The sequence below is a fragment of the Nelumbo nucifera genome, chromosome 1 (assembly GCF_055504915.1).
Source record: "Nelumbo nucifera cultivar China Antique chromosome 1, China Antique-T2T, whole genome shotgun sequence".
NCBI lineage: Eukaryota > Viridiplantae > Streptophyta > Magnoliopsida > Proteales > Nelumbonaceae > Nelumbo > Nelumbo nucifera.
Window position 1 is genome coordinate 10,364,127 of NC_142649.1, and position 126,145 is coordinate 10,490,271.

The window sequence follows — 126,145 nt, forward strand, 5'->3', positions numbered from 1 at the left end:
TGCTCTAGTGTTAATTAATATCAAAGACAAGTAGACAACAAAAATACACACACGCACACTTTCAGATTTATTAATTGGCGAAGCATTTTGAAGATTTATTAATTGCCCATCTGCTGAGCATTTTTTAAGGCCTTTTTCTGAAGGCCTGCTATCTGGAAACTTTTACTCTATTTTATTGTTGGAAAGCATTTTAATTAATTTATCCTTCTATTCAGTTTCTGTTGTACTTTTCCTTTGTTCTGTAAACCAGAGAATCCAGCTGAGCAGCCCGAGTCCAGTATTCAATTCATTGTTTAAGTAGGAAATTTGCTGTCAGTAACAAACCTTCTTTCCTTTAAGGCTTGATGGAGCATTGGCACTGACAATGAGTTGGGCGAGAGCCTCAGCGATTACAGTCTTGCCAACTCCAGGCTCCCCGACAAGGCAAGGATTGTTTTTGGTGCGCTTGCATAGAATTTGAATGACCGTCTGTATCACATCTTCCCTTCCTATCACTGGATCCAGCTTATCCTTCACCAAGAATACATAAAGTCAGTTCAGAAATACATCCATTTCTAAAAATTGACTAGCTTACGTATTTACCACCGCTGTGTGGGCTATGGCCTAGGGGTTGGTTATTGCTTCAAGGTATGCAATGGCAGTTGAGTTGGGTGGTCGGATTCGGGTTCGATCAAGACACTTTGAGTTGATTTCGGACCTGGTTGAATTTCCGGTTGGATTTGCAAATGTTAGACCCTAACCTTAAATGTTCAGGTTAGGGTTGACCCATGGGTCAATTTGGGTTATCTTTAAAAATAACTGAAATTTTAAAAGATAAAAAAAATATATGAAAATATCAAAATTAAAGGAATTAACCTTAAAATTCCAAACATAAAGTAAAAAACTTGAACTTTTGACAATTCAGAGAGTAACTAGTTCCAATTAGACCCGGCAATCAGGCCAGCGGGTTGACCCATGACCTAACCCAACCTAATTTTCTGGGTCAAGTTGGGTCATTCTCAACTTAGATATTAAACCCTATCCCTGTTCTTCAGATTTGGATGGGTCGGATTCACGGGTTGGGTCAGCTTTTTGTCAGTTCCATATGCAAATAAATGGTGGCCCCTAATGTACCATGTGCTATAAAATGATAAAATAAGGAGAGGAACTGTAGGGAATAATGGTTTGAAGAGTATTATACCTCCTGGGCCAAATTTGTGAGGTCTTCACCATACTTGAGAATTTTCTGCATATTCGGATTTTGCCTTCTTTCGGCCTTCACCATATTTGAACTTTCGCTGACAGCCCACCAATTTCCTGTGTATTTGTGGACATAGGTAGCACATGTGATGCATGATACGAAATGGACAGATTTGGGAGGTAAAATTACCATGTTGTAGCACTAGCAGGTATTAATCTTTTAATCTACTCATGATTTATTGATGTCATTGTTAACAACAGAATGGAGTTTAGTACTATAGTTGATGCCTTGATGGACGGGATTAGTTTGTGTATAGGGACTGTGTAACTGTAGCCCAACTCTAGATCACCTTGGGAAAAGAAGAGCTATGGTCTAGAATCTCTGCAAAGGAGAATATCATGTGCCATGTAGAAGAACAAGACATGAGGGTATTTCTTTTCTTTTTTTTAATTTTAACTAGGTAATGACCACCCCATACTAAGTTAGGGGCAATTATATTTATGCCTATTATTTTGCTTGAGGCTAATCTGGTTTTTTAATTTAGGAAGTCAAATCAAGTTTAATTTGTTTTTTTTTTTTAATTTAGGAAGTCAAGTCAAGTTGAATTTGTAATCGATGACTTGTTTCATCAGAAAGAATGAGACATTGTTGAAATTATGATGGTTTTTTTTATTTGAATTAGGAAATTGAAAAATAAGAGGTAGTATGCATCTCACATCATTAAATTTTTGGTTAAAACCAAATTCATTAATATATTAATATATATTAGCATATTAACAAATATATATATATATATATATAATTTGGTTAATTTGGTTTTTTTTAATTACCCAAACTTGCAAGCTTAAAATCCAAAATAACCAAATCAAAAAACTGAAACAGAAATTTTTAGTTTTAATCGAACAATGCTTACCCCCATTTTTAGATAGTTATATGGGAAAACCTATAATGCGAAAAAGATACGGTATGAAAAGAGTTTACCAATCAAAACCCATCCATGAATTTTAATAAATAACACCTTATTTGCTATCACGTTTATGATTCTAAGTTGTTTTTCGGATATCATATTTTTTCCATATCATAGTTGAACCTATGGCAAAAAAAAATACAAAATCATCACTCCATCCATCATACGTTAAATAATGGATGAACAAAATGTCACTATAGTATACCCTAAATATGAAGGAACTATTAAAGTAACCAACTGTATGAGCGTGAAAGCAGATCAGTGTTAGGTATTGCTACATTAAATGGAGAAGTCATGATCAACACAAGGTTCAAAATTTTATCATATCGGCTTATATGTATTGTATCTGTGGGTCTTGATACAGAAATATCAAACATACGTGTTTTAGGGTTTTGACCTATTTCATGGAATAGGCAAACCTAAAATTTACCCGACCTATTTTTGAAAAAAAAAAACTAAAGAGAAAAGGGTGATTACAAGGTTTAAGGTACCGATACACCCTTGCACCATATCAAGGTGTATCAAAATTTTTAACTTTAAATCAACATTTAGATCTTTGTAATTGCGAGATAGCCAAATTTAGAATTTACATCTCCACCCCCACAACACCCCACAGCATATTTCCGCCATGTATTGAGAATATCTCATGATGTTGACATCATCGGGACTGATACTATCATCGGGAGATGTTCCCAATACATGACGGGAATGTGTTGTGGGGCATTGTGGGGCGGCTCCTTATGGGCGGAGATATGATCTCCGAAATTTAATGTTTCAATTTTGGCATTAACAATAGACAACAAAGTCGATGTGCTTGATTGCTTGATTGTGATTTTGAATTACTGATCAACAAAATTAAATTGATTAGTATTACTTAAGTACCCTACAAATAAAGGGTCCATAATATTAGAGAATATTAGAGAGGGAGAGAGAGATGAGATTTAAGATCATTTTTGTCATTTATAAATTATGTTGTGAAACTAGAGGAAAATGTGACATAAGAGAACTATATGATTCATAAAACCTTTTGAGAAGGGCTTCTCTGACTGACATATCTAAAAGTCAGGAAGTTTTAGACATTGTCAATAAAGTTTGCGGAGGCTTTTAGATAGTTTTCCCATTATTTTATACGAAGCAATTATATTAGTCAGGTCATCCAAGAAAGAAGCCTAACTACCTTGGAATCTTCCATATGGAAAACAAGGGGTACGTTCTCCCTCCAACTTATAATATTCATAAAACAATTTCCACATCCATTCAAAATAAACTAATAAACTATTTCTTTGGTATCTTTTAAATTAAGAAATCAAAAAATTGGAGGATTATAATTAGTTGGGAAAAATTCAGTTCAGGCACTTCAACTGTTATCAAACAGCCCCTAAAATGTCTGAATTGGCCACAGGAGTCCTCCATGTGGCTGAAATAGGTGATACTATCTGACTTCTTTTTAGAGAGTTTCAATGGAACCCACCCTTCAGAAAATACTTGCTACTTGGGTTTTTTTCGCTACCAGCAATTATTTTCTTCAAGAAACGTATATAGATTTTAGGATAAGAATTTTCATTTTTTGTTTTTTTTACTAATGGGAGCAATATTTAGAATGACTTGCACATTGGGCTTCCTCGAATGTGTGGCCCGTGTTAACCTAATAACCTGAAATTCAGCTTTCCTATATATCTCTCAATGTTGTACGTGTTTACGTATGTCCAAATATCCTTGATATCTTGACGATCATCCAAAGTGAAATCCATTGAGTGGTGGGTCCTTATCGTGTCAATCTGTAGCACAGATGGCAAGTTATGGGGTCCCATACTTAGTTATGGGCCATAAATTGTTGGGTTCAAGCTTGGACTGGATCAAGGTACTCGAGGTAAAGATGCCAACGGATAGGGTTCAATACGACTTGGGCTCAGCCTGAGTCTGACCCAACTTGACCATACCCTTTCTGGGGCCCCTGGTCCGTTGTCCTTCAAATATGTCTTACTCAACAGAAAAGGTTCAATACGACTTGGGCTAACCCAAGGCCCAAACAGAGTTTTAGACCTAGACACCTAGTGACTTAATTCAGGTTAGATCTTTTTTATTTTTATTAGAGATATTATCTAAAATTCATCATGACCTGTTTACATTTCTCGTAAATTCACCATGACTTTTCAAAACATTCATGGAGCCCCCAGTCATTGAGTTTTATTGTCTAAAACTCACTTTCCCTTAAGATTTCCGTTAGATGACAGTTTGTCACCATTAAAAAAAGTTGTCTATATAAGCAATTAAGTGTTTTACATAACTAAACTATGCCTAAAATGGTCAGTCAACCTTATAAAATATTTTAATTCCCTGAAATAGCTGATCAACCTTATTAAATGTGTCAGGCCTAAGCCAAGGTTGAAGTATTAGGACCAAGCCCGATTCTAAAATTTGCAAGTCTAGTTTGGGCCCAGGCTCAAGTTGGGGGTAATTTTATTATAAAAATATTTAATAAGTTTGATTGGCCATTCCGGGGTAGTATGGCCATGTAAAATAGTTAAATGCTTACATGACAACTTTTATTAATGGTCACTAACAAAAATCTTAACAGAAGGGGAGTTTCAGATAATAAAACTCAATGACTGGGAGACTTTATGGATGTTTTAAAAAGTCATGGTGGGTTTTAGACAATATCCCTCTTTAATTTAAACTTCAGGGGATTAAACAACAGGTGTAGCCCATTCCCATCCCCTTAGGCGGTTAGGCATTAAGGCTTACGCACCCAACACTGGCATGGCGGGATTCAATCTTAATTCTCTGGTACATTAAGGCTTACCCACCATCAATTCATGGATCTATTCTAATTAATAATAAAATACAAGTATAGAAGATGTTCCGGATGTGTGGTTGGGACATGCTGTGAGGAGCAGATCGAGATAATAGGAAACTTTTGTCTCTTAATAAAGTTGAGTGTCTCAATAGCAATCAAACGGTTATAGTCCAAGGACAACTTCTCTGACCATGAAGGAAAACACCCTGACCTGATCCAGTGAAGGACACAGGATCCATAAGCGTATCGAGATCTGCTCCACACGGAGTGCACCTCACAAGTCACAGCCCAATCCCATCCTGTATTGGGAACATCTCAATAACACAAAGCACAGGAGATGTTCCTAATATACGGTGAGGTGAGCTCTGTAAGGAGCATATCCGACTCTACCTAAGCAGTCTGCAGCCCCATAATCTGCCAACTGTTCAAGATCAGGAAGATCTAGGGCGACCATCCAATGGACTCCACTTCGGATTCCAAATGTGTGGTTTCGAAGTCAATATTTGGTGGGTGGAAGTGGAACTTTGTTACAGGCCAGAATTGAACCTCTGTCCCCGAGGAACTGAAACGAAACTTGACTCTGATGAGTAATGGAATGGTTCCTGAGCTGCTGCTTCAGAGTATACGTTCACAGACTGCTACTAGGACCTGAGCCGATCCCTACAACCATCAAAATTTCCCTCCACTCGTGCCCTCAAAACAGCGAAACAGAAGATAAAGAAACAGTCTGAATAGGAAAGGAGGAAAAGGGGAAATCTCCGAGTTCACAACACATTACACCCAAAATCTCATCATCAGAAACAAAGCTTCATACTAGAATTAAAAACACGGATGTAATTCAGTACACCATGCGTGACATAGATGAAAAGAAAAACAGCCCTAACGCAATTTCAAGATAATAACTTATCCCCTTTATCCCTGTATAACACCTGACCTCAAAAAATGAAAAAAGAAAAATCAAATAAAAGAACAGACTTGGATATTTCTTTCAACATAACAAATCGCTACTGGAAAAGAGTCGTTAAAACATGATCAATCTCAATAAGCAAAAAATGTAGCAATGATACAAAAATTAAAAATTTAACTTACAGTAAGTGTGACAGTTTGGCTTGCTCTGGATAGAAAGAACACGAAGTGGAGAGCAATCAAGTTCAGGACACGGGAGGCGGGGAGGGTTGTTTAACCATTTTATACTGGAAGTAACAAGTGGGCCACCACTCGGAGTGGGAGACAGCATGTTTGTCTTTCAAGAGAGTCGCCAAAAAAGGTGATATAACCAAACATCGCCGACTGATTGGACAACTAGCCCAATCGAAATAGTCCCTGTTCGACCGTTCATGAACTGACTATGTGGATGATGTCGTTTCTAGAAAAGAAAAGAAAAAAGGGAGGTTTGATACAAGAATTAAGTCAGCAAAAAAAATAAACAGTTTGTCACCATTAATAAAAGTTGTCTATATAAGCAATTAAGTATTTTACATAACTAAACTATGCCTAAAATGGTCAGTCAACCTTATAAAATATTTTTATTCCCTGAAATAGCTCATCAAGCTTATTAAATGTGTCAGGCCTAAGCCAAGGTTGAAGTATTAGGATCAAGCCAGATTCTAAAATTTGCAAGCCCAGTTTGGACCCGGGCTCAAGTTGGGGGTAATTTTGTCATAAAAATATTTAATAAGTTTGATTGGCCATTCTGGGGTAGTTTGGTTATGTAAAATAGTTAAATGCTTACATGAACAACTTTTATTAATGGTCACTAACAGAATGTGAGTTTTAGATAATAAAACTCAATGACCGGAGGACTCCATGGATGTTTTGAAAAATCATGGTGAGTTTTAAATAATATCCCTTTTTAATATTATTTTTTCAAACTTCAAGGGGCTACACAACAGGTGTAGCCTAGACCTGTTCATGGGCCGGGTGGCCCGACGGGCCGGCCCGGCCCAGCCCGGTCCCCGGATGGGCTTGAACAGGTATATAGGCCCGTGGGCTTAACCTTGGGCCAAAAAGCCCGACCCGCAATAAATTCGAGTCAGGCTCGGGATTTGCCAAAATAGCCCTGCCCGAGCCCGGCCCGGCCCGACCTATAAATAAACCTAAAAACCCTAGTTGAATACCCCTCTTTTTTTCACCTCTTTCCCTTCTTTTTCCAACCAAATTCTTCTTCTCCACATCCTCTTTCCCTTCTTTATATATTTTTTTTAATATAAATAAATTTTGAATTTATATATTTTTTAATGTAAATAAATTCTGATTTATATTGATTATTGAATAGGGAAATTTTCTAATTTTTTTATTAGGTCGGGCTTCGGGCTCGGGCTTCAGGCTTTTTATTAGGGCCAGGCTCGGGCCCAAGTTGTAGGCCCGTTGGTCGGGCTGGGCTCGGACTCGGGCCTAACATATTTCTATTTAGTGAAGAGTAAAAGCCCGGCCCGAGCCCGACTCGGCCCGGCCCATGAACAGGTCTAGTGTAGCCCATTCCCATCCCCTTAGGCGGTTAGGCCTTAAGGCTTACGCACCCAACACTGGCGTGGCGAGATTCAATCTTAATTCTCTGGTACGATAAGTCAGAGGTCCTATCATCTAACCCACCCACCATCAATTCATGGATCTGTTCTAATTAAAACATGCTGTGAGGAGCAGATCCGATAATAGGAAACTTTTGTCTCTTAATAAAGTTGTGTGTCTCAATAGCAATCAAACGGTTATAGTCAAGGACAAATTCTCTGGCCGTGAACGAAAACACCCTGACTTGATCCAGTGAAGGACACAGGATCCATAAGCGAATCGAGATCTGCTCCACACGGAGTGCACCTCACAGCCCAATCCCATCCTGTATTGGGAATAACACAAAGCACACAGGAGATGTTCCTAATACTAATACACGGTGGAATGGGGCTGTGAGGAGTATATCCGACTCTACCTAAGCAGTCTGCAGCCCCATAATTTGCCAACTGTTCAAGATCAGGAAGATCTAGGGCGACCATCCAATGGACTCCACTTCGGATTCCAAATGTGTGGTTTCGAAGTCAACATTTGGTGTCTCAAAGTTGAACTGCTGAGTTTGAAAACAACAAATACCAACAGTTTAACATCTGGTACAGTACGTTTTCAAAAGACTGTTGAGTTGAAAAGAAGCCATGATCAACTTTCTTTCCCAGCAATCTCAGCGGCACATGGTTGGTGATGATGCGCATTTCGGCAGCTCCCAGCTGGCAGGTGATTCGGATGCCTGGCTGAATAATCCCTATTTGGAATGTGGCTTGGATGCCTGACTGAATGGTTCATATCTGGAAGGTGGCTTGGACGCCTAGCTGAATGGTGACGAGCTAGAGAGGTAGATCTGATGCCTAACTGAATAGTGACGAGTTGGAGAGGTGGCTCTAATATCTAGCTGAGTGGTGACGAGCTGGAGAGGTGGCTCTGATGCGACCTGCAAGGACACAGTGTCAGAGTGTCCGAATTGTTTTACCCGGGGTGGACACTCCGATGCTTAAGTTAGCGAATCAGAGATTTCAAGATAGCTAAATGTGAGAGAGCTGGAGAGCTGCGAGAACTAAATTGCGCCTCTCCCCCCTAGGGTTGGAGGTAAGGCCTTTATATAGGCATTGTTTGGCATGAGCATCACGCAACACGTCTGAGATCTCCGGGAGGACGTGCCTAACTGCTCTGAATTCCTCGGAGGTAGTCGTGCACGTAAGCCAATCTTTGCTTCTTACTCGGTTTCTCCCAAAACATTCGGTGTGAGAGCTGACTTCCGAGAGACCCGGGAGTGATGGGATGCATGCAGAAATCGACGACGAGCACGTCTCGTCAGTCGCCAGGTCGGCAACAAGGGCAAGTTGTTAGGTCGGCGCTAGAGGCAGATTGCCAGGTCGGCACCAAAGGCAAGTCGCCAGGTCGGCACCAGAGACAAGTTGCCAGGTCGGCGCTAGAGGCAGATCGCCAGGTCAGCGCTAGAGGCAGGTCGCTAGGTTGGCACTAGAGGCAGGTCGCCAGGTCGGCACCAGAGGTAGGTCGGCAACAATGCCAGGTCGCTAGTTGGGACTCCATCATTTTGGCTAAGGCAAGTTGTTGCCTAGGTGGTTCTGGGTGTCACCTAGTTGTTCCGAGATGCCATGTGTCATGATGTTAGTGGAGGGCCAAATCTGCCCTCATCAATTGCCCCCCACTCCCGAGCTGAGATCAGCTCAGCGAAGAGAGTAGATTTGTGCTTCGTTGTAGGTCCTTAGGCCTGTTATCAACATATTTTGAGGTCGGCTTAGGGGTCCTTGATGCTAAAGGCAGTTTGGCTTCCCCTTGTGATATGTGCATCGATGTTGGAATTTAAATAGCGGGTCGGTGCCACGGCTGCGTTGTATTAGTCCTTTAAGGTGTTGTTCATCTACCCCTACAATAAGCCACAATGAGCTTAACCTGCAGGGGCAGCTTTACAAACTACAAGTTGCCAGCTCACACGGGAACCTTGACCGCCGACTCCTACGGGAGCCACAAAGGACTCGACCTGTAGGGGCGACCTCACGAACAGGGCTGACAAGGCTCGTCCAGGCTGATTACGTGTGCTGCCAGGTCGGTAGAAGCAGGTCTCCAGTTCGGAGGCAGGTCTCTAGGTTGTCAGGTCGTCAGAATTTTGATAGTCTAGTTTTGCTCTCAGCACCTCAACCTACAGACACCTCGTCACCTCGGCAGGACTGACCTGCGAGGGTGGCTCCACAACCTGCTAGCCATCAACTCCCACGTAAAGCATGGAGGGCTCCATCTACGGCGCGACTTCACAGTTTGTTGGCTATCAACTCCCACGGAAACCACAGAGGGCTCAACCTATGGGGTGGCCTCACAGTTAGGGAGATTTTGTCAAGGCAAGACTGCGAGAACTCATCTAGGCTAATCATTTTGCTTCTGCCCCCCTAGGGGGTTCTTTCGATCAAGCACTATTGTTGTTGCTTGAAGATGTTATTATTACTTAAGGCTCAGAGAATTGGGTGAGAAAATAGCCTTTTGTAGCGTTTCCCACAGACGACACCAATTGATGATGCGCATTTGGCAGCTCCCGGCTGGTAGGTGACTCAGATGCCTGGCTGAATAATCCCGACCTGGAATGTGGCTTGGATGCCTGGCTGAATGGTTCCTACCTGGAAGGTGGCTTGGATGCCTAGTTCAATGGTGACGAGTTGGAGAGGTGTCTCTGGCGCCTAACTGAATGGTGACGAGCTGGAGAGGTGGCTCTAATGTCTAGCTGAGTGGTGACAAGCTGGAGAGGTGGCTCTAATATCTAGCTGAGTGGTGACGAGTTGGAGAGGTGGCTCTGATGTGACCTGCAAGGACACAGTGTCAAAGTGCCCGGATTGCTTTACTCGAGGTGGACACTCTAATGCTTAAGTTAGCGAATTAGAGATTTTAAGATAGCTAAATGTGAGAGAGTTGGAGAGCTACAAGAACTAAATTGCAACTCTCCCCCCGGGGTTGGAGGTAAGACCTTTATATAGGCATTGTTTGGCGTGAGCATCACGCAACACATCCAGGATCTTTGGGAGGACATGTCTAACTGCTCTGAAGTCCTCGGAGGTAGTCGCGTACATAGGCCAATCTTTGCGCCTTACTCGGTTTCTCCCAAAATATTTGGTGTGAGAGCTGACTTCCAAGAGACCCGGGAGTGATGGGATGCATGCAGAAATCGATGGTGAGCACGTCTCGTAGGTCGCCAGATCGGCGCTAGAGGCAGGTCGCCAGATCGGCAACAGGGGCATGTCACTAAGTCGGCGCTAGAGGCAGGTCGCCAGGTCGGCAACAGGGGCAGGTCGCCAGGTCGGCGCTAGAGGCAGGTTGCCAGGTCGGCACTAGAGGCAGGTCACCAAATCGACACCAGAGGCAGGTCGGCGACAGTGACAAGTCGCTAGCTGGGACTCCATCATTTTGGCTAAGACAAGTTGCCGCCTAGGTGGTTCTAAGTGTCACTCAACTGTTCCGAGATACCATGTGTCATGATGTTAGTGGAGGGCCAAATCTGCCCTCATCAGTTGGCCTTGACACATACAATGCTTTGGGCGAGACTTTCCACAATGACAGTTTTCCCAACATCAGGATCTCCAACAAGGAATGGATTAGTCTTCCTTCGTTTGCACAGAATTTGTTTAACCTGCTCAATCTCTTGCTCCCGTCCTATGACTGGATCCAGCTTGCCCTTGACAGCAACAAAAAACTGATAATCAGATAAGATGGGCAGAGAATATAATATAATGGAGGCCTAAGGAAGTGACTATGACTATAGTGAGTGAAACTGTGAAATTAAAGTGATACCTCCTCAGCCAGCTTGGTGAGGTCCTCACCATACAGGAGAAGCGTGTCCATTTTAATGTTCTGTTCTTGGAGCCTCTCCATTCGTCCTGCGTAAATCGCTTACCACAGAGATTCTTCTTGTAAACATCTGATCTGAGTTACGGTTGCATGGTTCTCTACAACGTGTAGCATCTCTATATACAAGCCATAGATGAGTTACTGTATTCAATGCGACCCATTGGATATTTCACCGTTTACATCTCCAGTCTCCACCCATTACTATTCCCCAACATCGTTTCATCTATCTCTCTCTCACAGTCACATAAACACCATATCACTCCGTTCAGCCTCCCGATGTGAAGTGCATGGAGACACAGAGAGACACACATGCACGCAGAAAAGGAAATCATTAGTCATTGGGAGTCGAATATCTTAAATACTCTCTCTCTCTAGCCTTCGGAGTAGTGTATACACAGAAAAACTCATACAAAGTCACAAAGACGACGTAGAGAAAGAAATCATTAGTCATTCAACAGTTCTCGAAGAGTCAAATTAAATGGGCCGACTGACGACTGTGGGAGTAAATTAATACTAATACAATTAACTAGCAATCTCTCTCTCTCTCAAACTTCAAGTGTTGGTCCTTCGGCTTCCAACAATCTCGTATGTCTTATGTACAGAAGAACAAAGGCCAATTGAAGCTCTATAAAGAAAAAAACATATGCAGTTCAGAAGAGTTTCCATTAAAAGAATTCAAGGTTTGCGTTCGCACTTAAAACATTACCTAAAAAATCTCTAATACATATCCGAAGAACAACAGACCGATCGAGGGGTATAATTTGGGCTTGACTGATCCAACCCGAATTTTTGCATTGCGCGCCTGGGATTTGATTTTCAGTCGGAATGGCCTGGGCCTAAATTCTAAGGTTTTTTTTCATTTTTGAGTTGGGCGTAGGTTAGCGACTAGGTAAGGGTGTCAATGGACTGATTTTGGATTGGACCCCGTCCAGTGCAAAATCAATTTAGACGGATTGGATGGACCAACAAGACATATTGGATTAGACCAATTTGGTCCAAAATATCTATTGAATTAGATTTGATCTGTCCATAACAAGTTTATATTAGATTGAGTTGGATTAAGTCAATATCTGGTCCATTGATATAAGATAAGAATATATGTATCAATGGACCAGGTTTGGATTGAAACCAATCTACATGAAAATGAATTTGAACAAATTAGACCATCCAAACATGGAATTGAACCAGTACAAATTAATCCAAAACATTCATTGGATTGAATTGAACCTGACCCATTTATAATAGACTCACATCAGACTGGATCGGATTGGACCAAATCCAATCCAATTGACACCCCTAGGACTGATAACCCGAGCCTAACCTTCAGCTCAGCTCAAACCTGGCATACATCATCCGACGACGACGGTATCAATACTTGAAACCTTAGTCCAACATTGTATTTCTGTGTATATATATATATATATATATGGCAGCTTCTAAGAAATGGTTGTGTCAAAAATGTAAATGGAGTATTTATGAGGTCAAAGAGACATTTTCAGTCAAAGGCTTTTTGTTAATGTTCAGACATTGGAACTGGACATAGAACTAAAAATCAGAGAGGTTCAACGGAGGTATGAGTCACGTAAATATTTTATATGATATTTTACAAATAATAACATGTTTGGATATGATGGGATAGGTGTGTATTAAAGAAATATATATAAAAAACAATACATAAAAATAACAAGTCAATTAGAATTTTTAAAACCTACATCCATTTAGTATATATTTGGTATAGTTTCTGTTTATTAAATAAATGTTTGTATTTGATTTGTTTTTAAAATCAAGAAAAAGTATTTGATAAACTGTTTATTGACAACTAGATGCCATTAGGTATCATTAGGTGCCACATCAGCAGAACAGTGAATAAACGCTTAACTATTTAGGGGAAGCGTTAAAATAAAATTCCCACAATGATTAACGTGCACATAAATCATGACCAACTTTTATCAACACCGATGATGATGACATAGCACCGTTTATCAAATAAATGAAAGCTATACTAAACACCGCCTCAGTGACTCAGGCAGTTTTGTGAAGTCAGGACGGCCAATTTTTTATTAGTTCCAGTTTTTAGGGTATGATTAAACTAGCCAAGGGCCCAGGTCATGATTCAACTAGTCCTGTTTTCTAAACAGTACTTTTTGTTATAAGATGGTCTCGAACCACCAATGCTATAAACTGACTGATCAATCGGTTTTGGCCGATTGTTTAAGAGGGCCCAAGTCACGATTGAAATAGTCTAATTTTTTTAAACACTGCTTTTTGTTACAGGATGGTCTAGAAACACCAATGCTAGCATTTGAGAGGACTTTGATTGATCTACATTGAATTTGAAGAAGCTAACAAAGCTAGTTTCACTTCAAAATTGATTTATGAGCTCAATTGATAGCACATTGGGGCTTTCTAGGTTTTTCACCAAATCTAAGCTTACCATGTAAAGCCCCCTTGCAAAGCCAGAAGCCACTATGTGAAAGCCCTCTCTCAAATGGGTAATGAGACTCCAACTGAGAATGACGTGAGAGTATAAAGTTGGTGCTGAACAAGTTTTGATGGCTAGGGATGGCAATCTCCATCCTATTTGGTGGGTATCCATTTCTTTTCTTTTTTTTAGGCTCAGTTTGGAAAGAGTACAAATGCAAATATGTACAGTATAAATACATACAAAATATAAGGTTTTGCACGACATATTTGCATTTGTATTCCTTCCAAACAAAGCCTTAATGTTTGAAAAATGGATTTTGAGGCAAAAACAAGTTTTAGGATTTTACAACCTATACAATACCATAATCATAGTTACTCAAGACATCTAGTTAATTTTGGGAGACACTAGGACACCCAGGCAACCACCTAGGTGATAAGAACTCTATAATTTTAATAACTAACTTTTTAACTAGTGCCCTAGTTATATATATCATTTAGCATGTATATGAATTGAAAAAAAAAAAAGAGATTCCCTTTATTAAAAATATTACATTTTCTTTAAAAATGTGACAATCATAAAATGCAAGGAGAATATGGTCAGGGAGAGTTTTTCCATTTTCATGTGTAGGAAGAGAGAGAGAGATTATTTGAGTCTTTTGACTGTTTTAAGTTTTTGAGCACTTACTGAAAAACCTGTTGAATTATCAAAACCCAACTGATTTTCAACGACTTTGCTAGGTTTTGATCGCTTCTACCAGTTTTTCGGAAACTTGGGATCCAAAGTTTTAAAAAACCAAAATGATCTCCAGTTCCAAAGTTCAACAGTCCACCTGCCTGGTCTAGTCTAGGTCTTAGAAGATTGGTGGAGAGAATTTGGACTCTGAAAATCGAATCCATTATGGGTTTTGGAAAAAATACAGGTTGGAAGGTTTGGAGAGAGGGGGATGCTATTGCTGTAGAATTTACAAAACCAGCATCGTTGCCATCACTATATGATGGCTGATTCCTGAGATCTGAGCTTCATTTTGAGAGAGACTTTAAAGATTTTCCGCTCAATCAATTGCAAGTTTATCTTTTGCTACTGTTAAGGAGACCTGCAATCAGAGGCAGCCAAGTTCGAACTTCCAAGTTTTTGACTCGAGCTCAAGTCTCTATTTCGAATTGAGCTCGAGCTCGAGCCTGATAAGTTATGATCGAGCCAAGCTCGAATAGCTAGATATTCGGCTCGGCTCGAATCCACTCCTATTTACTGCCATGGAACAATAATCTCCTTCTATAATATTATCAGCAAATAATGATATTAAAAAATAAATTAATAATAAAATATTAGCTATTCGAGCTAATATTGTCACCCATAAATATTTATATTAAATATTAATAATAAAATATTAAATATATTTATAAGTAAAAGAATAAATTAATAATCATATTGGATCAATACATTTTTTGGTTTATTTCAAGTCAGGTTGGGTCGACAAAGGTTAGACGTTGAAACCCTAACCCTAAATATTCATGTTAGGATTGACCCATGGGTCAACATGTCAATAGTTCAATTGTCAACATAAATTCATATATGACCAAATAAACAATTTTTACCAAAAATGTGGATTTAACACCGAGTCAATACTAATTAAAAAAAGAAAACACATGACCTAAGTAACTCATGAGTGACCCAACTCAAATCCTCTTGACTTAGATTATGTCATCTTTTAGTTCGGGTCATTAGATAGGAGACCCTAACCTACTATTTTTCAAGTTAGGCCAAGTTCATGGGTTGAACACTTGGATTGACTTTTTGTCGGTTCTATCGATGAAGCAAAATCGTTTGGATAAAAAGCACATTAACTAGGACATGTGCCAAACACCTATTATATGTTTACTCATTGTGTTTACCTAACGTGCCTACTACATCCGAACCCTCCTGCTTTACCTTGAAAATATATGGCATGGATGCCCTCAAAAGTAATTACTAATATAATCATATGATAAATTTTCTTTAGTTTTTTTAATGGTTGCATGAAACTAAAACAATTTGAAGAAGCAAACTTTTGACATGCTTCTGCTCTCTCCAAAGGCGTTTTTTTTTTCACTTTTTATTTTGTTTATTTTATGGTGAAACATTACCTTAGTGCTTGTTAATTAATAAGCTAAGGTTGTGTTTGGGTAAGCTTCAGGTTTGTGCTTTTAAAGTTCAGAAGCAGAAAACTGGCTTCATGCTTTGGAACTCAAAAATGCATTGGCTTCATATTGTAATGTTTTTGAAAGCAACTCCTACCAAACACTAGAAACATTTTTAAGCTCAATTTCGCTTCACACAACCTAAAGCTCAAAACCGAATGATTATCCAAACGAAGCCGAAATACCTCTTTTGTTTTATTAGAAATAGAAAAACGATAATTTTTCTTTCTAAACTAAAAAGTAAGACGCATATCTAAACAAAATAAACACTTTTTCTTTCTTTTCTTTTCTTTCAAGAAAGTCGTGAACATATTGGCTTCATTCACCCATTGTTCGGCGTGCATTAATAAACATAAACATCATTGTTGTTCCTTCGATATTTTATAAAACAAAATCACTATGAACAAATCTAAATCAGCTCTCATATTTTACATATATTGCTTATGAGCAATAATAAGTTAGGTGAAGAGAAGCAACCGTCTTTCTGCTGGATCTAGCAAGGAACGCCCTGAGTGCGTAAGGGAGGGAAACCAGTAACTGGATACAAACAATTCAAACCTACCGCTATCACTGCTATACTTGCAAGTTGCAACGTACCTCTTCCTGTTTGAACTCGAACTGCATAACTTGTTATGGATACTTGGCATATCCTGTATAACTCAATTCAACTCCAGCTTATATCCAGGAAAGGAATATTCTCTCTCTTCCCCTGTTACTAAAACTTATTAAGAACCGTCTATCTTCATACAGAATGGTGCTTCGATTCATAATTGTTCATTGTGGTTTGTTGTCTATGGAGGGGATCAATTCATGGCTATCTCCAACATTACTCAAGCACGGTGGCTTGGCTGCTCCATAGTAAAAGAATCCCATTATTTTTGATAGCTCATCTGCTGTCCGAACACCTGAACAACCACAATGGTAATTTGCAGCCATAATCCAATCGAGAAGTGGAACAACAATGAGACTCATTTATTTGATAAACAAATACCTTTCTCACGGTATAAAATCTTTCCAGCTTTAGTGAAGATAATCTCAGGGTAAACTGAGACTTTCAGAGCAGAGACCAAATCAACCTCGACAACAGCATCAATTGCCACACACTGTTTAATAGAGCATCAAAATGTCAAGAAATGGCAATGACCGTATAGGAATTTAGGAACCATATAAATGATAAAATTCATTTTACATACTCTTGGTGAAGGCAGCCTGCAATTCCAAAAGATGTTCACTGCTTTCTCCAATTCATCCCACGCCTTTTCATTCTCCTTTGGTCTAAAGAAATTTATCAGAAATTTATCAGAAATTTATGATGCCTATTAACTTTTAATCTAGTTCCAGTTTAAGCAACAAGAAGATTTGAGAACTCAGGTCTTAGAAGACATATTCCCTACACTCTGCTTTTATTCCACCAGAAGGTCTAGCACGAAGCTATAGCAGTTAAAGAGTGACACACTGGGTGAGAACAATGGAGGACTTCATAGAGTTTTTGGTAGATGGCATTTTGAGAGCTTTGAGATGTGGTGGCAAATTCCTCAACTGTGAAGGACACAAGTACAGTAGCATGGAAACCTCCTCCACACAACAGGTTAAAGCTGGGTTTTGATGGTAGCTCATTGGGTAATCCTGGACCCTCAGGAGTGGGAGGTGTTTTCAGAAATGAAAAAGACGAGATTGTGGCAATGTACTCAGGGCCGATTGGTCATGGACACTCACTAAAAGCTGAAATTATGTCATTCTTGCAAGGGATTGAGGATACCAAAACAACTTGGACTGAAGCAGGTGGAGGTGGAAAAGGACTCAAAATTAGTCATTTAATGGATGAATTGCAACAGTTCTGGATCTCGGATATACAGACAAACTCTAAGGGAAATTAGCAACCTAGCAAAAGAAGTGGAAGCGATGTTCAAATGGGTAAAATGAACAGAAAATAGTCTGGCCAATGATCTAGGGAGCTGGAATACTGTCCAGCATAGATTTGTAACATCAAATTTTCTGGCTGGAGTAATTTGTAAGATCAAATTTTTTTGACTAATTTGTAATTCAGGCTGGAGTGTACAGTGATGGGAGCTGGAATACCGTTCAGCATAGATTTGTAGCATCAAATTTTCTAATTTGATCAAATAATGAAATCTTTGTTGCTGATCTAGAAAAAAAGATGAACATAGCAGGGGGAAAGAAGAGGATTTCCATCATGGGCCCTTAAAGCCCACCAATCTTTGAATTCTAACTTAAAAGTTTTAGAGGGTATCCTAAAGGGGTCAACCCTTAGGGTGTATAAACAACAAGAGGGAAAGAAGAGGATTTCCTTCTCTTGTCAAGCACTTCGGATGGGGGTTAGTGATGAGGTGTTCTCCAGCAGCCGATGCTTAAGTTCAACAGGGAGACTGAAGATCAAGAAGCCCCTAGCCTGGCTGGTAGAGGGAGCAACCTTTAGTATTGCTGGTCGACGATGGTACACCTGTCTTTCTCAATGCGGGCATCTAGCTCATTGTGCCAGAGGAGTGAAAACTATCAGCTAATGATGAATGAAGCCAGGACTATTAGGAGAGGGCTGTTTCAAGTGAGAAGCTTCTATCCTTACCTAGAAGAAAGTATAGAATAAGACCTCATAGGGAGATGAAAGTTTCAAATGGCTTAGTATGGAGTTAAGAGTCAAAGGATAAATAAGGAACCACAGATTGACAAGGTCCACAATGTGGGAAAGGTAATTCCAATAGATCAGGTGATTGATCATAAATATGAGGGTGATCATTTATCAAAATATCAATAAATATGAAGGTGATCAAGGCACATGGGTTTTCTCTTTTTGGGTGGTATAGGGGACAGTATACACCATGTTCAGGAGGTTGGAAGGAGACATGGTGGGTTTAGTAGTACAGAAGTGGGTCACAGATCCAAGAAGAATGATGATGGTGCTAGTGGCTGTGGGACTATTAACTGGGACACTGCTATTGCGAGTATAGGAAGAGGGAAGAAGAAAGGATTGCTAACTTAAGCAGACATTAATGTGACTTCTAAGGCAGTTAGAAATGGCTCTACAAATGTTTGGAGCAGAGGAAGAAGTGGTAGGGGTATGCATAGGCTGAAGAAAAAGGTGCTCATTTGGGTGGGATTCATATGATGTGCATGAGGAAGGAAAGTGGTTTTAGGGACCGGGGAGGTGATTTTCTCCACCCATGTTTTTTTTATCAATACCTGCCTATGTTTTAGTTGGAGTTGGTTTTTGTAACCGTTTGGGTTGCTTGAGGCTTGGGTGTCTATAGATTTATAGTCAGGGGAGTTCTGTGTTTTGGCATTTACTATAAAAAATGAACATCTTTGCAACTGAAAGCAAGAATGTACAATATGCATATATGTCCAGAATCATAAGCAACCAGTAATAGATTTTCTAATTTTCTAATTAAGATACCATGGATCATATAGCCAGAGTAAATATATTTCTTGTACCTTCAAATCATATCATAAACACATCTTTTTGAATTCAATGTAATTCCATATAGTTTATGAGTAGAGCAGGGACTTTTTCTTTTTTGAAATCTTTTAAGTTGATCAAATGACAGTCATTTAATAAGTTACTGGAATACAGGTATACCAATGAAATAAACATTTATTTAGGAAACTCTATTGTGGAGGAAAAAGAAATGGAAAATAATGGAATAGGTCAAAGGGAGATGTTATATGTAGCTTTAGAAAAAATGACAACGTATAAATCTAGAAACTTAGTGATAACTCACTCCCTTCTCTGTTCAAAATTTGTAGGGATTAGGGAAGAGAAGAGAAGCACCATATGAGGATTGAAGATGAGGAAATTGACAAAAAGGCACCTCCTATAACAAGAATATGGCACTTCTGCATGTTTATCCAGGGCAATCCAATACAAGAGACACTTTTAGAGATGATATGAGCAACCTGGTTAAACAGAAGTTACAGAACAGACTGGCAAAACAGGATTCATGTAGATGACCCTTATGGTTGGGATAAGGCTTGGATGATGATGATGAGCAACCAGATTAGTAAGAAGATGAGACTGTCTCACTGTCAAGGACAAATTTATACATCAAAGTTAGGTAGACTTGACCTATAAATATTGGCCTTAGAAAAGGAATCAGACCCTGGAGAATTGACTTCAGAATCCATGAAATAAAAATTCATTTGTAGATATGGATATCAAAAGAAAAGTGAAACACAATATGGAAATTCTGACCTTTTATACCGGTTATGCACAAGAACAATCAGAGGACTGATGTCCTTGAACACGGCCTCTTCCCACTCCTTAGTGGTAATGTCTTTGATTGGACGGATGTAATTGTCATCTTGCCACACTAACTCTTTGTCACTGTCATAGTTCTCATCATCATCCTTTCTGACATTCTTGATTGTGATCTTATTGAAGAACTGACCCAAGTTAAATCCCCAGCCATCTGCATCTTCAGGCCAGTCAGGATCTTCTTCCTCCACCACAAGGGGGTAATCAGCCAGAAGCTTCTCCATCTTTTTCCTCCTCTCAATTGGGTCTTCTTCCTCCTCAACATGTGGGTTCATGTCAATCACCTCTCTGATCTTCCTTCTCCATTCCTTCCTCTCTTCCTCATCCATTAGTTCCGGACCATCTTCCTCATCCTCATCACTACTACCGGCTTCTTTCTCATTCTTTCCATCACTAAATCCGACCTCCTCAACTACTTTAGAAGCCTTCAGCTTTGATCTTTTTCTAAAGTCGCCCTTCTTCTCAAACATTATCCAAAATCAACAAAAGAAATTTATTAAATATATTAAAAATCAAAGAACAATAAGAAATAGTATAAAAAAAATTATTATATTTCTCTATCGGCTCTATCTGTTTCATAGTAAAGGAGTGTTTTTTTTTTCAATCTGTAAAAGCTCATTTAATATTTTGATCCTTTTACAGGGAAGCAAATACAGCCTTTATGGGAAAGTAGGTTAGTGTATCATATATTAGATGGCAAAACTGTGTGTTCTGGTTCCAGGTCTGTGTGATGAACAACCACGGACTCCAACGAAAATGTAAAAAGAGTAACACATAACATACCATCGGAAGAGTATGGAGAAACTTTTCTGAGGTGAGACCAAAGTACTCCACTCTCAATGAACAAACATTGAAGCTTTTCTGTTTTTCTTGGGAGACTGGAAGAAGACCAGAAGATGCTGAATAAGCTTTGAAAATGCTGTCCTCTCTTACAGTAGACAGAAAGCACTGAAATCCCATTAAATTTTGCAGGGCCATTACTGGAAAATGAAATCAATTGTGCATTATTAGCGTTACAACTATCACTTCGGAGCAAACTTCAAAGAGAATACTCAAGGAAATAAATAACTGTTAACGACATAAGAGAACAATATTTCTCCATATCTACCAAGTGAACAAAATGTATAACAATAAAAGATAAAGAATTCTCCAAGATTCTGTCTACCAACGCTGAGAACTCCGTCGATTGAAGTATCAATATCAAAACATAGAAAATAAAAAAGGAAGCATATCCAAGTCCGTCCTGAGTAGACATTTTCTTTTTCTTAAACAATTCCGGGTTAATACTTGATAGATATTACAGAGAGATGGGCACCATCTGAACCGAATGAAAAGGGTTTTCAGAACATACATCAGTGAATTTCCGTCAAAGAGGTCAAGAAATTAAGCGGAAGTGTCCCTATTGTAACAGGAAATAGGAAATTGAGAGAATGGAATTTCTACATAAATGATTTTCATCGCATGGTTAGAAGCATTCAATAGAAACCGATATGAGTAACAGTAGAATTCACAGAACAAATTAAAAGAAATTACTCAACCTGAAATTCCAGTTGAGAAATCTTCTTTCTTCTAGAAAGAGAGAGTGAGTGAGAGTAGTACTACGCTCATTATTTCTCTATTTGTGGATTGGATAAAGCTAGCACCAGTCGAGTAAAAATATCCGTCTGAATACGGATCGGATCCTTACCTGACCGCCTGAGATTAATAGGAATGGCAACGAGGCGGGTATGGGGCGGGGCACCCCCTTCCCATCTCCGCCCCGTCCCCGGTATCGAGGTAAAAATTCAACCCCCATCCCAGCCCCGTCGAAAATCGGAATGGAGAATCCCCGACATATCCCCGCCCCGATGACCGTATTACTGTCCGAAAGCACATAATTGTTAGATACAAAGAAAATGGCCGAATGGAGACCTGATTAAACAATGCATTGATACAGACTTTAATTTAATTTGTGAACAAGCACATTATGCTGAAAAACACGGAAACTTAATTAAACAATCCATTGATTCGACTTTAATTTGCGAATAAGATACAGACTGCACGCTTAATGACTTGAGTGAGAAACCTGATTTTGAAACAGGCCGTTTGGACTTTGGGTAGTGAATACAAGGAATGGCCGAACTCGGTGGACGAATGGAGAAATTTGTGAACAATCTCTCTACCTTCTCAGTTCTCACTATTACAAACACTGTAAAAAGGGAAAAATCGAGAAACAGAGGGAGAAACTGGGCGGACAAACGGAGAGACCGAGAAAGGAAGAATGATAGTATGTAAGACTCTGTAACTGGTCAGTGGTCACTGCTATCTGCTGCTACAGTGGCTGCGACGCTCGACGGTCGGCGGACGAACGGAGAGAGGAAAAAGGAAGAGTGAATCAGTGAATCAGTGAACGAGAGGAAGAACCTGGCAATCGGCGGTTCCTCTGTGCTACGGCGGCGGCGGCGGCGACGGCACCCGGCGATCAACGGCTCCTCTTCTCTCCGGTTATGATTTTTTGTAATTCATAACCGGGGTCGGGGCGGGTTCGGAGATTTATATGCAAACCCCATCCCCGCTCCGGTTCGAGGCAAAAGAAAAACTTTCAAACCCGACTCGTATACATTTTGTGATCGGGGAAATCCGCTCCGTTTGGGACGGATCGGATTAGGGACCCGATTTTGTGAGAAAAATTATCATCCCTAAAGATTAAGAAGATGCAGTCGCAGGTACATTCTGAGATCTGTTCATAGACCAGGTCGGGACGAATTGGACGGGGTTTTTGCCTCTTTATAAAACAAAAATTTACCAGCCTCAAGCTCGAGCCTGATCCGTCCATTGGGTAATATTTTTTAATATATTGATTATATAATATATTACATATTATATAATATTCTATATATTATAATATATATAATACATTTTCACTATTAGTCTTATTATTAAATATTATTAATATATATTATATTTTTATTATATATAATGTTATTGGGTCAGACATATTTGGGAAAGACTGAACCCATGCCTATGAACTTAAAACATTATCCAAGGATTCCAAGCCCAATATATAACAAGTCAGGCCGGGCCAATCCAAGGTCTACTCACAAGCAAAACCCGTGGTCTTCTCAGTTTGTTTGTAGTACAATTTCATTTGCACTAGAACAAATATATGGGAGCACAAAATGAATAAATTGCAAAGTTTGGTTTATTTTTGTTTTGAATTTTACTTGTTTATTTGCTTTAATTAGGTTCTATTTTACTTCCTTCTACACCACAAACAAACAAAATAAAGTAAAATTTATAACAAAATCAAACCAAATTTCAGACTCAATTTATTTGCACTCATGTACTTTTTTGCTAGTAAAAATAAAATTGCATTTCAAGCAAACAACCCCCGCCAATTTTGATGAATACTCTATGATTGGTTACGACTTTTATGATATCAGTTGGTTGGCTTTAAGTTTCTTGTATCATAGTTGAACATTAAAATATTATATATGATTCAAAAACTTTAAAGATAAATCAATTCATTGAGTTTATCCACTTCATTAATCAAATGACCCTTAAGGTTGTGTTTAGTTTGATAAAAAGTAAAGTAGCGTTTGATAAATCTGAAAATTCAGATCTGAAAAGTTAAAAAAAAAATGAGTAAAACTTCATCAAAATTTATATTTGACAGATGGACCTTAGACAAATATATGATTGCTTCAATTTTGTATCTGATATATGATATGTGATTTGCTTATCATCTAAACTTAACTGTTTATATTATTATTGTGATGAGAATATTTTCAGTTGGTATGATTTATGGCATGATGTATATATTCTTCTTTCATGTATTTTAGATGGTTTATGTGATTTCTGTACCATTTATAAAAATGATGATGGTGACAATTTTTAGTCAAAAAGCCTGATTTTACTTTCCCTTTTGACCTTTTATGATTTTTGTTTTTCCCCTAATTTATTTAACTATCGTGATTCTTGAGGCCATATGCTAAGTTTTAGTCAAAAATCCTGATTTTACTTTCCCTTTTTATCCTCTATAATTTTTGCTTTTCCAGTAACATATTTAATTAACTATCATGATTCATGAGACCATACTCTATCCATCAAACTTTTTCCAACGATAAAAAATGAGAATGCAAACTGTTAACATGGTTGTATCTTGATTTTACTTTTTATCTTTATCCTTAACAATTTTTGTTTTCCAATGTTCTTTTTTGATCATTCAAGTATTTGATCTTATCATAAATGGCCACGTACACTCTCCGGTGCTGACCTTGTTGCTACTTACTATTTTCATTTAACTCATTGCAACCGTCTATAAATTCTCATCAATCACACACATGAAACATAAGAATTGCTAAATGGTGATTGGAGATCCCATAACCAATAATTTATCGTTATTTATGTTTTTTCTGAAATCATATATTAATCAATTATTCTGCAAATTCACCCTAATATTTAGAATAAGAATTAAAAATTCATAAACCTCACTTAAGATTAACATAGTGCATGTGAAATCATCTAAACACCAAAACTTGAAAAGAATACAAAAGGCAACTCTTATTTAATTAATATTAATTTTAGTTAGATGATAAGAATCCTATTATGGGCTTAATATTAATTTAGTGTTAAAAAAATGAGAATGTTGCAACTGGTTTGGTCAAAACACCCTAATTTCACTTTCCAACTTTACCCTTAACTTTCTATTTTTTCCCATTGTATATATTTTTTCCCATTTTATGAAAAACATAAAATGAAGAAAATAATATAAATTACAAAAAACAAAGAAATACATAGAAAATTTACTAAAAAATATAGAAATTCATAGAAATTGCTATACTATACTAAAAAAATGAGAATGTTGCAATTGGTTTAGTCAAAACACCTTGATTTTACTTTCCAACTTTACCCTCAACTTTATATTTTTCCCATTATATATATGTCATTGCAAAATAATTATGAAAAATCACATAAAATGAAGAAGTAATATAAATTACAAAAAAACAAAGAAATACATAGAAAATTTACAAAAAAATGTAGAAAATCATAAAAATTGAAGAAAAATAACATAAATCACAAATCTATACCATACCAAAAAATGAGAATGTTGCAATTGGTTTGGTAAAAAAACCCTGATTTTACTTTCCAACTTTACCCTCAACTTTCTATTTTTTTCCCAATGTGTATATTGTCATTGCAAAATAATTGTGAAAGAAACACAAAAAATGAAGAAAATAATATAAATAATTATAGAAAAACAAAGAAACATAGATAAAATTTACAAAAAATATAAGAAATCATAAAAATTGAAGAAAAATATAAATTACAAAAAATAAAGAAAAACCATAAATTACAAAAAAAATGAACAAAAATTGTAGAATAAAATAAGAATTTATATCTACTACCAATATATAAAAAATGAGAATGATTCAATTAGCGTGATCGAATGACCTTGATTTTTCATACCAATTCTACCCCTTAGTTTTTTTGTTTTTCCAACATATCCCAATTCTAAATGAGGGTGCATGATAGTAGTTGGCAAAAAAAAAAAAAAAACATTGTCCTTTCTAAAAAGCCATTGGGTGGGCACCTGACCCATCAACTCGTTAATGATCCATTTTGGGTTCAACCCAACACAGCCTACCCAACCCATTAATTTTTCACATAATACATAAACTCTAGAAAAGTATAACTATAAAAAGTACATAACATACAAATAAATATAGAAAATGTAGAAAATAACATAAATTCAAGAAAAAAATAAAAAATGCAAAATAGTTATGAGAAACATAGAAAATGATGAAAATAATATAAATTACAAAAAACAAAGAAATACACAAAAAATTACAAAAATACAGAAAACCATAAAAATTGATGAAAAATAACATAAACTACAATAAACAAAGAAAATGATAAATTAAAGAAAAAAATGAAAAGAAATTGTAGAATAAAACAAAAATTTATAGAAAAATATAAAAAATGAAAAAAATATAACAAAAAATACACAAAAATAAAAAAAAAAATCCATTCCATGGGCCCTAGTGCAGAGGTGATCAAAGTGCCTAGAAGGTGTTTGCATACATGTTACTCTAGTGGTTGGTTAATTAGTTTTGCTTCCAACTAATTTCTCTATTTCCTTTTTCGTTAAAAAGTAAGAAGAAAATGTTTTTAGGCTTAAATGTAAGTTATTTAATAGCTATCTTAGATAATGACTTCTGCTATTCAATAGTCAATTAAGTAAATTAAAATATAGCTTAGTTTACTTCTAACCATTAATAGGAATCATTTTCATAGAGATTGGTTAAGAGCGGCATCTCGAATTCTCCATAAATTTTGCATTTCATTGGGATGAACTATATATATATATATATATATATATATATATATATATATATATATATATATATATATATATATATATATATAATTGATTTGCTGCATTAATCTTTCAATCTAATGCATTTGCAACCAACACTTTTATAATTATAAAATTCAGATCTTGGCATTTTGTGAGGATAACCTTTTTTTATGTATTATATAATTGTCTTAGGACTTGAATGGTAGGTGAACTTTCATCTATGCCCAAGATGTAAAAGCATAGTCAAACAACACCATTAATATCAAATACCCCATGCATCGCACGGGCCATTAAACTAGTATTTTTGAGAGAATAACATTTGCTAATAGTTAGTAGTAAGATACTGATGAGGGCGTATTTGGCCCTCCAATGACATTGTGACACATGGCACCTCGGAACAACTAGGTGACACCCGAAACCACTTAGGCAACAAATTGTCAAGTTGATGGTGTCCCACCTGGCGACCTGGCCCAGGCGCTGACCTGGCGGCCTGGCACAAGCGCCGACCTGGCGACCTGGCATAGGCGCCGACTTGGTGACCTGCGAGACGTGCTTGCTGACAAATTCGGCGTGCATATCCTAACACTCCCACAATCCTTGGAAGTTGGCCCACGTGCCGAACGATCCAGAGGGTGGTCAATGTGCATGGCGGTTGCCTTAGAGAATCTCAGACCACTTAGCTCTCATACTTTGTGATTTGTAGCTCGCAATCTACTATGAGAGTACTGACTTAAGCATCGGAGTGACCTCGCTGGGTTAGCCACCCCGAGTCCTCTGACATTGGTTCCTTGCAGGTCTCTAAAGAACTACGAAGCTCAACAATCAATCCAGCTTGCCACCAGGCAGCTCAGCACCTTGGTTAGCTCAGCACTCTGGTCAGCTCAAAACCTAATAGGCAGCTTGGCACTCTAGTTAGCTCGTCACCTAACCTGCCTAGCTCGGCCCAGTCAACTCGTCAACTAACAAACCTAGCTCGGCCCAGTCAGTTCGGCACCTAACTTGCCCAACCCGGCTCAGTCAGCTCGGCTCCCAATCTGCCCCTAGCTCGGCCTGGTCAGTTCGGCATCCAGGTCCTCATCCAGTGAGAGTTCTCCACTTCGGCCTCTGGGTCATCGGCCACTTGGAAGCAGACCAAATGACAAGGTACTTAGCACAAAAAATTGATACTTCACCAAAAATTGATTCATCATTTGGCGTCGTCTGTGGGAAACAGTATGAAAAGCTAAGTTCTCATCCTTTGAAAGGCTAAGTCATCTTCTTTCAACTTTATTTCAACTCGGATAAAGCCTCATCAGTCCTCTTCACGAGGTACCCTCTACAAGATGAGCTCTTCGTGGCTTCCGCGGGAGTAGGCGACCAACAGACTGTAAGGACGCCCTTGCTGGTCGAGCCTTCCAAGGCTCCTGTGCGAGCTGGTGACCCAAAGCCAGTAGTGTTGCCCCCGTAGGTCGAAGCTCCTAGTAGCTTCTTGTAGGAGTGGGTGACCGACGTCACTAACGAGGCTGATGCAGCGCAGCCATAGCTCTAAGGTGCCGAGCTGATAAAAGACCTCGGCACCACATAAGACCCAGTCGCCTTTTCGGCATGGACAAAATCAAGGAGAGTGGACTACAAGTCGCTCACAGAGCCTAAGGGCTAAAGTGTCGAACTGGCAAAGACCTCGACACCACATAAGACCCAGTCGCCTCTTCGGCATGGGCAAAATCAAGGAGAGTGGACTGCGAGTCGCTCCCAGAGCCTAAGGAATTGAACCGACGCTTACGAGCTCATCGAATTATTCATTCCAGGCCAAAAAGAGCAATCTACTCCCTTCGCCAAGTTACTTTCAGCTCGGGAGTGGGGGGCAAATGATGAGGGCGGATTTGGCCCTCCAATGACATTGTGACACATGGCACCTCAGAACATCTAGGTGACACCCGGAACCACTTAGGCAACAAATTTCCAAGTTGGTAGTGTCCCACCTGGCGGTCTGGCCCAAGCGTGACCTGGCGGCCTAGCTTAGGCGCGACCTAGCGGCCTGCCCCAGGTGCCAACTTGGCAGCCTGGCACAGGCGCCGACTTGGCGACCTGCGAGACGTGCTCGCCGACAAATTCGGCATGCATATCCTAACACTCTCACAATCCTTGGAAGTTGGCCCACGTGCCGAACAATCCGGAGGGTGGTCAACATGCATGGCAGTTGCCTTAGAGAATCTCAGACCACTTAGGCGACTTCTCGAAAATCTCGGATGCGGTGCGTGAAGCCCACGCCAAACAATGCCTATATAAAGGCACCAACCCCAATGGCATAGGGGGGGCAAGTAAGCATATTCTAGCTCTCATACTTGGTGATTTTTAGCTCGCAGTCTACTATGAGAGTACTGACTTAAGCATCGGAGCGACCTAGCCGGGTTAGCCACCCTGGGTCCTCTGACATTGGTTCCTTGCAGGTCTCTAAAGAACTACGAAGATCAACAATCAATCCAGCTCGGCACTAGGCAGCTCGGCACCCTGGTCAGCTCAACACCTAATAGGCAGGTCGGCACTCTGGTCAGCTCGGCACCTAATAGGCAACTCGACACTCTGGTTAGCTCGTCACCTGACTTGCCTAGCTCGGCCCAGTCAGTTCGTCAACTAACCTGCCTAACTCGGCCCAGTCAGTTCGGCACCTAACCTGCCCAGCCCGGCTCAGTCAGCTCAGCTCCCAATCTGCCCCCAGCTCAGCCTGGTTAGTTCGGCATCCAGGTCCTCATCCAGCAAGAGTTCTCCACTTCGGCCTCTGACTCATCGGCCACTTGGAAGCAGACCAAATGACGAGGTACTTAGCACAAAAAAATTAATACTTCACCAAAAATTGATTCATCAGATACTATTCCCAACCATGAATGATTCCAACTATTAAGCCTCATATTTATATTTCCCCTCTCATCACATGCTTGATATTTGATGCATGATGAGAATGTATGATTACCCCATTCTCCCTTCTTTTCTGTTAATGACAAAGGGGATAAAAAAATTTGATTGATGAAAGAAAAGGGTAGTTTGAGGATTTAAAAAGTTTAGGGGGATAATTGTTACCGGTCCCAGAGTACAGGGGGTCTTTGTAATTTACCCAAAAATTAATTAAAAGAGAATCAAATAAATAAATAATCAATTCATAAATGGATTAAGAAGTAAATAGAAAGAATTGAAACCTAATAAATAAAAGACTAAAAAGTAATAATCAAAAACCAAAAATTAATAAACATATAAACATTTCATTCATTTGTCTTATCACATTTTTTCAAATATCAGTTATCTCTCTCTCTCACTCTCTCTACGTGTCGTTTAGAAATAACACCCATTTTAGCAATTTTTATAGGTTGTTATGGTTCGGACTAGGGGTGCAACTTTGGCATATTTGGGTTGGGATTCTATCAAAATTTGAATGGACACAACTCAAACCCAAAGCAATGGAAATTTTAACTCGGGGCAACCCTAGTTGCACCCTAAGTTTAGACCATTGGGCATATATATCCAATTACATTAGCAACCCAAACTTGTTAGATCTATGTATTATACAAAATAACTTTCTATAAAAATAATGATTTTATATGTTCCAAATGGTTTTCATTGCACTTACCAAAAAAATGGTTTTCATTGCAGGAAAGAAATATGGATCTATCATCGATCTATTAAATTCATTGATCTAAGAATGACTTATGCCAAGAAAGATTTAGGCTGCATTCGTTTTTTGGGAAGCTACTTATCCCATGTTCTTTTATTTCCAGGTAAATAATACAATGATTGTTTTAGCCATAAAAAAAAAGTAATTATTGAAAGGGATAATTTTGTTCCTTCCAAGTGTTGTCAACTTTTCCTTTGGGGAAAAGTTATTTACCCAATCACTTAACCACCATACCCAGGGAAAATAATTTTTTTGTAAACCCCACATAAATCTAAAAAATGAGTATCTCAGTCAATGGGAGCCAAAATCCTATTGACCGACTTTTCCCTCTCTCAAAATCTGTAAAATGAACAGACCCTTATGGTTTGTTTGGTTTCCGAGAAATAGTGGGATGAGAAAGGATGAGATGAGAAAGGAATAATTTATTTTCTCATCTTTTGGTCATGTGTTTGTTTGTTGAGACCTACTATCCTGTAGAATACGCTTCTAGCGTTTGGTTGATGAGACGAATGGATGAAGAAATACTATAGAACTGGAACAAATTCATGGGGCTAGGAACAGATTTGCAATAAATCCATGGGAAAAACTCTAGATTTAGAGCAAACACATGTCTCTGGCCAGATTTAGAGTGCCGAAGTTAAACCAGAGATCTGAAGACGAAGACAATAACTTGTCCTTACCTTCGCAAGAGAAACACATGTCATTAAGAAACGAAACCACCAGAAGCGTTACCTTCGCCGGAGAAGAAGAAGACAATAACCTGTCCTTGTTGTCTGAGATTTGAAGACAATAACTGCCGGAAACAAAGACATAACTTGTCCTTCCTGTCTTTGCTGTCTTCGCCAGAGAAGACAAAGACAATAACCGCCGAAAATATTACCTTCACCGGAGAAGATGAAGATAATAACCTGTCCTTGCTGTCTTCGTCGGAGAAGACGAAGATAATAACCGCCGAAAACGTTACCTTCGCCGGAGATGAAGGATACGGGTAATTGGAGTTCGGACCACTACAGATGTGGGAGATGAAAACAATCCACCCCTCGATAAAATTTCCTCACTACCATCGCACGACTTTCATTTCTCAGTGGGGTCGCACCTATTTGGTAAGACCCCACATCCCATATTTTGAGAATGATATTCTTATCCCATCGCAACATCTCTCCCATAGGACCATGTGAGTCCATTACAATTAGAGGGTGTTCTTTTTTCAGATTTATGTGGGGACTAGGGAAAGTTTATTTTCCTGGGTATCACTTACCCACTTACCCGGGTAAGTGATACCCATCTCCTAGGTGGGTAAATAACTTTCCCACCTAGGGGAAAAGTTGCCAACACTTGAATGGGACAAAAATGCCCTTTTTAATAATAGATTTTTATGGTTAAAATGGTCATTGCCTTATTTACATGAGAAATAAAAGAACATGGGTAAATGCACTTACCTGGGTAAGTGTTTCTCAGGAAAAACTTACCCAGGTAACTGTATTTACCTGGATAAATAACTTACCGAAAAGCGAACAGGGCCTTAGTGTTAGACACATCTATAGAATTTGCAAAAACTTCCCTATATATCCACATAATGTCCTCATTATTGCCATATCTTTTCATCATATTCATGCATATTCAAATTTCGAAGCATATATGTGTCCCTATTTGTATCTAAGCTTTTCAATAAAGTACACGATTTTGATATTTCGAACCTTGGTTTCTTTCTTTTTGTTTTCCTATCAGACCAAACAGCTTAAGAGTACAAGTGTATTATTGCATGTTCTCGATTAAAAGTTCATGAAAAATACCATCTCAATGGTTGAGTTTTTTTTTTTTTTTCGAGAAACTGATTTAATGTAAGTTTTTGATCCAGGCCTCCTAACTGGCAAACTGGATTTCCTACCCACTACTCTACCCACACTCTATCCTTCTTCAATTCCAGTCACAGGAGTCCGGATCTCCTGCACAAGAGAACTCTGCCCACGTTTATTGGAGTCACACATGGAGAACATCTCATCCTCTGCATAGTATAATGTAGGGGGAGATGTTCCCAATTCACGGGGGTAGTGTATTATGGATAGGCATGGGCAAAGTTATCATGGGCAGGTGATCCGGACTCGGCCAACACTAATATACTATGTGTTCGGAAAAGTGAGTAGGAAATCTGGGTTCACTCACTGGGCCATCAATTGACCACCCAGAATTCTACATCAAACATCCAAGAAATACTCATCGGTTTCACCGTTTCAGAAACTTTTCCGGCAGAAATTCAGCCCGATTCATGGGATTCTAATAATAATGATGCCAACATTTCAACTTTCTGTTACTCATTTTCTATCTGCCAAACATAGCCCGACTGATTTCAACATTTAGCTATGCCATTCCCATGGACACATTCGCATAAAAAAGTGACAATGATGAATCAGAGCCCAGGATCACCCCTGGAAAAAAGTGACAATAATGAAATCTGAACCTGAACCAATTACAAATGAATGGGGTAAAACTTTCTTCACGAATTGACAAATCAACCAATGGATGATCAGCATGAAACTCCGATTTTTATTTATTTCCGTTTTTCTTTTGCTATGGAACTCAAGATATCTCTCGTGATTCCTTCGGAGGTGCAGGTACGGTAAGCTTTCTTCTCAGAAGTCAGAACAGGGAACTGGCTGTCAGATCTGATTAGATGTATTTCAACCAAAATTACACACATATGGGAAAAGGTATGTGCAATATTTTGAAAATTTCCAAATTGACACCAGTGTGCTAAAAAGCCAAACAACTAAAACACATAAAAGAAGGCTCCTTTCTTCTTAGTACATTAATGTTGTCATTCTCATATACAGTTCTTGTCTGATACCATGGAAGAATCATGCATGGGCAATGATGGAAGGAGCCAAGTGAAAAAGCCAATATTAGTCTCTCCTTTCAATCTCTGGTTTGAGTATTCCGCCAACAGGTTCCAGAGATCTCCAACGGTCCATTCATGTGAAAGAATCCATTGACTCACCTGCCAATCCAAAATACACGGATCAAGAAAGAGAAGTAAAATAAAAATGCTACAAACTAGAGTTCACGGTCAACACAGGAGGAACATAGCAACGGACTTGATATCCATGTGGTCAGAAATGCAGTCAGCATTATGGCCCAGTTATTCTTCTCTGATAATGAAGTATCATAAACACAGCCTTTCCGATGTTGAACCACCAAATGCTTTGTTGGCATGGGGATAAAACATCAGAAAACTTAATTTGTTGTAGGTGTGAGTTGGGGGGCCGTTTGATAACAGCTGAAATGGATGAACTTAATGAATTATTGTTTTGTCTTTTAGTGAATTAGTTATTGGGAGGCTGTCACTGATCTGTTACAAGTTGAAGGGGCAGACCAAAAAGGACTTGAGTGAAAGCAATAAGAAATGATTTATGCACCCAAAATTTAACAATGGATATGACACTGAACAAAATGGAATGGCAAAACAGGATTCATGTAATAGGAACAGAGCATGAATGATGATGACGAGTTATTAGGAGGCTGTGAGCTCTCTAAGCTGAAACTGAAATTGTGTTAATTGCTATACTCTGTATGGAGCAGAGTGTTGGACACTTAAGAAACATGTCGAAAAAATGAGTGTGGCAGAAATGCATATGCTGAGATGGATGAGTGGAAAAACTAAAAAGGATAGGGTCAAAAATGAAAGTCATTCAAAGGAAACTAGAAGCCGTTCTAATAGGTGATAAAATGAGAGAAAGTAGACTTGGATGGTTTGGTCACATGCATAGGACCACCTACAGCACCTGTAAAAAAACAAGCAATCAGTTACAAGTTGAAGGGGTTGGAAGGGCTAGGGGCAGACCAAAAAGGACATGAGTCAAAGTGGTTAAGAAATTATTTATACACACATAATTTAACAATGGATATGACATTAAACAGACTGGAATGGCAAAAGAGGATTCATGTAGCCCACCCCACATAATTGGGACAAGGCTTAGATAATAACAATGACCACTAATAGACAAAGCAACAAGTCATTCAATACAGCCACTTTGACTTTTATCAAACAATCAAACCCCTCACACTCATTGCTTAATTATAAGTCAATCTTGTCTTTCTTTTTTTTTGGTAAATAAGCCAATCTTCAAAAGGAAATGATTTGGGCATATGCTGATAGAACTGTCAAATTATAAGAGAAGATTGCATCTCTTGAACTTATTTTCTAACTGTCAGCATCAGAAAGAATTAAAAATACCATTTTGTTGGGAAGTTTTGACATCAATAGAAACATGTACCTGATCTAGAGTCCTCAAGGCCTCTTCTCCAAATGTGCAGTGGGAAATGAAAGGTCGTAAAGCCTGGAAGAAACATTCTCAGAATGAACAACAAGATCAAAATACAATTTCTCAGATCTCTTTTTTTTTTTTTTTCCTTCCCATAAATACAACCCTAATCAAAATATAATCTCAGATCTTTTTCCCACCTAATTGGGTCAGCAGAATTAATCTTGTTTCCTCCATTCTGTACCATCCAACATCTATACCAAAGTGTATACCTTAACTGCACTACTACCCCCACTTTCTAGCCAATGCAATTTGCACCCTCTTAGGAGGATTTATTTCATTCCTCCTGCTATCTGACTGTATAAGGGCATAGACTTTCTATATCAGTGTTTAGAAAACTGAACCAGACCATCCAGTCAGACTCATTGAACCATAACCCAGGGCCCTAGCCAGTTCAATCACGCCCAAGAACTGAAATTGCTAAAAACACAGTGAAAACTGGCTGACCGGCTGGATTAACTGGAAAACCGATGAACTGATCCCCGTTTCATGAAACTGCCCAGGTCATTAAATAATTGAAATTTCAAAATGCATGTGACAAGAGTTGAACCCATGGCATCTTATTTTTATGTATTGCTTAATTACCATTAGTCTACTTCTTTATGTGTTAACTAATGACTCTCAATTGCATATATTGCTTTATTACACACTTATTTTAAAAATAAGAGACGTGAACCCTGGTCATTTTCTTTAAAAATTAAGGAACATGCAATCCATCCACCATATTTTAATATGATAAAATTTGTAAAATATATTATATAGTATTTATATGACCCATAGTATATATGTGTGTATGCCATGTCATCATGGTTCAACCTCCGATTTGACCTCAGTTGAACCTCAAACCCATGAGCCTCTTCCTTTTCCAGTTCTATAAACAATTTGTTTCTCTAAACATTGTTCTTTATAGTAGGCAGCTCCCTTCTTAATGTTGGACTCTTATTGGCTCATAAGTGGGGTTGAGACCAGTTAGAAATGCAAACTCTCTACTAGTGTTTTCAACCTGTTGTTGACCCAGTCGGTTGAACCATTCAAACCATCACCTAGTCATGATTTTGGGCCCAATTTTCCCAAAACCCAGCCTTTGGTAAAAAACTCCTGGGTGGTTGAACCATTGCCCCATTTAACTCAATCACCGGGTCACGATTTGCACAAGCAATGTATGTGCAAACTTCCAAAGGCCATAACTTCGTGCTCAGATGTTCGATTAGGGTGATCATTTTTTGATTGTGGGTAATTTTTCATGATCTATGTGACCCAAGGCCATGTTCCACTATCCCCCCCTCAAAACCCTTTTTTTTGGCCTCAAATTGCAATTTTTAACATTTTTTACAAATGAAAAACTAAAACCTTAATTGAAAATGTTTTGGAGCAGCTACAGTAGTCCGGACCAGTGAAGAAGGAAGAAGAAGATGAGGAAGAAGACAAGAGAAAGAGAGAACAGGAGGGTTTAGTCGAACTGATTAGTCTTTCATTCAGTCGACCCCCTTGTGTTTATTAGGTTCTAATTACACTTACAAAGACTAAACTGCCCTCACTTAAGTGTGGGGCAGAGTACTCTAATAAAACAGCCACATAAGCAAAGTACTTAACTGACATAAGATTACTAAATTACCCTTATTCAGCTCACTCTAACACTCCCCCTCAAGCTGGAGAATATATGTCATATAATCCCAGCTTGTTACATAGATGATTCACTTTCCCTGAGTTTAGAGCTTTTGTAAACAAATCTGCCCATTGATCATTCGAGCCCACATGTTCTGTGTTTATCTCTCCAGCAAGGACCTTCTCCCTCACAAAGTGGCAATCAACCTCTATGTGCTTTGTTCTCTCATGAAATACAGGATTGGATGAGATATGGAGTGCAGCTTGGTTGTCACAATACAGTCTCATAGGTTTATCCATGTGAAACCCAATTTCTTGTAGAAGATTCCTCAACCACACTAACTCACAGGTAGTATGTGCCATGGCCCTATACTCAGCTTCAGCACTACTTCTGGCCACAACCGTCTGCTTTTTACTCTTCCACGTCACAAGATTTCCTCCAAGAAATGTGCAATAGCCCGTAGTAGATCTTCTATCATTCACTGAGCCTGCCCAGTCTGCATCTGTATACCCCACTACTTCAAGTTTTCCTCCTGGTTTATACAATAGTCCACGGCCTGGAGCTCCTTTCAGATACCTCACAATTCTAAGAATTGCATCCCAGTGAGGTATACGAGGGTCCTGCATGAATTGGCTCACCACACTGACTGCAAAGGATATGTCGGGTCTCGTGATAGTTAGATAGTTCAGCTTCCCCACTAGTCGTCTATACCTTCCAGGATCTTCAAATACTTCTCCTGTATCACTGCTCAACTTAACATTTGGTTCCATAGGGGTCTCAGCCGGTTTTGCACCTAACAATCCTGTTTCTTCCAATAGATCAAGAACATATTTTCTTTGGCACAGATTTACACCTTGTTTTGACCTGGCAACCTCTATTCCCAAGAAATATTTCAATGTTCCAAGATCTTTTGTTTGGAAATGATTTTGCAAAAATACCTTTAATTTGCCAATCCCCAATTTATCACTGCCAGTAATGACAATATCATCCACATAGACCACTAATAGAATCTTCCCAGCTTCTGAGTCATAGCTGAACACTGAGTGATCTACCTGGCACTGCTTCATTCCAAAACTCTTCACCACTTCACTGAACTTCCCAAACCAAGCACGCGGCGATTGTTTCAGCCCATAAATTGCCTTTTTCAATCTGCATACCTTACCATCCTCCCCCTGAGCAACAAACCCAGGTGGTTGCTCCATATATACCTCCTCCACAAGATCACCATGGAGAAAGGCATTCTTGATATCAAGCTGAAACAGAGGCCAATCATACATAACTGCCAGGGAAATTAGTACACGAACAGAACCAATCTTAGCCACCGGAGAGAATGTCTCCATGTAGTCTACTCCATACAACTGGGAGTAACCTTTAGCAACAAGTCTGGCCTTCAGACGCTCTACACTACCGTCTGGCAAGTATTTCACAGTATACACCCATTTACATCCCACAGCATGCTTACCAGGTGGGAGAGTAGTAAGTTCCCACGTTTGAGTATGTTGAAGAGCAGAAAGTTCCTCCTCCATTGCCTGCCGCCAATCAGGTGAACTGAGAGCTTCTTGGACATTGTTAGGTATGGAAATAGAGGATAAAAGGGAAACAAACTGGCGATGTGATGTAGAAAGACGAGATAATGAAACGAAATTGGAAATGGGATGGAGGGTAGAACTGCGTTTACCTTTCCGTAAGGCAATGGGTAGATCAAGGTTTGAGGGTTCAACAATAGGAGCCATGAGAGGATCTGCAGATGAGGTAGAAGTTGGAGGAGGGGCCGGTGCCGTTCGACGTGTATACACTTGCCGGATTGGTGGACGTTCAGTGGTGATCTGCATGGGATGAGGTGATGAGTCTACTCCAACAACAACATCTGGAACTGGATCACTGACAGGGAGAGGAAGAGGAAGTGCGGGTGGAGACGAGGGTGCTTCAGGACTTGAGAAGAAGGGGACTGACTCAAAAAAGGTGACATCAGGACAGACATAGCACTTCCGGGTAATGGGATTATAACACTTGTACCCTTTCTGAGTCCGTGAGTAGACAAGGAAGACACATTTAATTGAGCGTGCATCTAGCTTGTCTATTCCAGGGCTCAGATTGTGGACAAAGCACACACAACCAAAGACACGAGGAATTAATGGGAATGGAGATAAAGTGGGAAACAAGATAGAGAAGGGGGACCGACCATGAAGAATGAAGGAGGGCATCCGATTAATGAGAAAACATGCAGTGAGTACAACATCACTCCAAAAACGTTTAGGAACATTCATGTGGTGAAGAATAGACCGAGCAGTTTCAAGAAGCTGACGGTTCTTCCGTTCAGCTACCCCATTTTGTTGAGGGGTGTATGCACATGATGTCTGATGAATATTGCCATGCTGTTCTAAATACTGTTGAAATGAAGTAAGAAAGTATTCACGACCATTATTTGAACGGAGAATTTTGATTGGAACACCAAATTGTATGCGTATTTCAGCATGGAATTTTTGAAAAATAGAAAACAATTCACTTCTTTCTTTCATTAAGTAAATCCATGTCATTCTTGAACAATCATCAATAAAGGAGACAAAATACTTGTACCCATTATAAGACTCTATTTTGATTGGACCCCAAACATCTGAATGAACCAAAGAAAAAGGACTCAACATACGACTCTCAACTCTTGGATTGAAGGATACACGACGATGTTTCCCAAACTGACATGACTCACATTGCAAAACTGACAAATGACTCAATGACGGGACCAAAATCTTGAGAGCCTTGAGAGATGGATGTCCCAGTCGGCAATGCCATTGTAGAGGAGTAAGCGAAGTCTGAAGAGCAATTGAAGATCCACCACCGTCAAGATAGTACAGTCCACCAGCTTCATGCCCCCCACCAATCTTCTTCCCCGTCTTGAGATCCTGAAAAACACAGGTGGAAGGAAAGAAGGTAACAGAACAGTTAAGAGCTTTGGTTATTTTACTAACAGACATAAGATTGAATGGAAACTTAGGGACATATAAAACAGATGATAAGGGCACAGGAACCATGTCAATGTTACCAACACCACATATGGGAGATGAGGACCCATTGGCAAGTGTAACAGTTTGTGATGTGGAGGTTTCAGAGAGAGAAGAGAACACACCTGGAGTCCCAGTCATATGATCTGAGGCTCCAGAGTCAATAATCCAGGGAGAGGTTTTAGATGACATGCAAGCAATACCTGATTGGGCAAGTGTGGCAGTGGTATGCTGTGAAGTAGTTTGAAGGAACCGTTCATACTCATCACGTGGTACGCTCACCATTTCCCTCCCAGAGGTAGATGTAGATGTGGGATGAGTTCGGTCTGCCGGTTTACTGTCACTGATATCAACCTCACCCGCTACAGCATGATTAGCCCATTTAGAGGGAGGGCCATGTAGATCATAACAGAAATTCACTGTGTGTCCCTCTCTACCACAATGAGTGCATTTCCTTGTAGAGTTATTCTTCCCTCTGCCACGGCCTCCCCCTGAGTCACGACCACTCCGACTAATCATGGAACTGCCACGGCCTCCTCGGGGAGCATGACCTCCCCCTCTTGTACTATATCCAACCCCTCGAGCTGTCACAAGTGCTGATCTATCAGACTGTGTGGAGTTCTCTGTCTGTCCCAAAGAGATTCTACGAAGCCTTGAGAATACTTCCTCAAGTGTAGGAAGAGTAGAGCCCCCCAATATTTGGGCTCTAACTGGTTCATATTCCGACTTCAGCCCCACTAAAAATCTTGTAACATCTAGTTGCTCCCTTTGCTGTTGCTGAACTTTAATATCTGGAGTAAGGGGGTGATAGACATTGAGTTCATTCCTTATATTCTTCATGCTGGCATAGTACTCTTCTAGTGTTTTGGTTCCTTGTTGTAAATCAAAATACTCCTGATAAAGCTGATACACTCTTGTTGTGTTATATTGTCAAGAAACATGAAGTTGGCACTAATTTTAGGTTCCATACTATTCCACAGCCAAGTCATGATTTGAGCATCTTCTTGCTCCCAATCATCAAACCCTGGAGAGTCCTCCGATGGCTTTTCATCTCTTACATGCTTTACTTTCTTCTTTGCCTTGAGAAACACTTCCACTGATTTGGCCCATGGAACATAGTTCTCCCCATTCAGCTTAATTGAGGTCATTTGTACCCCTAGGTAGTCGGAGGAAATTACCACATTAGGTTTCTGATCATTGTAGCCATCTCCTATTGCTGCCATTGTACTCTTTCACAGTTGCCTCTATCCTTACTTCTCAGCTACAAGCTGATTGATGTTGTTCACAGTTTGATACTTCAGCACCTATTGCAGCCCCTAAACACAACAGTGGGAGCACACACTTGTTCTTCTTTACACTACTGCTGACTTCACACACCTACGACCCACATAAGCATCACAAGCACCACAACACAACAGTAGGCCCTCTTACAACCACTCAATAAAAAAAAATTGCGCATCACAAGCACCACAACACAGTTAAACTGCTACACCCAGTTCAGATTTGTTTAACACACTTAAGAGGGCATTACACGACCACAAGGAGCTTGGCAAGGTCACTGCATTCCACCTTACACCACTCGGCCACCTACAGCAGCCCTAACACCACTCAACAACTCACAACAGCCCTACACCATTCGGCTACTGCACACACAGCCCTTTTCAGGGCAACAATGAACCTAGTTCTCTAGGTTCTAATCAGTACTAACTGATTCTTGAAGGGTTCCTACCCAAAAATACCAGCAACACAAGAGGACTAAATAACCAACCTTCCTTTGAGAATATCAGCCAACCATTCACTGCTGAAATCACCTTCCTTGATGAAGAAAACTGTGCGCAGCAGAGAGCAACGAATTGTGATGTCTCAGACCTAGGGCGAACCAGCTCTCTCCATTAACCAACTAGAAACGAAGAGGAGGGTGTCACGAACACAGCTGAGATGCTTTGCAAGCAGAAGCAGGTCATAAACCTTGCTCTGATACCATGTTTTGGAGCAGCTACAGTAGTCCGGACCAGTGAAGAAGGAAGAAGAAGATGAGGAAGAAGACGAGAAAGAGAGAACAGGAGGGTTTAGTCGAACTGATTAGTCTTTCATTCAGTCGACCCCCTTGTGTTTATTAGGTTCTGATTACACTTACAAAGACTAAACTGCCCTCACTTAAGTGTGGGGCGGAGTACTCTAATAAAACAGCCACATAAGCAAAGTACTTAACTGACATAAGATTACTAAATTACCCTTATTCGGCTCACTCTAACAGAAAATATAATAAACATAAAATAATATTTAGATATACATATATACATCTAAAAAATAACTATATATTTATTGATAAAATACATGTTTATACATATATACATATAAAATGATTCAGCCTCCAGGTCGGTTTTTAAAACATTACTCTCTACTAAGATAGCACTACCTTGTAGGATTTAGCATTGTTCACAACTCCAATCTATAGACCGGTAGTGGTCAAGCTCTTTCCATATTGATGTAAAATGTACGTATAGAGACACTTCTCACCTTGTTTGCAAGCTGAAGATTCTACCTATAATTGGTACATCCAAGTATAATGTCTTTGTTCAGTATAAGTTGCCTTAGCTTGCTCCCAAATCTCTCTTGCAGGTTCAGCCCACAAAGTTATTTCTCAAAGGAAAATCAGCCATGAAATCCTGACTTTCCTCTCCCCCCATGAATAATCTCACTACTTTGGACCACTCTAAGTAGGGGTCTCAATGGACCGGTTTTGGATTGGACCCTGTCCAATAAACCAAAATCAATTTGGATGGATTGGATGGACCAACAAGACATTGAATTGGACCAGTCCAGACTTAATGGTCCAAATATTTATTGGATTGGATTGAACCTGGTCCGTCCATAATGAATTTATATTGGATTGGGTAGGATTGAGCCAATATATGGTCCATTGATAGTAGAATTAATCTAAATTAAAACAAATTTGAACAGATTAGACGGTCCAGACATTGACTGAACCGGTCCAAAATATTCGTTGGATTGGATAGGACATGGTCCATTTGTAATGGACTCACATTGGACTGAACCGGATTGGATAAAATCCAGTCCATTTGACACCACACCCCTAACTCTAAGCAGTTCAACCCATCAAGAGGAGCGATGAAAATTGGAAAGTTCATATTCTCCATAATGTCTGCTGATCATAGGATGAGTAGAGGTAACATCCAACACAGCTGAATATTCAATTTCCAAGACAAAAAATACCAAACAATTCCTGAAAATACTTCAATCCATCAATAACACACCAATCAAACAGTCTACATAGACTTCAGTTACTTTGCAAAAGGCCACACCACACTACCAGTCTACATAGACGTATTGGGATAAGCTTTGGATATGGATGAAAATTCAAGATACACATGGATACACTAACAAAAATAAACCTTAAAAAATTTATTAATAGTTTAAACATAAAAAATCATACTATAAATAAGTTATTTAAACATAAAAATCATACTTTAATGGTTTATATAAAGTGTGAGATATCAGGACACAATTGGTAACTGTTGAAGAACTAAATTGTGTATGTATATACCTTAATTTTCACAAAATCAGTATAATTTGTCTTAATATTTATTAGTATATAAATTTTAATAATCAATTTTAGCATTTATCGACAAACATCCACCAAGAAGAGAAAATTTACTCAAGATTCAAGAATCAAAATGAATATGATTTTGACAAGAAAATAGAGTATGGTGTAGTGGTGGACCTATGGTGATTATTGAGAGAGGGAGTAATTATGGAGGTTATTTAGGAATTAATGAGAGATTAGGAATGAGACAAAATTGAATTTGAGAGAGAGGGGGGGGGTTAAATATTAAAAATCATAATGTCTTGGCTGATACACAGAGTATTGGTCCTTACCAGGCAATCCATATGAAAAAGAACGAAACATTGGGTTTTTATGCATTCCGTGTATTGGGCCCTCACTGGAACAATATGTATCAGCCAATATGGCCTGATACGTTGCAAAATTTTAAACCTGGAGTCCACACAGATCATTACAAGACAAACACCGTTCACACAATACCAAGTAATAGATTAAGAGTCCATACAGACCACACTGGTCCTGTAAAACTCCACATTCAATAAGAAAACAGACGGAATTTCAACTATTTTCATGTCTACTCATCAGTACATATACTCCATGTCCTCAGATGGCAAAATTTAAACTTCCACCAACCAGAAAAATGGTTTGAGACTTCTTAGTGATTCAAACAGTTCCTGAAGTGAAATTCTGAACCTATCACACCAACCTGGCTTCATACACACCTCACAGTTATATAGACTGCCCTTGGTACATAATCTAAGTCATACAGACAACACAATCTCACCACTTTATCTGTTTAGATCCTCAACACTCCCATCAACTATCTTCAGTCACCACAACAAATATTTCCTGGTACCACGACCAAGAATAAAGAAGGGAGGGAAAAAAAAGAATGCAGACTAGTCTGAGCACTCCCAAGACTATCTCCCAGCCGCCTGTCAATCCTCTCAATCCAGGTTGAAGAAACAAGCAGTCATTCAGATCTGCCCATAGAAGTGCTCTGATACCATGAAATCAGATCTAAAAGGTGCATGAAGAGAGAGGAGAGAGTAGAAAGAGAAGACAGAATTGAAAAGAATCATAGTAGGTTTGGCAGGACCCACTCTATTATTTTATTAGGGTGACTTAATTAAAGATAAAATTACATATATGGCCCTGTACCACTATCTAGACATATTACAAGTATTAGTAGAATATAGTTTGTAAACGATATTCACATGCACTGAGAGGAAGCAAAAGTAACCTGAGATGCAGCAAGCCACTGAACTATAGTTTTAAGCTCGGGATCTCCCCCAAATGCACCACAACCCCAATTTCCTGTTACAACCCCAATATTTTCTTGAGATTCTGCATACTGACTACTTGGTTCACTGTAAGAATTTTCAATCAATTCTGCACCAGATGCTCCTTTCTCTTGTTCCTCAGAAGTTGAGGGAGTTTCATCCAACTAAGAAAGAAGGTGCAGGGTCAGTAATCAAATAAAGAAACTAAAGATGGAAAGGAGGCCAAGCAAAATCTGAACATATAGCAAATCTACTCCATGCTAGATCATCAAGGCCAACAATAGAAGTAAATCTTCATCCTAAGTTCACTAATGCACATATTTCATTAGTTTGCAAAAGCAAAGATGCATAAGAAATGTCCCTCAGGGTTCTCACCATGGCATTCCCAGGCTTATTATTGACCTCTTTGGCATCCTTGTTAAGATTGTTCGTGCCAGGTGCCTCTTGAAACATTTTCTGATACAGATGACATTTTGATTGATCAAAAAATCCACAGAAGGCCTTATTAGTTTCCCTGTCACAACCAAATACTGCAATAGTTCATTAAAATAGAAAAAGTACGATAGCTCAAAGAGAATTAAATACCATAAGACACTGGTATTAATAGAAGTTTTCATGAACCATCAATGCCTGTAACCTAGCACATCAGCCAGTCTCTGTAAACAGGAAGGATTAGAAAAATTAATCCCCATTAGACTACTTTTAGAAAAGTGGAGTTTGTCCCTTTATTGAACACAACCAACCAGTAAAAATCAGAGAACACCTCCATTATATCTGATTTCAAAATATCCCATCACTCCTGATAAAATAAAATAGAAAACCTATCAGGTCCATGAGCCTTATCCCCATTTAGAGCAAAAACTGCATTCTTCACTTCATCATCCCAAAACTCCCTCTCAATCTAGCTTCTCTATTGTTTGCCAACAAAGAGGGACCATCCCAGCTAACTAAAAAAACCTCCAGTTACTCTCCTTTGAGAAAAGGGAGTTAAAAGAAAGAACAAGAGCTTCAAATCTCTGTTTGATCCTGTTGAGAGTTATATTGTATTTGGCTGTATTTGGGTATATTTATAATATTGTGGGGACCTATATGTATTTGTGGGAGAAAATGGGGGCTTTTGTGTAACTCTGATGCATTTCAGTCTTTTGCTTATTTAAGCAAGTGGTTGTGTGAGATTAGGGTTTGAGGAAGAGTGTGAGTGTGTGTGTGTGAGAGAGAGAGAGAGAGATAGTTGTATTCTCTTGTTCTCAGTGGATATTTTTCTTCTCCTCCTGTGGATGTAGGCTACCAAGCCGAACCACATTAAATCCTCATGTTCTCTCTATTTCTTCTTGTTTTCTCCTTGATGTGCTATTCTATTTTATGTTAGTTGACATGGTATTAGAGCCATTTTATGTTGTTTAACATGGTATCAGAGCGGGTGTTTTGGTTGCTATGAAGGTGTTCTGGTTGTAGCGAAGGTGTTCCGGTTGCTGTGAAGGTGTTCACATTGCTGCAAAGGTGTTCCGGATGCTGTGAAAGTGTTTCAATTGTTGTGAAGGTGTTTGGTTGTTGTGAAGAGTTTAATAGTGGTGTGGTAAGTGATTTTGTGATCTGTGAAGGTGTTCCTTTGTTGCTATTTCATGTTCAGTTGAGGTAGTAGTTGACTACCATGAAATCTCTCCATGTAGTAGTCAACTACTAAGAATAGGATACTGATAGTAGTCGACTGCTACGAAATCTCTTTGTATAGTAGTTGACTACTAGGAACAAGATACTGATAGTACATAGTAGTCGACTACAATGACATCTCTTCGTGTAGTAGTCGATTACTAGCCTCAAAATGCAATTGCTTGTGAGTTGGTGGTGGTGGTTACGTGAATTGACAAACAGGGCTTTGATGCCTCAAGTTATGGTTGTTTATGGGTTTGTGAGTTGAAAAAGGGGCTTTGATGCCTCAAGTAGTGGTTGTTTGTGAGTTGGTGAATTGAAAAAGGGGTTTTGATGCCTCAAGTTGTGGTTGTTTGTGAGTTGAAAAGGGGGCTTTGATGTCTCAAGTTGTGGTTATTTGTGAATTGGTTGAAAAAGAGGCTTTGATGCCTTAAATTGTGGTTGTTTGAGAGTTGGTTGAAAAAGGGGCTTTGATGTCTCAAGTTGTGGTTGGATGTAAGTTGGTTGAAAATAAGGGGCTTTGATGCCTCAAGTTGCGGTTGGTTGTGAGTTGGTTGAAAAAGGTGCTTTGGTGCCTCAAGTTGTGGTTGTTTGTGCGTTGGTAGAAAATGGGCTTTGATGCCTTAAGTTGTGACTACTATTGTTTGTGAATGTGTGAAGCTCCCTTGGTCTTCGAGAAAAGTGTAGTGATGTGATAATTTTTTGTGTATTGGTGAACTGTTGCTTCAAAGGTCCCTTCAACATCTCAAGGTTCACGACTGCTGCTTCAATAGTAAACCTATTTCCATGAAGGTTGCTTCAACATCCTTACTTGCAAACTCAAGCTGACTTTCCCACCGTGAGTTTGAGGAGGCGTGTTGAGAGTTATATTGTATTTGGATGTATTTGGGTATATTTGTAATAGTGTGAGGACATATATGTATTTGTAAGAGAAAAAGGGGCTTCTATGTAATTTTGATGTATTTCGGTCTTTTTCTTATTTAAGAAAGTGGCTGTGTGAGATTAGGACTTGAGGAAGAGTGCAACTGTGTGAGAGAGAAAGAGAGAGAGTTGTATCTCTTGTTCTCGTAGTGGATATTTTTCCTCTCTTCCCGTGTATGTAGGCTACCAAGCCAAACCACATTAAATCCTGGTGTTCTCTCTATTTCTTCTTGTTTTCTCCTTGATGTGCTATTCTTTTTATGTTAGTTGGCATGGTATCAGATCCATTTTATGTGTTGAAATATGTACTATATGCCATGGGCATTTTTGTCTTTTCCTCTTTATTTTTTTGTCTTTGGTCGCCCTAACATATAAATATTAAATCTGGTGCCGCCAGAGTTCTCTCTTGGCTCTCACGTTCTTTTCTTCTTCTTCTTGCTGAAAACATGGTATCAGAGCGGGGCAGTGCTCTGCAAATTCTGTCCTGCTATTCGAAGATCTTCCTTGCTCCTCTGAACTGAGAATGGAAGAGACAGGTGTGAGCTTCATCTGAAGACTGTTCGATTCCAGTTCCTGCCCCTGTTTCTTGGACTGCAACTGATTTGTATGGCACCCAGAGACCAGTGGATGACTGATTGAAGTTCCTTAAAGAGGTCGGTGTTCTCTTTCTGTGTTTCGTTCCCTGCTTCTGGGCTGGGATCGATAGAAACCCCCTGGACTGAATAAGGACAGAAGTCAAAACTGTTTTTTGTGAAGACCCAATAATCTTCATGTTTAAGGAACCTCTGTAGGTCATAAGTGACCTGGTTCGACTGACAAAGTGCAGCAGCCTTCTTTAAATGTGTTTCTGTAGTTCTTATTGCCTTAAGAAGGGGCCTATCAGATCTGTGAATACCTGTGGCATCAAGGCCTGTGCTCTGATCTAGCAGTTTTTTGTTTTAGCTTAGTTGGGAAAAGACTTGAATAAGCTTGTGTGTGCTGCCTTCTTTGACTCCAATGAATTCTGAAGATTCTGCAACTTTGGGAACCACCTCACATCAAGGAGGAATGACTGGTGGTTATGAGACCCTAAATTTTCCTATGTCACCCCCTTGGATGGTAGAAATTATTTAGCTTGGTCCAAGGAGATGCAATTGTACATTACTGCCAGGGGTAAGGCTGGATATATAAATGGGAAAACTAAGGAACCTAAGGCTGGTACTGCTGATTATGATAAGTGGGATCAAGGAAATTGCATGATAATGTCTTGGCTTTTGACCTCAATGCTGCCATCTGTTGAGCAAAATTTCATGTGGGTTGAGACAGCAAAGGAAATTTGGAAGCCAAGGCAACATACTCAGAACAGAGACACTATGCCAGGATTTATCAGCTACAAGCAGAATCTTCGACATGTAAGCAGGGAGAAAGGAACTTGTCGACATATTATTCTGCCCTCGCTTCAGTTTGGAAAGAACTCGACTACTACCAGAACATTGAGTGGGAAAGTGAAAAGGATGCTAAAGCATATAAAAAGTTGGTTTCTTAACAAAGGGTGTTCGCTTTCCTTCTGGGTTTGAATCCTGTGTATGAACCTATTCGTGTTTAGATTTTAGGCAGCAAGGATCTTCCGTTGGTCCAAATGGTTTATGCACTTGTTCAGTCTGAAGAGAGTAGGAAGTCTGCCATGAATCCTCCTGAGGGGGAGATATTGCTCTTGCTGTAAGGGGTAACACTGGGGCACCGAAAAAAGAGGAAAATTAGAAAAAGATGGATGATAAAGACAAAATGTGGTGTACTCATTGCCAAAAACCTAGGCACACCCGGGAAACCGAAATGGGCACAAGAATTGGGTAAGAAATCAACACAAGAACCAAGCAAGAAGTCATACCAGAAGAAGTTTAATTCAGCTCACTTAGCATCTCATGAACATCAGAGTACTTTTCAGGACTATCTCCCTTGTTCTAACCCAAATGAAGATATTATCAATTCCTTCCATGACCACTTAGAGCAATATGGTAGGGCTCTCCGCAATACTAACTCTGGACCCACACCTTCTACTTCTTTTGCCTCCTCTTCAGGTAATTCTGCTTCAACTTTCCATGTGTCTACTGATAACCCAAAATCCCCATGGATCATTGATTCTGGTGCATCCAACCACATGACTGGTAAGTCAACCATGTTTCAAACATATTCTCTTCTCTCTGGGAGAGATAAAGTGAGGCTAGCAGATGGATCCTTCTCCTCCATTGCTGGTCAAGGATCTATATCTCTGCCTTTTGGCCTCTCCTTATCTAATGTCCTACATGTTCCCAAGTTACCTATTAATTTGTTGTCCATTAGTAGTATTACTCATACATTGACTTGCTCAGTAACCTTTCTTCCTCATTCTTGTGTTTTCAGGATTTGGTTACCGAGAGGACGATTGGTAGAGGGAACATGGTGGATGGTCTCTACGTGTTAGAGAACAAAGTCAGTTTTACAGTTTCAAAGTCTTTGAGTCCGTCGAGTAAGAGTCAAATTATTTTATGGCACCACCGTTTGGGCCATGTGCCTTTTGAGAACAAAGTTTTTGTTTCTAGAGTTGTTTAAGTCTTTGTCTGTTAGTGATTTTCAGTGTCAAGTGTGTCAATTAAGTAAACATTGTAGAACCTCATTCCCTTTACGTAATAAAAGATCAGAATTTCCTTTTCACATTGTGTATTCAGATGTGTGGGTACCTGTTAATATTCCAACTAAGTATGGTTACAAGTATTTTATTTCTTTTGTTGATGACTTCTCTCGCTACACTTGCATTTATCCTATGCATTCACGGAAGGAAGTTCCTAAAACTGTGAAAAGCTTTCAGCGTATGGTTTACACCCAATTTCAATCCGAGATCCGAATCTTTCAGTCAAACAATGCCAAGGAATACTTTCATGGAGACCTCACAGATTACTTTTCATCCCACGGCTCTCAACACAGGAGTTCATGTGCCAGAACCCCACAACAAAATGGGGTTGCAGAAAGAAAAAATCGACATCTCCTTGAAGTTGCTCGAGGATTAATGTTATAGATGAATGTCCCAAAATGATTTTGGGTAGATGTTGTTCTGACTACTGCCTACGTCATCAATGGAACACCATCTCGGGTCTTGGAATATAGGTCTCCTCATCAGCTCCTTTTCCCTAAATCTCCTTTGTTTCCTATCCCTATGTGGGTCTTTGGATGCAAGTGTTTTGTTCATGATCTCTCTCCTACTCGTGGTAAGCTTGATCCAAAAGCTATTGTGTGCATTTTTCTTGGTTGTCCCCTTGCTTAGAAAGGCTATCGTTGTTTTGACCCTGTGTCTAAAAAATCCTTTGCCTCTACGGGTGTCTCTTTCTTTGAAGATGTTCCCTACTTTCCTGTTTCTCCTCAGGGGGAAAGTAGAGTTGAGGAGAAACAGAGTCAGACTCAATTTTCGTTGCCTTCTATTCCTGATCCTCCTCCATTTCATGTCTTTCGGAAATTGCACTTCAAAAATCAAGGCCAACAGAGTTCAATCGCCACTGAGCCACCGGAAACCATGCCACCAATGCCATCAGAATCTCAGGGGCTGGATCCTTCACCCCACCCAGGTACTATTGTTCCAATTGATGTTCTTGAACCTATTGATATTGACACTTCAAGTTGTGATCTGAACCTCCCTATTGCAAAAAGGAAGGGTGTCAGATCATGTACCACACACCACCCTATATCTCATTTTTTTTCCTATGAGAATGTCTCATCTTCATTTCATGCTTTTCTATCTGCCATTGATAGTGTTCCCCTTCCCAAGAGTGTTGTGGAGGCCTTACTTGTTCCTGAGTGGACAAATGCAATGAAGGAAGAGATCAATGCTCTTCACAAAAATGGCACGTGGGAATTGGTAGATCTTCCTAAGGGAAAGGAACCTGTAGGGTGCAAATGGGTCTTCTCTATAAACCACAAGGCAAATGGATTTGTGGAAAGGTATAAGGCTCGACTAGTTGCAAAAGGTTTCACACAGGTGCATGGAATTGATTATGCCGAGACTTTTGCTCCGGTTGCAAAAATGAACTCTATTCGGGTTCTCCTATCTCTAGCTGCAAATTTTGATTGGGAGCTTCACCAACTTGACATAAAGAATGCCTTCCTAAATGGTGATTTGGAAGCGGAAGCATATATGACTCAACAACCTAGTTTCTGTGCTAAAGGAAGTGAACAGAAGGTCTGCAAATTGAAGAAATTTTTTATGGTCTAAAGCAATCTCCGAGAGCTTGGTTTAGCAGGTTTCACCAGGCAGTTCAACAGATGGGGTTTAAGTAGTGCCAATCTGATAACACACTTTTTGTAAAGAGGGAACAAGGAAAAACAATAGCCTTGATTGTCTATGTAGATGATATTGTCATCACTGGAGACTGGGTCTCAGAGATTCAGAGATTAAAGAAATTCCTAGCTACACAGTTTGAGGTAAAGGATTTGGGGCACTTGCGCTACTTCCTTGGTATTGAGGTTGCTCGCTCTCAGCAAGGCATCTTCATTTCCCAAAGGAAGTACACCCTAAATCTCCTAAAGGGTACAAGGAAGCTAGGAGCTAAACCAGCTGACACACCTATAGATGTAAATCACAAACTTGGGGATTGCAGTGGTGAGTTTTTGAAAGATCCAAGGCAGTACCAAAGACTTGTGGGCAAGCTTCTCTACCTATCCATGACCAGGCCCGACATAGCATATGTTGTGGGTGTCCTCAGTCAGTTTATGCATGCACCCAAGGAGGCACACCTAGAGGCAACATACAGAGTTCTTAGGTACTTGAAGAAATCCCCAGGGACAGGTTTATTCTTTAAGAAACATGGGCACATGAGAGTAGAGGTGTACACAAATGCAGATTGGTGGAAACCTTGTGACTTGGAGAAGTGAAAAACAGAGTGTGGTGGCCAGGTCAAGTGCGGAGGCAAAATACAGGGCTATGTCACATGGAGTTGCAGAGTTACTGTGGATCAAGAACCTATTGAGTGAATTAGGATTTCCTTTTGATGATCCTATGTCACTCTATTGTGATAACAAGGCTGCCATCAACATCGTAGACAACCCAGTTCTCCATGATAGAACCAAGCATATTGAGGTTGACAAACATTTCATCAAAGAGAAAATTGAGAAGGGGCAAGTGTGCACTCCCTATATTAGCTCTGATGAACAACTTGCAAATGTTCTTACTAAAGGATTATGCTCACTACGGCATTATGATCTTTGTGACAAGTTGAGGATGATTGACATCTATGCCCCAACTTGAGGGGGAGTGTTGAAATATGTACTATATGCCACAGGGGCATTTTTGTCTTTTCCTCTTTATTTTTTATTTTTGTCTTTGGTTGCCCTAACATATAAATATTAAATCTGGTGTTGCCAGAGTTCTCTCTTGCTGAAAACATGTTGTTTAACAGATCCAAAGTTTCCTGATTATCAATCATTAAATTTAAAATCTGATTTGTTTTTCCTTCCTGTTGCAAGTCTCTGACAGGCAGCTGTATTTTTAACACCTTTTAACCACATGATCCTTAAGTGCTATCTCCAATGACATTTTTCACGTCTGATCACCTTCTCCCAATCCTTTCTAAGTTGTAATATTTTACTCCTCTCCTCCCCTAACAATCCAGACCATTCTTTTTCCTCCAAATTTGCCAATTCAACTCGAACCAATTTCTTCTCCTCTTCAATCAGTTCAAAATTTTCTTTGCTCTACCTTGCCAATTCTCTTTATTTTCTTTAGTTTTTGTTGGAACCGCCAACCAGCCCACCCCTCCCCCAAGTAACCCTGCCACCAGTCAGCAACTTTCTTTCTGAAATCTTTATGGAGGGCCCAAAATTTTTCTAGTCTAAAAGGCCCAAAATTTTTCTAGTCTAAAAGGCCGCCTTCCTTGTGGAAGTCAATCAGTTTGAAGTAAATAATAACAAGGTCCTGTCCTAGCACACTCTCTAGCTAGGGTAGGAAGGAGGTGGTGGCGAACGTTGATGTCAGAGGGATTGGCAAGTTGGAAGAAAGAATGAGGGTGTTGTATGCCAGCCTGGTTGGTAGAGTAGTTGGGAGAGAAATGGAGGTAGAGAAGTATCTGAAGAGATGCCTTGACCTAAGGCTTGATTTGTTGTTCCAAGAGGCAGGAGAAGTATCTGAAGGTCAATGGAGACAGGCAGTGTGGATTGGGGTGATCTGCATCCCTTTGTATGCATGGAATATTCTTACCTTTCATGAAATAGGTAACAACTGTGGAAGATTCCTAAGATACGATGATAAGAACAAGTCTTGGGAGAAGCTGGATGGCAAGAATCCTGATTGAGGTTGAGGACGTCTCTACTATGTGTTGTCCCACACAAGAGTAGAGGAAGAAGGTTTTAAAGTTCGCGAGAGAAAGATATGGCCCAAGAGTAATTGTTGAAGGAAGAACAGAGGTAGAAGAGCTAGGGGAAAAGGAGGAGGGAGGAGACAGGGGTGTAGAGATTTCATGTAGCGAGGAGGAAATGGAGGAAGATGGGGAATTGAAGAGTTGAGATCTGGGGAATGAGGAAGGAGGAAAGGGTTATGTGGCAGGGGCAGCATTAAGAGAAGTCTAAGTGGAGAGTTTGAATTTAAACGGACCAATGAGAATTGTGCACACAATGGGTGAGTGTAATATGGTGTTAGAAGCCCAAAAGTCAGGCGAAATAATAGAGGGCGAAAACAGAAAACAGGAGGTTGAAGGTAAACAAATGAGGGGACCACCACTTTACGAAATTGATAAGAGATTTAAAAGAACGAACCAGTGTTACAAGTACAAGTGGTAAAGGGTATCATTGGAAAATAAATATTGGGGCCAACAGGTTTGAAGAAAAAGAGAGTTAGAAAGAAGAATTTATCTTTGGGTGTTGAGGATTTTGTGTAGATTTATGAGTTAATTTTGTTTATTATTTGTTTAGATAGGTAGTGGGGACCACAGCACACTTGTTGGGACCCTTTGGAGTGTTTTGGAGTGCCTTTTTTAAGTTCTTTATTGAGTTTTTGTGTTCAGCTGCCATATAAGGGCATACTTGTCTTTGTACATATTTTTTTTGTTTACTTAAGTATAAATAATAATGAGAGGGGGTGGCTAGATCTGACTTTTTTTGACGAATTGGCCAGATCTGATTGCTCTCTCATTCTTTTTTCTATTCTTTGATGCAGTAGGGCTGGAACAAACTAACACAAGACAGAAAGAGAGAGAGGAAGAGGGAGAGAGAGGAGAAGGGGTAGAGAAAGAGAAAAGAGAGAAATCCCAAGGAATCACTCTAGGGTTTGTAGGAATCACTTCATACAGAAAAAGAGCTCTAAAGATATCTTCATTCATTCATTAGCTTCAAAAGGAAGAGGATACATCTATTTATAGAGTGACTTGTGTGGCCCGGAATACTGTTCATAATTACAAAAATGCCACTCATTATCTTGTGCATCAAGAAACACAATAACTTTCTATCTACTAATGCAAATAAACTGAAAATTGAAAGACAAGCCCTACTAGAGGAATAAAATGTTATAGCCCAGGCCCACACAGGACTAGTTAAAATGACGAAAATACCCCTGACCAGCTCAATCCAAGTCCCAAGAGTCTTCCCCATACCAAATCAGAACCTGTTTGTTTGCCTTCTTGCGAGAATTGGTCTTATAATGCCTGGACTGATCCCCATCATTCTTTCTCTCCTCTTTTCTCACAAAAACTCTTCTTTTCTTCATCTTTTTCTACAATTTTTTATTTTTGTAGATTTCTACTTGGTATCAGAGCAAGATTTGATTTTTTTTTCTATGCTCCCATCATGCAGCCATAGATCAACTGACTGCATGATGAGTTAGAGGGCTGATCGTAGTAGGAAGAATCTTGATTGTAGTAGGACTCTTCATTTTTTACCTAGGAAGGGGCGCTCTACATTTTTTGGAGTTCTTGGTGAATTCTGAAGGGGCGGTTCAAGTTCTACTGATTTCTGAGGTCTTTGGAGGGAGCGGTTATCTTTTCTCTTGTTTCTACCAACTCTCACGGAGACAGGAACCTTAGTAGGAGGAGGTTTTCTAACCTATAATTGTTTTTCTAATCTATTTTGAGAATTATGGAAGGCTAGAGCACTGAGTAGAGTTCAACCAGTAACAAACAAGGTGGAGTAGGCTCCAGAGAATCTTTTGGACCTAGGATTATTACCACGGTTAAGTTAGGTGGTACAAACTATTTAGAGTGGGCACAATCAGCGAAGATGGCTATTGGAGCTCGCGGGAGGCTGGGATACCTTACTGGGGATGAGAAGAAACTTGATACAGATTCCTCCCAATGGGTATAGGAGAATTACATGGTGATGTCTTGGTTGTGTAATTCAACATTACCACATATTGGTAAGAATTTTTTTTTGTGGGAAAATACAACAAAGGAGATTTAGGATGGAGTGACTGAGACCTATTCGTAGAAACAAAATGTAGCCAGAGCCTACCAGTTGAGGAATCAGATGACTAATACAAAATAAGGAGATAGGCCTATTGCTATGTATTTCTCCATGTTGAAAACACTTTGGCAGGAGATAGATCACTTAGAGACTATGGTTTGGGAGAGTACAAAGGATGCAACAACCTAAGAGTGTCACTCTTTCTCAAGTTTATGCCTTTGTGTTTGGAGAGGAGAGTAGGAGGAATGTCATGTTGAGGCAGTCTGGAGTTGACCAGTCGGCTATGGTTAGTACAACCAAAACTAAGCCAAATGGAGACAAGGGGAGTAGTGAAATCAAGAGGGAGGATAAGAAGGACTTGGTGTATAACTACTACAAGAAACCTAAGCATAGCAGATACACTTGTTGGAAGCTCCATCCACATTCATACCAGATTGGGTCAAGAACAATAAGAGAAAAGCAAATGCGGTAGTGACTGGAGACTCTCTGAGACCTCTTACCCAAGCCAATTCAGAGTCCATTGCAATGGCAACAGTCAAAACTGAATAGGAAAATTTTGGATAGCTTATGATTAAGAAAGATTCAACTGGTTCTAGTTCTTCAAGCGGGTAACAAAGTGCAGGCACCAGTCACACTACTTCCTTTGCTCATATAAATAGTTCACATGTGGTTGCACATTATGCCTCCACCTCAGGTAAGGAGGAACCTCCCTAGATTATAGATTCAGGAACATTTAAGCACATGACCAATATATCTACCCTTTTCAGTTCTTATCAATTCTGTTCCAGTAGAGATACAACAGATGGTTCTCATATTGCCATTGCTAGGAAAGGGACAGCTAGGGTGACTGATGGGATTACTTTGCCATCTGTCTTACATGTTCCTAGACTTCATACTAACCTTCTTTTTGTGAGTAGTTTGACAAGGAACTTGAATTTCTTAGTGATTTTTCTTCCTAGTAATTGAGTTTTGCATGATCTAGAGTCAAGGAGGACAATTGGGAATGGTCTGTGGTAGTGAGGTGAATGGATTCTACCTTCTAGATGAGCTTACGAGACATCAAAGCCACCATGTTAGCAATAGTAGTAGAGGGTCACAGTTAGTCAGGTTATGCTATGGCATAATTGTTTAGCTCATCTTTCTTTTAGTTCCTTGAGATGTTTGTTTCCAAAATTATTTGAGTCTATTCAGTCATCTAGTCTGGAGTGTGAGAGTTGTCAGTTGGGAAAGCATTGTAGACATTCTTTCAAACCAAACAATAAAAGAACTTCTTCTGTTATATTGTTCACACAAATGTATGGGGAGTGTATCATATTTCTTGCATGGATGGTTACTGGTATTTTCTTTTGTTTGTGGATGATTATTCTCAATGTTCTTGGATTTGTCTAATGAGATCTCATGATGAGTTACCCATTTTGGTGCGGTAGTTCTACCCAATGTTTTAAAATATGGAGGCGTTCCACTACCTAGAGGCGTGAGGCGTAGTTCAAAATGCAAGAGGCGTAAGCCTCCTTAAGAGAAGGGGGTTAGGAGGATGAAGAGAAAGGGGGGATCTCATTTTTTCTTTATTTTTAATAAAAATCTTTTATATTATATTAAGAACAATAAAGATGCATAACATTAGTTGAAGGGGGGGGGTGTCTTGTTCACTCACTCGCCGGAGCGGAGCAAGACCCCCCTGACTCAAAAAAAAAAACAAATTGGGCTGCATTGAAAAGGGGGGCAAACCACTTTCTTTCCCATTATCTTTTCTTCCCTTCCCCTTCCTTTTCTTTTCTTTCCTTCTATCTTTTTTTCTTCTCTTTCTTTTTCTTTCCCTTCCCTTTCTTTTCCTTTCCTTTCCTTTTTTTCTTTTTTCTTTTTTTTTTCTATCTGTTTATATAAGATGTGCATGAGAAGCATGAGGCATACGCCTCTAGCACGCCTCATGATAAAATCACATTAGGCATACACCTCAGAGGTATCAGCGCCTCTGGCATACACCTTAGGGCGATTTGGGAGCACCTCGCCTGGAGGCGCCTCCAGGTGTATGCCTCCCAAGCCTTTTAAAACACTGGTTCTACCAGATGGAGTGAGGACTAAGACTTAGATCAGACAATGCTAGAGAATATTTTGGGAAGGATTTGGCTACATAGTTTTTAGAGCATGGGGTGATTTACCGAAGTAGCTGTGCTTATACACTGTAGCAGAGAGGAAAAATAAACACATTATGGAGGTGACAAGAATTTTTATGGTGTGTGCCTTGGTTCCTATTCAGTTTTGGGGAGATGTAGTTCTCACGGCTGTGTTTTTTATCAACCGTGTTCCTTCACGCATCTTGGGGTTCAAGGAGCCATTCAGCCTTTTATTTCCAAATGAGGAGATATTTCATATACCTTTGAGAGTTTTTTACTGTGTTTGTTTTGTTTACATTCTTGGTCCTCATCGTAGGAAGATGGATCCTAAGGCTAAGAAAGTAGTATTTTAAAAGGTGTGGTAGGCGTACGCCTAGAGGCAGGCAAGGCGCCCCCAAAATGCCCTAAAGCATATGCCAGAGGTGCTAACACCTTTGAGGCATACGCCTCATATGCTTTTTTCATGAGGCATGCTAGAGGCATACGCATCATGCACACCTCATGTATAAAGACAAAAAAAAAGGAAAAAGAAAGAAAAAAGGAAAGGAAAGGGAAGGAGGAGAAAAAAAAAAGAAATAAAAGAAATAAAAGAAAAGGAAGGGAAGGGAAGGGGAAAGAAAGTGGGCCAAGGATAATCCCCTAGACCCCTTGGGTGGGGGGCTTCGCCCCCAGCCCCCTCTTTTGATTATTTCTATGCATCTTCATTTTTCTTAATATAAAAGATTTTTATTAAAAATAAAGAAAATGAGATTTTTCTTCCTCTTCTTCCTCCTCATCCCCCCTCCTCTTAAGGAGGCTTACGCCTCCTTGTGTTCGGGAGGCTTACGTCTCTTACGTTCTAAACTACGCCTCACACTTCTAGGCAGTGGAACACCTCGCTTCACACCTCTGTGTTTTAAAACATTGCTTAAAACAAAAACACAATTCAAGAACATGTTTCAAATATTTATTTATTTATTTATTTACTTTTTTTGCAAACATGATGGTTTCAAAAACAAATGAAAACAAAAGCATCCATGTTGCAGAACACCACCTAGGGTGTCTTCTCCAATGCAAATTATTTTATGTGTGTTCAAAAAATCAAAACCATCTAGCTTGAAAACAAATTGGTTCTTAAAACAAAGTCACAGGAACCAAGTTCTTGGTTGTATATGTATCTTTTTTATTTTCAAAACTGAAACCAAAAATGGTTATAGATAAATAATATTACTAGAGAATTATTGCTTTAATTGCAACATGGTTTTGGAGATTCAGTTCACAGCCCCATCACTTATGGAGACAAATACTAGCAGAAAATTTTGGATTAGGAATATCAATTGGGATCCAGGTATTGTGGAAGGTCCTTATGGCTGCTCAATTTGGAGAGGACTTAGGAAGTCTCAAAGTAATTTTATTCAAGGTATCTAGCTGAAAGTAAGGGAGGGAGACAAAATTAAATTCTGGAAAGATGAATGGTGTGAAGGCCAAGCTTTGATGGAGAGATTCCCTTCCCTATATATCCTTGCAGAAAATAGGGAAGCAAAAGTAAATGACTCATATAAGTGCCAAAAGGGGGTTGTTTCCTGGTGTCCTACTCTAAGGAGTCTGAATGATTGGGAAATAGAGGAGATGGTTTCATTACTCAGCTTGTTTAATAGAACCTATCCGAAACCAGATCAAGAAGATTCAAGAAGTTGGAAATGAGAGAAATCAGGGATCTCTGTCAAATCCATGTATTAGTTGATTAACAATGATAATTCTGCCTAAAGGAAAAGAAGAGAAGAGCTCTGGTTCACAACATAATTAGACATCAGAAGCCTGATGCAGTCCTCTTGCAGGAAACAAAGTTGGAGGCTTTTGATATAAATGTGATGAATGAGATTTGGGGGAAGGATGGAGGAGAATGGGTGGAGTTGAAAGCAATTGGGTTGGCGGGAGGTTTAGTCATCCTATGGGATCCAGGGGTTTTTAAAAGAAATTGGGGAGTGGGCAGATATTCGGTATCAGTATGCTTGCAGGAGACAAATGGAGAGTGGACTTGGGGACTAACGAATGTGTATGGGCCAAATGAGGAAGGGGAGAGAGTGGAGTTTTGGGAGGAGTTAAGAAGGGTAAGACAGGGTCGGTGGGGGGAGTCCATGGTGTTTGGGATGGGATTTCAACATTGTCAAGAGGAGGAATGAGATGAAAGGGGGAAGAGAGAGAAGGTTCAGTATGGGAATGAGGAGATTTGAGGATTTGAGAATGGTAAGGCAGAGCTGGGTGAAGGAAAGGAAAGAAGTACTGAAGAGATTGTGGCTTCAGTTGGCAAACTCATCACAAGTTGGATCATTTCTCTTCCAGAATTTGAGCAAATCTGACTTTCGGACTTTGCTGATAATTTTGGGGACTTGTTAGAGATCCAATCTTGTAATGTGAATCAGTTCATCTGAACTGAAGTTTGATGTATGCTTGCTTTGATTTAGGGTGTCATCTTGACACCTGAACAGCTTGTATCTGTTTTTCGTTTTAATAAAATCTTTACTCTTGTTCTTCAAAAAAAAAAAATCAGGCTTCTCCAAGTTTGGTTATCTCATATTCCCTCCAAAGTGGCTTTCCCATTGTGGTTGATGGTGCTTGATATGCCTCACCAAGAGACAAATTGATGAGAATAATATATATACCATCAGAAACTTGTGTACTCTGTGGGAGAGATAGAGAAACTTCCAATCATCTATTCTTGCAATTTACAGTGGTGATTCAGATCTACTCATATTTCTGTAATTTGTTAATCTTCCCATGGTTTCAAATGTCGCCAAATGTCGCAAATGTCGCCTGACATATGTCGATGTCGAGGCTCACCGACATGAAAATGGATGGTAATATAAAAATTACATTATGTCGGTCGACATTTCCTATATTTCGGAAATGTCGACCAAATCGGTCCAAATAACCAAAAAAATACAGTTTTTCCTATTATGTCGACAGGATGTCGACTAATGTACATTAAAAATATAATATATTAGTATATTATAATAATATAATACAGTATATTAATATAGATTATTCCATTAATGATTTCTATTTAATATTTCAAAAAACAAAATATAAAAACATAAAATATAAAACAAAAGAATAAATTAATTACTTTATAATATAAAACATAAAATATTTTTCAAGTAATAAAACTAGTTAGTATTTTTTAAATATTTATTAAAATCAGAAAATGTTTATTAAATTTTATAATAAACCATATTCTACATTTAATATAAAAAATCAGAATAAATTTAATAAATTTTATACTAAATCATAATTTATTATAAATTTAGTATTAAAAATCATATTAAATTCATTAAGTTTTATAAGAAATCAGAATTTATCATAATCTTAATACTACAAAAATGAGAATCAGTTTATTAAATTTATAATAAAACATAATGCATTATAACTTTAATATTTAAAAAATCAGAATAAATGTATTTCTATTTACTAGTGTGAAATAAATACATTAGAATTTATAATAAATCAGAATTAAAAATAAGAAAAGAAAATATCAGATAACCTTGTAAAAACATCAAAATGCATAATAAATCAGTAAATCGTCATTTACTAATTTGTTATTGATCTTAGTTTCTTAGCTTTATATAATGGTTGGGAATAAGATAATAGTCTAGAAATATGTATTAAAGCTTCTTTTATCATTTTACAAAATATCTTTGCATATTTCCACATATTTCATAATATTTCTACAATGTCTCTAATTTTTACAATATTTCCCCTCGACATTTCTGACATATATCCTATATTTTGGTAAGCGACATTTCCATCAACATTGACATTTTAAACCTTGAATCTTCCTTGGTGTTTGCCAGAAAGGTTCTCAGACCACTTGTGCTCCTGAAACCGAAAGGACTAAATGAAAAGGGAAGAAAACTTAGGATCACTATTCCTGCTACAGTATCATGGTGTATATGGAAGAAGAGGAACCAAAGTTGTTCAGTGGATGAAATTAATCAAGCAGATAATGGGTTCCATCCATTAACAGCTGGCAGCAACAGATCAATTTAGTAACATTTCCTATCAAAGCTATTTTGACCCTGCCACTATATATGTAGATATTCTTTTTTGTAATTCAGGCAGGACAGGTGAAGAATGAACATACTTTGTATAGTTGATTTCTGTACGATGATCATACATGTACATGCTTACTTACTCTGAATGAACACAATACTTTGCCTTTCTCTCAAAAAAAAAAAAAAAAAAAAGAAAGAAAGGAAAAAGAAGAAAAAAACTGAACCAAAAAAGCATTTCATGAAATTTTGTTTTAAAGAACAAGTTTTCATCAGTGATTTGATATCATGTCTCATAAACCAAAAATAATTTGAAATCCAAAAATTTGTTTCTTTTTCTTTTCCAACCCAAAATTTACTCCCAGTGGAGGGGTGGCCATCGTTAGATTTTATTCATGATAGTAAAAGAATCTATGAGGGGGGGGGGGTACATAAAAACCATACCCTCTAAAGAATCTGTACAAAATGGCTTGCAGCTCATAAAATTTGTTTGTCAAACCATTTACTTTTTGCTTCTAATAACAAAAGGAGAAAAAAAACACTTCGAAAACATCTTGCAGTTTTTTCTTTTCTTTTTTTTTTTTTTGCTAATATGGCAATTTTCTTTTCTTTCCTTTTTTGTTGATGTAGATAACAGTTTCAGAAGTTATAAGATTAAGATCACCATCCTAACATACCTAAGGAGGAATTCAAGTCTGTACTGTCTCAATTTTGGATTGCATAATGCATCTATGGCAATGATCCTCGTTTTTCGTCTACCCATGAGATCTGTTGGCTTTCTATCCTGATAGTCACCAGAAAAACGGAAGGACGAGGCATACCTAGACACATCAAGGATAATCACATAAGCAACTATCGTGTACAAATTGCATAGTCCAAAATGATAATTGTCTAGCTGTTGATAAAGTAGAACAGAACTACCACATAACAAATAAATAAACAAACCAAAATTTGCATTTGAGAACTACAGCAGTCTCATATCACTACAAATAAGAACTTTAGCTTCAGGCTTTATAGCACAAAACTTCAAAACATTATGGAGGTTGGTTTTTATCCTACATGAATTTAAGGTTATTTATTATAAAACACAGTGCAAAGGGAAATAATTATCACAAGGCACATAACCCTGAACCCCAATAATAGACCAGATCAAATTTGATGCCAGAGATGGGCTAATAGTTAAATGAAATGAATCCTAAATATCACAAACAAAGAAAGCAATACCATTGTACCATGTGTAGGAAATGAAAGAAAAACATGTGATGAATATAGATGTAATTAAAGTCTGTATTTATTAAATTTTCTTTCTATTACCTATTAAAAAACATAAAGAGATTTACCTTTTAATGTTTTTAAAGGTACAGGTAAGACCTTAGATGATAATGGCATAATGCTTAAGGTACTATATCAAAATCATAATTAAGCTTTTTCAGGGCATGCCCCAACATTCTTAACTGAACTGGACCATATCAGGGAACTCTGGAAGGGGCCATGGATAACAAACCAAAGGGTGAAACTTCTGTTTACAAGTCTAAAGAATTTTTTTTTTTTTTTGATAAATCAAGTCTAAAGAATTGACTACTGAAGATTCATGTATGACATCAGTAATGGTTTATGAAGAGGCTGAAATCTGTTACTCTGTAGAGATGATGGGCCGACAAGTAGTTCCTAGTCTGTCTTTTATTTGTGTTAGTTGGCCTTCACATATGGGCCTGTTAACTCCGTTTATTTTATTTTTATTGAGTTGCAGCCCCATTAAGGGCATCTGTGTAATTCCCCATTCATTATTATTTAATTTAATAAAAGTGTCAACTAGGGGATTGGAGAGAGATACGATTCACTCTTCTCCTCCCTTCTCTAAAACCTTCTTCTTCCTATGGCTCTGAACTTCCTCTTTACTTTCTGTAATATTTCCCTTAACTAAATGCACCCTTTTATTGTTGTTTTTATTTTTTTTATTGGCATCACAGCACCTCCATTCTTTTTCTTCCTTTTTTGATTTAATTGAAGAGTGAAAGGAGAGTTATATTGCTGAATGCTTATGCTTGCTGTAGCCTAGTTGGTAGAGGGTTTTGGAGACTTTACAGTCAGATTTGGAAGCCCAAGAAGATACTTGGAGATTCTGCCCAAGAACCCTAAAACCCTAGCCAACTAGAGAAGGAACCAGGAAAAGGGTCACGGGGACTGTTTTAGGCTAGTGCTCAAGACTTGGTAGATCTTATTTGGGATTAGATTGAGATCGATCCTATTGGAATGGTTTCCAAATCCTCTGGTAGGAGTGGCAGCAGTTTTCCCTTTTTTCCTAGGTTGCAGGGTTGTGTGAAACCCTAGAACTAGCCTTTTGATTGATTGAAGGTCAGTGCTTTGTGTTTTGTTCATCTTCGTTTGACAACAGAGTACTATTTACTGAAGTTTTAGATCAATGAAACAATTTTAAGTAGAGACAAAGAAAATCACAGAGTCCGAGGTTGGTCCAATAGGATTTGTAATCTGTTGAGTGCTATGACTACAATTAAGTTAGATGCGGCCAACTATCTGGCTTGGTCACAATCAGTAAGAATACATGTTTGTAGTAGAGGAAAGTTGAACTATCTCACAAGCAATAAGAAGAAGCCACAGGAGACTAATCCTACTTATGAAAAAAGGATGTGGGACAATTACATTGTTATTGGGTGGTTGGTGAAGTCTATGCAACACTAATCCTACTTATGAAAAATGGATGTGGGAGAATTACACTGTTATTGAGTGGTTGGTGAAGTCTATTAAACCTCACTTTAGTCAGCATTATTTATGGATGGATTCAACTAAGGAAATATGGGGCAATGTAATCCCGGGAATGAATTCCACTTTCATAGCTTTCGTCCCTAAGAAAATTGGTGCTGCTCACCCTAAGGATTTCTGACCTATCAGTCTAGTTACGAGCAATTACAAGATAATTGCTAAGGTAATGTCTCTTAGAGTGAAGAAGGTCACCCCCCCCCCTATCTCTAAGTTCCAGGGGCTTTTGTTCAAGATAGGCAAACTGTGGATCAAATTTTAATTGCTAATGAGTACATTGAGGCCCAAAAGAGATTAGAGAAGAAAGGAGTAGTGGTTAAACTAGAAGTGGAGAAAGCCTATGATCTTGTGGATTGCGAGTTCTTAATACCATGATAAGTTGTGCCTTTGGGGAGCTGTGGTGTAAATGGACTAGAGGTTGCTTACAATCTAGCCACTACTCAATTCTTGTCAATGGCTCGGTGGTTGCTTTTTTCAAAGGGTTTCGAGGTCTTTGACAAGGTGATCCACTTTCACCCTTCCTGTTTACTTTGGTAGCTGAGGTTCTTAGTAAGTTGATCTCTAGAGCTAATGGTATGCCATTGATTAATGGCTGGTCAGTTTGGAGGAATGGATTTCAGGTAAGTCATCTATAATTTGTGGATGGTATCTTAGTTTTTTTGTGATGGGGACTTAGAGTGGGGGTGGAGAATTTGAAGTTGGTAGTGAATCTCTTTGAGAGGGCCTCCAATTTGAAGATTAACTGGGGTAAAAGTTTATTGGTTGGCATTAATGTACAGGAAGATGTTTTGGGGGATTTGGTAGGCTATTTCGGGTGTGAGAAAGGAAACTGGCCGATCAAGTATCTAGGGTTACCCCTTGGTGACAACCCTAATTCTTTGATGTTTTGGACTCCAGTAATGGAAAGGTTTGAGAAGAGATTAGTTGGGTGGAAGAGAAATTGCATTTCTCTAGGTGGGAGCAGTGATTTAAAAGGCGCGCCTAAGCTCACAGGCGAGGCGCATTTTAGGGTAGGCACCTCCCCCAGGTCCTAGGCTCAGTCCTTTCAAAATGTGCACGACCGGTGTGCCTAGGTGTGTGCCCAATGCACCTTGCGCCTCAGCCCAGGTGTGTGCCCAATGCACCTTGCGCCTCAGCCCAGATGTGTGCCTTGTGAAAGTTTGTCGCTTTTTTGCTTTTTCTGAACCTAGCGGCTGGGTTATGGCCTCCGCCCCTGGACCCCCGTGCAACGCCCCTCGAGGCAAGCCCAAACAAGTCCATGTTAGGGTCCTAAATTCTTAGCTCTCACACAAAAAATAATGATTTTATAATTTTAATTGCTTTTTAAGAAGATATTTTAGTAGGATAGATGAACGAACAACATTACCAAATAGGTTAGGACCCTAACATGGACTTGTTTGGTCTTGCCTCGAGGGGAGTGGCACAAAGGCGGCTCGTAGAATCAGGAATTTAATATGTTTTACATCACATTAGCTAATTTAAGTAATGCAATTGAGGAAAAAAGAGATTGTGGGTTTTACATTCCTGAAAATGTTTTTTTATATGTTTGATTTTTATTTTTAAATTCACATTTGAATATGCTTTACATGTTATGTTTATGTATTTTTTATTAATATTATGTTTAATATCTTATTTGAATATGCTTTAGAATTTTTTATTTTTCTGATAGTTTTTTGAACTTTTAGCTTTTTTTTATTTTTACGCCTTGCTTCAAAAAGGCACGCACCTCACCTTGTGCCTTGCACCTCAAGCACAAATTGACCCCTGCACCTTGCGCTTTTAAAACACTAGGTGGGAGAATAACTTTGATCAAATCTACCTTAGCTAATCTTCCTATCTACTATATGTTGGATTTTAGAATGCCCCAAATTGTTGTGAGAAAATTGGAAAAGATTAGGAGAGATTTTTTTGTGGCAACACAGGCAAGGCAAGAAAGACCATTTTCTGAGTTAGGAGAAGGTGATGAAGCTAAAGGCGAAAGGGGGGTTGGGAATTGGGAATATTAGAATGAATTTTTTTTCTCTTTGTTGAGCAAATGGCTATGGAGATTCCCATTGGAAAGTGAAAGGCTTTGGCACAAAGTGCTAGCAAGTATTCATGGGCTGTCAAGTAATGGATGGGATGTTGGTTGTCTTCACAGAGCTACTTTTATGTTCTTTCCAATCTCAAGGGTAAACCTATGTTTGAGTTCATTTGCCCCCCTCCTCCTTCTGGTTTAAATCGGAATTTGGCCCTCACTAGGAACCTTAGAGAGTGAAATCCCCTTTGTGTCTGCTTTGCTTACCTTGCTAAATCTTGTGGTTCTTGGGGAGGGGGGCGTTGATAGTAGGGTGTGGACCCTCATATGGGTTAGGACCTTCACTTGTAAGTCTTTGTTTAACTCCCTTGTTTCATCCTTACCTTCACTTGTAACTTTCATTAATAAAAAGAATTAAATACAGGAGAAAGGAAATAAAATCTCTTAACTCTCCAACCTTTAGACAAACAGAAAAACAATTAAAACAAGATTACAAGTGAGCCCAAAACCTAGAGTCTCTAGTCACCCCTTGTTTGGCTAGCCCATCAGCAAAGGAGTTAGCACTTCTTTTTACTCAATTCAGTTTGACTTAGTATCCTTAGTCAGCCACTTAAATTTCCTCTTCTCATTGCTATGGTTCCAAAAGCTAGCATTATCTTCTTTTAGCCAGCCCACTACCAATTTAGAATCCCCCTCTATAACCAATTTAGTGATGTTCGGCTAATTAGCCCTTTGAGTTCCTTCTAAGACAGCTGAGATCTCAGCCCGAAGAGCATCACCCACTAGAATTGTCCCCGAAAACATAGCTAATACCCTACCCTCCTCATTTCTTACAACACCCCTAATACCTAAAGGACCTGGATTTCCAATGCTACTTCCATCAAAGTTTAATTTGAAGAAACCAATGGGAGGAGTCCAAGAAGATAGGGAGGTGTCCTTAGCTGGAGATGAACTTGCAATTTCCTTCCAATTTCTGACCAAATCCACCGCTGTAAAGTCTTTAAACAGGTTCAAAGACTTTCGGACACTGTACCACACTAAGGAGGATCACTTCCAAAAGATCTTGTGGACTTCTTTCTCTATCTGAAAAAATTCTTCTGTTCCTTTCCTCCCATTAAGTCCAACATACGGCAACCCTTATACATCTCCACATTACTCTTCCTCTTTTCTTTGGCCAACTAAACAAAGTAGGCGGAAAAAGGCTTTGTACATCCAACAGGGAAGACCACCTACACCTAAACAGAAAAAAAAAAACACCACTCCCAAATATAATTAGTAAAAGAGCAGGAAATCAATAAGTGGTAACTAGTCTCACCCATAGACATGCAGAGAAAACACCAGTGAGGAGATAGATAACAATTAGGTCTCTTTTTCTTAAGCAAATCACAAGTATTGAATCTTTCCAAGAATGCTTCCCAACAAAAACTCCCAACCCTTGGTGGAATAGGTTTACACCAGACTTCCTTAACTGGAAAAGTCTGCCCTGGAGGATTAGATGATTGAATTAAACCTTTGAAATAGGATGCACAAGAAAAGACCCCAAAGGCTGACAAAGTCCAAACAAGGATGAGAATTGATCCTTCAAGAGGGAATTGTTCCCAAAATTTAATACGGTTGCTATAATGGAGATTGTACCTGATCAGGGCAGAAAGAGAGGCAGAGAGGCATGGATAGCTTTCCAAGGATAAGCTCTTGTAGTCCTAACCAACATTCCAGCCTCCCAGCCATTACCAGCAAGCCCATAAATACTTGTCACAATCTTTGCCCACAACTTCTCCTTTTCTAAGGGAAACCTCCATAGCCACTTTCCCAATAACGCCACATTCCTTTTCTGAATATTCCCTAGGCCTAGACCTCCACACTCCTTGCTTCTACTTACCAATTCCCACCTAACCCTATGGTCATTCCTCTCCTCTCCTAGTCCCACAGAAAATCTCTCATTAACTTCTCCAATATCCTAGAAATCTCTTCTAGCACTTTAAAAATTGGCATAAAGTATATCAACGGATTAGCTAATGGGGACTTCATCAAAGTGACTCATCCCCCAAGAGACAAATAATCTCTCTTCCAAGAAGCTAGTGGCTTTTCAAATCTCTCTACCGCCAGGCCCCACAAATTTTGCCTTAAGAGGGTTATCCCCAAGGGGAAATCCAAGATACTTCAAAGGCCAAATGGAAACTTCACAACCTAAGATGTCTACACATTCAACCACCTCCCTCTCCTCTAAGTTCATACCTACTACACAGCTTTTTCAAAATTCACCTTTAAATTCTGATATTTGCTCAAAGAGTTGTATAGTCAGGTTCAAATTTCTTAGCCAACTAAGATCTCCACCCTCATAAAAAAGCATTGTATCATCCGCAAATTGCAAGTGAGTCAGTGGTACCCTGTCCCTACCCACTCTCCACCCTCTCATTAAATTCCTAGAGTCTGCTCTAGTGACTAATCTTCCCAAAACGTCTGCTATCAATGTGATCAAAAACGGAGAAAGAGTGTCTCCTTGCCTTATCCCCCTCAAATCCAGGAAGAAATCAACCACTATCCCATTTACCAAGATGAGTGACGACAAGTTCTAAGGCATCCCATCACCCACTTACACCATCTGTCTCCAAACCCAAAATTCACCATCACCTGATGTAAGAATGATCAATCCACCATATCATAAGCTTTTCCCAAGTCAAGTTTACACATCACTCCTTTCTTACCAGATTTTTTGAAGTCCTCCACACTTTCAGTTGCTATTAGGATTTGATCAATAATATGTCTCCCCTCCACAAAGACTCCTTGACTCAGTACAATGATAGAAGGTAGGGCTTTACCAATCCTATGAGCCAGCACTTTTGCTATGATCTTATATAAACTATTGACTAGGCTAATCAGTCTTAAATCTCTCGGGTGGATAGTATCTATCTTCTTTGGAACCAAAGTCACAAAGATAGAGTTCAAGCCTAGATTAATTATTCCCCTTATATAAAATTCATCAAAGACTCCCATAATGTCCTCTTCCAAAACCTCCCAACAATCTTGATAAAAGGCCAATGTGAATCCATTTGGACCCAGTGCTTTTGAATGGTCCATAGAAAAAACTACCTCTTTAACTTCTTCTAGATCAAACTTTCTTTCTAACCACTCCCTAGTCTCGAAATCTAACCTCGGCCACTCAAAGCCTTCAATCCACACTCTCTCATTCAATGTTCTCCTCAAGATTGGTCTGAAATGGTTTGCAAAAGCCCCTGTTGTTTCATTTTGCAAAAGCAGTTTGGTCCCCTTCTTTGCAGCATAATGTCAAACTGAACAATGATGGCAGCTCTCTTGGGAGCCCTGGACCTTCTGGAGTAGGGGGTGTGTTTAGAGATGCTGAAGGAAAAATCCTAGCTATGTATTCCGGTCCAATAGGTTTGGGGGATTCGCTTAGAACTGAAGTATTGGCTCTCCTCCAGGGGCTCAGAAGGGCCAAGCAATTGGGTTTTCAACAATTAGAAGTGGAGGGGGATTCAAAATTAGTAGTAGGTTGGCTGTAATCAAATAGTTTGGGAACATGGTCCCTTAGACAACATGTAAGGGAATCATTGAGCCTCACAAGGGAGCTGGGTGCACAAGTGTATTGGTCTAAGAGATAAGCAAATGCTTTAGCTGACAACCTAGCAAAACAAGGGGTGAATCGGGAGGTTTTGTTTTGTGCAGTGTTGTAAGTTATTTGTTATTCAGGTCACCTTTTACTTTAGAAGGTGACAGTTGCTCTTCTGGTTTTATCTAATGAAAGTTACCGTTTCCTATCAAAAGAAAAGAAATGGTAGAGCCCTCCACTTAGTAGAAGATCAAGACTGTAATCAGTCTTGAATCCTAATAGGTTTTAGGTTTACAAAATAGAAGAAAAAGTGAGAGAAAGAAGAGAGAATAGAAGAGGAACAGGAGAACACAAGTGGTTGAAAGGAGGAACAGATTCTGACAGATCTGTCGCCGCCACTTTCTTATTATTTATAGGTTATGTTTAGTACACAATGGAAAGGACACATCTGCCCTTAGTACTTACATAATAAATAAAGTAAATAAAAGCTGAAATAAATAACAACTGAATTAACAAACTGACACTACTATAACTGAAACAAATAACTACACATGCTATCCTACAAACACAGTGGGGACCACTGCAGTGGGGCCCACATCAGTGTTCTCTACACTCCCCCTCAAGTTGGGAGTAGATATCTATCATTCCCAACTTGGACAGGTCTGTCTCTAACTTCTTCCTTGGTACAGCCTTGGTGAGGATATCTGCGAGCTGCATATTAGATGTGATGTACGGAAGACACACTTCTTGTGATGTGACCCTTTCTCGCATAAAATGTCGATCAACTTCGATGTGTTTAGTTCTGTCATGCTGCACTGGGTTGTAGGCTATATTAATAGCTGTCTGATTATCACAATACAGCATTAAGGGCTTTTCATAGTCAATACCCAACTCTTCAAGTAGTGACCTCAGCCATAAGATTTCAGCCACTCCATTAGCCATTGACCTGTATTCCGCTTCAGCACTGGAGCGGGAAACAACACTCTACTTCTTACTCCTCCAAGAGACAAGGTTACCTCCCACAAGGGCACAATATCCAGAGGTAGACCTTCTGTCATCAACACTCCCAGCCCAATCGGCATCTGTATAGACTTCCACCCTCATGTGATTATTGTTCTTGAGCAGTATACCTCTACCCGGGCATCTCTTCAAGTATGCTAATATTCTCTCTGCCGCAAGAAGATGAGAAGTTCTAGGGGAGTGCATGTACTGGCTAACAACACTAACTGCATAGCTGATATCCGGCCAAGTGAGGCAGAGATATAGGAGCTTTCCAACCAACCGTTGGAACATAACTTTGTCTTCAAGAGGCTCCCCGCCCTCTGCACTAATCTTGTGATTTTGTTCGATGGGTGTATCAGCCGGCTTAACCCCCCAACTTTCCAGTTTCCGCCAACAGATCTAGAACATATTTTCTCTGAGAGATAAAAATCCCCTGCTTGGATCTAGCAACCTCAATACCCAAAAAGTATCGTAGTGCACCAAGATCTTTCACCTCAAACTCTTGATGAAGAAGTTGTTTGAGGGACTCAATCTCATGATTGTCATTTCCTGTCACCACAATATCATCAACATATACTGCAAGTAGTGTCAGAGAGGACTCCACCCTCTTGATGAATAGTGTATGATCTGACTGAGCCTGTACATAACCAAACTTTCCAAGGGCTAATCTGAACTTATCAAACCAGGCTCTAGGTGACTGCTTCAAACCATACAATGCCTTGTTTAGTCGGCAAACCTTCTTACCTATCTCAGTATCATAGAATCCAGGAGACAACTGCATGTAAACCTCTTCCTGTAAGTCTCCATTCAGAAAGGCATTTTTAACATCCATCTGAAACAGGGGCCAAGAATGATTTGCTGCAAGGGATAACAGAACTCGGATGGTGGTCATCTTGGCTACTGGGGCAAAGGTTTCCAAGTAGTCTATACCATAAGTCTAAGTGAACTCCTTTGCAACCAGTCGGGCTTTGTACCTTTCAATAGAGCCATCAGCATTATGCTTCACAGTGAACACCCATCTGCATCCCACCGGTTTCTTTCCTTTTGGTGGGTCAACCAGTGCCCAAGTATTATTCTTCAACAGGGCATCCATTTCAACTTGCATTGCACCTTTCCATTCTGGAACTGATAAGGCTTCTTGCACTGTTCTTGGAATAGGGACATCGGCAATGGAAGTAAGATAGGACCGGTAAGATGGAGACAGACGATCATAGGATAAGAACTGTGAGATGTTGTGAGCTGTAGAAGTGGTGCAATGTCGTTTCCCTTTGCGAATGGCAATAGGGAGATCAAGGTCATCCACAAGAGAGGAAGTAGCAACAGTGTGGATGACCTTGATCTCCCTCTGGATCTGGAGCCGCAGAAGGAACTGGAGCTGGCCAGGACTGCCGATGACTGGGATCAACCTGCCTGCATCGCCTGTGATAGACTCTCAACTCCGGCTCCCTCTGACCACCCTCACAACTACAGCCTTCATCATCCAGTGGAATAGGTAAAGGGAACAGCCCCACTCAAAACAGCCCCACTTCCACTCTCACTGCTCTCCCCCTGAGGAAAGAAACTCAAAACAGCCCTTCCACTCTCACTGCTCTCCCCCTGAGGAGAAACCCTAGGATAATAGGGTGTCTCCTCAAAGAAGGTGACATCCATGGAGACAAACCGTTTCCCTGAAACCGGATCATAGCAGCAATAACCCTTTTGAGTTTGTGCATAACCAAGGAAAATGCATTTGGAGGCCTTAGGTTCAAACTTGGAATGATGAGGCCCGAGAAGCTGAACGAAACAGGTACAACCAAAGGTTTTAAGGGGAACAATGAACAACTCCTCGTCTGGGTATAGAAGAGAAAAGGGGGTTCTCATATCAAGAACCCGGGAAGGAACTCGATTAATGAGATAAACTGCCGTGAGGATAGCATCACCCCAGAAGCGAATAGGTACATTGGAGGTAAACATAATGCTTCTAGCCACCTCCAAGATATGCCTATTCTTCCTTTCAGCAACGCCGTTCTGCTGTGGTGTATAAGGGCAAGTGCTCTGGTGAATAACTCCATGGCTAAGAAGGTAGGAGGTCAATGGTTGAGCAAAGTATTTCTTTGCATTATCAGATCTAAGGACTTTGATTTTGGTCCCAAACTAAGTGAGAACCATCTGATGGAAGTTTTGGGTCAGAGCAGGAACCTCATCCCGAGAGCACATAAGATAGACCCAAGAAAACCGGGTATGGTCATCAACAAACAGTAGAAAATATCTGTACCCACCCATCGAAGAGATATGATACGGCCCCCAAACATCAGTATGCACAATATCAAAATAGGAATTACTCCTTTTATTACTTAAAGAATAAGAGGTTCTACAATGTTTGGCAAACTCACAACTCTCACACCTCAACTTTGATAACTCAACAGACTCAAATAAAGCAGGAAACAGACTTTTCAAAGACTTAAAAGACAAATGACCTAATCGGTTATGCCAAAGCATAACCGAACTCACAGACTGGGAAACAAAAGACTTCTTATCCACTGACTCCTCCCGACGAGAACTCTCTCCAAGCATATAGATCTCGTTCATCTCACGGCCAGTCCCAATCACCTTCCTCGTCTCCAAGTCCTGAAAAACACATCGGTCAGGGAAAAAGGTTACTGAACAGTTCATGTGTTTGGTAAAGAGATAGTATCCGATAGCTTGATGTCCCCCTTGCCCAAAATGGGAACAAGAGAGCCATCAGCAATGGACACTCTATCTCGGCCAGAGGACAAGTGATAAGAAGTGAACAAAGATGGCAAACTAGTCATATGGTCAGATGCACCTGAATCTATTACCCAGCAGTGGTCAGTATTACCTGGAGTTGAAGCATGGTAAGCTGAGGCTCGAGTACCTGAATGTGCAAATGCATATGTGGCAGGAGCTGATGGTGACTGAGATGGCTGAGCTGAACTCCCAACTTCCTTTTCCAACTGTATGAGGGCAGCCCAAACAACAGCTAAAGTCTCTAGGGATGTGCCTGATGAGGATGTTGAATCAGTGTTCACGGCCACATGAGCATTACCCTTCTTATTTCTCAGTTTTGTTGGGACCAAGTGAGGATGTAGCTTCCAACAAGTATCTTTTGTGTGCTTGGGTTTCTTGCAATGTTCACATACCAGATCCCGTTTATCTTCCTTCTTCCGGTCCCTTTCTGAGTCACCCCCTGGCTTAGGTTTAATAGCTGTCAAGGCTGGGAAAGAGGGCTGAGGCTGCATCATGACTTTCCTCCTGGTCTCTTCACTATGCACCAGGGAGTATGCTTGAGAAAGGGTCACACTATCTTTTGTCAATATCTGTTGTCGCACAATGTCATAATCTGAATTCAAACCAGCCAGAAACTCAAATACCCTATTCGTCTCGACTTGATTTCTGTGAGTCTGTGCATCTTTGGGACTCTCCCACTCAAGGGTCTCTAGATGGTCAATCTCATGCCACAAGGATTTCAAGGTAGAGAAGTAGACAGAAACTGGCTTCTCTCCTTGTTTAAGGTTGTTCACCTCACACTTCAGTTCATAGGCTCTGGCAACATTAAGGGGTTGGGAATAGGTTTCTTTCACAACATCCCATATCTCTTTGGCTGTCTTTGCCCACAAGAAATTGCGGCTGATATGTGGCTGCATAGAATTACACAGCCATGCCATAACCAAATAGTTCTCTTGAACCCACTTGGTGTATGTTGGGTCCTCCTTGGAAGGTTCTTTCACATCTCCCAAGAGGTAACCCAGTTTTCCCCTTCCTCCAATAGCCATCATGGCTGATTGAGCCCACTCCAAGTAATTTGACCCATCAAATCTCATAGTTGTAATCTGAAACCCGGTTTCAGATACACCACCAAAACTGTTGTTTCCAAAACTACTTTCTCCCTGACCCTTAAACTCCATCTTGGATGGAGAATCAGTGGCTACAAACTGTTAGAGCCACTACTGCTATACCAGAAAACGGAGTAAAACAAGCAGGTCTGAAATCTGATTTGAAACCAACACAAAATTGATCCGAAATCTTATCTGAAAACAATCGCCTATCACAGTATATGCAAGAAATCAACTCAAATCTGATCTGAAATCAATCGGCATGCACAGTACCAAGCAGCCTGTCAATCTGAGATGCTATTTTCTGAAATCACTCCTGTGGGGCCCACTACTGCGAGAGCAAAATTAGGGTTTCAACTGTAGGTCTGAAATAAGTGTGCAGCTGCACTCTCCAAACAGTCCGCACAAGTGGGACTTATCGTAGGGCAATATGAAACCCTAAAAACTAATCACCTCTGAGAGGGGGGGGGGGGTTCGGCCCAACAGTCAAACCCTAGAAACAAACTTAAACACAGTTCGGCAAGTCAAACCCTAGAAACAAACTGGAACATAGTTCGGCCCCTCCTAGACAGGTTCAACCTATCTCAACTGATTGCAGTCTCTGAAAACTCAATAAGAAAACTTACTTATGTACTTTCGGTTTACTGTCTTCTAGGGTTACCTGAACCCTAACCTTCGCTGCTTCTTCCTGATTACCAACTCTCTGCAAGCCGCGGCAAGTCTTCAACTGCTGCGAACCTCTCCTAGTAATCTCCAAGATTCAGCCACCGAATACTTCTTCAAAGCTTCTAGCCCTAGCTAGTCCTCATGTGGTCGGCTGGACTAGACACACATGAGAAGCCCTAGATAGGCTCTGATACCAAGTAGAAGATCAAGACTGTAATCAGTCTTGAATCCTAATAGGCTTTAGGTTTACAAAATAGAAGAAAAAGTGAGAGAAAGAAGAGAGAATAGAAGAGGAACAGGAGAACACAAGTGGTTGAAAGGAGGAACAGATTCTGACAGATCTGTCGCCGCCACTTTCTTATTATTTATAGGTTATGTTTAGTACACAATGGAAAGGACACATCTGCCCTTAGTACTTACATAATAAATAAAGTAAATAAAAGCTGAAATAAATAACAACTGAATTAACAAACTGACACTACCATAACTGAAACAAATAACTACACATGCTATCCTACGAACACAGTGGGGACCACTGCAGTGGGGCCCACATCAGTGTTCTCTACACACTTCAAGTTTAGAGACAGTCTTTCCTTCTCCCATTCGCTAAGGAATGAAAAAATTTTGTATTCCTATCCCCCTCCCTAATCCATTTACATCTGGATTTTTGTCTCCAACTAATCTCTTCTTTATGTAGAAGATCCTCTAATTGCTTCTTTAAATTCCACCCGCTGTTCCCTGTCTCTTTCCTCAAGGTTTCCACTTATTTCACAAACTCTAACATGTTCCACTCTTTAATTTTTTTTTTATATCTTCTGAAGGGATGCACAACAGGGGTAGCCCATCCCCCAACCCAAGTGCAAGTGGGATTCAATCTCAAGTCTCCGCTATGACCAGCAAAAGACCTTACCAACCCGCTGGTTGGCACCTTGCATTCCACTCTTTAATTCTCTCTTTCAATATTGAAGTTTCCTGTGAAACTTCATTCCTTTCCACTCTGCTCTAGGGTTACTCTCCGTCCATCACTCCCTAGCTTTCTTAGAAAACTCTAGATGAGTTAACCACATATTTTTAAATCTAAACAGAGATGGCCCAGCACTCCTAAACGACTCCTTACTAATCACCATTACCCTAGGGAGTGCTCTCAACATCAATCCTCCCCAATGCTCTTCCTAGTATGGTGAGAACAAGAATATATCCTGTTTAGAACATATTGGGTTAGCTTGGAGATTGGACCATGTGAAGTTACTATGCACAAGTGGGATTTCCTTGAGTTCAAAATCATCCACAAAATTATTAAAGTTCCCCATTTTGGTAGTCACCCTCTACCTAGAGTTGTCGGTTTCATTTGTGAACCTGATTACATTAAAGTCTCCTCCTAAACACCAAGGACCCTCCCATAAACCTTTAACATCCCCCAATTCTTCCCAACGCTTCCTCCTTTCCCAATAATCATTAGGTCCATATACATTGGTAAGCACCCAGACAAAATCGACCTCAATTTGTTTAAACTTCATGGACACTAAAGAATTACCGATTAGCTTCTTAGTTCCCTCTAGCACCTCGTTCTTCCACATGGTCACTATGCCCCCAGAAGACCCCTAGGATGGTGAAACTACCCAACTAATTCCCCTTTCCCTCCAGATACTCTTTGCCCAGCTCCTATCAAAGTTTGCCTGTTTAGTCACCTAAAGTAACAACACATCTGGGTTCAGCTTCCTAATGGCCTCTCTCAAAAGTGCTCTTTTCCTTGCACTTCCTATACCCCAAATATTCCAGCTCGTTATCTTCATTTAAATCACACTTCCGAGACCCCTGCTGTAACAATCTACTTACACCCTTTTCTTCTTTTCCACTTCCTCCATAAGATTTGTCACCCTCCAAATCTCTCTTTAATCTCTCCACTTCACTTAATTTCCTCTTTCTCACCTTACCTTCCTCCTGCTTCTGTAGAAAAACTTTCAGATCACTAGGATTCTTTAGTTTACACCCAAGTTTTCCTACAAACTCTGCCACCAAGCCCTCCACTCATGAGCCTTCAGTTCTAGAATTGAGAAGGAATCTAGCACAACAGACACAGAGCAAACATCAGTAGCAAAAACCGAATTGACAAGGTTACCTGAGTTACATCTTTGAGGAGGGTTCGAGCAAAAGAGATACATTCTGGTGGCTCTTCTAGTCTAGAGAAGTGAGGATCATCTATCCCCTTGGTTTGAGTCCAAGTTGGAAGCAGACTCGTCTCCTTTTGAACACCCTAATTTCTTGTCATGACCTGTTGTTTATCCCTCTTTGATGAATTCCTATCTTGTATTAGGTGGTCCGTGATTATTTCCTTACTAATGTCCTGCTAAGAGAGTTGATTTGGTGCGGGTATTTCTTCGTTTGACTTTCGGTTAACCTCCCTAGCCACCTTGTTGTACATCTCCAACACAAGCTCTACCCTTATGGTTGGCGCCATAGAGATTCCTTTCCCTCCACTTTCCACTTCATGGAACAATGACTGTATGTGCATCGTTCCTCCTCCTTGATCAGGTAAATCTTCTTCCCCTTCACTCCCTAAGCATGTCTCATCGTCTGAGTCTTCTTCATTCTCCTCTTCACCATCAAGGCAGTTTACCCAGACTTCATCTTCCTCCTCCCTTTCATCCACATAATCCTTCACATATCTAGGGTTTGGCTTTCACTTAAGTCAGGGCACAATGGTAATTCTTGTATACCTTAGAAGAGTATAAATAAAAGAAGGGCCAACTAAAGGGATTTAAATTTTTCTCTCTAGTTCGGCCGTGGCCTTTTCTCCTTCTTCTTCTTCTTCTTCTCCTTCTCTCTCTCTCTTGTCCTTCTCTTTCTTCTGATCTGAACTTATACGAACATCTAGTCTGAGTTTTATCATGGTATCAGAACCACGATAATCAGTTCAGATCAGTTGTCTCCTTTTCTCTCTGTTCTGCACATTCCTTTCTAGGGTTTTGCAGAATTCTCATTGATACCTAGAGAGTTTTCCAAAAAGAAAGAAAAGGACTGGTTGTTTTCTCCTTCTGGGGATTTCCACGACTCCAATGAGTGCAGTTGTTGTGGTTTTGTGTCGTTGGTAGAAAACCCTCTACTCACAATTCGAAGAGGGCTGGTTTTGTGATGGTGACAGTGCAGACTTGGTACCCTCTACTCAACAGGTACATGATCTTCGAACTAAGTTGTGGTATGTAGCAAGTTTTTTTTATATGTTGCAGAACTGAATATCCTATTCGTGAGGTGTGTTGTGAGGGTTTCTAGTGCTGACAGTAGACGGAAACAGTAGTGCTGTTGCTAAAAGTGGTGAACAGTTGTGAATATTGTTGCTGAAACAGTGGTGAATAGTTGTGAGTGTTGTTGCTGAAACCTGGTACTAGGAACCCTAGTGGTGTTCAGTCATTCGTGTGGAGTGTGGTGATTTATTAGGGCAGTAGAGTAACAATTTAGTTGTACAGCTTCCCGTTGTTTTCCTGTGCAGTCATGCGAGACAGCAGTGAATACAAATCAAGTGCGATGGTGCCTTCTGATTATCTGAATGTGCAGATGACCTCAATAAAACTGAATGGTGAGAATTATGTCCCTTGGGCTAAGTCTGATGAAGTTTTCCTAAAAGCCAAAAAGAAAGTAAAACATGTGAGGGAAGATAAACCCCCAATTGATTCTCCAGGATATGATGAATGGGAGCAGGAGGATGCTCAAATTATGACTTGGCTATGGAACAGCATGGAGTCCAAAATTAGTGTGAACTTCATGTTTTTATATACAACCAAGTAAGTATGGGATCATGCAAGGAAACTATATTCTGGACAAGATAACACTACTAGGATTTACCAACTGTACCAAGAGTACTTCAATCTGCAACAAGGGAATCAGTCTCGAGGACTATTATACCAGTATGAGAAATTTATGAAATGAGTTGAATGTTTATCATCCTCTTACACCTGATGTCAAAATTCAGCAACAACAGAGAGAGCAGTTGGATGTGACCAGATTTTTAGTAGAGCTGAAGTCTGAGTATGAACCCGTAAGGGCACAGATACTAGGTGGATCTGCTCTTCCCTCTCTTGAGGAAGTGTTTGCTCGTCTTCGGAGGATTTCAATTGGACCCACAGAGACCTCCACTATGTCAGATAGGTCTGCATTTGCAGTTACGAGAGGGGGAGGTCGTGGTGGTAGAAGAGGTCAGCATGGTCGTGGTAGTGGTGGTGGACCCATGTGTGGTCATGGTGGTGGTCGTGTTGGAGGACGAGACTCAGGGGGAGCCTGTGGTAGGGGACGTGGTAATACTCAGAGAAGATGTACTCATTGTGGTCTAGAGGGACATACTATCAACTTTTGCTATGATCTACATGGCCCACCATCAACCTGGGCAAATCATGCAGCAGTAAATGGTGGTAGCTCAAGACAAGAATCTCAAGTTACTGATCAGATCCCCACTACATCTACAGATACTTCCAGAAAGGAGATGGTGAGTTTCACGGGATGAGTATGAGCGGTTCATTCAGGGTACATCTCAACAGAACACGGCTACCCTTGCACACACAGGTACGGCTTGTCTGGCATCCACACCTTCCCGTTGGATTATAGATTCTAGAGCTTCCGATCATATGGCTGGAACTCCAGGTGTGTTTTCATCCATTTCTCCGTCCTCCACTTCCCAATCTGTTACTCTTGCAAATGGCTCTACATCATCCATACGTGGTGTTGATAATGTTGACACAGACTCATTATCCCTCTCCTCAGTGTTATATGTTCCTAAGTTTCCCTTTAACCTGATGTTTGTTAGTAAATTGACTAAGTCTCTTAATTGCTCAATAACTTTTTACCCTTCCTCTCGTGTGTTTCAAGATCTCAAGACGAAGATGAAGATTGATGGAGGGCATGAAGCTGGTGGACTGTATTATCTTGATGGAGGTGGTTCGGCAACGACTCTTCAGTCATCTCTCTCCCCTCATCAGTTGCACTGCAGACTTGGTCATCCATCTCTTAGAGCTCTTCAGTTACTTGTTCCGTCGTTGAGTCGTTTTTCTAATTTAAATCGTGAGTCGTGTCAGTTTGGGAAACATCATCGTGTCTCCTTTAGTCCTAAAGTTGATAGTCGTACATCGAGTCCTTTTTCTTTAGTCCATTCGGACATCTGGGGTCAAACAGAGTAGTGTCTTATAATGGTTACAAGTACTTTGTAATTTTTGTTGATGATTCAAGGATGACATGGCTTTACCTTATGAAAGAAAAGAGTGAATTGTTTTCTATCTTCCAGAAATTTTATGTTGAAATTCGCAATCAATTTGGTGTACATATTAAAATTCTTCGTTCTAATAATGGCCACGAGTATTTTTCCACACCCTTTCAAGAATATTTGGAACAACATGGCATTATCCATCAAATCTCATGTACCTACACCCCTGACAAAAATGGGGTGGTTGAAAGAAAGAACCGTCAACTTTTGGAAACTACTCGGTCCCTCTTACATTAGATGAATGTCCCCAAACCCTTTTGGAGTGATGTTGTACATACACCCTGCTTTCTTATTAACCGCATGCCCATGTCTATCCTTGAAGGTCAGTCCCCTTTCTCTATTCTTTTTCCCACGTTGTCTCCTTTTCCCCTTACTCCCAAAGTTTTTGGATGCGTGTGTTTCGTTCATAATCTTGGGCCTAGAATGGACAAGTTAGATACTAGACCCACTAAGTGTGTCTTTCTTGGCTATTCCAGGACTCAAAAAGGGTATAAGTGTTATAATCCTCGTTCTCGGCGTTCTTTTGTGTGTTCTAGTGTTACATTTTTTGAGTTTGTTCCTTTCTTCTCCAGGTCGGATACTTCTTCTCCTCCGTTGCCATCACCCCCTCTTTCAGTTCCTGTTGAGGATCCTGTTCCTCTTGTTCAAGTTGTGACCCAGTCTTTGACTCCACTGCAGCTACCTGAGAGAGGACCACCTATCTGGAAAGTGTATACACATTGTTAGGTACCAGCTCCTCCCCCAACTTCGTCACCGTTGACAGATCCAACAGTTGATCCCACCCCAGTCCCAACCCCAAGTTCTGACCTTGATCTTCCTATTGCTTTGCAGAAAGGTAAACGCAGGTGCACTCACCTTTCCGCTTCCCATCGACAGTTTGTTTCTATGTTATCCTCTGTCTCTGTTCCTAAGGATGTCCAAGAAGCCCTCACTTCTCCAGGTTGGCACCAAGAAATGGAAGAACTCTCGACCCTGACCCGTACTCATACGTGGGACCTACCACTCTTTCGCCTGGTAAGCATGTTGTCGGCTGTAAGTGAGTGTACACGGTTAAATACTTACCTGATGGGAGTGTTGAACGGTTGAAAGCTCAGTTAGTTGCCAAAGGTTATTCACAGCAATATGGTATTGATTACACAGACACCTCTCCAATTGCCAAAATTGGGTCAATTCGTGTTCTGATTTCTCTTGCTGCTATGTTTGATTGGCCCTTGTTTCAGCTTGATATCAAGAATGCTTTTTTACATGGTGATTTTCTTGAGGAGGTGTATATGGAGCAACCACCAGGGTTTGTTGCTCAAGGGGAGGGTGAGAAGGTATGTAGACTTAAGAAGGCTATTTATGGACTTAAACAATCTCCCCGTGCATGGTTTGGGAGATTTAGTGAAGTGGTGAAGAAGTTTGGAATGAAACATTGTTAGGTTGATCATTCCGTATTCAGCTATGAATCAAATGCTGGGAAGATTCTCTTGGTGGTATATGTAGATGACATTGTTATCACAAGTAGTGACAGACTAGGAATTGACAGGTTGAAGACTTACTTGAATGATCACTTCCAGACAAAGGATCTGGGCAAATTAAGATACTTCCTGGGGATAGAGGTTGCGAGGTCCAAGAATGGTATTAATTTGTGCCAGAGGAAATATGTTCTTGATCTGTTAGAAGAAACAGGGTTGTTGGGTGCAAGACCAGCTAAAACACCTACGGAACTGAATGTTAAATTGGGTAGTGATACAGGTGAGGAGTTTGAGGATCCGGGAAGGTACAAAAGGTTGGTGGGTAAGCTTAATTACCTAACCATCACTCGACCTGATATCTCATTTGCAGTCAGTGTAGTGAGTCAATTTATGCAGAATCCTCGAATCCCACACTAGAGGCAGTCCTAAGGATTGTGAGGTATTTGAAGGGTACTCCAGGTCGTGGTTTGTTGTATAAGAGTGGAGGAAGTCTTGAGATAGAGGGATACACGGATGTTGATTGGGTCGGGTCCATATCTGAAAGAATGTCCACTACAAGGTATTGCACTTTTTTTAGTGGGAACTTAGTGACATGGAAGAGTAAGAAGCAGATAGTGGTAGCAAGAAGCAGTGCAGATGATGAATATAGGGCTATGGCACACACAACATGCGAACTAGTGGGGTTGAAGCATCTACTAGAGGAGATGGGATACTCAACTGACACTCCTATGAAGCTATACTATGATAATCAAGCTGCAGTTCATATCTCCTCTAATCCAGTGTTTCATGAAAGGACGAAGCACATAAAAGTGGATTGCCACTTTGTACGTGAGAAGGTGCTTAGTGGAGTGATAAGTACAGCATATGTGAAAACAGGAAATCAATGGGCAGATCTGTTTACCAAAGGGTTGAATCGGGGAAAAGTGGACTACATATGTAACAAGCTAGGACTATATGACATATACTCACCAGCTTGAGGGGGAGTGATAGAGCCAGCTGTACAAGGGTAGTATAGTCCTTTTATGTTTAGTTATATATGTATTGTTCAGCTGATGTGGCTTTCACTTAAGTCAGGGCACAATGGTAATTCTTGTATACCTTAGAAGAGTATAAATAAAAGAAGGGCCAACTAAAGGGATTTGAATTTTTCTCTCTAGTTCGGCCGTGGCCTTTTCTCCTTCTTCTTCTTCTCCTTCTCCTTCTCTCTCTCTCTTGTCCTTCTCTTTCTTCTGATCTGAACTTATACGAACATCTAGTCTGAGTTTTATCACATATGTTCCTTTTTCCTTGGGCGGGGGTGGGGGTTTTGGAGATTCAGCCATCAATACCATATGCACTTTAGAACAGAATAAAGAAAGACATAAGAAGATGTTACCAAAACTATTTGGTTTAGATATCTGGATGCATTGTAAGTGGCATTAGAGGAAATATTCTCGCTGTTTGGTCCCATTTTGTGCATCTATTTAATTGAAGCTCAGTACCAAGGAGCTGTCTGTGTTGATCTCCCTTGGCCAGCAAGAAGGTCTAGCGGCATGGAATCATCCTATGGAATACAATGGCTTTTCATTATATTGGTCATTTGGGAAAAGTAGAAGAGCTACATATCTGACAAGAAAATCTCTTCTTGGTAATTGGTAGGGCATAGAGGCTATTAGAGTGTTGGTTAGATGCCAATGGTAGCAGATTATTTTCCACTTTTCTTTTAAATCATATAAAAGTATGCATGATATGCACAGTTCTTCCTCATTAAACATGTAAGCATGTTGTATCCTGTCCCCCCCCCCTCCTCCTTCCCTAGTGAATAATAAAGGAAAAAGAAAATAAGTAGTTACTTCAGAAGTGAAGCAAACCATAAATATAAATGAACTCACCCAGTATAATTTGAAAACCTTTCTGCACCAACAATTTCTATAGCCTCATTGTCAGCCATAGATGGCAGGAAAAGCATGCTAATAATTAATTCAGGATTGATCATGAAACAGATCTCTTCCTACACAAGATTATAAAGACATGAAAAAAAGTAAGGATCAAAACTTCTACAGATCAAGCAGTTTTTTCATTTACCAAAAAAAAAAGCAAATTTTTCGATTTTGATAGGTTAAGAAAATTATCAATGAACTATTCAATATTTGATTAGGGAGAAGGGTGCAATGTGCAAAAATAAAGAGAATAAAACATATACACCGAGTAACTTACACTAGGAAAAGGACATTATCACAGGCACGAAAAATTGCTTCCAATTATTCTTTGGTAATTAAAATGAGTTATAATTATTTCACACACAATGATGAATCCTGGATACTAGTATTTACAAGTACTTCAAAAGGATCACTTTAAACTTGTCTTTTCATAAAATTTGGTCATCCTTTACTATTGGTAAATGGTCTCTAGCAAGGTTTAAAGTGTCAGTGACATTGCAAATGCTTGCCATCCAAATATAGGAAACATGTTGAAAATGTCAGAAATGTGGTATAGAAATATTGTAAAAATTATAGACCTGGTGGAAACATGGTAAAATATGCAGAAATATACAATGATATTTTATGAAATGATAACAAAAGCATAAAACACCCTTTCAGATTTTTATCTTTCTGAAAATCATCAAGCAAAGCTGAGAAACTAAGATCAATAGACAAAATAACATACTAAGAACCTGTAGACTTGAGTTAAAACAGTAAATTCAAGAAAAATTTAAACTCACAAAAAGTGCACATGATTCTAATAAATTAACCAAAAAAATCTATACACAAACAAAAGCTAATAGTTAACATCACATCAAAAAAGAATTTCAAGTAGGCTCAAAGTGGTCATCATCTCCATCAGGCAGGCAATAATACTGCTGCTCCACATATCTGCAATATTGGTTGCTAATTCATCATGTTATAATACTATCTTGTGTACTCCACATAGCAAATGTACTTTTCACTTGGGAATTAACCATAGAAATGGAAATATTAGGAAACATATCAACATCTTAAACCATGGTCTCTAGATAAAATTTATCTACTTCACTAAAAACTTGAGAGTAAATGATTTTCCTTTTTGCTTGGAAACTGATTAAGGGAATTTTATTTTATCAACAAAAAAGAGTCAAACATGCAATTGTTAGACCACTTCATTAGATAGAGAAGCCTATCCATCAAACTCACAATGGAAGAATTAGACATTAAATATCGCTCATCAAAGTCATAAAATGAGAGAGAGTAGGTTAAGGTTGTAAGGCCAACTATGTTGTATGGAGCAAAGTGTTGGGCAATCAAGAAACAACATGTTCAGAAAATGTGTGCAGAAATGTGAATTCTAAGATGAATGAGTAAAAAAAAAACCAGAAAGGATAGGATCAAGATGAAACCATCCATAGAAACCTAAGAGAGTAGGAGTGGCACCAATAAGTGATAAAATAAGAGAGAGTAGGCTAAGATGGATTGGTCACAGCTCCCTCTCGCTTTGAGAATATGCAGTTGTGTCACCCGGGCTTTATACAAAAGATTAGAGAGTGGGGGGAGGGGGGGAGCAACTTGAGAGTTGAATGGAAAGGGATGAGATTTCACAGGAAGCTGCAAGATTTAAAATCCAAGATCAAGGAATGAAACATTTTGGAGTTTGGGAGGTTTGAAGAGAAGAAACAATCAGTGATTAATCAAATGAGATAAGGAAACTAGATGGACCCTAAGGAAACAATTGGAAGATGTACTTCATAAAGAAGAAATCAGTTGGAGACGGAAGTCAAGGCATAAATGGATTAAGGAGGGTGATAACAACACTAAATTCTTCCATGCAATGGCAATTAGCAGGAAGAGGAGGGATCACATCAAGATTATTGGTTGATGGGGTTTTTATGATTAATCAGAATGAGATAGTTGGGGCATTTAAAGAGCACCTTCGATCAATTTACAAAAGACCTTTGAAGGAAAGAGTGTGGCTTGAAAGTATTGAATGGTCAAGGGTTCCAAGTGAAATTAAGAATTGGTTGGAGAGGAGATTTGAACCGGAGTAAATTATGGAGGCTATTTTTTGAATGGATAGATGCAGAGCCCCTAGGTCGAATGGATTCACAATGGCCTTCTACCAAGATTGTTGGGACATTTTAAAAGAAGATTTATTAGAAGTGTTTGATTAGTTCTTTGAAAGAGGATTAATTAATCCAGGACTTATTTCTACTTTCATTGCCTATGTGTCTAAAAGAAAGTGATGCAACACATCCTCGGGAGTTTAGACTTTAGACCCATTAGCTTGGTAAATAGTCTGTAAAATTATAGCTAAAGTTCTGTCCTTGAAGATTAGAGTTGCTCTCCCTTCCATTATTTCTCCAAACCAGGGTGCTTTTGTAAGGGGTGGGTAAATCATAGACCAAATCCTAATTGCTAATGAATATGTGGAGGATTTCAAAATAAAAGGGGAAAAAAAGCTTTGTGTGTAAACTAGATCTAGAGAAAGCTTTATGATATGGTGGATTGGTCTTTCTTGTTGGAAGTTTTAGGGAGTTTTGGTTTTAGGGAGAGATGGTTCAATGGATAAAAGGGTGTATTAGGACTTGTTATTATTCCTTATTGGTGAATGGAACAGTGGTGGATTTCCTTCCGGCCTTAAGAGGGATTAGGCAAGGAGATCCCCTTTCTCCTTTTCTATTCACTCTTATTACTAAGGGTCTTGGGAAGCTAATTTCTAGGACAGACTCACAAGATTTGGTGAGTTGGAAGGTAGGTCATGGCAAGATTGTAATTACACATTTGCAATTTGCAGATGATACAACTTTTTGAGCTAATTTCCAACCTTAAAATGAATTTTGAAAAAAGTTGTATTGTGGTTGTTAATATGGAAGAAGAGGAGATGGTGGCGTATGAAAACATTTTGGGTTGTGAGGTGACACAATGGCTAATAAAATATCCGGGGCTACCTTTTGGGGATAATTCAAAAAATTTGGGCTAAAATAGTGGCAGGCATTCATGGGCTTGCAGTTGATGGTTGGTATGCTACAATTTTGACTAGGGCTACCAAAGCCTCCCCTTGGAAGACCATCCATACCTTTCTCCCCTCTTTCCTACCTATTGTCAGGTATGACATTTTTGTAGTGATTTTATAAAATTTTGGGAACAAGTGTGGGTAGGTGACATATCCTTGAAAGATAAATTCCCTTCTATTTTTGCCCTGTCAAAATATAACAAACCTATGTCTAATTTCTTGGTTCCTTCAAGCTAAAGAAATGGCTTTGATTGGGATCTAGGATTGAGATGGGCTGTGAGGAATTCGGAACTAAATGATGTTTTGGACTTGCTTCTTATCCTTGATGGGGTCTATTTGGACTCCTTGAAACTTGATAGTTGTATTTGCACCCTTTCCTCATCTGGTCTTTATTCTCATGCTTCTTTTTTAAGGCTCTTACTCAACCTTTCAATTCATTGGGGCTGTCTTTTCCGGTGAAGGAGGTTTAGGGCAATCCCATCCCTCCAAGAATTGGAGGTTTTTGTTGGGAAGTCTTCCTGGAAAGAATTAAGACATGTGATTTACTCCAAAGGAAAAGAAATCATTGGTGCTTATCCCCTCACTAGTGTGTTATGTGTAAAGCTAATGGAGAAACTTACTTTCACTTACTAATCTCTGTCCCTTTGTAACTTTTATTTGGAATGGTTCTTCTCATTGTTTGGCTGTAGGTGGTCCCCCCCCCCAAACTAATGTGCAAAGTTTGTTTGCCTCTACTTTTTTGAAGTGGCAAAGAAAAGGGGGACAAGTGTTATGTAAGTGTGTGAGGGCTGCAGTGTGCTGGACCATTTGGGAAGAAAGGAACTCAAGACTATTTTCAGGTAAAGAAAGAACTAGAGAGGCAATCATAGTAACTATCATGGTAAGAGTGGTTCATTGGGTAAAATCCATGGAGATATTCGCAAATTTCTCAACGGGTGATATCATGAAAAACTGGAAGTGGCTAGTTCTGATTGTTATAAGTCCAACACAAGCCCTATTTGGTTTCCACCAATGAGTGACTACATGAAGTTGAACTTTGATGGGAGTAGTGTAGGTAACCCAAGTCCCTCTAGTATTGGAGAGGTCTTTAGAAATAGTGAAGGCAGAATTATTGGAATATTTTCAGGCCCAATAGTAGGTGACTCCTTAAGGGCTGAGGTTATGGCTGTCATGGAGTGGCTGCAAAAGGCAAAAGACATGAACATAAGGAAGCTGATTATAGAAGGTGATTCAAAGATGGTAGTGGACTGGCTGCAAAAGGAAGTGTAAGAGGATGGCATCACAAAAGTATATAGATCCGGTTGACCCAAGACTAAACCTGGGTCAAACCGGTCCATTGTAACAATAATAAAGTCAAATTTCTAGTGCTGAACACTCCAGTATGAGCTAGAATAATCTAGAATGGAAATAAACATGTGGCTTAAGTGACTAAACAAAGAAAGTTCTAGAATAAAAGGGTAAAACAGGAAATAACAACTAACAGGAGAAATCTAGAAAGTGATTTAATCACATGTTTTAAATGCATAAAGAAAGAGTTAAGAGGTTTTACCTAGGGGAGAGTTAAGAGGTTTTACCTCTCCCCTTCTTTGTACTTATTTCTCTAATCATTAATGAAAGTTCTATGTTATTCATCAAAAAAAAAAGCATAAAGAAAGAGAACATTCCAGAACAAGAGGGTAAAATGGGAAAAGGATTACAACCTAAGAAGTTTCTGTTACATGGCCCCCAAAACCTATAAATAAATGTTCTTCATCCAGTTCAAAGAACTTTTGGACCTCTCTCTCTCTAAACCGCCATTGATTTTCTCTCCCTCTCTGCCTCCCATGCAGCCATCTGTTACCCTTCATGTCATTTCCGGAATTCCATCTCCAACAAACTACAGCAGCCTGCTCCCTCACCAGAGAGTTTGTAGGCAGCTCCTCTGGCGGTCCAGCGACTTCTTCCTCCCTTCCTTTCCCCTTTTCTGCTCTACAGCCTGAACCAGTTCCTCAGATCTTCAGAATACAGACCACCACATCCACTGGCCTTACAGGAAGAAAAGGGATTTTGGATGTTTAATAAAGAAAAGAAAAGGTTCAAGCGGATGACACAAAATATAGATGTGAAATTCAGTTGGGTTAAAAGAACTGCAAATGAGTTTGCTGATGTATTAACAAAACAAAGGGTGGAAAGGAATCAAATGTTTTGGGCTCAATTGTAATAGCAAATCTCTTTGTGGAGAGTTAAGAAAATTAACTTCTCAAAATCTTGTAACTTCTCAGAAGTGGTTTGTTACAACTTACAAGTGGAAGGGGCTAGAAGAGCTAGGGGTAGACCAAAAAGGAAATGGGCAGAAGTAGTAAGAAATGATTTAAGCACTAATAGAATGGATTGGCAATGATGTTGATGATATCACTCATCAAATAAAAAAGGCATTAAGAACCATCTCATACAAATCATGCATGCCAATGCCAGAGGATGTCAAACTATCAGCAAAGGAGTTTTCTGATCTTCATCTAGATTAGTTTTTCACCTAGTATGTTAGAGCTGAGACTCCTTAATATCTTGAAGGAATGATTCTCATGCTGATTTTATCAGGGCCAGGTGATGCAGGTGGCAATTTTCAGAGACTGGAAAAAAAGGCCATTATCCAATGTTGGTCCCAGCTTTCTGAGGTCTTGGGAAGGGTAGGATGTATGCAGTCCTAACCTTTGGCATTTTTTTTTTTTTGCACAAAATAGTCATTCTCAGACTCAAACCTGTGTTATCATTTTACGATTACACGAAGTAGACCAGAAATGATCCATAAATACATGCAATATGATAAGCAGAACCAGAGAAGGTGAAAGAAGGGAAAAGTTTCATCACTGTATTTGCTTCATGTGTGGTGCAAATCAAGAAACAGTGAAGTACTTCTTAATTGCAGCTTTTTCTTAGAAATACATAACCATTCCTTGCAGCTTTTGGCCATTCCTTGCTAGGCCCTGAAGTTAATGTTTACCTCATATTATGTTGGTATCCCTTTTTCCCATTGTGGGTGAGAGGCTTTCTTTGAAGCTTTAATTATTTTTCTCTTTCACTTGTTGATGTTGGCTTGTGATGAATTCAAAGGTTTGACTTATACTTATTTTACAAGAAGTCAAGAACCTGCTCAAGATCCTTGGTCTTGGGCACCCATCTCAAGGGGCTCACCCCTGCTACCTGGATAGTGATGTGAAGCCAGTTTGATGACTGTTAGGGCTCACCCCTCCATAAGTGGGATCTACAACAGTTAGGGTATTCCTTTCCCGGGATAGCAGCATCGTTTGGGCCTACAATGGAAATATTGCTGAAGCAATCCCAAAAGGCAGAGGTGGTCATGCTCCTTACAGGTGCCCAGATTGTCAAGTGTCTGCAATTAACCCCTTTAGTTGTTTAAGGCAATCTGCTAATGCAATTAATCAGTGTACATTTGTTGGCAGAGGCCCTTGGAGGTTTACTTGCTACATTAATCAAGTAGGGTGATCTTTTCTTTTGCTTCAGGTCCAGGTTAGCTGAACTGGATTAGAACTTAATATGATTGCTGATGGTCTAGCCAGATTGGATGTGAAAGATTTTTGCACAGCACAAGTCCTTTGCCTCATTGATGTTTATCATGTGGAAATGGATGGATCTGTATAACTATACCTCTTATACATTGTTGTATATCTCCTCTATACACTTTTTTGCATATACATTTGACAAAGAAAAAAAAAAGAAAGTAAAGGAAAGAATAAGGAAAGAAGAAAATTGGTGTCCTTCAATTTCCTTTATATTTTTCAATGAAATTTCTTGAAATCACAATGATCACAGGACAAGGAGCATATTTTTATTCCACAAGTTTGACAAGCAAACCTGTACGCAGCCCCTATGAAGAGCACCACCCCCAATATACTTGTTGGCAAAGTCAACTTGCAATGCTTCACATGGTTGATCTTCTATGAGTCCTGAATGTAAAACCTAAACAGAATTCAGTGTAATTGAAAACGTGAAGGATTGAATTATATTACATATCCATGCACATTTACCCGTAAAGAAGCAAGTATTTCTTTTTGCTATTACCAGACAAAACATCAAGGAATTATATAAATAATACAAACCTTTGCAGACATGATGAACCAACATGCTAATTACCAATACCACATTTAACCTTTGGTGAATACATGCAAAAAAGATTCATTAAATGGTTTTCAACGTTATCTACAACTTGCTTAATTTTTTTAATTTTTTAAATTTTTTGAATTCTAAAAGTTTCTGAAATTCAATTGATACTTTTTAACTTTTAATATGAAATATATATATATAATTGTTTAAATGTTCCTAATTGCAAGTAGTTTTCTAAATAAGTTTCTTATTTCAATATAAGTTGTTTAAATAATTTTTATATCATGTACATATCACACAGTTTGTGTTACATTACTTGGATCTTACCTGTCCCCGAATTCCTCTACCAACCCCCTGTTTTTCCATTGCATCAACCAACTCATTAGTTGATCTATGGACCCAGCTGAAGCCGATAACAAGATTCCTTACCAACAGTCCTCTCTATCCCTTATCTTTCTATGCTAACTGGAAATGTAAGAACCAACAAACAGGGTCTAAATCATCCAAGGAAGCTGAATATCAGGCAATGTTTACAGTTTGTAGTGAGATTATATGGCTCAAAGCCTTGTTGCAAGACTTGGGCATGGATCATTCCTCTCATGTTCCCTTACTTTCTGACAACATGAGTACCATCAAGATTGTTACTAATCATGCCTTCCAATGACAAGAGCTAAACATGCTTTTCTAAGTGGCAAACTGATGCTCACTTCCCCGTGCCAGTTTGAGTTAGACATGCTTTTCTAACCCTAGCATGTACATCATACTCTGCTCTGCCATAAACTACCTATTGATCTAATTGTGGATAAATTAATGATAGAAGGTGATTCATAGGTGGTAATCAGCTGGTTGAAGAATGAGGAAAAAGCCTTATGGGTACATGGAAACGAAATGAAGAAATACGGATAATTGACAAGGAATATGCAAGTAATTGTTCGCTGGATTCCAAGGTTGGCTAACTCTTGGGCAAACTTTTAAATATTATTCTGGGGAGAGAGAGCATTGCTATGCTCTGTCTTGTATTAAATTGTACAACTGTTCATATCAATGAAAATTTTCTTGTTGCTGATCAAAAAAACTATGTAATAGAATTTCTAGTATCTTGAGTATTTATTGTTAATTGTTTATGCAGTTGTTAACATGAGCAGTACCTCATTTTGCCATTTAAACATCGAAATTTGAAACAAGTGAATTTATTTATGTTTATATGGTTTTCATGTCCTGGCCAATCCATGCACTTCCATCTGGATCCACCATGCATCTCTTACAAGTTGTTAACTTATTTATGAATACACCCCTAGATATCAAAAGTTCAACTTTTGCAATATGCCAAAAAGGTATAATGAAGCATCTGGAAATCACCTGGAATAAACTAATTTAATTTATGGTTCAGAACACATAATCATTAACAAATTTTGCAATATGCCAAAAAGATTTAATTCATCATCAAACATGGAAATTTTGCAGTCTTACAAAATCATTAACAAATTTAAAGGAGATCAACTTTGGTTTGAAGAAACATACTCATTTCAACCTTTTTAATAAACATGAAAAGATTTCATTCTGAACAGCTTCAAAGTACAATTTTAAGCAATCTCCCTGAACATAAATCATTGAGAAAATGACTAGTAAGGGATAATGCACACTTCTTACCTCAAAATGGCAGAGGGAAACAGCAGATCTACTCCAGAAATCACTGCTGGGATAAGAAATAACAGAATGATCAGGATTCAAAGGAAGAACTTTGCGCTCAAATGAGACGCATCCCATTGGCATATGTGAACATATCCTTTCAAAGTAGTGTATAAGACACTTTATTTTATGTTCTTGCTTCTCGTTATAACCAGTATACAAGCTCCTGAAAACAGAAATAGTAATTAATAGTGAGATGACTGTTTTTTTTTTTTTTTTGAGGGAAGTTTAACCAAATTTCATTAGAAGAAGGAGCACATGAGAGGATGTACAAAACAGGGGAAAACCCCAAAGAGATTACAAAGGAGGAAGCCTATCACTATACAGATTTTCTAAGCAAGCACCCACTCACCTAGTTTAGCTAAGCCATCTGCAATAGGATTTAGCTCCCTCAGGATCCAAAACAGGTTTGTATTTAAACATTCCAAGGAATCCCTTGCCTCTGCCAAATAATGGCTCAACCTCCAAGGACCCCTTTCCTTATCCCTATGGTGCACAATATCTACGAGGTGTGGTGAAATCTCCCCACTTTAACTGGGGACAATACAAAATATTCTAATAATCCTTTTTTCCCCTCATAACACTGATATATCATCTATATTTTTTTTGGCTGATATATCATCTATATTTTGGAGATATTTTGAATTCCATCGATAAATTAGACTTCTAAGATTAAAATTTTAGAACACTGTCAAAAAATTCCTATAATTCGTTAAAACATTGAAAACTTATATATAATTTCCTAAAAAAAACCAATAGGGTTTCTGTGATTGGATAGCTGTCTTATGATTCTTTTTTATGAATGAAATTAGTTTTATTAAATCAGATATCAATAATACAATCAGCCTAGGAGGCACGAGATGTTACCCCCCCTAGGACTGAACCATATACACCAAAACTGCCCAGGCCTGAGACACAATTATAAAGTAGCCCAAAAAAGATTTCCCCTTGACACCCCTTGCTTGGCCAAAGAACCAGCCATTGCATTTTCTGATCTTCTGACCCACTGAAACCTAACAGTCATATTCCTTGTCATCCATTTAACTTTCTTTAGCAGATAGCTGTCTTATGATTCTAAATGTGATTCACTATGTCATTTATAATTAAAAAAGGACAATCGATCAGGAAAGAGAATTTTCAATCTAACCAAAACATATAGTAACAAAAAAGACAAAAATAACATGGCAAATGAATTGCATACATATAAAACTGAAGATAGTTAAAAGACAAAGGGAGATAAAAAGAGTTTACTATTTAAGTCTGTCTCACTTCCTCAATGATACTGGAAGCTGTAACTGAAATCTTAACTGTTGTTAGATGGATACCAAGAGACCTTAACAGAGTAGTAAATGGGTTGGCTGGGCCTGAGGTTGAAACAGGCCTTTTGTATGGCAAAACAAATTTACCTGGCTCATTCTTTTCTGTGTTGGAGGAGGATTTTTATTGTACCTTTTGTGCATCAATGTGCATCTCTTTTTGCAATACAAACACAAATACAGATTGCCCTTTCTAAAAAAAAATCATGTCTAGGGTGGTAATATCAATAAGGAGTTAAAAAAGACCATTTCTCTACTTTTTTATGAGCACCTCTCTACATATTATTTGCAATGTAATTTTAAGGGTTAAAAACTTAATGCGCCCCTGGGTTATGCAAAATGATTAAGTATAGCCTCCATGTTTAAAGAATACATTAAAGTACACTCAGGTTTTCTGACAATAAGACAAATATGTCCTTCCGTTAGCACGCCGTTGAATTCCATTCACATGCAGCACATGATTGTCATAATATGTTAAAAACCCAATTTTGTGCTCTCTTCTTCTTCACCGTCTGTAAGTCTGACTTTGATATAGCAGATACAAGATGACCACTCCAATCAAAAATCACAGCACTTCTCCATCACACCAAATTGAGGCAAAATGAATGTGATAAGTACTCGTGATGGAAGAACCAGGCCCGAGTTTCTTCCAAGAGCACCCCACCAAATCGACTATCAATCAAGAAACAGAGACTGCCTGCAACACTCTTCATGAAACAGACATTGCCTATACAGGAACTAGTTTTTAGATCTCTGGATTCCATTGCAGATATACTGACAATATATCCTTCTTTTTCTCATTTATTTTGTTTGACATTCTTGGAAATTTCTGCAATCGAGGGGGAAGAAACTTCTAATCAAACTCCTGCAATTTCTACCAATAAATCCAATGAACCATTTAACCATTTTTTTGTGGAAACTTAGCCAAAATCTGAAAGCTGCAAAGTGCAATGATTGGGACTCCACAGCAAATGGGTTGGTGAGATTCCTCACACTCTGCAGAATGGAACTAACAAGTTGCCTCTCAAGATCCCATGAGCTGTAATTACAAGACTGCCATTACAGCTATAATCAGTAATAGTCTGAGCACTTGTTGTCCTAACTGCAATAAACATATTTTAAAAGCAACAGATTAGTGATACTGGCCAAGCAACAACAGTTTATTGTACTCCAAATCAAACATGTAAATAGGAAGCTTCCATCTAGATATGAACATTAGAACCCCAATTGAACAATGACAGACAAGACTTTGACTGCCTTGTATTCGTCAATGGCATAACTATAACCAAAGGCCAAAAACTTCTGTAAAGAAGTCCCAGCAAGTCAAAACCATGAGAATAGCTTCAGGCAACTTCTTGAACTCTTCGATGGATGTATTCATTGTACATAGACACCAAGTCATTACAAAGCCTGCCACCACGGGATAATGCAAGGAATTCTTGTACTGTACATTGAATTTTCTCACTGCTGCTCCATACAGTCAATGTAATAGAAATCTCCAAAAGCTGCAACCATGATATGGTAGGGAGGTTGTCAGTGCAACTTCCAACTGCTTCCCAATTCAGATGTTTTAGCAAAACAAGGGTCACTAAATAACTTGTGCTACGATTTGTATACACATCTAAATTGAAGGAGTCGTTTCACAGGAAGTCTGTCAAGAGTATGCCAGTGAAGGCTTATTCTGGGATGCCAGAAAATGGTCATCTTGATGGAAATTCCATTTGGAGAAATCCATAAGTAAAATCCACCTTGAAAACCTATAAGTGGTGTAGAATCTCGACTCCCCAATCTCAGAAGTGTTCAACAGCAAATAAATTTGGAGATTTTTCTATTTCTTGCTTTGTTTGTTTGTTTTTTATCAGTATTTCTTGCTTTGTTTGTTGTTCCTCTGCCTTCCTTCCACTTCAAATTAACCAATAATCCATACACCATGAAGTTAAGATTCATAGCTGTTGATACACTTCAGAAAATCATGGTATTAGAAGGGCAACCATGTTTGCTATGTTTGAAAATTTGAAAAATAATGAGGGAAAAAATAGACATTGTGAACTTCCATCAGGATATAACAGTTTTTTTTAATTGGTGCGTCAGGAGATAACAGTGGTGTCCTATTTTGAGAAGGGTACTTTAAGGTATTCTTTAAACATGGAAGGTATACTTGGTCCATTTTGCAAAAACCCAGGGATACTTTAAGTATTTAACCCTAATTTTAATAGTTGTCATTTATTTGTCAAAAAAAATTAATAGTTGTTCCTGCCAGGTGATGGGGCTTTCACATACAAATTCCTTCATACATAAAGAAAGCTCAACATATTTTGCATGTATACTTTGAAAATGAGATACATATTCATGTCAGATATATTTAATGTTTTAAAAGCAATAAGAGCAACTAACAGAGGCACAAGGTGCAAGGTGAAGCACACCTGAATGAGGTTAAGTGCTACCATTTTCACTTTCTATCAAGTCCTACATCAGTTGAACTGTTTAAACTCTAAGCATCACTGGTACAGCCTACACTATAATAAATTACATATCCGGCACCAAATTCAAGGTCAATTCATAAAAATATAGCCAGGTTAGTACCTGGATTCAAGCTAGGCACACCCCAGAAAATGAGCCTTGCCCGTGATTCTAAGCACACCCAAAGCATGCTTTTTAAATCACGGCTTCAATAGCATTGTGTCCTTGCTGTATCTGGGAAACATATCTATCAACCACATAGATGCTGCAAAAGATGCAGCTCTCTTCATTCTTTGCATGTCCTTGTTTGCCTTCTCCCTCCCCTCCCCCTCGCCCTTATGGATTTATGAATATTTGGCAGCCTTAGCTGCTCTATCTAATTCATATTTCTGTGTACAATGCTAGGGATCTGCATCTCTTGGTATCACCCCCCAAAAAAGTCGGTTTCTATTTGCTCCCTGTTTAGCTAGAGTGTCTGCCATGTTGGTTGCTGATCTTGGTATGCATACTATTTGAGCCCATAGTTCTGTTATCCAATGCTTTATCTACATGCCTATACGGCCATGGTCCCAATTTGTTTTGTGCAATCCACCCTATCACTATTGATCAAAAAAAATCCACCTTACCACTACCCAAGAGTCCCCTTCCATTGTAGTTTAATGCTTTCCCAAGCTTCAATCCCTGATGTAACACTAGTAACTGTGCCCTTGATGATTCTCCTATGCCCACTAGTAACCGGGACCATGACTGTTTAGCTAGACTTTCCGCCATGTTTTCTGATATTGGTATGCATACTATTTGAGTCCATAGTTCTGTTATCCAATGCTTTATCTATGTGTCTATACTGCTATGGTCCCGGTTTGTTTTGCATGATCCAACCTAAACATACCCAAGAGTCACCTTCCATTGTAGATTAATGCTTTCCCAACCTTCAATCCCTGATGTAACACTAGTAACTGTGCCCTTGGTGATTCTCCTATGCCCACAGGTCCTGAGAACGAGGCCCTTACAGCTCCATTGCTGTCTCTATACATACCACCCATACCTGATCTTCGTAGGGTTCCAAAACTGTAGCCATCAAAATTGAGCTTTAATCTGATTATACTTGATCAGTGTTTTAAAAGTGCAAGACACAAAAAAAAAAAAAAGAGCAGAGGGCATTTTGTGCCCAAGCAGCAAGGTGCAAGGTGAGGCACGCGCTTTTTGAAGCAAGGAACAAAATTTAAAAAAAAAAATCAAAAATTTGCACAAAAATGCAAAAAGTAAGAAATTCAAAAATAATTAATAAAATAATATAAATAGTATTAATTGAAAATGCAAAATTTAATTTTAAACAAATGTTTAAAAGGTTCATTAGCTTAAATAAAATACATAAACACAACATATGAAACATATTCAAAGTGAAAATGCAAAAATAATCATATATAGCAGATAAACATATTGAAACATGTCAAAATTTCAATTTATTTATTTCTTTGTCGGTTACATTATTTTAAATAGCTAATGTGACGTTAAGCATCTTTCATTACTAATTCTACAAGCCGCCTTTATACCAAGCCCCTTGAGGCAAGCCCAAACAAGCCAATGTTAAGATCTTAAATTTGCAATCCCTACAAAAGAAAAGATTTGTAATTTTAATTATCTTTTTAAAAATATCTTTTATTAGGAAAATGAATGAACAACATTAGCAAATAGGGGCTTCTCAGAGCTGCAGTGAGTGAGCTCAGGCGCAAAGTGCACCGCGCACAGTCGCACACCTTTTCAAAATGGCTGCACTGGGCCTAGGCGAGGCACAGACCTTAAAATGTGCCTTGCTTGTGTGCCTAGGCGCGCCTTTTAAATCAATGACTTCATGGTCTCCAAATAACTTGTGTCTGCCTCCTTGTTTGCTTACTCTTATGCATGATTGTTCTCATTTAAAACTTGTGCTATTGTACTAGGTCTTCACTTTAAGAGAAGCAATTTACAAGCATTGATAAAATTAAACTGGTTTGCATTAGTCATCTTGTAGGTTTTTTAGGATTTCTTCCATCCTACATAAACTGACATGTTAACAAACTAGCTAACTTGTAACCCAAGTCCAGTGTGTAAAGGATCATGATTGAACGGAGTTCAGTCCTACTTTCCTTAAAAATCCTTCTCATTTACTTTCTTAATATGATCTTTCCATTAGTCATATCTCCTAATTGACATTAGAAAAATAATATCACAGAGTTTATAAAACTAGCTGAAAACAATTATGCATATCCATCAAATATGATCCACCTTAAGACAAACGAAATATCCACAATTGCAGGACTTCAAACTCATTGTCGTAGTGACATCAGTACCAATTGTATAAGATGAATAAAGATGCTGCAAATATCTCATAAAAGTAAGAAAAACATTGTAAAAGGTTAGACACAAAGGTCACATACGCAAATAAACAATCAAAGTTGATGGCTGGAAGATGTTTGACACCTCTATCATAGGTTGGAAACAAACAAAAGAAGGAGCATGCAAGAAGAGCACTGATCAGTTCCTGAAAAGCAACAAAGTTTTCAACATCATAACTAAAAATCCTAAAGCATCTGCAGAAGATACATATTTAACTTAACGATTATATAAAATTAATTACTATGCAATATGCTTGGTATCTCACATTTAAGACATCATATGGAGAAACATATTTGGACACATCGACAATTGATAAAATTAGACAGGTACAATGATCCTGTGTTCCTTGCGCTACACAATAGAGGAAATAGAAACCATTGCTACTCCAAAGAGCATGTAACTAATATAACATGAATAATCAATGTTCTTTAGGAGAACAGTCAAACAAACATATCAACTGCATCTAAACTAGGCAACAAGATAGAGAATCTAATGTAAAGTGTGATCAGACCTGGAAAACTAATTAAATCAATGGGAAAATCCCAGAAGCTATCCAAAAACACTTTGATTAGGAGAGAAAAAGAAGAAAAGAAGTTGAAGAACATAGGCTGCAAGCAGAAAAGACCAAACTAACTTCTCTAGCCTCCGCCCCACTCTCTATTTATTATATTAAATCTAAATTTACACCACTACCTATGGCTTAGTAGAATAAAGAAATAACAAATAGAAACAAAAGAAAAAGACCAAACAGGCCCTAATGACCATCCCTATAATACACTCTCCCTCAAGTTGGAGCATATATATCATAACTCCAACTTGTTAAAAATGTATTTGATCCATCCACGACTCAATCCTTTGGTGAAAAGATCATCTAGTTGATCTTCAGACTTCACATAGGGTGTAACAATTTCTCCACTAACAACTTTCTCTGTAACAAAATGACAATCCACCCATATGTGTTTGGTTCTCTCATGAAACACTAGATTGGAAGAAACAGCTTAGTGGGGATTGAAACCACCAGTCCTATCTCCTGTAATAACTGCTTCAACCACATCAATTCGCTAGTATGGGTCATGGCTCTATACTTGGCCTCAGCACTATTCCTAGCCACCACATTCTTCTTACTTTTCCAAGTAACCAAGTTCCTACTAGAAGTGTGCAATATCCAATTGTGAACTTTCTAACTAGGGGTGGAAATGAATCAAGCTTTTCACAAGCTATTCGAGCTCGGCTTGTGAAAAGCTTGATTCGGCTCGGTTTAAACCGAGCTTCGAGCCGAGCTCAAGCCGGATATATAGGCTCATTTTCTAATTGAGCCAAGCTCGAGCCTAATGAAGCTTGGCTCATGAGGGACTTGGGAGGGTAGTTAAAAAAATCAAGCTCTATTAGGGAAATGGTTGTGGTGATGGCCATTGGAAAGTGAAAGGTTGTGGCATGAAGTGGTGGGAAGGGAAGCATTCACGGGAGCTCATAATATGGATGGGATGTTGGTGTATCAAGGCAGGCTAACCTAGCAGCACCTTGGAAGGCCATTCACATCACCTTTCCTGAATTTCTCAATTTTATCAGGTATGAAGTTTGTTCTGGCAATGTTGTTTGTTTTTGGGAGGATATCTGGGTAGGAGACACCCCTCTAAAGGACCTTTTCCCTTTGTTATATTTTGTTTCTCACCCTCGGGAACACCTTTGGCTCCTAATTGGGATTTTGGCTTTCGTAGGGGACTAAGGGATGATGAAATTGAATCTCTCTCTGACTTGCTATGTTACCTTAATCAAGTTTGCTTGGATCCCTCCAAGCTAGATAAAAGGGTGTGGGCTCCTAGACCCTAAGGGACCTTTACTTGTGCTTCTTATTTGAAGTCCATCTCTCAGTCTTCTACTCAACAATCCTTTCTGTCAAAGGAAATTTGGTGTAGGCCAGTTACCCCAAAAATTATGACATTTTGTTGGGAAGTATTCTATGGGAAAATAAACACTCTAGATAACTTACAAAAGAGAAGACCCTTCCTCTATATTTCTCCCAACTGGTGTATCCTCTGCAGAGTTCGTGGGGAGGATTGTTACCATCTACTAATATCTTGTCCATTTTTTGCAAACCTTTGGGCTTGGCTACTTTCATTGTTTGGGAGTAGTTGGAGCTTACCAGCAGAAGTTCGCATGGTCTTTAACCATTCTACTTTCTCTTGGCCTACAAAAAGAGGGAGACTTATGTGGAGATGTGCTCACGCTTCCCTGATTTGGACTCTTTGGGAAGAAAGGAATGCTAGAATTTTTCAAGAAAAGGAAAGGAGCAGTTAGGAGCTGAAAGACTGTGTGTTGCATAGGGCAATTCTTTGGCTAAAGACTTTGGAAATCTTTCATCAATTCTCTTTTAATGACCTATGGAGAAATTGGTTAGCAGTAGCGAGGTGTTCACACTTAAAGAACAAGTCAATTACAAGATGGTCTCCTCCATCTAAAGGCTCACTGAAGTTGAACTTTGATGGAAGTAGCATGGGTAATCCAGGATTATCCGGAATGGGGGGGGGGGGTATTCTGAGAAATGAGAATGGAGAGATTGTCTTGATTTACTTGGGTCCGTTAGGATTCGGAGACTCTATCAAGGCAGAGCTATTAGCTTTTGTATAAGGGGTGCAATTTGCAAACTAGCTAGGGGTACAGCATGTGATAATTGAAGGGGATTCCAATGTGGTGGAGGGCTGGTTGAAAAATCCTGAAGATGCTATGCTACAAGAACGAAATGAAGAAATTTAGTTGGTTGACAAGGAATATGTTTGTCTCTTTACAGTGGGTGGGGAGATCAGCAAATACTTTGTCTGATTTGTTAGCCAAGCAAGGGGTAAATAGGGAAGAACTGTTTTGGGATCAGTTGTGACTCCTATATTTTTTCCTAGTTTACTTGTAAGATTCTAGGAGGGGCTGCAGCTCGCGCCTCTCCCTAGAATGTTGTATGAAATCACAACTCTAAATCAGTTTTGGAATTAATAAAATTTTACTATTACTCATCAAAAAAAGCTTGGTTCATGAGGCTCGCAAGCCTAATCAAGGCTAATATATATAATAAATAATTTTTATTACATGTATACATACATACATACATATATATGTATGTATAATAAAACAAATTTTATTACATATAATATTTTCATTTTTATGTATGATAATAAATATTATATATAATATTTTATTTTTTATATGTATGATAATAAATAATTTTTATAATTCTTAATTTTTTGTATGTAAAATAAAAAAAAAATTGTGTACAGTTTTTATTTTTTATAGGAAGCTTGGCTCACAGTCGAGCTCGAGCCAAGCCGAATTCAAGCTCAAGTCTCTACCTCGAATTGAGCTCAAGCTCGAGCCTAGCATATTTTTGACGAGTCGAGCTCGAATAGCCAGGTATTCGGCTCAGCTCAAATCCACCCCTATTTCTAACTTTGATTGACCATGCCAAGTCTGCATTTGTATACCCTTCTAAGGAAAGTTCTTCTGCTTTCTTATATAGAAACCCTTGACCTAGAGCACCCTTAAGATAACGTAGTACCCTAATAATGTCTTCCCACAAGACTGACCTTGGATTTTGTATAAATTGGCTCAATAATCCAACACTGCAAGAAATGTCTAGCCTTGTAATGGTAATATAAATCAGTTTCCCTACCAATCTCCTATACCATCTAAGGTCAGCTAGAAGTTCCCCCTTACTATCAGACATCTTCACATTCAGATCTATAGGAGTGTCTACTGGCTTCGCTCCTAACAAACCTGAAGAAAACTGAAGAGAGGAGAGCTTGAGAGTTCGGCAATGAGGGTTGAGAATGAGAGTTTCGAACCCAACTCTCTCTCAGCACCCTAACACTATTTTATTAAGAAAGATTTAAATAATTACAAGGAGGCCCTTAGTTGGGCAAGAATTTACAAAGAACATAATATAGACAGGATGGGCCTAGAATAAGGCCCATTACAGAAAAACATAAATAACAAGAAAGAATAAACAGCCTATGGGCCATTCGACCCATCTTCTCTACACTCCCCATCAAGCTGAGCATAAATGTCAATCATGCCAAGCTTGCTGGTATCATGCTGAAGTTTTGCCTTGGGAATGCCTTTGGTGAGAAAATCTGCCAACTTTCCTTCAGATGTGATGAAAGGAAAACACACTTCACCCGAAGAGACCCTTTCCCTAATGAAGTGTCGATCAACTTCAATATGCTTAGTTCTATCATGTTGCACTGGGTTGTGAGCAATGTTGATAGCAGCCTGATTATCACAATACAACATCATTGGCTTGTCATATTCAACCCCAAGTTCTTCCATTAATGATTTTAGCCATAATAATTCAGAAACTCCATGTGCCATGGCCCTGTATTCTGCTTCAGCGGAAGACCGAGCAACAACCGATTGTTTCTTGCTTCTCCAAGAAACAACATTACCAGCTACCAAGCTGCAATACCCAGAAGTAGATCTTCTGTCATCAATGTTTCTGGCCCAGTCAGCATCGATGTAAGCTTCAAGTTTCATATGACCATGCTTGGCAAACAGAATACCCTTTCCTGGGGAGCCCTTCAAATAACATAGGATTCTCTCTGCTGCTGCCATATGAGTGTCTCGGGGAGCATGCATGAATTGGCTAATGCAACTGACTGCATATGCAATATCTGACCGAGTCATGCATAGGTACAAAAGTTTCCCAAGAAGTCTTTGAAAGATTCCTTTGTCTTCTAACAATGTCCCATCTGAGGCTGAGAGTTTGTGACTCGTATCAATAGGAGTAGCAACTGGTCTAGCACCCATCTTTCCAGTTTCAGAGAGCAAGTCAAGAACATACTTCCTTTGAGAGATAAGAATCCCATCCTTAGATCGAGCCACTTCTATGCCAAGAAAGTATCTCAATTCCCCCAAATCTTTAATCTCAAACTCTGTATGGAGAAAAGATTTTAGATCATGAATTCCTGAAACATCATTACCAGTCACTACAATATCATCTACATACACAATGAGGTATACTGCCAGAGGTCCACTCCTCTTCACAAAAAGAGTATGATCGGACTGTGCCTGCACATAACCAAAGTTAACAAGTGTTGTTCTAAATCTCTCAAACCATGCTCTAGGTGACTGTTTTAGTCCATAAAGAGATTTCTTCAGCCTGCATACCTTCCCTTTCATATCAGTTCCATACATCCCTGGAGGAAGAGACATATAAACCTCCTCATGTAATTCACCATTCAGAAATGCATTCTTCACATCCAATTGATAAAGGGGCCAGTCAAAGTGAGCAGCTAAAGATAGAAGAACCCTCACAGATGTCATCTTGGCAACAGGTGCAAAGGTCTCCAAATAATCAATCCCATATGTCTATGTATAGCCTTTTGCAACCAGCCTGGCCTTGTACCTTTCAATGGTGCCATTAGCTCGGTATTTGATAGTAAAGACCCACTTGCAACCGACTGGATCCTTCCCTTCAGGCAAATCCACCACTTCCCATGTGACATTCTTGTGTAGGGCATTGATTTCAGATCTCATAGCATCCCTCCATTCTGGAACCTTAAGAGCTTCTGACACAGACCAGGGAATAGGGTTAGAAGCAACAGAAGAGAGATAGGCAAAGTATGAAGGTGAAAGCAATCTGTAAGAAAGGTGCTTGGAAATGCAGTGTGCAGTGCATTTCCGTTTTCCTTTCCTAACAGCAATGGGAATATCAAGGTCAGGGAAGGATGACTCCAAAGGTGCTGAAACAGTACTGTTGTCTCTTCTGCGATTGGAAGTGTATGAGGCTCATGTATTGTAGGAGAAACAACCTGCACATTTCTGGATCTTTGCCTTTGATACACCTTGGGATTGAAGATAGGACGAGAAGGTAGAGTACTGGGACAAGGAGAATAGAACGACTGATCCACCCTTGATACATTTGAAGGAGAAGCGGACACATCAAGAGACTCAACAGGGAAAGGAAGAGGAAGAGCAAACACCTGTGACAAATCCTCCCCCTGTGGACAATGTCCTTCTGGAGAGGAACCATAAAAGGGGGAAAGCTCATCAAAGGTGACATCCATTGAGACATACCAAGTGTCAGTCTTTGGATCGAAACAACAATAACCCTTCTGTGTGGGGGAATAACCAAGGAAGATACACTTTTGAGCTTTGGGTTCAAATTTATGCATTTGGACACTTGGAACATGTGCATAACAGGTGCAGTCAAAGACACGAATAGGAATAGGAAAAAGGTCATTGTCCGGATGAAGGAGATTGAATGGAGACTTAAACCCCAAAACCCTAGATGGCATACGATTTATAAGGTAGGTAGCAGTAAGAACAGCATCACCCCAAAACCTTGTAGGAACATGTGAGGCAAATAAGATACTTCTTGCAACTTCAACAATATGCCTATTTTTCCTCTCAGCAACTCCATTCTGTTCTGGGGTCCTAGCACATGAGCTTTGATGAATAACCCCCATGTCAGAGAGATAGCAGGATAGGTTCTTCTCAAAGTATTCTTTTCCATTGTCAGATCTGAAGATTTTAATCCTGGTATCAAATTGGGTTAAAACAAATTCATGGATTTGTCTTACAAGTCTTGGAACTTCATCACGGAATTTCATCAGGAATATCCAAGTGAACCAAGAAAAGTCATCAATAAACAAGATAAAATATTTGTAGCCACCCATGGAGAGTAAGTAGTAAGGCCCCCACACATCAGAGTGCACAATATTAAAAGGAAAAGAAGATCTTTTATTACTCAAAGGATAATTGTTTCTACAATGCTTTGACAATTCACAAGACTCACAATGAAGACTAGACAAACTAATTCCCTTAAACAGTTCAGGGAAAAGATGACTCAAGGCAGAAAAAGACAGATGACCAAAACGACGATGACACAACATAATCCGACTAACAGACTCTGAAGAAACAGATCCAAGAGCAGCATTCCCAAGATGATCAGTGCATTGTTCCGGGGTATCAAGCAGGTATATTCCGTTCGCCTCATGGCCACTCCCAATCACCTTCTGAGACTCCAGATCCTGAAAAACACAGTAGGAAGGAAAGAAGGTTACACAACAGTTTAGTGATTTGGTTAAACTGCTTAAAGACAACAAATTTGTATTTAGTTTAGGTACATGAAGGGCAGAAGGTAGGAACAAGGAATCCGTAGCCTTGGTGGTTCCCTTACCAGAGATAGGGGCAAGTGAACCATCAGCTAAAGTGATTTTATCACGTCCAGGGAGCAAGTCATATGAAACAAATAGGGTAGAAAGATTAGTCATATGGTCAGAAGCACCTGAGTCAATAATCCAAGGGATCTTGAGATTACCTGAAGTGGTAGCATGATTGGCAGAAGCCCTTATACCTAAATGAGCAAATGCTGAAGCAGTAGAAGAATTGCCTGAAGGGTTGGAAAAAGAGGTCACATCACTCAGTTGACTGATCATCTTCCCAAACTTTTCATATTCTGCTCTCATGGCTGCCAACTGTGCAGAAGCAGACATCTCTTCAGTATAGTACTTGTCACTATCTGGCTCGGCAGCTACATTTGCACTTCCTAATCTTTTACTATCATGTTTTTTCTGAAACCGAATGGGAACAAGACTAGGATGTAATTTCCAGCACTTGCCTTTGGTGTGCTTCGGCTTCTTGCAGTACTCACATATAACTTCTTTCTTTCCTGTGCCACCAGAAGTTCCAACATTCCCTTTAGGTTTAACCCCCATATTTGCAAAGTGAACACTAATATCAGCCCCTTGAACCTGAACAGCCCTTCTGCTCTCTTCACTACTCACCAATGCATAAGCTTGTGACAATGAGACACACTCCTTGGAAAGAATATTCTGTTTTGTGATATCATATTCTGGGTTTAGTCCAGTTAAGAACTCAAACACCCTATTCCTTTCAACCAATTTTCTGTAGGTCTCTGCATCATCGGTGGTGTCCCAAGTTACAGCTTCTATTAGGTCAATATCTTGCCATAGAGACTTCAGGGTTGAGAAATATACAGCTAGAGGTTTCTCCCCTTGCCTTAAATTCTTTACATCACTTCTCAATTTATATGCTCGGGCCACATTGAGTTTTTGGGAATAGGTTTCTGCAACACTGTCCCAAATTTCCTTTGCTGAATTCATCCATAGGTAGAGTTGGCTAATTTGTGGCTGCATTGAGTTCACAAGCCACCCAATGATAGTGTAATTTTCTTGCATCTACTTCTCATAGGATGGATCATCTTCTGGGGGAGCCTTCTTACTCCCGGAAATGAACCCCCACTTTCCTCTACTACATACATAAATCTTTACTGATTGTGACCATGCCAGATAATTAATTCCATCTAGTTTAACTGTGGTCACAGTCAATAAGGAATCACTTGGAGTCCCCTGAACCAGTCCATATTCAGCACCACTCTTGTTTTCAAACTCTGAGGAGTACATCATGTAAACACTTCAAATATGATTTCAGATGACTTATACAAGTATACTGAATGAGGACAAGCAAGAACTGAGTTCAGCCGACCACAAGAAGGCAATACACAATGTCAAACTACACCCGAAAGTTGTGAGAACCAAGACCCAAGCAAAAACTTAGTTTCGAGCTTCAAACCAGAACCGAGTTGTTTCCCTTCCCTTTTTTCTCTGATTCTTCCTGGCCACCGAACCACTTCTCCAAGAGATTCTAGTCTTGGGCACTTCCAATGACCTCCAAGAATCAGGCAACACGAGCCTAAGCTTCCAGCCCTAGAATATTGACGTTCAGGCCTGCTCTAATACCATGAAGAAAACTGAAGAGAGGAGAGCTTGAGAGTTCGGCAATGAGGGTTGAGAATGAGAGTTTCGAACCTAACTCTCTCTCAGCACCCTAACACTATTTTATTAAGAAAGATTTAAATAATTACAAGGAGGCCCTTAGTTGGGCAAGAATTTACAAAGAACATAATATAGACAGGATGGGCCCAGAATAAGGCCCATTACAGAAAAACATAAACAACAAGAAAGAATAAACAGCCTATGGGCCATTCGGCCCATCTTCTCTACAAAACCAATTTCTTCCAACAAGTCAAGCACACATTTCCCTTGTGAAAGAGAGATTCCACACTTCGACCTTGCTTTTTTTTTTGGACAGTTAAAAATTCATTAGATTTCACTAAATTCATTAGATTTCACTAGAAGCAAAGGATAAAGAGTCTGTTACAAGCATCCTAGTAGGAGGTACGAAGTGCAACCTCACTCATTAATACAAAAACAACATAAAGTGGCATGTGGGCCTAGTACAACTGATCCTTAGTTACTCCTTGCTTAGCTAGAGAATCAGCAAAAGCATTTGCCTCCCTTCCCACCCATTGTATAGTTACATTCATCTGCTGAGTTATCCACTTGAACCTTGTTATTTATATGCCCAAAAAAATACCTCAAGTGCCCTAAATCCTTATTCTGGAACCGATTCTATAAAAAACTGTTTCAACTCTCTAATACCTTGTTCATCACTACCTGTAATAATAATGCCATCAACATAAACTGCTACGACAATCTTTCCAAAGGCAATATTCCTACTAAACACAAAGTGATCAACACTACACTTTTTCATCCTAAACTGCTGTACCACACTACTAAATCTCCCATGCCAAGTTCTTGGAGATTATTTCAACCCATAAATTGCTTTCTTTATCCTGCAAATTTTTCCTTCCTCCCCCTGAGCAACATACCCAAGAGGTTGATTATCTATCTATCTAGATGCACACATTGATCTATATATACTTCCTCTCCATGGTGCTCTAGAATACAACTATAACACTTGCACCCCTTCTGACTTGTACAGCATGCTAAGAATACACATTTAAGAGCACAGGAATCCAATTTGTCCAAACCAGGACCTAAATGATGAACAAAATAAACACACCCAAAGACACAAGGAGGCAAAGGAAACAAAGCTGGGAAGGAAAAACAAGAGAAAACGGGGTGTCACTGCTAGAACTGATAAGGGCATCCAATTAATGAGGAAACAAGACCAACACCACTAACCACTCCAATATTTCATAAGAACTCAAGCAGTATCAAGTAAATGCTTATTATTCCGCTCAACTACCCCATTTTGTTGTGGAGTGAAAGAGTAAGAAGACTAATGTATAATTCCATGTGACTCAAAGAATGTATGAAACAGGCATCAAAAATATTCTTTTGCATTGTCAAAACGAAAATATTCAATTGAAACACCAAATTGATTCTTCATTTCAACATAGGAGAAAATGATATCAAATGGTTTTTTACAAGATTTCATTAAATAAATCCAAGCCCTCCTTGAAAATTCATCAACAAATGAAACAAAGCACTTAAAACCATTATAAGACTTAAATAGACACGAACCTCAAACATCTAAAAGAAAGACTATTATTTTCCCTTGGAACGAAACACACACGGTGATGTTTACTAAGCTAGAAGACTTCAAATTGCAACTCACAAACAAACACTACATCTGAGACAAGACTCGAGAGTAGGAACATAAAAAATAGAGTGTAAACTAAGGTCAGAACCAAGAGACATTACCGGTACCAATAATAGCAAAAGAAGAACCATCAGCTAAGGTAACGGTTTGTGAGGTAGAAGGTGGTGACAAGGATACAAACATATCCGAGGAGCCAGTCATGTGGTCTAAGGCTCCAAAACAATTGCCCAAGGTGAAGGTGAAGAACTAGAAACAAGGCAAGCAGTACTTGACTTCACAAGTGTAGCAGTGGTAGAACTAAAAGACGCAAACTGGCAAAGCTTTTCATATTCCTCACGTGAGATAGAGATTGTGTCTTTATCCTTACCAACATTAGAAGCAAGAGCATCTTCAGTCACACTAAGACTACCAAAGTCACCTTCTACCATTGCATGGTTAGCCTAGGAAGATGGAGGACCATAAATATCATAACAAAAGTTGACTGTGTGACCTTCTTGTCCACAATGTGAGCACTCACGAGCTGAACCATAGCCACTACCACTATGACCACCACCTCTTCGCGCACCTTTGGGCTCACGACCAAAACCCCTCACATTACCTCCACCTCTGCCACCCATATTTCTAGTAGGAAAACCTCCTTTGGAAGCCACCATGGCTGATCTCTCTTAAGGTGGGGGATGATCACTATGTGGATTTGAGGGTCTCCTTATGTCGGAGAAAACCTCGGACAAGGATGGAAGATCACTGCTCCCTAAGATTTGGGCCCGCACTGGTTCAAATTCAGACCTCAACCCAGATAATAATTTTGCCACATCTAGATGTTCTTTTTGTTCTTGTTAAGTCTTCAAATCAGTGGATAGGGGTTGATAAACATTGAGCTCATTCCATAAGCTTTTTAGTGAAGCATAGTATTCTTCCAACACTTTTATCCCCTTGTTGAAGAGAAAAATAGTCTTGGTATAACTAGTAAATTCTTGTGACATTGTCTTGTCTAGAATACAATTGCTTGGCATGGTCCCAAATCTCCTTGGTCGTGTCTAGAAACATAAGGTTCACACTAAAGTGATTCTCCATACTATTCCAAAGGGATGTCATAATTTGGGCATTCTCTTCTACCCATTCATTGTACCCTTTTAATTCACTTTTCAATGGACCCTCCTTGATGTTCTTCAACTTGCCTCTTGCAATGAGAGATAGCTTAACTGGCTTGGCCCATGGGATATAATTAGTACCATTGACTTTCACCATAGTTAATTGAGAAGTCATGAAATCTGATTGCACAACTACTGTACGTTTAGTGCTACTATTTGATGAAGCCATGAGTGAGAAGAGATCACCGATTTATCACCTAGGCAAACTGTCAAACAGCTGGCATGCAACTATTGTAACTAGAGGTGTAAAGTGGGCCGTGCTGGGCCGGCACGGCACGGCCTGCGCAAAGTGTGGGACGTGTTGTGCTGGCCCGCGAGCCGTGCTGCCCTCCCTGGTGAAAATTTTGGGGTTCGGCCTAGCACGGCCCATGACGTGCCGGGCCGCGGGTGGCCCAGCCCGATTTACACCTCTAATTGTAACACACCTTTTTCTTTAGGAAAAATACAAAGAATCATCAGCCCTCTACTTTAGAAACACTTGGGAAATATTACACACTTACCACAAGGTGTCACCACACCACAAACTACCACAAAATCACCACGCATTGAGGAGCACCTACCTCACAACTCGAGACATCACAAGGCTGCCCTCTTCGAACTGCCGAATAAAGGGCTTTTAGAAAAACACCACCAACTCACACAACACTACAACTTGAGGCATTAAAGCCCCTTTTCCAAGTGGGCAATCAGTCCTTTTCCTCTCCAACACCTAGGGCACAAAAAGTTGAGACGTGAACAGCAAAGTCGGCCTCAAGGCTCTGATACCATGTTCCAACTTTAATAAAGAAAAGAAAATGTGAATAAAAGGATAGAAAAAAGAAAGAGAAGAAGATAGGAAGAGAAAGAGAAGGGGAAGAGAAGAAAAGGAGAAGAAAAGTGGGAAGACTAGCAAGGAGAAATCTGATTCTGATCTACACCTCCTTACTGTCGACCCAGGTTGTATTAGCATTCTACTATAGCTGAAATGACTACAATACCCTTAGGTAAGTTACAACAGACATAAGAGCAAAAAATAACATGAAAAAGATAATAATGTCCCTGTTAACTAATTCTAACAACAGGAATAGGAATCGGAATTGGATTAAAAGCTGGAATGGGATTTCATTCCCAAGGGAATGGGAGGGAATGGTGAATGGGGGAATGCCATTGCAGCAGGAATGGGAATGGAATTCCAACTCCACCAAATGGACCCTAAAGAGAACCAGTGTTCAAGTCAATCACCAAAGAACTGCTAACAAAGATATCATTTCATAATGGTCTCTCTTGAGGAATCTTGTACTGTCATGTCATTATCTGCTCAGATGAGCATCATTTCCTTTACCAAAACTTAGCTTTAAATGTTTCAAATTTCTCTTTTTCCTTCTTAATCTATTTGTACCACTAGATCATGTCATTACCACCAATATGCTAAGTGCTTGTTTAGGAGACTTTCAGGTAGCAGCTTCTGGTTTATGAGGTAAGTGCTGCTTTCTCATGGGCCTAAACAGGAAACCATATCCCAATACATAAAACAAACAGGAAACCTTGTTCTGTAATGTCATCATCTACAGCTCAGAGCCTCAGACAAGCATCATTTCCTAAAACTTAGCTTTAAATGTTCCAAACTTATCTTTTCATTCTTAATCTACTTCTACCACTCGATCATGTCATTGAAAGCTTCTTCCACCTATAAATTTCTCATTACCACCAATATGCTAAGTACCTGTTTGGGAGGGCTTTCAGGTAGCGGCTTCTGGCTTTATGCGGTAAGTGCCACCCAGACAGTCATAAGCTATGTTTAGTGAAAACCTAGGAGAGCCCAAAATAACCGTCTTTCATCCGGAAATAGAGCTTTCTACTGAAGCTTCTTTTAGTGGCTTCTCCAAAGTAGCTCAATCAAAGTTTCATCCCTCCCAAATGGGCCCCAAGAAACAGCTAACATGACACCATAACAAGTTGCAAAATCTTCAAAATTAGCCGTAAGGCCCTTCCCGACACCTACCCCATAAGAAGTTATAGCTTTGCAAGGGTTCCAATCCTAGACAACAATCTTCTCCAACTCATGAGGCATCAACAAAGAGGTATTGTTGCAAAATCTAGATAGGTGCTTACAGTCAAAGTACTTTTATAAGAATAAGGTCAATATGGTTTTCCATAATCATTGCCTAACTCAACCAGTAAGGGATTACATAAACGGTGTATGAAGTGTAACGTTTTCACTAAGCATTAGTAAAATGAATTCATCCATGAGGAACGGTATTGCAGGATTATAATTCTTTTTCTTATCGATAAGTTACCTAAGGATATCTAACTGCTTTGCGTGTCTAAATTATTCTTCAGATTTAGTAGATTACATTCTATATTCTATCCCTTTCGGTTTCTACCTACACTGTATACCTGATAACAAGAATTAGGATTGTGAAAATGCAATTCCATTTTTCATCCTCACTGTCAAGCATATAAGAAACGGTTGAACTTAAAAGTTTCACCCATATGGCCATTTATTACCAAATATAAAATGAAAAATAAAAATGAACACCTGACTGAGAACAACAATGCCTGCTTCTTGTGGACCCAATATGCGAAGACCAGTTTTGACTCCAGACAAACCCTCTTTTCGTCCAGAAAGAATATCATCTGCATCCCGATAATGGTTTTCTAACAAAGAGGGCAACCGCAACAGTAAAGCTGCCAATACCGGAACAACTTCCCCGAACCATTTCAACGCTTCAACACGAGACATTAGCTGCACAAATTACCTCAACGGTGTAACCATGAAAGATACTCCATTTGCATCTCATACAACCACAAAAATTAAAGCCTTCGAACCGTTACATGAAATACATTTTTCAAATAACAAAACCTAGACGCCATTCACTGATCGACTGGTCGATAAATTGATTGAGGAAGGTGAGTTGAATACATCGTCGAAGAAAAGTGCGTATCCTTCGGCGGCTGAAAGAGCTAAAAGATGGAAAGACAGACGGAGAGACTCCCTCATATCGGAGATGGCGAGGAAGAAAACCTCTCCGGAGTCTACCCTACTGTGATCGGGACCTCTCGACAGCGCTCGAAGAGTTTCGACTACTTGCGACGACCACGCCAGAGAGGAAGACTGAAGCCCCAGAGGCAAAAACGAAAGAATTGAGTTCAAATCCTCTCGGTTTTCCATTCTCTGTGACTGCGCGACACTGCGTTTCAGGGGAGTGGCGACAGAACTTGGAACCGGGGTGGAACGAGGATGCACGAAAGCTGGTTGGGACCCGTGCGATGCACGGACTTTTCTTAAGTAAATAAAATTGAAGCACAAGAGCGGTACGATATCTCGACATTTTCCTCAGCTCATTCAAGTGAAATCGAACAAAAAATATTTAGTATTTACCAAAAACAAAAGTCGAACAAAATTAATAAATTTTAAAATAAAACTTGTTTTTATTAATTAAGTTTTAAAAAAAAATTATTGATTAACTTTAAATTTATTTTGAATAGTTGAAGGGAATTTAGGTTTATCAAATTATAATTAAAGGAAAATTCCTAATCATAATCCTATACATTAGGAGTTGTCTCAAATCAGTCCCCAAACTTTAAAACGTGTCTTTGTATTAAATTTTCAAAAACTGTCTAATATGTCTCTAGTGTTAATGGTTTGTTAGTTATTTATATCGTGGTGACATGTGCCACTTAAAACTTTTAAAAACATCAAAACCATCCTTTAAAATAAGACACTATTCATTATCTTCTACCTTGAAATTGAATCAAAATAGATATTATTTTCATCATACCATTAAAACTCAATGAGACTTCACCAAATTCATCCCCCTCACCACACAGGACCCATGCCACAAATAAAACAAAACAAAAAAGGGGGGTTTTATAGTTCAATCCACCTCAAAAATCTGACCCCAACCATAGATGAATCTTGCCCATGGGTTGATGCCAAATTCATGGGTAGGATGCGGTTTATAGGAGGCTACTAGTAAACTATGAGGGGGCTACAATTTCAGATTTCTGAGTGGATTGAAGTCACAATTTCAGATTTCTGAGGGGGATGCAATTTCAAACGTGGTTGTGGCACTTGTAAGATTGGTAGCAATCTATAACATTTTTATCTTCAGTCTCAATGTGGAAGACAATGAATAGTGTCTTCTATTGAAGGGTACTTTTGGCATTTTCAAAATTAATTGACAGATTGTTAACTACGGGTACTAATTAGATAGTTTTTGGAAGTTCAAATATACTGCAGAGACATGTTTCGAAGTTCGGGGAGTGACTTGAGACAACCCTTAAAGTACAGGGTACTAACCAAGAATTTTCCCTATAATTATTTATAATTATAATAATATTACAAAACGATTTTTTGTAATTATTTTAGCACTTTAACTCTATTATTTAATTTAAAATTATTTTTTAATGAATTGATCTCTTAGTTTTAAATTTTAGTAATATAATTATTTTTAAATGTAATTTAAATGGATTTTAAATGGAACACTATGTGTCTTCAATTCTTAGGATCAAAGTCCATTATCATAATGGTTTATTCTATCCACCTGTTTGGTTTAAATAGGAATCAAAATCAGATGGAGTGGAATCTTATTCCCAAGGGAGGGGGAGAGAATGGTCATTCCCTCAAATGAAATACTGCCATTCCACCAAAAATGAAAATGAAATTCTGCTCCACCCAACTAAATAGCTGGAATCCAATTCCTTACACGATCTTCACCTCTCATTAATATTACAAAATAAATGTGGTCTCTCTAAACCCAATGAAATCCCCATTATAAGGATCTCATAAAACTGCCCTCTGAGTGGCATGTGATCTTTGCAAAGAAAGGCTCGCTTCGATCTCTTAGGTTCAGTTTCGAAGGAATACAAATATAAATATGTACATACAAATATATACAAAATACAAGGTTTTGCACTGTACATATTTATATTTGTACTCCTTCTAAACTGAGCTTTAGGAGAAATGTAGTGCTGGATCATGCACAAGATTAACCTATCTGACCTCAAACCCTATTGCTCTTCCACGCTTCTAGTATTCCAATCCCGATTTCAAAGCTCGATCTCTAACTATTCGTATCTCATTAGCTTACAATTATACTTTCATTTTGATCATTTAGTTATATAGTTTTTTATCCTTTTAATTGATTTTGAATTTTATCATTTATTTGTAAAGATTAAAAATTATTAATGCTGTACTTTCAATTTTTTATTTTTATTAATTAGTTTTAAAATATAATCAATTGTAAAGTTATCTAGTTTTATAATTAATTTAAAATTGTTTTTTAAATCAATTCTATATTTATATTAATTAATTTTAAAACTTTTACTAATAAAATTTTAAAATGGGTTACGGTGCAAGTAAGTTACCCATGCAAAAAATGGACTGCCAGTTAATGCAACTAGTGTGAAGAACATGGCAACCATGTAATGCACAAGTTTGGTTAAATTTTAAAACATATCAAAAAATGGGTACCCATTATGATCATCCTCTTCACCCAATTTAATTAGAAATCGGGTTTCATGAAACCAGCTTTAAATTTAAAGCATTTTTCTATTTGATTTGAGCATGTATAGGATAGAGAACATCCATGACCCTATCCCTCCCTTTCATCACCTCCTACTTGATGATCCAGTATAATGCTTCCTTTGAGATGGATTCCTCTAGCATCTTGAGTTTGTAGTCTCAAACCTCATCAAAACACAAACTCAAAATAAAAAAGAAAAGAAAATCAAACACTTTAGTTGGTTCAAGAACTCACTTGAGAAGTAGTTTTTTTTTTTTTTCTTATGTTGATAAGATTTTTATGTCTCTCGAAGATGTGTTATGTTTGTTCAAAACCTCTCTTCTTATAAACCCAAGGTTTTTGAAGCAAAAAAAAAAAAGGGGTTTTTTTCATTATCTAAACGGTTCTCTCTACTATATCCCACAACTACCAGGCATTGCTCATTGGTTCACTCTTCTCTCTTTGATCAATTCTTTTCGTTTTGAAGCCTTATCTATGGAATCGAATTAATCCATCATTGCTACAAATTAATCTTCTGCAAATCCCAAAGTATCCCCTCAAACTCAATAAAGGGCATGTGTGGCATTTAATCTCCCATTCCCAATGCGGAGAATGGCGATGGGAATCTCATTCCCATTAAGCAAACAGTTGAATTGGAATGAGTTCAGCTACAGTTCTCTCCCTTTTGCAGTTAAAAATTCAGTGTTAAGCAATCTGAAATGCAGTCTTAGTAAGCTAAGAAAAGGAAGAAAATATTATTTACAGGCACGATGGGGTACGTAGTTCGCCATGCCTAAAAGTCGAAATTCAAACAATCTTAAGAGCCTATATATTGCTTGGGTTTGTGTCTTTGTGGATGGATTAATTCGGGACTCTGGATTCAATGCTCCGTTATTTAATGGTGAAATTGATGAGAAGCTGCAGGCATACCAATCGGTAGCTCGACAGTTGAATTCCAATAACGGAAGAGTAACCGATCGAGGGCTAGCTCTGTAACTCCCTCCTGATCTTCTGCATGCATGGACGCATGCATATTTATTATTATTAGGAGCAGGTTGCTCGTTTCATGGCTCAAACCACTCTATAAATGGCCATCTCATCCTTGTTCCTTCGCACCTCAATTTAATATATAGCGTACGTATTTGCAAAAATTGGGTGGAAAAGGTGGTGGTGGTGGTGGTGGTGGAGGTAAGGGTGCAGGTAGTGGTGGTAGCCGCGTGCGGAGGGAAAGGAGGTGGAGGTAGTGGCACCGGTGGTCGCAGCTCGGGTACTAGTTCTAGCAGCTATGGTTTATACAGTGGTAGTAGTGGCGGGTCTATGAAGGCTCCTGGTGGCAGAGGGGCTTATATTTCTAGGGATGCTTTTGAGAATGATCCAAAGGGATACTTCAACCAACTCCACGCTAAGGGAAAGTAGTACCCATAAGTGAATCCTCTTTCTATATATGGTTGAAGCTTGATCTTGGTTTTTAAAACAGAACCGGTCAAGGGTATGCTTGGCTTGTTCTGACAAAAAATTAAAAAAAATTGAAAAACAGTCAAAATCGTTCGAACGGTTTGAACAGTTAATCGGCCGATTCAACGGTTTGCTGACCAAAATCAACGGTTTTGGGGAAAAAAAAGATTTTGGGGGAAAACGGTTTCCAGTCTGACCATTCGATCTGGTCCAGTTTTGAAAACCATGGATATTATGTTATGTTCTATCATTTGATCGATCTTCCCAACTATATATTTGTCTAAAATTTTCCACAAATCCGTCACCTCCTTTTTCTTATAGTAATTAAGGTTGTGTTTGATACCATTCTACGTAATTTCTTCATGAAACGTTTTGGGGTTAAGAAAGATGAATTGTCACAATAGACAAGGCAATCGGGACCAATCATTGATATTTAGAGTTGAAACACAAAATTTAATGTTTCAAGTAACAACGGGTAATTTGTATATATTGATCAACCCTTTCTAATTATGTGACATAAAAACTCACATTTTAACATTGATTCTATTGATCAACCTCAAACGTTTCATGAAGAAACTGTAATGATACCAAAATACAACCTAGCTAAGTCTTACGGTTTAATTATCTACAGTTGCATTTTGCTTATTCAAACGCAATATATATATACATTGCTTTCATTGGACTTCATTATATAACTGTAAAGCGAGATTTCTAAAACTAACGAAAATCGGTCGGTTTTAATTTAAAAATGTCGAATACCATTAAGCTTATTCAAACGCAACACGCTAGAATTAATGGTCATCAATCTCTGATGCATGCGGAGTATGAATTATTTCTACTCATCCAGGGGCGGAGCTAGGAGTTTTTATTGAGAGGGGTCAAACCTAAAAAACATGGATAGGGGGGCCAAAAGCTAAGAAACATGGATAAGGGGGCTAAAATATAAGTGGAATTTAAATAGATTTTATGGGAATTTTGAATGTATAGGTGGGGCCATGGCTCCCCTCTGCCACCCCCTGGCTCCGTCCCTGTGCTCATCTCTAATTGTTGAGAGTATCATCAAATTATTTCCTTTCTTCAACATCAGCAGAACTAGCTAGCACTATGACTCTTGAGAGAAAGAGTCATATTCTTCTTTGTCTGCCGCATTTGTATGGTGTTGAATTTATTCATTAATATATTAGTTATAATGCTTGGAATGGATAATGGAGAAAGATAAGACAAGAGAATGAATAAGCAAGTACACATTTTCTGATCTATCTATTTCTCTTTCTCTGTCTCCCTTCTTGTATTGGGGAAAGGTCTTGTGTTTTTTATTTAAGCGACTCTTTTCGTTCATTAATTTGATCATCTCTGGGTTTTCCTATTATATAAAAAGACCAACTGATCACTTTTTTATTAGAGACTTGTGATGGACTTTGTGATAAAGTTCATCGCATTATCCTTACATGCGATGAACTTTATACTTAAGGTCTAATTGCTTCCTCATCCTTGTCCTGATAGGCTCTATCTGATGGAGTTCTGTTGTAACTTAAATTAATCTCTTGACATTGAGTGTCGTACACAAACTCAAACTCTAACAACCGTATTGTACTCAATCTTTATTTGGTCATCTATAAATAGTTCAAGGTTCGATCAAATCATTATTGAACTATTTTACCCATTCATCTTGATTCTTTCTACTATGTCTTCGTATTTTTTTTTATCTTGGTATCAAAGCCACGACTCCATAGTTTCCAATGACGACACAGGCTTAGTTCAGAATTCGGCGCAAAGGTCTCAATCCAATACTTCTCATTTCGGTGGAATAGGTTCTTCTTCAATTTCGACTTCGCCACACTATCTCCCAATCAAACTAATAGGAGAAAACTATCTGTTATGGAAAGCACAACTACTTCCGGTCTTTTATACTTACAGGGCCATGGGTATTGTTGATGGATCGATCAAGGCCCCTCCAAGAGAAATTGCTGATCTGAGTCAACCCAACAATATCGTACCAAATCCTACCTTTGTCAAGTGGTTTCAGCAAGACCAATTTATTCTTAGTTGGATTATCTCCACACTCATGAAGGGAATTTTCTCTTAAGTAGTGGGCCTTCGTTCTTCTCATGAGCTATGGACTGCTCTTGCAAAATCTTTTTTTACACATTCCCGCCCTTGCATACTTCAGATGTGCAGACAACTGTAAAGTCTTAAGAATGGTACTTTCTCTATTATCGGATACATTAATCGAGCCAAATGTCTTTCTGATAATTTATCTACTATAGTTGATCATGTTAGCCCTACAGATCTTATACTCTATGTATTAGTCGGACTAGGTCTAGAATTTGAATCGGTTGTTACCACTATCACCAATCAGCCCGATATGGAGCAACTAGGCCTCGATGATGTCTTAGGAATTCTGCTCAGTCATAAAGCTTGGCTGGAACAGCATCATACCCAACCTCTGGATACTACACCCACAACCAATCACACTTCCTACAAAGGAAAAATTCAGTCCTCCCAAGAGCAGAAACAAAATTTCTCAAATAACCGAGGCAAAGGCCATAGTCGGGGCAGTGGTCGTTTCAATGATAATGGAGGCGGAGGCCGTGGTCGTTCCATTATTATTTGTCAAGTTTGCAACACCCCTTGACACGGAGTACCGAAATGTCACAGACAATATGATCTCAATTTTAATAATGTACAAACTGAAGAATTTACACCTATTTCTTATCATGGAGGGTTCTCTTCGAATTTTGATCCTACATGGTACCCAGACTCAAGTGCCACACATCACACGATGCTTGGTGCTGAAAACCTGCAAAATCGGTTTGAATATGGTGGTTTGGATCAAGTCAAAGTAGGCAATAGAACAGGTCTACCAATTGCTCACATTGCTTCTTCTACTTTATCTCATAACTCTCATTTGTTTCAGTTGAATGATTTAATGCATGTTCATACTATTTCAAAAAAAATTGTTATATCTATTTTGAATTCCATCATAATTATTTTGTTTTGAAGGACTATATGGGGAGAACAGTACTTGGAGGGCCCAGTAGAGATGGGCTTTATTGCTTCCCAGGTAGTCTCAGCATCAAGAACACTTCTCTAGCTACTTTTGTTAGTGACGCACTACAATAATTGGTTGGCATCAGAGATTGGGATGTCCTGCCCTTCATATCGTAAGGCAAGTAATATCCAAGTTTGGGTTACCATTCTCCACCGACAATGGTTCTTTTGTCTGTGAGGCATGTTAATTAGGAAAAAGTCATAGGTTACATCTTCCTTCTTCAAATAACAAGTCTAGCAGTCCCTTAGAATTAATTTATTCAAATGTATGGGGTGTTGCCCTAGTTCAGTCACATAATGGTTTCAAATACTATGTAATTTTTGTTGATGATTATAGTAAGTTTACTTGGTTGTTCTTGATGTGAAATAAATTCGACATTTATAAGATTTTTCTTAAATTCAGGAGTCATGTAGAGGTTTTGTTTGAAAGAAAAATCAATTGTCTACAATCTAACTGGGGAGGAAAGTATCGACATGTGTCCACCTTGCTGCTCACGACATCACCCACCAACTTGCTTGCCCTCACACTCATGAACAGAACGATGCTGCTAAATGAAAACATAGACACATCATCGAGTCTACCCTATCTCTACTGGCTTCCTCTAATCTCCCGTATTCCTTTTGGGACGATGTTGCCTCCACTGCTATCTCTACTTGATTAATTGGCTTCCTACATCATTGTTACAAGGAGCTTGTCCCTTTGCTATGGCTACTGACTTTGTCTTAGTCGATATTTGCTGAAAAACGTATTTTCGACCAAGATGAAATGATGATGACAACACCACCACCGCCATCGCATGCGACAACAATAAGGAAGTTGGTCATGTAACTGGTTGACACTCGTGATCTTGCCCACAAAGGCAGCCAAGGCAGCTTGAGTCTATACATTATCATAGATTTCGATGGATAGAGGAAGTGAACTTCAACAAAATATATGTTTGGTATGGCTTCCGTTTATAAATAAACATCTCTACTTGATTTGTCTTCAAAACCGAGAAAAAGTGGTTAATAAATGTTTTTTTGGTATTTGTTGACAATTAGACATCATTAGGCACCATATAAGCGGAATAGTAAATAAGCATCTTTGTACTAGGGGAAATGTTAAAATGAAGATTCCCCCAACAATTAGCTTGCACGTAAACCAAGGCAACATTTATAGGATAAATAGGCATGCAAAATAGCATGATGGGACAAATGCCCACATGGCGATGACCTAGCATTAGTTATCAAATAAACAAAAGCCATACCAAACACACTAAAAAGTTAAGAGACTTGAACCCAATATGGAATGAAATTTTCGAGTTCATTGTCATGGATCCCAAGACAATGGTAGCAGAGGAACTCAAAATCGAGGTGTTCAATGACAAGATGTCCACATCAAAGATAATTTCATCCCAACAGGGACGGCAACAATGGTGAACACATGGGAAAAACTCACAATGAGGGAACCTCAATCTACTCGACTAGCTGGAGTTGACTATGTTCAAGCCCGAGAATTTCATGAGTTCTACAAGGTAAAGGGAAAGGACGTCTAGAGACAAAAATTGCACAAAGATTGAGTTCCCCTATTTATGGTTATGAAGCATCACATTACTTGTAGGTGCACTACTTTCTCCTACTTCCCCCCCCCCCCAAGGTTGTTTTTTGTCTTTGTGGAAGAGGAAGAGGACATCGGTGATTGTGTCATTGTTGCAGTTTCTGTTAGTAATAGTGCTGCCTTTCCCAACCCCTAACTCAAATGTACAGAGAACCTCATCTTTTCTCCATGCCCCGAGAAATTTCCACCCTAGATCTCCATAGAGAAATCACTACAACAAAAAGGTACATATGCCAATAGATATTAGTACTGATAGCCCTAATCTATTGGTATAAATGTTTTATACTAACGGATATGTACATTCATCACTATATATCTTATTCTATACCGACAGACCGATTAATCTGTCATTGAAATCCAATGTATACCAACGACATCTTCTACTAATAGTCAAAATCCATTGGTATATGTGTTTTTTAATTACTTATGGATATTTCTATCTGTCATTAATGTAATGTACATAATTGATGGAAGCATTAGACCATCGCTAAAACCAAATGTAATTTGTTGCTAGATTTCGTATAGTATACCAATGAATATTAATCTGTGGCTATAGGTTCCCACTCTACCGATAGAATATATAATATGTCGCTATAAGTTATATAATATATTGACGATGAATTAGTCCGTCGCTAAAGTTGATGTTTACCATCATTATATCTTATAAAATACCAACTAAAATGGATATTATTATGTTAGTATATAATTTTAATCTATTCTATCAAAATTTTATTTTAGATATATATATCATGCAAATTTTTTATTTTTTGTTATACATATTTTGTATTTGGGTTTACTTTTCATTAATACGAAAAAAGTTTTTTTGAAAAAATAAAAAAAATCATAAAGAACTCTGATTTTATGTTTTATTGTATATTTACATTATACATATAATACACAAAACAAATTTTATATGCATACTACAAATAGATAGATAGATATGTAACTATTTATACATAAATTACATAGGTCTAGAATCAAGCTTGACTCGGCCCATGATCACCCAATGTTTTTTTTTTTTTTTTGAGAAATGGGGTGGCTTGAAACCAATCTTTTGAGCTTGTCAACTCAAACCATCGCTTGACCATGATTTTGGAGCCTAGTGTTTAGTAAAAGTCATTGACTTTGTAAAAACACCATTTGATTTAAGTTGTTAAACCATGGTTTTAAAACCACCATTGACCCAGACATTAACTTAGTTATCTAACTACCTTAAAGACTAAAATTTGAAAACATAGGAACATGATAGTATTAGGAATTTGTCAACCCAACAAAAAGGGTGGACGGGTGGATGGTTTCTTGTACTGATATGACAAGAATAATTGAAACAATCTAACATGCATGTAACCAAGGTGGACTACAATGCAACTTGGGCAAGCAATTGTTCGAAGAAATTCCCCCACTAACCAAGGTGGACTCCATAAGGACAAAACTGATAGCTGTAGTTCAAAAATTGTGTTCGGAAAGGACTCTTAGTTTGACCTGTAAGGGGATTCAAGAATTATAGTGGGTTGGCTCAAAGAGAATGACAGGGGTTAGTGGCTTTACATGAACACATTTAAGGAGATAAGGGCTCTAAAAGAATGGGAATTGAATATACTTGGACATATAGATCAGCAAACTTGATGGCAAACACACTATTCAAATAAAGAGTAAATAGGGGTAAGTTATTTTGGGAAGGGATTGGGGTTCGAACTTTAGTGTTTGGTTTGGTGGTGATAGCTACCCACTTATGAGACTTCTTGGAAGCTTGTAAATAAGTCATTATTTTTCAAAATCAATAAAATTATTGGTTAATTATTAAAAAAAATTAAAGCTCTTTTAGGCACAGCTCATCCAGTTAGGTCATATAGGAAACCCTTGACTTGCTAATTATGATATGATATGACTGCCCTTTTAGTGCTATGGGAAATACTATTGCAGCATCTAGGCCTTCTACTTGATGGTATTTTATGGGAAGCTTGGGAGGAAACAAATGGCTAGATATTCCTAATAAAAGTCACTTCGAAGACTACTAGAAATGGATAGATATTTCTAATAATGCTAGATGTAATGGTTAGATGGTGGATTTTTATGCTAAGATCTGACTATCTTGGACTTGAAATAGATAACAGTGAATATTTTTCACTCTTATTACTGTGATACTTAATTTGATGAGTGTTCAATGGGGAACCTTGTTCCCTTTAGGAACTAGGCTGCATTTAGAAATGGTGTGGGTGATCATCCTTATGTATTCTAGACCTGTAAGGTTGAGGGACTCTTTGCGACTCATTGATGAGGAACTCCAATTGTTAGTAAGTCCTTTTACAAAAAAAAAAAGTCAATAAGTCCAGAATTTGATGGGCTCATTGGTGAGGGAGACTCAGATTGTCATCGATTGAATGGGAGCGAGATTCAAATGACCCTGGAGATTTGGTTCTCAGGTTAGACATCTTTCAAAATTTCTTAGTTGAATAGGCAGTCATTGACAACCTAGGGTCGAATGATTATAAATGTGTTTCATTTGAGGCCTAAAATGCCTAGTTTCTATGTCTATCTTCTGTAGATGATTTACAAGGATGCCCTCTAGTACATGTTTGATGCTTTGAGGGATTGTTCTAAGTATCTTGACATGTGATTTGTTGGGAGGGTCAACATAGGATGGACCTTGGTTTGGTCCTAGCAAGACTTGTTAATGGTAACCATCCTAGTAGTGAAAATCCCTCTTGCAACAAAGAGTTTGATAATCAAACAAGGGTGCTCTATCTTTTGATGGACGAAGATACTTTTTTTATTGACTAGAGGAGTAAACAAAAGGAATCTGAACATCTCTCTCTATACATACATACATATATAAACACTGAAATATCTCTTTTGTCAAAAGCTTCAAATTTTTTCTAGAAAATTTGGTATAGGAAACTTTCAAAAGATGTAGAGATTTTGATTCCTAACTACCATGATATTGTGAAAATGATTTGCAAACCGAGTGTGAACTTTGATTTGTCTTATGCAAATCAAGCAAGTAGTCCCCAAATAAAAAGCGTGAAAATTAAACATATAAATCCAGAACTTTCTAGCTAGATCAAACGTCTTAAGTGGGACCCACTTCATTTCAAACTGATTGCTTAATGATTTCTTATTTTGAAATAATACTTTTCTAGTTCTTTCAACTTGTAATAGATCATTTATATACAATCATTCTCAAGAATGATAGAAATTTTTTGATATTTATATTTGACTTTAATCTTTTAATAAGAAGTGATATTAATAGTTTTGCAAATTTCAGGAAGTAATGAAAAAAGCTCGTAGTGATTCATTCAGTATAGATAAATCACATGGGCATTTTTCTTGAGAATGTGATGTTTATTCCAAAATTAAGGGATTAGAGAAAAAATGATATGTGCGATGTATGGGAAAGGTTGCCTTTTCGACTAAAAAATCAGGTGCTTCATCATCTCAACCAATGCAACATGATGAAGAAATTGGACTTTTTAAGGAAAAATTCAAGGGTTAGAGGGAACACTTGAGCACTTGCTGGTGTTTTAACATTACTACAAAAGTGGTTTCTTGAAGATAGTGTTATTTATTTGACAAGTGTAACACAACACATGATCAATTGAGAGGTATACATCTTTAGTTTAAAATTCATAATTGTAATTAACATCATAATTGATATGCCTCTTATAAAATTTATTATTTTCAATAGGTTCCTGATGCTAATATTGTTTCACATAACTCTCCAATTGGGTGCCCATGTTCCTCATATTCAAGTCATTGTGTTACCCCATAGTAATATGGTAAGTGTTTAAAGTGATTTCTCTAGTTTTTTTTTCCTATTTTCCTTTGTAGATACAAAATTAAATTTAATTTAAAGTAATTACTTAAATATATTAATTTGTATGCAAGTATGATTTAGGAAAATGGAAATTTGGAGAACTAAGAGCAAACCCATCTTTTGAACTTGTTTGGCTTTTTCTCTTTCCATTGGAAGCTGGGACAACTAATAGAAAAACTTGTCTTTTGAACTTCTCCCTCTTATTAGAATACATTGCAACTTATCTATGATATTTAAAGTAGATGATTAAACATGTATTTTTTTTGTAATAAGCGTTATGTATGTTTTTAAATTTTTGAAATGAATTTTGCATGTATATTTTTTTACATATATAATTAACAAGAATATTTTGCTTAAAATGCTTATTTCTATATGAAATATGGAGAAAAAACACTAATAATTGGAATGGAATAATCTCAAATGGGTGGCATTTATTGACAAAACAGTACTTCACTAATTCTATGAAAATAGTTGCTATATTGATGGCAAAAACCATCGCTAAATATATAAAAATCATTACTATTGCAATATGTATCAATATTTGCCTCTGTTAGAAAAAGTTAGACCAATGGTTCTTTTGTCTAGTCCTTTACCAAGAGGTACATCTGTTAGTATATCTATACTGACGGCACATCGTTGGTAATTTTAC

The 126,145-nt window shown here is 38.9% G+C and overlaps 2 protein-coding genes, 1 long non-coding RNA gene and 1 pseudogene across 10 annotated transcripts in view; 1 reads left to right on the forward strand and 3 right to left on the reverse strand.

Moving 5' to 3' along the window:
• LOC148802901 (uncharacterized) overlaps nt 1-214 on the forward strand; it is a 4,225-nt gene extending 4,011 nt beyond the window's left edge. For both annotated transcript variants that reach the window (XR_016081487.1, XR_016081488.1), the window contains exon 2: nt 1-214. This exon is cut by the window's left edge. This is a non-coding gene — a long non-coding RNA (uncharacterized LOC148802901).
• The window catches only part of LOC104612198 (chaperone protein ClpC1, chloroplastic-like), an 8,332-nt pseudogene extending 2,071 nt beyond the window's left edge, over nt 1-6,261 (reverse strand). The window contains exons 1-3 of the transcript XR_016081486.1: nt 6,034-6,261; nt 1,181-1,296; nt 325-510 (exon numbers count right to left, since the gene is read on the reverse strand). The product of XR_016081486.1 is annotated as a chaperone protein ClpC1, chloroplastic-like (transcript). The remainder of the gene's footprint in view (nt 1-324; nt 511-1,180; nt 1,297-6,033) is intronic.
• A 9,893-nt stretch (nt 6,262-16,154) lies between these two features.
• On the reverse strand, nt 16,155-22,707 carry MRL7-L (Thioredoxin superfamily protein). Of its 3 annotated transcripts, none has more exons than XM_010279541.3 (6): nt 22,574-22,707; nt 20,954-21,150; nt 20,108-20,628; nt 17,094-17,175; nt 16,892-17,003; nt 16,155-16,805 (listed from the first exon to the last, which is right to left on the reverse strand). In XM_010279541.3, the coding sequence occupies exons 2-6, from the start codon at nt 21,146-21,148 to the stop codon at nt 16,675-16,677; spliced, it is 1,041 nt and encodes a 346-aa protein (XP_010277843.1). In that variant the 5' UTR covers nt 21,149-21,150; nt 22,574-22,707; the 3' UTR covers nt 16,155-16,674. The 3 variants fall into 3 exon arrangements, with proteins under 3 accessions (XP_010277843.1, XP_010277842.1, XP_010277844.1); XM_010279540.2 differs by lacking the exon at nt 22,574-22,707 and adding an exon at nt 21,709-21,832; XM_010279542.3 differs by lacking the exon at nt 22,574-22,707 and adding an exon at nt 21,522-21,718.
• A 10,118-nt stretch (nt 22,708-32,825) lies between these two features.
• LOC104612200 (poly(ADP-ribose) glycohydrolase 1-like) lies at nt 32,826-113,394 on the reverse strand. 4 transcript variants are annotated; one of them, XM_010279543.3, is made up of 11 exons: nt 112,996-113,394; nt 112,612-112,818; nt 98,568-98,671; nt 92,336-92,540; nt 90,437-90,541; nt 83,494-83,612; nt 61,731-61,874; nt 44,325-44,463; nt 43,910-44,113; nt 34,428-34,490; nt 32,826-33,151 (listed from the first exon to the last, which is right to left on the reverse strand). In XM_010279543.3, exons 1-11 carry the CDS (start codon nt 113,242-113,244, stop codon nt 32,978-32,980), a joined length of 1,713 nt encoding a protein of 570 aa, XP_010277845.1. In that variant the 5' UTR covers nt 113,245-113,394; the 3' UTR covers nt 32,826-32,977. The 4 variants fall into 4 exon arrangements, with proteins under 4 accessions (XP_010277845.1, XP_010277850.1, XP_010277849.1 ...); XM_010279548.2 differs by having other exon boundaries at nt 112,917-113,057; XM_010279547.2 differs by having other exon boundaries at nt 112,908-113,040.
• Nucleotides 113,395-126,145: the final 12,751 nt, after the last annotated feature.

Bases quoted from the DNA above. Each gene is read 5' to 3' on its own strand.
- LOC104612200 (XM_010279543.3), bottom strand. From the start codon at position 113,244: ATGGAAAACCGAGAGGATTTGAACTCAATTCTTTCGTTTTTGCCTCTG. The intron at 98,672-112,611 runs GTGTTCATTTTT...GTTGCTTTTCAG, and splicing joins GCATTGTTGTTCTCAGTCAG to GAACTGATCAGTGCTCTTCT. The intron at 92,541-98,567 runs GTATGTGACCTT...TTCTGTTTTCAG, and splicing joins AACTTTGATTGTTTATTTGC to GAGCTTGTATACTGGTTATA.
- MRL7-L (XM_010279541.3), bottom strand. From the start codon at position 21,148: ATGGCCCTGCAAAATTTAATGGGATTTCAGTGCTTTCTGTCTACTGTA. The intron at 20,629-20,953 runs GTATGTTATGTG...ATGTTTGAGAAG, and splicing joins TTCTCCATACTCTTCCGATG to AAGGGCGACTTTAGAAAAAG. The intron at 16,806-16,891 runs GTATTTGTTTAT...GTGGTTGTTCAG, and splicing joins GATTTTATACCGTGAGAAAG to GTGTTCGGACAGCAGATGAG.